Source organism: Capra hircus, chromosome 14 (assembly GCF_001704415.2).
Source record: "Capra hircus breed San Clemente chromosome 14, ASM170441v1, whole genome shotgun sequence".
Taxonomy (NCBI): Eukaryota; Metazoa; Chordata; class Mammalia; order Artiodactyla; family Bovidae; genus Capra; species Capra hircus.
In genome coordinates, this window is record NC_030821.1 from 44,900,843 (window position 1) to 45,016,244 (window position 115,402).

General features: G+C 38.8%; 1 protein-coding gene across 1 annotated transcript; it reads left to right on the forward strand.

Annotated features, from left to right (window-relative positions):
* Positions 31,342–98,425, forward strand: UBE2W (ubiquitin conjugating enzyme E2 W (putative)). The gene is made up of 6 exons (XM_005689071.3): positions 31,342–31,444; positions 63,678–63,769; positions 71,430–71,532; positions 83,255–83,410; positions 86,866–86,941; positions 94,893–98,425. Exons 1-6 carry the CDS (start codon positions 31,343–31,345, stop codon positions 94,904–94,906), a joined length of 543 nt encoding a protein of 180 aa, XP_005689128.2. The 5' UTR covers position 31,342; the 3' UTR covers positions 94,907–98,425.

Genomic DNA, 115,402 nt, shown 5'->3' on the forward strand with positions numbered 1-115,402 from the left:
TTTATGCTTTTTAGATTGCTTATCTTTCTTACAATTATTATTGGCAAATAACAGTCTCCTCTTGAAGACCTGTTAATATTGAGAGATACAGTTTAAGCTGTAAATTTAGCTCACATTAAAATAGAAATACATGTAGAGATATCTTGCTATGCATGGAGCTGTCATCTTAGCTCTGAATCATTTTGCTAAATTTATTAATTATTCTTTCAAAATAGTACAGATATTCTGAGAAATACTGTAAAATTGCTGTTAAAGATTGAAGAGTGTTAACCCTCATAATTCCTACCTATGTAGAGGAAAATTCGTACAAATTAACAAAGCTGGGATATATTTAGACTTAGCAGTGCTAAGTTGAGCCTCTATTTAGTTTTATCGAATTTTGGTAAAACATAAGATCTGGAAATCAATAGATACCATCAATTTTATATATGGTGTTTTATTTGCAATTTTTAATCTGGTTTAATTCCAGGCTAGTCATTTGTGCTAAGATTTTGTATTCCTATTAGATTAAACTCTTTAAGTATTATACCCAGTGGTTTGTTGATTTAAACAAATTATTGGTCTAAACGATTCTGGTAGATCATAGCACCAAACTAAGTTAAAAAGTCTAACGCCTTGTGCTAATAAGCCATGTGATCTTGAGCAAGTGACTGAGTCTTAATTTCACATCTAGGAAATTAGGAGACCGCACATTGATAGGGTGACATTGGCCACATTTTTTAATGAGCAGACAAGATTGTGTGTGTTGATGTTGCTTAAATCTAAAACTGCAACGTTGCAGATGATCAGAAGAACTGTAAATGAGAAAAAAACTTTCTGGCTGCATTTTCTAAGTAGCAGTTTATAAATTTCCATTTTTGCTGCTTTTGATTAGGCATTAAATATTACACATCAGTACTAAATAAGTTAACTAGATTAATTTAGAATCCTTGGTTTCTATTGCCTGCTATATAAAGAAAATTCCATTTTAGGTATGGTCATCATTAACTTTGTGATACAAAGGGAAATTTATATGCTATTTCCCTACCAGTAATATGCAATGCCAGGTCAATCCAAAATTCAATTTTCATTTATGCTCGTTTATTAATTTATCCTGAATTAGATACATACATAATTTTTTTTACTTGCAACATGTTTCTTTAGCTGAAAACAAGACTTTCAAAATGCCTTGTAGAGTACTCCATTTCCTTTCTCCACATTTCCTCCCCCTGCACACATATTTTTTTTAATTTGGAAAAATTTTTAATTGCTTTGAGGTAGAACTGGTCTTAATCTAGGACACAACTGTATCAGTATTTGGAGTTTTCCCCTCTTTCTAGATGCTTACATTTTTAATAAAAAAGTTACATTTATCTAGATATATATATGCTAAGACCTTTATTTGTGACAGCATCTGTTGTTTCATTATTTACAGAAGTATGCATAAGATGATAGCTTGTGATAAGAAAAATTCAAATTTCATGACTTTTTAACTCAACCAGAATTGTCTAAAATTTTTCCATTTGAACCCTTTATATCATGAAGTAAAGCTTATGATTAAATCTACCTATGCATACCAACTGGCCCAGGTCCAGTGTTATGATTGTTTTCTTAATACATCAGAATTTTAACTAGGCATATGAAATCTTGATGCAAATTTACAAATGTATTTTTCTTTTGAATTAGTGTATACTGTATCATTTCTGCCCTTGAAAACTTAGAGTCTGCATCCATCTCAAGTATAATTTTGAATTGTAAAATACATTTTCTTCAGACCATTAAAGACCTTTTTTTTTTTCATAATTTCATCAGCTGTTTTTGAAAATGCATGTTTCTTTCTTTTCCAATAGCCACTATTTGAATCAGCCAATATATTCCTTTTTGATTTTTGTTTTAATGAGGATTAGTTAGGTTAGTCCAAGGTTACAGGTTAATTTACAGTGAGATTCTAGACCCAGATTATAGTTCAAATTAGAACAAACATGGTGCTTAGACTCCAGAAACATCCTATGAATGCTACGTTCAGAAAGAGAAGTCAAGTTAAGAGTATTGAAATAATATACAGAATATTGAAATGGTGGAATTAGGGTAGGGAGTTAATGCATGAGATGTGCTTATAAAATAATAAATGCTTTTTAAAGTTTATGACATTTCTATCCAAATGAACATCATCCTTCACTTAGTAGGGCTATTGTTGCTCAAAAATGTTTCTGGAACTGACTTCAGAACTTATAATAAATGTTCTTTTGAATAGCCTCAGTGGTGGGAGATGCTTTTCTTTCCTTTTTAGATTCTTTTCTTAAATGTTTAGCAACAGTCAGTGTTTTTTGATCTAAACCTACTGAATAAAGATGAGTGGCCAGGCAGAAGATACACAATTAAAGGAATTAGAGTAGCTTTCTCATGCAACCAGTTACCATGCCAGCAGCATGGCATGTCACAAAGCCAAGTTTAAGAAAGTGGCTGCATCAAAGTTGTGATTAAAATGTGTTTTTATAACATCTCACAGTGTAAGACATCATCTATGTTATTTTGTTCAATGCAGCAAAGTTTCCTACAACATCATACTAACAGTTTCTGTTATGGGCAAGAGTATGATCTATCTGATAAGTACTATTTCATCCTTAAATACTGAATGAAAACCTGCATACCTAATGAGTGGAGTCCATGAAGTTCCATTGACTGGTGGAGTGACAATACAAAAGTCATAAAAAGCCAAGAGCTCCTTAAAACTGATGAAATCACAATTTATGTGATTATCCTTATGTGTAACTATATTTTTGTGCTTTTCCTAGTGCCAATTTTTGCTTTATGTGTATCAGCTAAAAACTAGGATATAAAGCAACAAGGAGGGCATTTTGTATTTTGTGGGGATGTTATCACTTCCAGTGCTTAGCAGGCTGATTTAAACATGGTAGATGTTCAATGTGTGAGTGCTAAGTCACTTCAGCCATTTCCTTCTCCAGGGGATCTTCCTAACCCAGGGATCAAACCCGAAGCTTAAGTCTTCTGCCTTGGCAAGCAGGTTCTTTACCACTAGTGCCATATGCGGTTATTTATACCAAATTTTAAAGTTGTGATTGCATGATTGTGTAAGAAATATATAAATTGTGAAAATTAAACCAAGACAAAATCTGAATAACCATGAAAGGAAAATGAAGTAGTTGTCAAGATATTTCTCCCAAAAAACATAACATTCTCTTATCTTACAGTTAAGTATTTTTTAAAAATCTTCAAGGAGCATGATTCACACAGTCAACTGTTCTAACATACAATAAAAAACAGCAAATTTAAAAGCCTCTGTTAAAAAGCTAGTATAATCCTGATAGCAAATTCTGAGATAACATAGACCCCCACCTTAAAAAATCCTATAGCCTATAACACAGGTATATAGAGACAACAATCCTGAATAAAATCAAATCAAATCTGGACTGTCATCAGAGAATACCCCACTGTAATTGTTTAAGAAAGCAAAGATGGTTTAAGGTAAGATCATTTATACACATTTACTGAAGGAAAGATGTAGGAGCATTTCAAAAGAGTTTAAAAGTAATTTGGCAAAGCATCATGTCCACGCCTGATTTTAAAACTAATTAGGAATAGACTATTACATTTTTTATTTTATTTTTCAGCTGCATTGCATAGCAAGCAGGATCTTGGTTCCCCTACCAGGGATCGAACCCATGCCCCCTGCTTTGGGAGCACAGGGCCTTAACGACTGGACCACTGGATGAGTCCCTCATTTATTATTTTAAAACAACCTCAAGCTAAAGTTATCACAAAAAACATTCATCAGAGACACTCATTAGAAATGAGGACCAATGAACAAGTGTGGCTGAGGATGTGGAGAAAAGAGACTCCTCATGCACTCTTGGTGGGAATGTAAAATTGAATAGTCACTAAGGAAGATGTGGAGGTTCCTCAAAAAAACTAAAAATACAGCTAGTGTATGATCTGGCATTTCCACTCCTGAGTATTTATCCAAAAAACAGTAACTCAAAAAGATACATGCACCCCCATGTTCTTTGAGGCATTTATAATAGCCAAGATAGGAAAACCTGTGTCCACTAAAGGAATGGATAAAGAAACTGGTATATAAATACAATGGAATATTATTCAGCTTTTAAAAAAAGAAAATCTTGCCATTTGCAACATTATGGATAGATCTAGCTCATTATGCTAAATGACATAAGGCAAAGACAAATAAATGATCTCACTTATATGTAAAAACAAAACCCAAGCTTACAGAGAGCAGATTGGTAGTTGGTAGAGGTAAGGGGTGGGGAGTGAGCAAAATGGGTGAAGGGAGTCAAGAGATAAAAACTTCCCATTATAAAATGTCATGGGAATGTAATGTACAGCATGTATGTAGTTAGTAATATTATATTGTTAAGAGAGTTCATCTTAAAAATCCTCAAGTGAAAAAAAATTTTCTGTGTATGGTGAGAGATAGTAACTAGATTTAATGTAGATATGATATTACAACATATACAAATACTGAATCATTGTGTTTTACACCAGAAAGTAATGTTACATGTCAATTGTATATCAAAATAAAACACAAGAATACTTGCTATCAGTACACTCTAGCATTTCTTGGAAATATTCAGACAATGTATTTTTTTTTTTAAGTTAGGCATAAATCAGTTCAGTTCAATCACTCGGTCGTGTCCGACTCTTGTGACCCCATGGACTGCAGCATACCAGGCTTCCCTGTCCAACACTAACTCCTAGAGCTTACTCAAACTCATGTCCATTGAGTTGGTGATGCCATCCAACCATCTCATCCTCTGTCGTCCCCTTCTCCTCCCACCTTCAATCTTTCCTAGCATCAGGGTCTTTTCCAATGAGTCAGTTCTTCGCATCAGGCGGCCAAAGTATTGCAACTTCAGCTTCAGCATCAATCCTTCCAATGAACACCCAGGACTGATTTCTTTTAAGATTGACTGGTTTGATCTACTTGCAGTCCAAGGAATTCTCAAGAGTCTTCTCCAACACCACAGTTCAAAAGCATCAATTCTTCAGTGCTCAGCTTTCTTTATGGTCCAACTCACATCCATACATGACTACTGGAAAAAGCATATCTTTGACTAGATGGACCTTTGTTGGCAAAGTAATGTCTCTGCTTTTTAATATGCTGTCTAAGTTGGTTATAGCTTTTCTTCCAAGGAACAAGTGTCTTAATTTCAAGGCCACAGTCACCACCATTCTGCAGTGATTTTGGAGCCCCCAGAAATAAAGTCTCTTACTGTTTCCATTGTTTCCCCATCTATTTGCCATGAAGTGATGGGACTGGATGCCATGATCTTCATTTTCTGAATGTTGAGCTTTAGACAACTTTTTCACTCTCCTCTTTCACTTTCATCAAGTGGTTCTTTAGTTCCTCTTCGCTTTCTGCCATAAGGGTAGTGTCATCTGCATATCTGAGGTTATTGATATTTCTCCCAGCAGTCTTGATTCCAGCTTGTGCTTCTTCCAGCCCAGCATTTCTCATGATGTACTCTGCATGTAAGTTAAATAACTGGGGTGACAATATATAGCCTTGACATACTCCTTTCCCAATTTGAAACCAGTCTGTTGTTCCATGTCCAGTTCTAACTTGCTTCTTTATCTACATATAGATTTCTGAAGAGGCAGGTCGGTTGGTCTGGTATTCCCATCTCTTGAAGAATTTTCCACAGTTTGCTGTGATCCACACAGTCAAAGGCTTTGGCGTAGTCAAGAAAGCAGAAGTAAATGTTTTTCTGGAACTCTTACTTTTTCTATGATCCAGCAGATCTTGGCAATTTGATCTCTGGTTCATCTGCCTTTTTTAAAATCCAGCTTGAATATATGGAAGTTCACGGGTCCTTTTCATTATAGGGGACTGGAATGCAAAAGTAGGAAGTCAAGAGATACCTGGCAAATTTGGCCTTGGAGTAAAGAATGAAGCAGGGCAAAGGCTAATAGAGTTTTGCCAAGAGAACGACTGGTCATAGCAAACACCCTTTTCCAACAACACAGGAGAAGACTCTACACATGGACGTCACCAGATGGTCAATACCAAAATCAGATTGATTATATTGTTGGCAGCCAAAGATGGAGAAGCTCTATACTGCCAGCAAAAACAAGACTGGGAGCTGACTATGGCCCAGATCCTGAACTCCTTATTGCCAAATTCAGACTTAAATTGAAGAAAATAGGCATAAATACTGGAAAAGAGTAGGAAAAAATATCTGCAGGCAATATAGAATCTCATAGAAAAATTCCAGAAATGTGAACTGAAAAATTCTGAAATCTAAAAGAGAGAAGTAGAAAATGTAGTGGGCATTGTGGAATGTTTTGTTTTGTTTTGGCTGTACAGCATAGAAATCCCCACCCTGGGTTTAGGAAACACCCATTATCTACATCCAGGTGAAAATGGCACCCCCACATACTGCTACAGAAATCGAAAAAGTGACTTCTTCCCTGCTTCCTGCCTGCCAGGGCATAGGAACATAACCAAGGAACCCTCCACATTCTTCCAATAATTGCCTTTTCTACTTAGGCTTTCAGCTAAGAACTGAAACTCTTACAGAGTTTGATACTGACGGTAGATTGCAGGCAACAAATCCTCCAGAAAATGGGGGATCTAATTTTGATTATCTTGCTCAGGTAGAGCCAAAGGTGGGAACAATTCCACGATATTCACAAATGAGAATCTGAAAGCCAAGAGCTCGGACGGGTTAAATAGCTATTTGAGTTACTTCTTTTCTATTGAGAAGAGGGATTTGCGAGCATTCAATGCACCTATCAAAGAACAGAATAGAAGACAACAGGTTTTTATTTTTATTTCTTGGCCGAGTGGCATGCGGAATCTCAGTTCCCTGACCAGAGATCAAACCCATGCTCCGTGCAGTGGAAACTCAAAGCCCTAACTGCTGGACCCCCAGGGAATTACCGCAACATCGAAAATCAATGGTGTGAATTTATATAGCCTGAGAAGTGGAATGGCTGCTTTTAATGATATCGGATAGCTTAAAGAAAGAGTATAACCTCAAATGCCTCAGATTTCATTTCAGGGCACAGCAGGATCCTAGGAAATATCTAGTATGCTGTTCTTTAACCCCAGATAGCTTTTCGATCATTGTAAAACCAAATTTAAGATTGGCCCAATAAGTTGCTAAGTTAAATGTAGTTTAGTTAGTACTTTGGCCACCTGATACAAAGAGCCAACTCACTGGAAAGTATCCTGATGCTGGGAAAGATTGAAGGCAAAAGGGGAAGAAGGTGGCAGAGAATGAGATGGTTAGAGAGCATCACTGACTCAATGAACATGAGTTTGATCAATCTTTGTGAGATAGTGAAGGACAGGGAAGCCTGGTATGCTGCACTCCATGGGGTCACAAAGAGTTAGACATGACTTAGTGGAACTGAACTGAACTCAGTACCATGTAAAATTTAGGATACTGATTGAGATAAGGTGCTACCCTAAGAAACTGAGCAGGGGGTCATTTTGAAACCCTCATGATCCTCCTGGACAGTTAAATCAATATGCCACCATCTTTTGGAAAGAAGCAGGGTCTCCGTTATACCAGAAGATACCCTCTGGGGACAGGTAGTTCTCATCTCACCTGTCATTGTTTCAGACTAAGACTACAAATGGATCCCTGGGGACTCCTAGAATTCAGCATCGAAGTTATCAGAAGATTACTGCCAGCTCCTTGAAAACAAGACAACTTGGAGCTCAGATCCCTCAGAAATAAAAGTTCAAGTCACCCCTCTGGGTAAAACTCCACCCAGAAGGTTTGCTGCCTGAAGGCAAAGGGAACATGGTAATGGAAGAGGGAGATCACGAAGCTCTGCTTCAGCCTTACTGTGAAAGTTGTTCAGTCGTGTCCAACTCTTTGCAACCCCATCTGCTATACAGTGCATGGAATTCTCCAGGCCAGAATACTGGCGTGGGTAGCTGTTCTCTTCTCCAGATCTTCCCAACCCAGGGATCGAACCCAGGTCTCCTGCATCGCAGGCAGATTCTTTACCAGTTGAGCCACGAGGGAAGCCCTCAGCCTTACTACTCATTCTACTACTCATTTACTCTCCTCATGTAGAAATGACAATTACAAACTCTCCTTTATATTCTTCTCTGCTATGTCCTGTGTATGTTTATATGTGAAACCATTTGGGTCTCGTTAAGGGGTTTCCAAAGATCTCCAGCACCAGAGTCCTTTATATCTCAGAGCAAAAAAGAATTCAGCCAAAGGCAAAGTGAGAGAGAAGAAGTGATTAATTAGAATAGGACATTTGTGAGGTTTACAAGCAGGCAGGCAAGGGGGTTGCTGCACCCTAGGAACCACAGTTCTGGGCTACAGTTTTATAACCAAAGAAAAAGTGAGGAAGGAGAGAACTTCTCTGTCTTTCTCGAGCAGGTTGGGCAGGAAAGTTTTCTTGTCCCTACATCATTAAGCTAGGTCCACAAATTATAATTTTTTTAATGTGTGCAGAGAGTGTGTCCTAGGGACCATTAGCTTACTGAGCTCACTGGGCAGGACGTGGGGCTCATGCCATCATTGTTTTATTGTTTGGGAGCATGTCTCCTGCTTCCGTTGCATGGTTTTGTTAACTTAAGCAAACCTGCTTTCTTGAGTAATCATTAGCTTACAGGGGTCTCCCATCTTTTTTTCTACTTACAGTCTCCTAGTGGGATTCACTATTTAATCACCTACTTTGTCCCTTTACTCTGTCTCTATCATATGTGTTAACTAATTCCCTTCTTTTTTTCCCCCTGCTGCTGCTGCTAAGTCGCTTCAGTCGTGTCTGACTCTGTGCGACCCCATAGACGGCAGTCCACCAGGCTCCCCTGTCCCTGGGATTCTCCAGGCAAGAACACTGGAGTGGGTTGCCATTTCCTTCTCCAATGCAAGAAAGTGAAAAGTGAAAGTGAAGTCTTGTCTGTCTCTTAGCGACCCCATGGACTGCAGCCTACCAGGGTCCTCTGTCCATGGGTGCTTCCAAGCAAGAGTACTGGAGTGGGTTGCCATTTCCTTCTCCAGGGGATCTTCCCAACCAGAAAGATCAAACCTACATCTCCTGCATTGCCAGGGGGATTCTTTACTGTCTGACTCACCAGGGAAGCCCACAATTAAGGCCTTACAGAAGTTTAACTTTATAATTAGTCCTTGATGGAATCACAAGAGTACTAGACAAGAAACTGAGATCATTTAGAGATCTCAGATTTTTTTTAACTCAATACTTGGCAAGGTAGTTGCTCCTCTTCAGGAAAGGAAGGGTTATTGCTTATTTTTCCCAGTTTTGTTGAGATATAATTGACATACAGCACAGTATAAGTTTATTTATTCATTCCACTGTTGAATGGACGTTTAAGTTGTCTCCAATTTGGGGCTGTTACAAACAATACAGCTATGAAATTTTTTGTACATGGCTTTTAGGGCTCATATATACACATTTTGTATAAAACCCAGAAGTAAAGTTGCAGATTCATAGAGAATGCAGATGTTTGACTTTGCATGCTTTTGGCTAACGGTTTCCTAAGTTGTCCCAATTTATGCTTTCACCCAGCAGTGTATGAAAATTCTGGGTACTCTACATTCTTACCAACCAACACTCAGTATTGACATTTTTATTTTAGCCACCCTCCTGGAGGTGTAGTTGTATTGCATTTATTTGGTTATTCTCACCCATGCACCTGTTAAGTTGCTTCAGTCGTATCTGACTCTTTTGCAATCCCATGGATGGTAGCCCACCAGGCTTCTCTGCCTATGAGATTCTCCAGGCAAGAATACTGGAGTGGGTTGCCATGCCCTCCTCCAGGGGATCTTCCCAACCCAGGGATCAAACCTGAGTCTCTTTAAGTCTCCTGCATTGGCAGGTGGGTTCTTTACCACTAGCGCCACCTGGGACGCCACACCCATGCATCTGTGGTCAATTAATCAGTGACAAAGGAGGCAAGACTAAGCAATGGAGAAAAGACCATCTCTTCAATAAATGGTACTGGGGAAACGGGACAGCTGCAGATAAAAAAAAAAAAAAGAACATTTTTTAACACCATACACAAAAATAAACTCAAAATGGATTAAAGAGCTAAATGTAAGACCAGATATTATAAAACTCTTAGAGGAAAAGATAGATAGGCACAACACTGACATAAATCACAGCAATATCTCTTTTGATATGTCTCCTAGAGTAATGGAAACAAAAACAAAAATTATTATTATTATTTTTTGCCACACTGCTGGCATGTGAGATCTTACTTCCCTGACCATGGACCAAACCTGGGAACCCTGGAACGGGAGCATGCAGTCCTAACTGCTGGCAGCCAGAGCATTCCCTGACTGGAGGTCAAACTGCTCACCACAGAGATACACAGAAAAAGGGCCTCAACCTCAGTTGAGTCTCTGTTCTCAGGATTTCCTAGTGATTTCGATTGAGGTAGATTTTACAACTTTCATTTTTAAAAGGCATGACAGATGACCTGTGGGAAACTAAATCCTCAACTATATGCAAAATGGAACAATTCTTTCTTTCCCTTCTATTTTCATTTCTTCTGTCTCTGCCAACTCCCCTGTTTTCAAATCAGAAACCTGGGATTCAACTCCTTCCTTGTCCCACACCTGCCACAAATCTCAGTCCTGTCTGTTCCCCTTCCTAAATATATTAAGGAATTAATATCCTTTCCCTACATGCCCTAGTCCAAGCTCTCATCTTCCACCTGTCAGGCCCTTACAAATAGCCTTCTTTTCTGATCTTACCTGACCAAATCTGTTCAGCCACCAGAGCAGCCATTTCAAAATACAAATCTGGCCTCACCATATCCACTTGAAGATAACTCGTATTTGCCAAGCGGTTTCTCAGATAAAGCCCAGGCTCGCCAGCCAACAAAGCCTTCCATAACCAGATCTTGCCTGCCTCTTGTCTCCCACCTCCTTCCATCAGTTTCTACTCGGTGACACCAAAGTGTTTGTCATCCACTGTAGACACCATTTATGGTTCATGTTCCCTCTGCCCGGCACACCTCTCTTCTGTTCAGCTCTGGTCAGGCCTTAACTCTTGCAGACAGTCATCTTCAACTCCTAGGCAAGCTCAGGTGCCCCTCAGTTATAGTCCCAACATAGCCAGGAAGTAGCCTTTTCCATATTCTTTCAAAATCCCCCCTTTCATCTGTTTCCCTGTTTGCAAGTGATGTAAATAAGGTGACTATCTTTATCATCTTGCATCCCCAGTGCCTGGTATTCAATATATGCTTTGGGGACAAAATTGCCACATTTTTCAAAAGTTTGTTAAATGTCTGAAAATTCACCAGTTAGATCTATTTAGGGGCATCAGATATTCTTAGCACAATGTCAAGTCTACCCTCCCTATTAGGTTTCATAGTGTAAAACGAATCAACTTGATTAGAGTTATTTTCATTTTAAAACCTCACTGGTATGGGTCATTAAGAGAATGGATTTGGAAGGACAATAGGTGTGCTAGTTAAAGAACTCAATCTGTAATGTAATAGAGTTAGTTTTCAAGGTAAAGTTCTGACTCTTCTTTTCAGAAGCTGGGTGACTCTGGCAAATTACCTAGCCTCACTAAGCCTGTTTCCTCTCCTATAAAATGGGAATTGTTTTATGTCCCTCACAGTGTTGTGTTAAAGATTAAATCACACGGGAATTATAAGTGCCTCTCATGTGCCTGCGTGGCACATATAAATATTCAATCCCAGGCAGCTGTCCTTGTTATTCTCATTAATAAGGGCAGGTCTGGGAGGATGCCACGTGGAGAAGCACACTGAGTAAGGCAGAGAGAGACAAGATTTCAACCTTGAATGTTTCTCTATGGCAAGTTCAGTTCAGAGCACTTTGTCTAGCCTCTTCCATGTTCACAAAGCGGTATGAAATCTGGGAGTCTTGGTATGGGTATTTCTCAGTCACTGTCATATACCCCATTTTTCATCTCTACCCAACATCTCATCTGTTCACTGCACAAAGAACAGAGTAATTCAGAAGAAAAGCTAGGCATTGGACTTCCCTGCTGGTGCAATGGATAGGAATCTGCCTGCCAAGGCAGGGTTGGCTCCCTGGTCAGGGAAGATTTCACATGCCATAGAGCAATGAAGTCCACACAGCAAACTTCTGAGTCCACGCTCTAGAGCCTTCGAGCCGCAACTACTGAGTCTGTGTGCTGCAACTACTGAAGCCCTCGTGCCTAGTGCCTGTGCTGTGCAACAAGAGAAGACACCACAATGAGAAGCTCAGGCACCACGACAAAGAGTAACCTTCATTCGCTGCAACTAGAGAAAGCCTGTGCGCAGCAAGGAAGACCCAGTTCAACCTTCCCACCACTGAGGAAAGAAAAAAAAAAGGCTGATGCTGAAGCTGAAGCTCCAATACTTGGCCACCTGATGCAAATAGCTGACTCACTGGAAAAGACCCTGATATTGGGAAAGATTCAGGGCAGGCAGAGAAGGGGATGACAGAGGATGTGATAGTTGGAAGGCACCACTGACTCAACAGACATGAGTTTGAGCAAACTCTGGGAGATATAGAAGGATGGGGAAGCCTAGCATGCTACAGTCCATGGGGTCACAAAGAGTCAGACACGGCTTAGCAGCTGAACAATGAACAACAGGCTTCGCCTCTTATCAGTGGGTACTGTATAGTTCACCAAGCTCCGTCACATCCATGATCATATCTGGACTTCAACACATGTTGGCATTTTTATCCCCATTTTGCAGATGATGAAACTAAGGTTCAGAGAAATTTAAGTGACCATCTGCAAGTCACAGAACTAAGAGGGAGTTGAGTTAGGATTCACAATCTAGCTCTTGGGAGGTCAAGTCTAGTGCCTTTTTGAACAGGTGTTAAATGGTGATCAGGCAAAAAGGGGCAGAGAAAAACGGGGGTGAAATAATGAGGAAAGGAGGCAGGAGGTAGAGTCATAAGACAAGAAAGAACTGCCAGGCAGGGACAGAATCACCAAGGCTGCTGTCCCTCCTAAGCAGCCATATGTGTCTGTGCTAAGTCACTGAGTTGCGTTTGATTCTTTGTGACCCCGTGGACTGTAGCCCACCAGGCTCCTCTGTCCATGGGATTCTCCAGGCAAGAATACTGGAGTGGGTTGCATGCCCTCCTCCTGGGGATCTTCCTGATCCGGGAATTGAACTCGAGCCCCTTACCTCTCCTGCATTGGCAAGTGAGTTCTTTACCACCATTACCACCTGGGAAGCCCCCTAAAGCAGTAGAGGAAGGATATATATGTGTTTGGGCCATGACAGCTTAATAAGCAAGTGAAAAAGGACAATATGAAATATGATGAGTCTTGAGAACAAGATGGCAGAGGAGTAGGTGGACATGGAGTACATCTCTCTCCATGGATACATCAAGAATATACCTTCAGACACAGTAGTACATGCAGAACACCAGCTGAGAGCGGACAGGAGTACCTGACCAGCAGAAAAGAATATACAGAACCATGCAAAACTTGGTAGGACAAAGGAACTAGGGGGAAAACTAAGAATGTTAGCAGGACTGGACCTACCCTCAGCGGGTGGGGGAACTGAAGCAGGGGTCCGATCCCCACGGGCAACTGTCTGAGTCAGAGGAGAAACATTTAAAGCTGAGAGTGAAACAGCTAATCTGTGGCAGCCTAAATGGAATGAGAATCAGACAGTCCTTGTTGCAGGCATGCATACCATAAACAGGGAGGCTGGTCCCCTGGAAGGCACAGTGGCTGGGAGCTGGAATTTAGGGACTGTGGAGCCATCCCAAGGTGAGGGCTGATGTTGACTGTGGAGAGATGGATCAAGGGGATGTGAGGGAGGAGATCGTGGTGGGACATGTCTGTGGAGGAAAGCTGGGCAGCCATGGAAGCAAGGCGATACTACTGAGTCACGTATGGAGGGCGGAGCCATCACCATAGCCTCTGTCACCACATGCCAGCATCTGGCATCTGAACAATAGTGAGGCTGGCTCATCAAACGTGCCTGATGCATTGAACTACAGAGTAGGACCCCAGCCAGTGGGGCCCCTCTATGTGCCCAACACGCCAAACAACAGAGAAGGACCCCAGACAAGGGAGCCCTCTAAGTGCCTGAACAGGCGGAGCTGCAGAGAAAGACTGGCCGAAGAAGCCTTTTGATCGCCAGCTACAAGAGGCTCGAAAAAAGACTAAGATAGGGCTGTAATTCCTGGGGCAGAGGCAGTCCATGTCCCTGCACACTTTGTGCCACCAGGGTACCCACAAGGCAAGCAGCCATGCCACTTTCACGCTCAACTCTCACGGGGGCAGAGCTGTCCCAGGCAAAAAGAAATCTTGTGTCTATGTGCACAAGGTCACTTCAGTCGTGTCCAACTCTTTGCGACCGTGTGGACTGTGGCCGGCCAGGCTTCTGTTAGGGGTTTCTCCAGGCAAGAATACTGGAGCATATTGGCCAATACTGGTTGCATACCCTTCTAGAGCACTGTCCTTCCTGCTTCCCTAGCTGCCAGCTCCCCTGAGTACCGCTGACTCCCCTGGTGCTACCAGAACCCCTGCAACCCAGGCAGCTGCACCACCTCCACACCTGGCCCTCACAGGGGCAAACCCAAGCCCTCCAGGGCACCCTCAGGAGCAATCCCCAGTGGAAGGCCTACATGCAGAGGTAGAAATAAAACCACAGTTGAAACCCAGGGGCAGTGTGTGGCTAAGGAAGATGACTCAAAACCTTCCCACCAGCTGTACAAACTGCAGATTAAATCCACACGATCAACTAAGCAGACTCTGTGTCTATGGAATATATAAAAGGACATTGAGAGCTCCCACAAAAGAAAGTGCACAAATTCTGATAGCTGTGGACATTGGAGGCAAGAACACACAGGAGTAGGACCAGATTAGAATCTGAGCTACCCCCACAACAGGTCCAAAGATCAGCACAGTATTGGAGGGCATCCTAGGGAGGTGAGGTGGACTGTGATACCCAGTGAGGGAAAGGACTCTGACAACAGAGACTCAAAAAAAACATTTATTTTTCTTATGTTTTGACTTGCTCTGTAGATTTTTTGGGGTATTTTTTTCTTTTTTCCTTTTCTTTCCCCCCAGCTGTTGTAGTTGTTGGTTTTATTGGCACTACGAAATCTAATTAAGCTTTTGAGCTTTTTCCTTTCTTTCTTTCTTTTTTTCTGTCACATTTTTTATTGTTATAAACCTCAGTCTCTACATTGGGCTTTTGCAGTTCTGTGGAGTTTTCCTTTTTTTATTTTTTCTTTTCTCTGTTTTTAATCTTAGTTTAAATTTTTAAAACCTATTATTATTTTTCTACATTTATTCCTTTGTTTGCCTTTCCCACTGTTCTTTTCCCCTTGCAGTTAGTCTTTAATGTATATAAATCTTCTTTATCTAACTCTATTTAACTTTGCATATCTTTCTTTCCTTTCCTCTTAACATATTTGTTAGTTTTATTTTCATTGCTTTATTCTCCAATTGGCACCTTGATTTAGTTTTATCTTCCAGTTTCTGCTTTCGTTAGTTAGTTTTGTTCTTAACTGGTATATATAATTTTTGGCTTCCTTTGTTCTCTGGGTCAATGTATTGTACTTAATTTTTGTTGGACTGTTTTGATTTTGTTATGGGTGTATATGTATATGTATATATTCAGTTAAACTTTTTATTATTGTTATAAACCTCTGCCTCTGTGTTAGGTTTTTGCAGTTCTGTGGAGTTTTCCTTTTTTTTTTCTCTTCTTTACTCTTTCTTTAATTTTAATTTTAAACCTATTATTATTTTTTCTACATTTATTCCTTTGTTTGCCTTTCCTACTGTTCTTTCCCCTTGCAGTAACCTTTAATGTGTATAAATCTTCTTTATCTTCCTCTATTTAACTTTGCGTATCTATTCTTTCTTTCTTTCTTTCTTTCCTCTCAGCATATTTGTTAGTTTTATTTTCGTTGCTTTATTCCCCAATGGCACCTTGTTTTAGTTTTGTTTTCTAGTTTGTGCTGTAGTTAGTTTTGTTCTTAACTGCTAGATATAATTTTTAGTTTCCTTTGTTTGCTGGGTCAGTCTATTGTACTTTATTTTTGTTGGACTGTTTTGATTTTCCTAATGGCTGTATATGTGTATATGTGTATATTCACTTTTTATTGTTGTTGTAAACCTCTGCCTCTACGTTGAGCTTTTGCAGTTCTGTGGAGTTTAGCTTTTTTTCTTTCTTCCTTTTTTCTTCTTTTCTCTTTTTTATAATTTTAATTTTTTTAAACATATTTTTTCTACATCTATTCCTTTGTTTGCCTTTCCTACTGTTTTTCCCCCTTGCAGTTAATCTTTAATGCATATAAATCTTCTTCATCTACCTCTATTTAATGTTGCATATCTATTCTTTCTTTCCTTTCCTTTCAACATATTTGTTAGTTTTGTTTTTGTTGCTTTATCCTCCACTTGGAACCTTGCTTTAGTTGTTTTACAGTTTGTGCTTCAGTTAGTTTTGTTCTTAGCTGGTAAATATAATTTTTGATTTCTTTTGTTTGCCAGTTCAATCTACTGTACTTTATTTTAGTCGGACTGTTTTGACTTTGCTTATGGGTGTATATGTATATGTGTATATTCCATTATTTTAATTACTATTTGCCTGATTTTGTAACTGCTATTTGTCTGGGGTTCATCTTTGGTTTCTTGTTACTTAATGCCATAACAAACAACTTGTGAAATCTTTGTTCCTGACCAGAGATCAAGCCCTGAGCCTTTGGAGTGGAAGCACTGACTCCAAGACTCTAGACGACCAAAGAACTATCCCTCAGTTCAGTTCAGTCACTCAGTTGTGTCCGACTCTTTGCAACCCCATGAACCGCAGCACACCAGGCCTCCCTGTCCATCACCAACTCCCGGAGTTCACCCAAACCCATGTCTGTTGAGTCGGTCATGCCATCCCACCATCTCATCCTCTGTTGTCCCCTTCTTCTCCTGCCCTCAATCTTTCCCAGCATCAGGGTCTTTTCAAATGAGTTAGCTCTTCGCATCAAGTGGCCAAAGTATTGGAGTTTCAGCTTCAACATCAGTCCTTCCAATGAACACCCAGGACTAATTTCCTTTAGGATGGACTGGTTGGATCTCCTTGCAGTCCAAGGGACTCTCAAGAGTCTTCTCCAACACCACGGTTCAAAAGCATCAATTCTTCGGCACTCAGCTTTCTTTATAGAAAGAAAGCTCACATCCATACATGACCACTGGAAAAACCATAGCCTTGACTAGATAGGGAGTATCAAATAGAATTCACATTAAGAAAACAACTTGAACACAAGACCCAGCATAACCTGACCACCAGTAGCACCCTGTACAGGATGCCTCATCTAAACAACAACAAAACCAAAATACAAACCCAACCATCAGCAGACAGAATTATCACCTCACTCAGTCTTGCCCATCAGAGGAAAAACAAGCAAACAAACAAAAACTCAGCACAAATCTCACCCTATAAGAAGTTTACACAAACTACTGGACCAATCTTAGCAGGGCAGAAACCAAAAGGAAGAAAGAATTTAACCTTGAAACTTGGGAAAAGGAGACTTCAAACATAATAATTTTTTTAAAAGGTATAATGAAAAGGCAGAGAAATACTACACAAATGAAGGAACAAATTAGAAACATCAAAGTCCAAATAAATGAAGAGGAAATAATCAAACTACCTGAAAAAGAATTCAGAATAATGATAGTAAAGATGATCAAAAACCTTGAAAACAAAATGGAGAAAATGCAAGAATCAATTAACAAAGACCTAGAAGAATTAAAGAATAAACATACAGAGACAACACAATTACTGAAATCAAAAATACTCTGGAAGGAATCAATAGCAGAATATCTAAAGCAGAAGAACAAATCAATGAGCTGGAAGATAAAATGGTGCAAATAACTTCTGAAGAGCAGAATAAAGTAAGAATGAAAAGAGCTGAGGACAGTCTCAGAGACCTCTGGGACCATATCAAATATACCAACATTCAAATTATAGGGGTCCCAGAAGAAGAAGAGAAAAAGGAAGGTTATGAGAAATTTTTTGAAGAGATAATAGTTGAAAATTTCCCCAACATGGAAAAGGAAATAGCCAATCAAGTCCAAGAGGCACAAAGAGTCCCATATGAAATAAACCCAAGGAGAAACATGCCAAGACACATACGAATCAAACTAACAAAGACTAAACACAAAGAAAATATTGAAATCAGCAAGGGAGAAGCAACAAGTAACATACACGGGAAACCCCATATGCTTAACAGCTGATCTTTCAGTAAAACTCTGCAGGCCAGAAGGGAATGGCAGGATATATTTAAAGTACAGAACAGGAAAAATCTACAACAAAGACTACTGTAACCAGCAAGTATCTTATTCAAAATTGATGGAGAAATAAAGAGCTTTTCAGACAAGCAAAAGTTAAGAGAATTCAGTACCACCAAACCAGCTTTACAATAAATGTTAAAGGGACTTATATAGTCAAGAAATACAAGAGAAGGAAAAAGATCTACAAAATCAATTCCAAACAATTAAGAAAATGGCAATAGGGATATATATATCAATAATTACTTTAAATATAAACGGATTAAATGCTCCAACCAAAAGACACAGACTGGCTGAATGGATACAAAAACAAGACCCATATATAAGCTGTCTACAAGAAACCCACTTCAGACCTAAAGACACATATAAACTGAAAGTGAGAGAGTGGAGAAATATATTCCATGTAAATGGGAAGCAAAAGAAAGCTGGAGTAGCAATCCTCATATCAGAAAAAATAGACCTTAAAATAAAGATGATTACAAGAGATAAGGAAGGACACTACATAATGATCAAGGGGTCAATCCAAGAGGAAGATGTAACACTTGTAAATATCTATGCACCCAACGTAGAAGCACCTCTATACATAAGACAAACACTAACAGACATAAAAGGAGAAATTGACAGTAACACAATAGTAGGAGACTTTAACAACCCACTCACACCAATGGACAGATCATCAAAACAGAAAATTATTAAGGAAACACAAGTGTTAAATGATACATTAGATGAGATGGATCCCATTGATATCTTCAGGACATTTCATCCAAATGCAGAATACGCCTTCTTCTTAAGTGCACATGGAACATTCTCCAGGATAGACCACATCTTGGGTCACAAAGCAAATCTCTGTAAATTTAAGAAAATTGAAATCATATATAGCTTCTTCTTCGACCACAACGCTATAAGACTAGATATCTATACAAGAAAAAAAAAATGTAAGAAACACAAACACGTGAAGATGAAACAATATGTTTCTAAATAGCCAACAGGTTACTGAAGAGATCAAAAAATTTCTAGAAACAAATGACGATGAAAACACCACAGCTCAAAACCTATGGGATGCAGCAAAAGCAGTTCTAAGAGGGATGTTTATAGCAATACAATCCTACCTCAAGAAAGAAGAAAAACATCGAACAGACAACCTAACTTTACACTGAAAACAACTGGAAAAAGAAAACCCCCCCCCAAAAAAAACCCACCAAAATTAGTAGAAGGAAAGAAATCATAAAGATCTGAGCAGAAATAAATGAAAAAGAAAGAAACAATAGTAAAGGTTAATAAAACTAAAAGCTTATTCTTTGAGAAGATAAACAAAATTGACAAAGCTTTAGCCAGACTCATCAAGGAAAAAAAGAGAAGAATCAAATCAACAAAATTAGAAATGAAAAAGGAGAGGTTACAACAGACAATGCAGAGATACAAAGGATTATAGGAGACTATTATGAACAACTATGTGGCAATATAATGGATAACCTGGAAGAAATGGACAGATTCTTAGAAAAGTTCATTCTTCCAAGACTGAACCAGGAAGAAATAGAAATTATGAACAGCCCAATTATAAGCACTGAAGTTGAAGCTGTGATCAAAAATCTCCCAAAAAAACAAAAGCCCAGGACCAGATGGCTTCACAGGAGAATTCTATCAAACATTTAGAGATAAGCTAATGCCTATCCTTCCAAAACTCTTTCAAAAATTGCAGAGGAAGGAACACTTCCAAACTCATTCTACAAGGCCACCATCACCCTGATACCAAAACCAGACAAAGATAACACAAAAAAATAAAACTACAGGCCAATATCACTGATGAACATAGATGCAAAATCCTCAACAAAATTTTAGCAAACAGAATTCAGCAACACATCAAAAAGCTCATACACCATGATCAAGTTGGGTTTATTCCAGGGATGCAAGGATTCGTCAATATATGCAAATCAGTGTGTAATACACTATATTAACAAATTGAAATATACAAACCATATGATAATCTCAATAGATGCAAAAAAGCCTTTGACAAAATTCAGCACCCATTTCTGATTAAAACTCTTCAAAAAATGGGGATAGAAGGAACCTACCTCAACATAGCAAAGGCCATATATAATAAGCCTACAACAAACATTATTCTCAATGGTGAAAAACTGAAAACATTCCCTAAGATCAGGAACAAGACAAGGGGGCCCACTTTCCCTGCTTATTCAACATAGTTCTGGAAGTCCTAGCAACAGCAATCAGAGAAGAAAAAGAAATAAAAGGAATCCAGATCAGAAAAGAAGAAGTAAAGAACAGTAAATGTCACTGTTTGCAGATGACATGATACTGTACGCAGAAAACCTGAAAGACAGTATCAGAAAATTACTAGAGCTAATCAGTGAATTTAGCAAAGTTTCAGGATACAAAATCAATACACAGAAATCACTTGAATTTCTATATACTAACAATGAAAAATCAGAAAGAGAAATTAAGGAATCAATCCCATTCAGCATTGCAACAAAAAGAGTTAAATACCTAGGAAAAAACTTACCTAAGGAGACAAAGGTAATGGGCTTCCCTCATAGTTCAGTTGGTAAATCATCTGCCTGCAATGCAGGAGACCCAGGTTCAATTCCTGGGTCAGGAAGATCCCCTGGAGAAGAAAATGGCAGCCCACTCCAGTATTCTTGCCTGGAGAATCCCATGGACAAAGGAGCCTGGAAGGCTGCAGTCCACAGGATTGCAAGAGTCGGACACAACTTAGGGACTAAACCACCACCACCACCAGAGAGACTAACTGTACACAGAAAATTATAAAACACTAATGAGAGAAATCAAAGATGATATAAACAAATGGAGAGATATTCCATTTCCCTGGGTGAGAAAAATCAATATTGTGAAAATGACTATACTACCAAAAGCGATCTACAGATTCAATGTGCTCCCTATCAAATTATCAATGGCATTTTCCACAGAACTAGAACAAAAACTTTCACAATTCATATGAAAACACAAAAGACCCTGAATAGCCAAAGCAGTCTTAAGAAAGAAGAATGGAGCTAAAGGAATCAACCTTCCTGACTTCAGATTATACTACAAAGCTACAGTCATCAAGACAGTATGGTATTGGAACAGAAACAGACATACAGACCAATGGAACAAGATAGAAAGCCCAGAAATAAACCCATGCACTGATGGATACCTTATATTTGACAAAGGAGGCAAGAATACACAATGGGGCAAAAACAGCATCTTCAATAAATGGTGTTTGGAAAACTGGATAGCTCTATGTAAATAAAAGAATGAAATTAGAACACTTCCTAACACCATACACAAAGATAAATTCAAAGTGGATTAAAGACCTAAATGTAAGGCCAGAAAGTATAAAACTCTTAGAGGAAAACTTCAGCAGAACACTCAATGACATAAATCAAAGCAAGAGCCTCTATGACCCACCTCCTAGAGTAATGGAAATAAAAACAAAAGTAAACAAGTGGGACCTGATTAAACTTAAAAGCTTCTGCACAGCAAAGGAAACTATTCGCAAGATGAAAAGACAGCTCTCAATGGGAGAAAATAATAGCAAATGAAATGACTGACAAAGGATTAATTTCCTAAGTATACAAGCAGCTCATACAACTCAACACCAGAAAAACAAACAATCCAATCAAAAAGTGGGGAAAAGACCTAAACAGACATTTCTCTAAAGAAGACATACAGATGGCTAACAAGCATGTGAAAAGATGCTCAATATTGCTCATTATTAGAGAAATGCAAATCAAAACTACAGTGAGACATCACCTCAAACCGGTCAGAATGACCGTCATCAAAAAGTCTACAAACAATAAATGCTGGACAGAAGGCGTGGAGAAAAGGGAACGCTCTTGCACTGTTGGTGGGAATGTAAATTGATACAGTCACTATGGAAGACGTTATGGAGATTCCTTTAAAAACTAGGAATAAAAGCACCATGTGATCCAGAAATCCCACTCCTAGGTATGTAACCTGAGGAAACCAAAATAAAAAAGACACATGCATCCCATTGTTCATTGCAGCACTATTTACAATAGCTAGAACATGGAAGCAACCTAGATGTCCATCGACACATGAATGGATAAAGACATTATGGTGCATACACACAATGGAATAATCCTCAGCAATAAAAGGAATGCATTTGAGTCAGTTCTAATGAGGTGGATGAACCTAGAACCTATTATACAGAGTAAAGTAAGTCAGAAAGAGAAAGATAAATATCATATTCTAACACCTATATAGGGAAGCTAGAAAAATGGTACTGAAGAATTTACTTACAGAGCAGCAATGGAGAAACAGACATAGAGAACAGACTTATGGACATGGGGATAGGGGAGGAGAGGGTGAGATGTATGGAAAGAGTAAAATGGAAACTTATATTACCATATGTAAAATAGATAGCCAACAGGAATTTGCTGTATGGCTAAGAAACTCAAACAGGGGCTCTGTATCAACATAGAGGGGTGAGATGGGAGGGAAGTTCAAGGGGGAGGGGATATATGTATACCTATGGCTTTCACTTTTCACTTTCAGGCATTGGAGAAGGAAATGGCAACCCACTCCAGTGTTCTTGTCTGGAGAATCCCAGGGATGGGGGAGTCTGGTGGGGCTGCCGTCTATCACGTCGCACAGAGTTGGACACGATTGAAGCGACTTAGCAGCAGCAGCAGCAGCATGGCTGATTCAGGTTGAGGTTTGACAGAAAACAACAAAACTCTGTAAAGCAATTATCCTTCAATTAAAAAATATGTTTTAAAAAAAGAAAAGCAAGGAAGCAAATTAAAATATATATATATATATAATATATATATAAAGAAATATGACACAATAATGGGTTTTTTTGTTTGTTTGTTTTGGCAAGGAAAAGGATTATCTGGAAATCTTTGAAGAAACCATTTTACAGATGAACAAAATGTAGACCCAGGGAGACACCTGACCAGCCTTTGGTCTTATACCGTTAATGGGAGAGCCAGTCTGATGGCCAGCCAGGACTTACTGTTATGGCTGTGTCAAAATATCAAAATGTTCCTTTCTGTTTTTAGGCAGTTTTTATTAGGGTATAATTCACATATCATAAAGGTCACCCTACAAGACCTTTTAGAACTAACACCTAAAAAAGATGTCCTTTTCATTATAGGGGACTGGAATGCCAAAGTAGGAAGTCAAGAAATACCTGGAGTAACAGGCAAATTTGGCCTTGGAATGCGGAATGAAGCAGGGAAAAGACTAATAGAGTTTTGCCAAGAAAATGCACTGGTCATAGCAAACACACTCTTCCAACAACACAAGAGAAGACTCTACACATGGACATCACCGGGTGGTCAAGACAGAAATCAGATTGATTATATTCTTTGCAGCCAAAGATGGAGAAGCTCTATACAGTCAACAAAAACAAGACCAGGAGCTGACGGTGGCTCAGATCATGAACTCCTTATTACCAGATTCAGACTCAAATTGAAGAAAATAGGGAAAACCGCTAGACCATTCAGGTATGACCTCAATCAAATCCCTTATGATTATACAGCGGAAGTGAGAAATAGATTTAAGGGACTAGATCTGATAGATAGAGTGCCTGATGAACTATGGAATGAGGTTCGTGACATTGTACAGGAGACAGGGATCAAAACCATCCCCATGGAAAAGAAATGCAAAAAAGTAAAATGGCTGTCTGGAGAGATCTTACAAATAGCTGTGAAGAGAGGCGAAAAGCAAAGGAGAAAAGGAAAGATATAAGCATCTGAATGCAGAGTTCCAGAGAATAGCAAGAAGAGATAAGAAAGCCTTCTTCAGTGATCAATGCAAAGAAATAGAGGAAAAGAACAGAATGGGAAAGACTAGAGATCTCTTCAAGAAAATTAGAGATACCAAGGGAACATTTCATGCAAAGATGGGCTCGATAAAGGACAGAAATGGTTTGGACCTAAGAGAAGCAGAAGATATTAAGAAGAGGTGGTAAGAATACACGGAAGAACTGTACAAAAAAGATCTTCACGACCCAGATAATCATGATGATGTGATCACTAATCTAGAGCCAGACATCCTGGAATGTGAAGTCAAGTGGGCCTTGGAAAGCATCACTACGAACAAAGCTAGTGGAGATGATGGAATTCCAGTGGAGCTGTTTCAAATCCTGAAAGATGATGCTGTGAAAGTGCTGCACTCAATATGCCAGCAAACTTGGAAAACTCAGCAGTGGCCACAGGACTGGAAAAGGTCAGTTTTCATTCCAATCCCAAAGAAAGGCAATGCCAAAGAATGCTCAAACTACTGCACAATTGCACTCATCTCACATGCTAGTAAAGTAATGCTCAAAATTCTCCAAGGCAGGCTTCAGCAATACATGAACCATGAACTCCCTGATGTTCAAGCTGGTTTTAGAAAAGGCAGAGGAACCAGAGATCAAATTGCCAACACCCTCTGGATCATGGAAAAAGCAAGAGAATTCCAGAAAAACATCTATTTCTGCTTTATTGACTATGCCAAAGCCTTTGACTGTGTGGATCACAATCGACTGTGGAAAATTGTGAAAGAGATGGGAATACCAGACCACCTAACCTGCCTCTTGAGAAAGCTGTATGCAGGTCAGGAAGCAGCAGTTAGAACTGGACATGGAACAACAGACTGGTTCCAAGTAGGAAAAGGAGTACGTCAAGGCTGTATATTGTCACCCTGCTTATTTAACTTATATTCAGAGTACATCATGAGAAACGCTGGGCTGGAGAAAGCACAAGCTGGAATCAAGATTGCCGGGAGGAATATCAATAACCTCAGATATGCAGATGACACCACCCTTATGGCAGAAAGTGAATAGGAGCTAAAAAGCCTCTTGATAAAAGTGAAAGGGGAGAGCAAAAGTTGGCTTAAAGCTCAACATTCAGAAAACTAAGATCATGGCATCCGGTCCCATCACTTCATGGGAAATAGATGGGGAAACAGTGGAAACAGTGTCAGACTTTATTTTTTTGGGCTCCAAAATCACTGCAGATGGTGACTGCAGCCATGAAATTAAAAGACTCTTATTCCTGGGAAGGAAAGTTATGACCAACCTAGATAGTATATTCAAAAGCAGAGACATTACTTTGCCGACTAAGGTCCGTCTAGTCAAGGCTATGGTTTTTCCAGTGGTCATGTATGGATGTGAGAGTTGGACTGTGAAGAAGGCTGAGCACCGAAGAATTGATGCTTTTGAACTGTGATGTTGGAGAAGACTCTTGAGAGTTCCTTGGACTGCAAGGATATCCAACCAGTCCATTCTAAAGGAGATCAACCCTGGGATTTCTTTGGAAGGAATGATGCTAAAGCTGAGACTCCAGTACTTTGGCCACCTCATGAGAAGAGTTGACTCATTGGAAAAGACTCTGATGCTGGGAGGGATTGGGGGCAGGAGGAGAAGGGGACGACAGAGTATGAGATGACTGGATGGTATCATGGACTCGATGGACGTGAGTCTGAGTGAACTCCAGGAGATGGTGATGGACAGGGAGGCCTGGTGTGCTGCGATTCATGGGGTTGCAAAGAGTCGGACACGACTGAGCGACTGAACTGAACTGAAAGGTCACCCAGAATAATTAATAATTTCCAGTAAATAATTCATAATTTCCAGTAAATTTATACAGTTGAGCAACTATCACCATAATGCAGTTTTAGAACATTTCTGTCACCGCCAAAAGAAAACACTGAAATACTTTCATGTTGTTATTTAATCACCAAGTCGTGTCTGACTCTTTGTAACCCCATGGACTGTAACCCTCCAGGCTCCTTTCTTCATGAAATTCTTCAGGCAAGAATACTGGAATGGTTGTCATGTCCTTCTTCAGGGCATCTTCCCACTCAGGGGTTGAATCCGATCTCCTGTGGTACCTGCATTGGCAGGTGGATTCTTTCCCACTAAGCCATCAGGGAAGCCCATGAAATACTTCTATAGCAGTTAGTTAATAGCCACTGCCCTCAGACCCCCGAAAGAATCTCCTTCTGTGGTCTTGGAATCCCCCACACCCCACTATGATCCAATTACAGACACCTGGCCCCCAGGGCAGGGAGCATGCACACCCTCGCTTCAGCACTGAGCAGTTTCTGTTGTGCGTGGTTGGTACCTGTGCCGCATCTGTTGTTAAATAAGTTGAGTTATCCCCTCTGAGAAGGATCAGGGCAAGTGGGCATCTTTTCTGGTTCCTGATCCAGAGCTCTGCACACAGCAATCTGCTTTTGAGAAAGACTAGAAAATACACAAGCGAACGAAAAGCAAACAAGTGCTATATGACATTATATGTACATGAAAGGTAGACAAGTTTCGAAAGGGGCGAAGGGTATCCATCATTGCCTCTTCAGTAAAGGCATTCTTACCTTGAGATTGACAAACCTCTGCCCATGGATGTATTTCTGGGGGGGTCAGGTAACCCCTAAACTACAAATTTTATGAGCATGAATATTTTCCTGCCGAGTGGGTCCATAGTTTTTTTCATTCAGTTATTTATTTATTTTTAGCTGTGCTCGGTCCTCGTTGCTAAGGGGGCTTTTCCCTAGTTGCAGCAAGCGGAGGCTACCCTCAAGTTGTAGTGTGCAGGCTTCTCATTGCAGTGGCTTCTCTTGTTGTGGAGCATGGGCTCTAGGGTGTGTGGGCTTCAGGAGTCGTGGCTCGAGGGCTCAGTAGCTGAGGTTCTTGGACTCAAGATCACAGGCTCAGTAGTTTCAGTGCATGGGCTTAGTTGCTCTGAAGCAAGAGGATCTTCCTGGACCAGGGATGGAACCCACGTCTCCTGCATTAACAGCTGGATTCTTTATCACTGAGCTGCCAGGGAAGCCCTTCACTTGGTTTTTAAAGGGCCCCCTGTCCCCCTCAAAAGGATAACTTTCTAAGAGGTCTAGGGGAGAAGCAAGGAGGAAAGGTACTCGAGGTCTACACATCTGGGAAAAAGAATTCTTGACAGAAAGTCTTGGGGGAAGGGGAGAAAGTGAAAACAAAGTTTTCCTGAGAGTCAGTCTTATTTACAAACCAGGCATTATATAAATCAATTGTTTCTGACATGTAGAATAGGTCACACAAACAAACAATCTGTTATTTTGTTAACTTTCTTTGTCTCTTCTTAGGAGATCCACATGAAATGACTAGTTTAGAATTATTTTAAAAATACACTTTTTTAGATATGCTTTTCTTTTTTGGCTGCACTGTGAAGGATGTGGGATTTTAGTTACCCAACCAGGGATTGAACCTGAGTCCCCTACATTGGGAGCCCAGAGTCTTAACCACTGGACAGGGAAGTCCCCAAATATGCTTTTTACAATATCACTCTAAATTGTGGATTTGGAGTTTTCGATACTTTTTGAAATCCCTTTTATAGCTCAATTGCATTATATTAGCATTTTAAAATCTAGAGTTCAATTCTTCCCTGGTGGCTCAGATGGTAAGGAATCTGCCTGCAATGCAGGAGACCAGGGTTCGATCCCTGGGTCAGGAAGATCCCCTGCAGAAGGGAATGGCAACCCACTCCTGTATTCTTGCCTGGAGAATTCCGTGGACAGAGTTGCCTGGTAGGCTACAGTCCACAGGGTTGCAAAAAGTTGGACACGACTGAGGGACTTTCACTACTAACATTTTAAAATTGTTAACTAAAGCACCCCAGTATTTCTACATAAATTACAATGAAGCCAAGTTCCTTCCTCATTTTACAACTTATAAAAGTCATTTTTCAAAACTCAACATAGTATGTCATTTCCATTGCATTTTATCTTAGACTTCAAACATAGTATCTTAGACAAATCATTGAAAATTTAGATTTTCTCTCATAGATGCATGGAATTTGAAATCTGGAAAGAAATCATGAAGATTATACAGTCTGACTTGCTCATTTTATTGATAAGGAAATAAACTCAGGGGGTTAAAAGCCTTGACCAAGCTTGCCCATGACAAAGTTGGACAAGAATACAAGCCTTGGATTCCTGGCTTGGTGCCTTTCCCAACAACCAATAAACAAGCTGCTGGTTGTTAAACTGCCTCTGTTTCTCTGGTGAGATCACCCAGTGGGAGACTAAGAATAAACTACCCTGGAGAGACACAGACTCAAGTAAGGACAAGTCGACTCTGCCTCTTTACGCCCCAACAAGCATATTCTCATAGGCCTGCTCCTAACTCACCAATCCACTGAATCTCTAGAATTCAAACATTCATAAATCATTTGACGTTATCAATATTGCAGGAATTGCCCACTGATCCCTCTCTGGATCCTTCAACTAATTCATCAATTTGTTTTCCCACATTTCTTTCCTTTCCTGCCAGAAAGTCCAGTTGCTTTAGTCTTCTGTGTTATAGACTGTTTCTTTTCCTTGGCAGGGAAGACCTCAGGCACATATACAGCTTGTGTCCCTTCTGGTTTTTTCCTTCCAGGAAAGTGGAAGTGGGGGTAGTTTGTAAGATGAAGGAGAATGAACTCCTTGAACCTGATGATCATTTCTTTCTTTCTTTTTTTAATGTACAGTTCTTCAATACAGTTTGATGAGTTAAAAAAAATTTTTATTTATTATTTATTTGGCTGTGACCAGTCTTAGTTGCTATGTGCTGGCTTCTCTCTGTGGTGCTTGGGCTCAATAGTTACCCCTCGACACATGGGATCTTAGTTCCCTAGCCAGGGATCAAACCGCATCACCTGCATTGGAAGGCAGATTCTTAACCACTAGACAACCAGAGAACTTCCCTGATGGTCATTTCTAATTGCTGTGGAAATTTAAAAATGATCATTATCGAATCCAATATAGCAATTATTCCTTACTATTATATAATACCTATTTTATGTTTAAATTTCTCCAGCTGTCTCCCAAATACCTTTTATACAGTGGTTTGTTTGAATCAGGATCCAAACAAGATTAACATACTGCATTTGTTTAATATGTCTCGTGTCTCTTTTATTGCAAATGATGCTATTAAAAAGATACTTTAAGGGTGAGGGAAGCTTTATTGTTGCTGAACTGTTTTCTGAAGAGACTGTACCAATCTTACTTGTTTAGAGTTTATAAGAGCTCCATGTCCTTTCCTACTTTTGGAACTGTCAGGCATTTTATCTTTTGCCTATCTGATAGCAAGCCCCACTCTGTAAAGAAATGAGATGTGTGAAAAAAACAAACAAAACAGAACAAAACCTGAAGAAATGAGATGTGAGTCTGGTCCTCAAACGTTGTATAATCATTTTAGATATAAACATTTCATGTTTCCTGGAGATAATGATATGTTCCCACTCCATCTGATAGTCACTGTTATAGCTCCTGAGTACATCAGGATCTTTTATGTACCAATGAAAGAATAAAGAAGATAGTGAGGTAATTATGTCCTATTTAATATTTCCTGGAAAGATATGACTGGTACTGACTTTTCCCTCCTGTGACGATCTTGACACATATAAACCCCAAGGGGCCAGATGTTGATTTTACTATGAGGAGTGTTAAGACTCCTGTAATCCCTTTTCTTCTTTATTAGTATTTGTCATGGCAAGGTGTTGATTCTGATGATGTCATAATGCTTTGTTTGTGGGGTTATTTAAAGTCACGTACACCTTAGGAAGAATCAGCTTTTAAAGTGAACTGTAAATGGTTACGTTTGATCTTCTGAGATCATAGGGATAAAGATCTCCAGAAGAAACTATATCTGGAAAAGCTCTCTTTCATGATATGAGATTTACTCAGCTGAAATGTAGGCAACACAACTGGGCTGACATCTAATATGTTCCTGGGTCATCCTTGGTTACCAAGAGCCTCCAAACATTCCTCAAGGACATAGTCATTTTGTACAACAAAGGGAAAACCAGTCCATTTCTAGGAATCGGGTGGAAGTTTGAGAAAAAAAAAAGTATATCAATATAAATTCCTCTTCAGTGATGAAGAATAGGGTGTTTAACATTATACCATAGAATAATTAGTGTATTTTAAGGATATTTCCCCCTTTTTGAACACATTTTACGTTAGAGAATTTCACAGAGAACATTGTGATCTCAGGAGTGGGAAGGATGGTATCCTATGTTGCTCTTATATTTAAATCTTATACACATTTCTAAAAAGAACTTTAAGTTAATGACAGATTTTAAGGTTTCATTCTGGTAACGTAAAAGCTTTCTACTTAATGTATCAGCCACCTACATGGAAAAAAAAAAGAATAGGAAGTGCAAACCTTTGGCTTTCATTTTCCTGTTATAAATCAGTAACATCTTCAGTCCTGGAACAGCGTTTAAATGCGTGGCTTCTTATAAACGTTGGGAGAACTAGTGCATTTCCAGAACAAATTCTGTGTATTCAGCTCTCCCTACTCAAATACATCCCTGTGTCAAATGACCACAAGACTGCCCACCATGAAACAGGCTTCAGAGGAGTCTAGATGTGATACAAGTGTATACAAGTGTATATTTTAACATGACACTGATACATTAAAAACAATTTCACGTCTAGGGTCAAATCGCTATAACCAAATGTTAATGCTATTACAACTTAACTATTACTGACACACGGGAAGTTTCAACTGAGGGTCTAGGGTTAAGGGGAGAAATTGTACATGAAAGAAAAACTTCAAAACGTTCCCTTTCCCCTCAGGCAAGTTTCGGCTCTACAAATCTATCCTTTCATTTAAAATATCCAAGTGCTGTTCTGCCCTCAATTCTTATTGTAGAAGGAAATCTGTGTCTCTCTCTTCCCCAAATTAGGGATATGAGAAGCCTTCCGGGTCCGTAAAGAACAGAAAACAGCCCAGCAGGAAGTTTCATCTTGCCCAAAGCTGTGAAAGTGGGCATGGTGGTGTGGAAAGAAAATACGAAGGGTAAAATCTGTAAATCTTAACACCTGTGGTTGGGAAAACAAACAAAAACCTCACGGGCCTGGATATCATCAGGATCTCGGGGTATAGACAGAAAAAACCAACAACCGTGGTTCGGGTCAGAACCCGAGCAGCGTTTCCTAAGTGATCAACGTAGCCAGTGGGTTCTGTGGAGGCGGGAGAGCTCTATGCGACCGAAGGTAGGGACAGCGCCATTCACCGAGCCCTCGCTTGCCCCTCCCCCGCCCGGGCTCATAGCCCGCCAGCCAATCCCCTAGCGCCATCCCCTTCCCATCGGAGGCCCCGCCCCCCGCGCCCGGGATGCTGGGCCCCCGCGGCGTGACGCGAGCACGGCAGCTCCGCCCCCTGCGTCTCTGGCCTCGCCGGCCTTGGGGGGATGGTTCCATCATGGCGTCAATGCAGGTAAGAGGAGTTTGCAGCATCTGGGCGGGCTCCGTTGCCGCGGGGAGGATGAGAGCCTTTTCTCCGGGGGTGTGTCTGGGACTCTGGGGCACCCGGGCGGGCTTCGGAGCGGCCCCGGAGACCGGTCCTTCTCACCTTCAAGGCGTTGGGGAGGGGTGAGAGGCGGCGAGAAGAATGGGGGTCTCGGTCGGTCGAAGCGGACACCAGCCGGCCGGGAAGTTGGGGGATAAAGAAGGCTAAAGGGGAGGAAGGGGCGAAGTTTGATGTTGGCTCCGCGGCGTTGGTCTCGAATCACCTCCGGCTCACACGGACGACTGTTGCCTGCCTGCCTCCGGGCCCAGGGATGCCTTTTCCACCGCGGTCCCCGGCTGGGCGGAAACAGCTGCTCTCGCCGTTGTCGCCGGGGCAGGGGCGGCCCCGAGAGGGGCTGAGTGTGAGGAGCCGAAAAGGCGTTCTGGGAGAAGGCGGCTGTTCGCAAAGGCGTTTCGCGGCCTCGACTCAGGCCTCCCACGCCCGGGCTCCCTGGCTGAGAAGTCCCTCGACTCTCCTTTTGACTCTTAGTCCTTTGCCTCAGGGGTACCTTCCTCTATCAGCCTTCGCACTCGCAACCAACAGAGGTCCCGCAGCTCTTTTTCTCACTCGCCGAAGCGGCCCTGAGCCCCTCAGAATCATTTTCCGCCTAACAGGCTATCTCCCCGAAGGACGGATCACCAGCCCCTTATACCTCCCGGGATAGCTCACCCTCCAATCTTTTTATTTCCTACAGTGCCCCACCCTTGCGGTCGCGGTTAGGCTACAGCCCTTTGCCCTTCTTCCCCAGACCTTAGTGGCACCTTAGTTTGGTAAGAGGCATTTGTTAACCCATGTTATAGCTACCTGACTTGGCAACGCGTGGTTTTCTGGTTTTCCAACTTAATAGACTCTTTTTTCTTTTTCCAAATCCAAAGAGTTGTGTTTGTTTTTTTTTTTTTAACAAAGATGGCATCCACAATTGCAGTTTTGTAGAGATTAACTCTGCGTTATCAATAGCTTGCATTTAATTTATAGATGAAGACTAGCTCTGTCAAAACAGAAAGAGAAGGCAGAACTCCCCTTTGAAGTGTCAGCTGAGCGCTTTTTAGTTTTAACAGCATCTTAAAGAGACCACGTTTTTCTTAGAAGGATTTTATATGCTTTTGTTTCTAGAAGAATAAGCAAATTTCCTTATCTCTCTGCCGATTTTTTCTCTTTTTAGGCGAGAACAATGCTTTTCTTTTAGCTCTTTTCTGCATCTTCTTCCTTTTTTGTGCACGTATTTGCTTCACATTTACTTCTGTGCTTTTGTGTTATCTGTCCCCTTTCAGCCTTTTTTCCGTACAAGACTCTTTTTACCTTTGCTTCTCGCTCTGGACTTTACTGCAGAATCGAAAAAAAAATGTATATAACATTCCTAGTTGAAGAGATGTCATGAAACAGTCCAGAGAAAAAAACAAAAACAATTTCAGGAAACATTATACTTTACCATAATCTCCCCAGAGACTTTAGAGAGGTTTCGTCATTTGAGGCCAAAAAAGGAACTGTAGAACAGGAGTTGAACAGTAGATCGGCTATGTGACCAATTTAAGATTATTTGTGTTAAGATTAAAACTATTCTTTTTAAGAACAAAAAGATTAAAATCCGCAGTACTAGTGATGATATTGGTAGGGGAGTATAGGGATAACTGATTTGCTGATTAAAATTAGACCTTTAGTGTCTGGAAAAAGCAGATTTCAAAACTGAGTCAGTACAAAACTTAATGTTGATAGTCTGGAATTTTACATGGTGACTTAAGCAATAGACACAATACTTGGCAGTGTAATACTGCATTTTTCTGTGTCCCAAGTACCTTTGTCTTTTCACCCTTTATTCCTTTATGTCTTCTGATTAGAGGAATGGAAAACTAATGTTTTCCATTTTAATTAAAACTAAATTCTTTTTATTTGTATTTTAGAAGTACTGGATACAGATTCTCTGGTAGTATCTTTTTATTTTTTAAGTATTTTATTGAAGCATAGTTGATGTACAACATTTTGTTTCAGGTGTTCAACATAATGATGCACAACTTTTAAAGATTATACTCCATTTATAGTTATTAGTAAATATTTGCTATATTCCCTATTCTGTACAATATATCCTTGTAGCTTATTTGTTTTATATGTAGTAGTTTGTACTTTAGCTTGTACCTGTTAACCTTGTCTCCCTATGTCGCTCCTCTCACTTTCCCTCTCCAAAGATAACCACTAATCATATCTGTGAATCTGTTTCTTTTTTGTTACACTTACTAGTTTTACTTTTTAGATTTGATATGTAAATGATATTCTACAGTGTTTCTTTCTCTGATTTATTTCACTGAACATTATACCCTCCACATGCATCCATGTTGTTGCAAATGGCAAAGTTTCATTGTTTTATGACTAATATTCCATCGTGTGTGTGTGTGTGTGTGCACGCATGCACATGCATGCATCAACATCTTATTTATCTGTTCATTGGTTGATGGACACTTACGTAGCTTCCCTATCCTGACAACTATAAATAGTGCTGCTGTGAACATTTGGCTGCATGTATCTTTTCAAATTAGTGTTTTTGTTTTCTTATACATATCCAGTAGTGGATCATATAGTACTTCTAATTTCCATGTTTTTGGGGACCCTTCCTACTGTTTATCATAATGGCTGTACCAATTTACATTCCCACCAATAGTGTGCAAGGGTTCCCTCTTCTTTTATGTCCTCTCCTGATAGTATTTGAAAAATATTTTAATATAGATTAACCAAGCTTTTTGAAACACAGCACTTCTCTGTGTGGTTATTCTGCGTCTTTGCACAAAATTTTTTCCTGACTATCTTAATAACAAAATTTAACTCTTCAAGACAAATAAATTATACCTAAAACAGCAACTAGGTTATATTTGTTCATTTACGCAAGGGCCCTCTATGTCAGGTATTCATCTAGCTGCTGAGGATACAGCAATGAACAAAAGCAGACAAGGTTTCTGCCTTTGTGGGTGTAATAGTCTGGTTAGGGGTGATGGGTAAGAACAAAATGTTTAAGTTAATTGCTGTTATGTTAGATGGCTATAGTGCTATAGAGAAAACTTGTGGAAGGAGGTTACTAAATGTTTTTTGAATTTTAATTAGAGTTTTTAGGAAAAAGTAAGCTATACATGAATGCTGCTTTAACCGTGTCCTTGCCTAAAACATTTTCAGTAGATTTCTTCATCTTACCCACACCAGGGTATTACTGCTGATGAAGAGGTTGCTTAACCTGTAAGGGGAACTGTGTTTTAAAAGTATGCATATTATGCAAGTATATATAAGACTTACTTCCTGTAGTGATAAAGAGGAAATAATTTAGCCGTAAGGATCATCAGGATAGCAAGTACGAGTGGACTTTCAATTTCTTTTTTGGAGAGTATGTTGTTTTGTCTTTTTTGAAAAAAATTTATTGAAGTATGGTTGATTTACAGTGTCATGTTAATTTCAGGTGTGTAGCACAGTGATTCAGTTTTACATATGTATATGTAGATAGATATAAAGGGCTTCCCATGTGGCTCAGTGGTAAAGAATCCATCTGCCAGTGCAGGAGACACAGGTTTGATCCCTGGGTCGAGACGGTACCCTGGAGAAGGAAATGGCAATCCACTTCAGTATTCTTGCCTGGAGAATCCCGTGAACAGAGGAGCCTGGCAGACTACAGTCCATGGGGTCACAAAGAGTTGGACATGACTGAGCACACCTGCACATAGTGACTAAACAACAACAACAACAACAGCATAAGATATACAGCTATATCTGTTGTTTTTCAGATTCTTTTTGGAGAGTATGTATCTTAAAGCTGACATTGTAACTACTGTAGTATACTCTATCTGTGCCTTGCAACCTTTTTTTTACATTGTAGCACATGTAGAAAATAATTTTGGAATTGCACACCAGGGTGGATGAGATTGTTAGAGGGTGGATAAGATTGTTGGAGGCTGGAAGCACCTGGCTGGGCAGCTCACAGCAAAACATTGGGAATGAGGATCAGTGTTCTGGTACACCCATAACGCTGGGGAAACTTCTGCTCCATAGTTTTGCTAGAGTTGTTCTTCAGCATACGATTCAAGACTGTGGTTTTCAGATTTCTGTGAGCCCTTTGAGATGTTTTTTTCCCCTATTTTTGCTTTTTTTTCTTTCGTTTTTTTTCCCTGCTGTTTCTTCCTAGAGCAGACACAATCACCAAGTAAGATATGGTTAGATTTTGTTTTAAGAAACCATTCTTAGAGAATGGTGGGCTCATGATGGTACTTAAACTTTACAGGAGTTGAATAAATAGATTTACATTAATTCTGATGATTCTAGAAATCTTAGACTATTAAGTGGAAAGTTGGTCATACCAATTGTTTAGATTTAGCATTTTAGGGACTTAGATTATTTGGTACAGACTTTCTTAGAGCATTATTAGAGTGAATTTTTTATGTGATTCAAAACATTTCTTAAAAGTGGAGCAATATTAGGGCATTCTGTTTTCAGCTAAACCATAAAGTTGGATTTTTTGTGTATGTTTCTTTTTTCATTTTGTTCTTAATCTTTTTTTTCTTCCCCATGGGCTCATTTCATATTATAAAATGATTGATTAATTTTGCCTCCTGGATATATTTTCTGATATTAGATTTTAGCTGTTTCATTCAGACTTCTTTATGTTGGAAGTTTTTTAGTATACCTGGTATACTTTTCTAATTTGACCACTAGATTTATTAATTTTAGATAATAAACTACCTTTGATTTATGTCTTAAGATCTTAGATCATCAGTGTATAGTAGTTGATACTTTAGCAGTGATATAATTGAGAGAAATGATCAGTTGAATTACTCTTGTGGATTTTCCTCATTTTCTTCCTCTTTCTTAATTGGGTCTTATACTGACTCTTGGTTTGGCTAGATGGAGGGAGATTGATTTTGAATATGTGCTTATTTTTAGATGACTTAGAAGCAATAAATTATTTTGGGTTATTCACAACTCTGCATTGTTGTTTACTCAAATAGTTGGTTCTAGCGATTGAGAGAGAGTGTGGGTTCTTGAAAATGAAAGTGTTAGTCACTCAGTCATGTCCAGCTCTTTACGACCCCATGGACTGTAGCTTACCAGGCTCCTCTCTGTCCCTGGAGTTCTCCAGGGAAGAAGACTGGAGTGTGCTGCCATTTCCTCCTCCAGGGGAACTTCTGACCCAGGGATCAAACCTGGGTCCTCCTGCATTACAATCAGAGTCTTTACCATGTGAGCCACCAGGAAAGCCCGAGGGAAGTGATTGAGAGATGAGTATGAGTTCTTTCTGACATTATTATAGTCATATTACTTGACAGTTAGATTCCATATGACTATTTGTTGATATCATCATGAAGGGTTACAGCTTAATCAAAAGTGAAAAAACTGACTGTCATCACGGATCCTGAGGCTTACTAAGCAGTGGAGGCTTGCGGAGTATACCTAGAATTATAGTACCTGAGAAGGTTGACTAGATACTGGCAGGGAATGGGGCCAACATAGAGCTGTTGGAGCAAGTGCTGAAGGAAAAGGGAAACAGCAAAGAGTAGAATTGAAGATGTTCTGTGTCAGTGATAGACTTAAGTAGATAGTAGACTTCACCAAACAAAAGCATAAAGCTGGGGTCATTATCTTTTCTTAATTCTTACAGCAGTCATTGTGGTATTTTTCTTTTTGCTATTAATCAATTGTTGCTTTACAAGATGCCTTCTATTTTTTGTCCTAAAAGTGTTGGTTTGGATCTCTTATTTTAATTTTTTAGGTCTCTTCCACTTCTTTGGCCATAGATTCGATAAGAACCAAAAAAAAAAAAAAAAAAAAATCCTCTCTCATTGTCCCTTAAATGTGCACATAGTGATTACAGTGAGTGCTTGTCCATCACTTGACACAGCAAATTCTGCGTTAATTCTATTTTAGAGAAATCTAATAAACAGTTCTCTTAGTAGAAAGGTCGGGTACCTATAAAGAAATAATTTAAAATTCATTTTTATATTACATGTATATTCCCTTCAAAGCTGGCTTATTTTCTTGATTTATGTGTGCCATAACTTTAGTGTTTTTCAAAGTATTTACATTCTCTCTGGATTCTTACTCCAGCCTTGTAAAATGGGACATCAAATCCCATTTCAGTCTAATAAAAAGAGTGCTTTTTGATAAATAATCACTTATTTGAGAAGTGACTTACTCAAAATTTTATAGCAACTGAGTAGTGAAGCTGATGCTGTTAAGATGTAGGTAATGAACATACTAACAGGTTTGATCTTGTAGAGAAATCATGGAGATATTTAACTCTTCAGTCAATAATTTACCATTCACTAAAATATTTTATCGCTTCTATAGCTAAGAAAATGAGAGGAAAATGTTCCTTATATTTTAAAATATAAAGTTACTTTATGTGTCAAAATTTTTACAAAGGTTCTTTATGCATATACTTGATCGTTGAATAAAACTATAATGGCAAACCATTAGTGTTCAAAGATAGTCTTTATTCTTAAGAAGAGTTTTTAGAAGGATGATGTGGCATTTTTCTTTTTTAAAATTATTTTTTCTTATGCTGAGAACTCGTTTTACTTTTGGCTATGCTGGGTCTCCCTTGCCATGTGGGCTTTTCTCTAGTTTCAGAGAATGGGGGCTACTCTAGTTGAAGAGCACAGGCTTCTCCTGCGGGGGCTTCTCTTACTGCTGAGCAGGGGCTCTAAGGACTGTGGGCTTCTGTAGTTGCAGTTTCCCGGCTCTAGGTCACAGGCTCACGAGTTGTGGCAGAAGGGCTTGGTTGCTCCGCAGCGTGTGTGGCATGTGGGATCTTCCTAGAGAAAGGATCAAACCTGTGTCTCCTGCATGGGCAGGTAGATTCTTTACCACTGAGCCACTAGGGAAGCCCTGACATTTTTTTCTGAAAATAAACTAATACATAGTATTTATCTAGGTTGAGCCTTTGTTTAGATGAATTTTATTGCGTCTTTATATCATTGTCTGCTTCATTGTTTTATCTGTGAAATACTTCTTCATGTTTGTCAGGTATTTTTAAAATGTCTGTTTGATAGCCTTTATTTGTGAATGCTGTTTTTGGAGAACCACAAATGGTGCATGCCTTTGAGTTATTTTTTTCCTGAGAAAAATTGTATTCTCATTCAGTTGCTTTTATAAAAACTTCATTAGAAAAAAGCGCCCAAGATCTAGAATCGAAAGACCTGGATTCAGGCTCTGTTTCACTGCTTAACAGCTGTGTTGTACAAAAACCAGTGTGTAGTGTAGCAGTTAAGACAAAAGTAGGTGAGCAGAGAGGTAAGCATTCGTAAAACTCCTTTGTTTACCTTCCCAAACTTTTCTGTAATATTCCCCATGTGGTGCTTGGCAAAACTTGATTCTTCCAGTTGTTCAATTAGAAACCTTGGTTTCATCCCACTTCTTAGTCAAACCATCAGCAGATTCTGTTGACCTCTACCTGCAAAATAAATTAAGAATCCAACCATCTAGTCTTCTGGATCATTGTGTGTGTGCGTGCGTGCGTGCGTGCGTGCTAAGTCGCTTCTGTTGTGTCCAACTATTTGAGGCCCTATGGACTGTAGCCTGCCAGGCTTCTCTGTCCATGGGATCTCTAAGCATGAACACTGGAGTGGGTTGCCATGCCCTCCTCCAGGGGATCTTCCCAGCCCAGGGATTGAACTCATGTTTCTTACATCTCCTGCATCAGCAGGCAGGTTCTGTACTATTGGAGCCACCTGCATCATTACCTGATGTAAATCATCATCATATGTCATCTGCTAAGTTGCTTCAGTCATGTCCGACTCTGTGCGGCCCCATAGACGGCAGCCCACCAGGCTCCCGTCCCTGGGATTCTCCAGGCAAGAACACTGGAGTGGGTTGCCACTTCCTTCTCCATCTGTCATCTACATTGTATCAATAGCTTCCTAACTGGTTTCCCTGCTTCTGCACCTTTCTCAATTCATCGTTTAGATTCTTTCAGAACAAAAGTCAAATGTTACTTCACTCACATCCATACTGTGGCTTCCCTTTATTGGAAATATAAGCTAAAATCCCTGTTAGTGACCTAGAAAGGCCTTACATTATCTATCTCTTTCAGCACCCTCCACACTTCTCTGCAGCTACATGGACCTCCCTTTTGTCTTTGCCCCTGTTATTTTCTCTACTTGGAGTGCTCTTCTCCACTTATCTGATGGCTCACTTCCTTTTTTTGTCTCAGATCTTTGTTCATGTGTAATTTTCTAAGAGAAGCCTTCCTTGACGACCCAGTACAAGATAGTCCCCGCATCCCTGGCATTTGCAGTGCCCCTTAACCTGCTAAATGTGATCTTTATATGCCTGGCATATAGTTAATTAATACAGTGTTTCTGCTGGACATACCCCAGTGCCTGGCATGTAGACCTTCAGTAACTGTCAGTGGAATAAACACAGGTTTGAATTCAGATAAACTTTGTTTGAATTCTAGCTTTGCCACTTAAAATCTGTGTAACTTTTTTTTTTTTTTTTAAGCCATCATATGAGGTAAAATTACAAATCACTTCATGTCATAGATCTTTGGAACTGTTTGTGAGTTATAACTGTGTAGGCCTCTTATTTGTGTAAACTATCTCTGTCAGATATTCACTTAAAAATTTTTTGATTCCTGGTTCTTTGTTGCCTACCAACAAAGGCTACCAAAAAAGCAGATTTCCTTTATATGAAGTCTCTCCTTGTGTTTACACACCACAGGAAGCAGAGAGGAAGTATGATTTCTAATTTGTGTGTATTCTTTGCCAGTCCTCTTAAGAGTTTTTAGAGTTAGCCAAGTAAAATCTTGAGCCTTCTACATCAATTTTAAATGGCAAGTTCAGTTTTTTCCTTTTTTAAATTGAAATACATTAATGTATCATAAAACTTAACCTTTTTTTAAAGTATAAAAGTCAGTGGCATTTAAAATATATTCACACCCATGGTCACGAAAAGAATATATTCATAAACTCACCCCTAAAAGAAACCCCTTAGCCATTATCAGTCGCTTTGTTCCCAGTGTATCATGTTACCTGGTCCCCTTCTTCCTCTACTCCCACCCTTGGAAATCACTGATTTGTTTTCTATCCTTATAGATTTGCCTGTTTAGGGCATTTCATATAAATGGAGTCAGGCAACATGTGGCCTTTGGGACTGGCGTCTTCCACTCAGCATAATGTTTTTGAGGTTCATCCATATTGTAGCTTGTATATCAGTACTTTGTTCATTGTTAGGCTAATAGTCCATTTTATGGTTATACCACAGCTTGTTTATCCACCAGTTAATTGACATTTGGTTTGTTTCCTGTTCCTGTCAGGTAATTGACTATTTGTATTATTTCTACTTTTTGAATAATGCTGCTATGGGTATTTATAAACATGTTTTTGTGTGGACACGTTTTATTTGTCTTAGGTGTATACCTAGGAGTGGAATTGCTGAGTCATTTGGTAACTCTTACGTTTAATGTTCTAAGAAACTGCCAGACCTTTCCATGTCAGCTGTATTGTTTTACATTCCCATGAGCAGTGTGCAGAGTTTCCAGTTGTACATATTCTGGCTAATATTTGTTGTCCATTTTTTTAAGTGTAGCTGTCCTAGTGGGTGTGAAGTGATATCTCATTGTGGTTTCTCTTTGCATTTCCTTAATGACTAATATTGGACATCTTTTCTTGTTTTTTTTTTTTTTTTTCCTCTTTGCATTTCCTTAATGACTAATATTGGACATCTTTTCTTGTTTTTATTGGTACATTTCTTGGAGAAATGTCTATTCAAATCCTTTACCATTAAAAAAATTATCTTTTTATTGTTGACTTGAGAGTTCTTTCTTTGTATATTCTGAACTTATTAGACATTTGCTTTGCAAATATTCTTTTATTCTATGTTTGCACATTCTTCCTGGTATCCTTTGAAGCATAAATATTTTTAATTATGATGAAGTCCAGTTTTTTTCAATTTTCATTTGTATTTTTGTTTTGTGTCATTACTTAATTCAAGGTCATGAAGACTTGCAGTTTATTATACTTCTCTTCTGAGAGTGTTATGGTTTTAGCTTTTACATTTACATCTTGATTTATTTTGAGTTAACGTTTGTATATGGTTTGAGGCATATTTAGCCTTATAGCATTAATATGGCAAGTTGTTTTGTTTTGGAGTTGTATAGATCCACGATGAGGATCCATCAGGTTTGATAATATTCAACTGGATTCAAGTTATTTCTTTTGGTGAGTGCAGCTATTTATTATCTGTTTTCAGATAAGAATTTATATTGTAGCCCTACTACTAAAAAATGTGATTGTAATCCTAATAAACTATTACCAAGAATATAGTCATATGTTGACTTTTATTATAATTAAAATAGACATATCAACTTTGGTTTTTAAACTTGGAAAAGCATTGAGCCACTGGACATTTTAGAGGTCATCTAGTCCAACCGTCATACCTTTAAATCATTGCTGAATTTTCTGATTAGTGATCGTTGGTAAAATGTTTACTTTTGTACTTCATGGAAGGCATATGTTGAGCAAATTGAGTATATAGTTCTTTTTTAGTATATAGATTCTATATGAGAAAAAATGTCACAGAAAAAATGTCCCTTAGATAGGAAAATGAATTTAAAGATTGTAGTGGAGAAAATTAAGTAGCTGGGCATATTGGTGCCATCTTTGCTCTTTATATTGCTTAGTGGAAACCTCATAAATTCCTGTCTTTTGAGCTACCTTGATTTGATATTTCTACAGTCTATCCACATGATTCATAGATTCTGTACTTGTGAATCCACCTACTTGATAACATTTATTTGTAACCCTGAAATCAATTCTCAGGGTGCTTTTGTGGTGATTTGCACACATGTGCAGAGTGGGAAGGTTTGAGTTGCTGGGTGTGCATGTGCCCTGCTCAGGTGCACAGAGCAACATAGTTATACAATAAACAGATACCCTTCCTTGGGTCTGTTGCCACTTTTTTCACATTTTTGTGCTTGTGGCGATTTCACTGTTTAAAGTGGCCCTCAAGAATACTGGAGTGCTGTTCAGTCTGTCTACTTCCAAGAAGACTGATGTGTCTTATTCAGAAAAACCTGTGTGTTAGATAACCTTCATTTAGGCATGTACTGTTGCCCTTGGGTTCAGTGTTGAGTCAGCAATATATATTAAGAACTCTCTAAATAGGAGCACACAAAAACTAAGGTTATTATTAATTGGTTGAATTGTGAGCAGAGGATTACAGGAACCTAACCCTGTTTTCCCCTGGGAACAGTGGTTCACTATTTGCTAATTAAGTATTTGCTGTGACTTTATAGAATGTTACTACTGTGAATAATGAAAATTGACTATTTTTATTTAAATTTCAGTTCCCCTTTGATCTGAAATGTGTTGAAGCCATGTTAAAACTGGTAAAATGTAATGTCACTCTGATCAGGTTCCTTGTTCACCTTTTTCCAATTTCTGCTTTAGATACTGTGCCTCAGTTGTTGTTTTTTTTTTTTTTTACTTACCCACATAGTGCAAGTCAGTGATTTTCAATGTTGGCATTATGTTGAAGACACCTAGGGAGCTTTAACAACAACTATCCCCAGAGACTAATTGGTCTGGCATTCATCCTGGATATTGAAATTTTTCTCAACACCTTGTTAAGCCTGATCTGCTACCTAAGTTGAAAACTTACCTAGCTACAGTGGGAAATTTTAGCTGTACAAATTATGTAAATTGTATAAGATATAATACTTATCCTTGGACCAGATTTAGCGTTCAGGAGATGGTAGACCTTTCAAAGTTGATGCCTCTGGAGGGATCTTTTTAAGAACCAAAGTTGAGACTATGAAACTGTTTTATGTTCCTGGCTGATGAGGGTTTTCTGTAGTATCAGCACAAATGTTGACTACCTTGCAAAAATCTCTTGTTCTGATGGCTACTTTATACAAAGAAACAAAGTATCTGCTGTAAGAGTTTTTCTGGAGGAGGATTAGTAAAGGAAATACATTTGAGATGTGGCTGCTGGGAACTTGCCTCGTGGATGCCACAGGCCAGAACTGAGTTCACAGGCCTCCAGTGAACACCCTGCATGCTGCAGCCGAGATCCGGTGCAGCCAAATACATACATACATGTTTTTTAAAAAAGATGTGGCTGCTGGGTGACCCTCCAGGCTTAGTTGTGAGCTGAGTGATTCTTCTGTGCCAGTTGTGTACCTGGACAAACACATTTTGTATCAGGAATCTTTGGAGTTGAATGTGAATAGTTACCAATCTAAGCTTGTTGGGTTTTGGGGTTTTTGTTGTCGTTGTTTTAAATAATCTTAGGGGTCCTATATTAAAATGTAAATAGCCCTTGGAACATCAGTCTTGTTTTTAGTCTTTTGGCCATTATTGTTATGCAATAATGCATAACATTATGCAGCTCTCATGTTAGGCCTATGCCAAGAGCTTTTTGTCTGTTAAAATCACAGAGAATCAGGCTCTTTATGATTCTGGGGCCTGAGTCTATTTTTCCTGTCTTTAGGTTAAACTGGATATTACTGTAAACATGTAGGTTCTGTCAGTAGCTTTATACTTGCTATGAATACTTAGCAGCTCTTTTTAGTCTCTTTTTATAGTGAGCTTCCGTTTTGCATATACTTCCCTGGTGGCTCAGACGGTAAAGCATCTGTCTACAATGTGGAAGACCGGGGTTCGAGCCCTGGGTTGGGAAGATCCCCTGGAGAAGGAAATGGCAATCCACTCCAGTACTGTTGCCTGGAAAGTCCCATGGACAGAGGAGCCTGGTAGGCTACAGTCCATGGGGTTGAAAAGAGTCAGACAGGACTGAGCAACTTCACTTTCACTTTCCGCTTTGCATTCTGGGTAACTTTCACAGTTCCCAATTTTGTTCTCATTGTTGCTGAGTTTTTTTGTGTTTTTTTTTTTTGACTTATCTAGCTAAGTTACATACTCTTTCTACTGTTTATACTGTTTTTTTGAATTCACATTTTACTCAAAATCTCCATTAGTTCTTTAAAACTTTATACCTGGCATCGTGAATCCACCAAACTGAGTCTCAGTCTCACAGCTGTACACACTTTTTTTTACCTCGTATGTCCTCATAGAACTCTTTACCTCTTCCATAGGATTTTTCACTTCCGCCTTGTACTTTTATAAAGGTACTTTATTGATTTTTAAGTCACTGAGGGCAGTGTGCTACTGGTAGTAAGCACTCAAGTAAAAGTAAAGAAATACTTTTTTCAAAATAGGTCAGAAGTGATATCAAAATGTTGCCTTTTTGCCCTATCCTTTGTTTTGGCTTCTGCCCTGGCCCATTTAGGGCTTCCAAGGTGGCTCAGACTGTAAAGTATATGCATACAATGGGGAGATTTGTGTTCGATCCCTGGGTTGGGAAGATTCCCTGGAGAAGTGAATGGCAACCCACTCTAGCATTCTTGCCTGGAGAATCCCATGGGCAGAGGAGCCTGGGTGTGGGCTAACAGTCCATAGGGTTGCAAAGAGTCGGTCATGACTGAGCAACTAACACTGGATCAATTAAACTAAAGAATAGGAAAAAGTATATAGTGTTTTAAATTAATGTTCATTTCCTGTTAATTAAATGCATTGTTTCAACTAGGTTAACCTTTGGTTTGTAACTCTTTACTTTGAAGATAATGTTTGAGTGAAAGTCTTATTTGTATCCCCTTCTCCGCCCCCCACCCCCACCCCTCAACCCCACCATGGTAGGTTTTTCCCCTTAAGCTTCCAATCTACAACACTTACTTTGACAACAAATAATCTTAGGTCTTGCTTCATGGAGATTAAAATTCTGTGATTGCTCTCTCCCTAAGCCTAACTATGTTGTATCTCAGGATACTTCTCATTCTTGGAATTGTATTCCTTTTCCAGTTTTATTCCTAGAGTGTGTCTAGGTGTGGATCTGTCTGTCTCTGCCTGATGGAGGAGAAAGTATGAGGTGGTATGGGTGGAGGAGTTTTGATGTAAGGAGTCTGGTTCTCTAAGAAGTAGCAAAGGACGGAACATCTGTTGATGTCTGAAGTTCAGGCTGGGCTTCTGATCAGCCTTATTACCCTTAAACACAGTGTTGACTTAAAGAAAGACACAAAACCTGAGAGTTGTGAGTTTAAATATCATTCAGGGTCTCACTGAGTATGGTAGCCCCGGAGATAGCCAGTCAGCTCTGAGGAAACTGCTCCAAAGCAGTTGGAGAGAAGCCAAGTTATATATGATTTTTGGCTAGGAAATATTAATGCATGCATTCAGGCGTACATCTTGGAAAAAGATGACTGCTAATCACAAAGAAGAGATATACCAAGTGATGACTTTTAGTGCTTGTCTGTTTATGGAAAGATGCAAGAATCTGGCATCATTACATTTCTTCCTGAGGGCTTGTTTTATCCAGAGAACAGAGTTCCTTATCCTGTTTTTCACTCTGAATTCCCCTCAGATTATACTGTTGCTGGGCACACCTTAACACTTGTAGACGTGGGTGGTGAACATTAAGCCCTTTGTTCTATGTATGGTAGCGATAGTATTTTTCTAGTGACAGAGCTTTACTTCAAATTTTTTAAATTTAAAATATAATGGAAGAATTGGTCAGGTTGGACTACTTCTACCAAAAACAAAACAGAATTAGCACAAAAAACAAAAATATAATGGAAGAATTGGTCAGTTTGGACTAATTCTACCAAAAACAAAACAAAAATTACCTCAAAGAACAACCCCTACGAGGATATGGAAGCCCAGTTCAATCTTGGCAAGCCTCTAGTTTTCATATTAATGACAGTGATGGAAGTAGAAAAAGCCAAGACAGTTAGTGGCATTGGCTTGGAAAGGATTATCTGTGATCCTAAATAGCAAAAGTAGTATTATTAGGTACTACTTCTTCCTTTTTTGTATCACCTATTCTAAAATAGACTGTTGTATTGGGTTCTGACTGAAACCAAATTTTCCTATATAGATACATTGAATTTTTTTTTTTTAATCCTTTTTTGGCCATGGGATCTTGGTTCCCTTACTAGAGGTTGAACTCAGGCCATGGTGATGAAAGCTTGGAATCTTAACCACTAGGCCATCAAGGAAACCATGCCCCCACACTAAATAATTTTTATTAACTTAACTTTAGATCCTCATAAACTGGCAAAAATTAAGACTAAATTTTAAAAAATTCAGCAGCTCTTCTTTTTGTAATTGGAAAAACAGTTGAAAGGTACATAATTTCTTAAACTGATACCATAGAATGCCAAAATTGATTTTATAAATTATAGTCATTTATACTTTCGTACTGTTGGAAGAAAAGTTGACCAACCAAGATAGCATATTGAAAAGCAGAGACATTACTTTGCCAACAAAGGTCCATCTAGTCAAGGCTGTGATTTTTCCAGTGGTCATGTATGGATGTGAGAGTTGGACTGTGAAGAAGGATGAGCGGCAAAGAATTGATGCTTTTGAATTGTGGTGTTGGAGAAAACTCTTGAGAGTCCCTTGGACTGCAAGGAGATCCAACCAGTCCATTGTGAAGGAGATCAGCCCTGGGATTTCTTTGGAGGGAATGATGCTAAAGCTGAAAGTCCAGTACTTTGGCCACCTCATGCAAAGAGTTGACTCATTGGAAAAGACTCTGATGCTGGGAGGGATTGGGGGCAGGAGGAGAAGGGGACGACCGAGGATGAGATGGCTGGATGGCATCACTGACTCGATGGACGTGAGTCTGAGTGAACTCCAGGAGTTGGTGATGGACAGGGAGGCCTGGTGTGCTGCGATTCATGGGGTCGCAAACAGTCGGACACGACTGAGCGACTGGACTGAACTGATGCTTTCATATTTCTGCATTCCTTATTAGAGTGAATCTTGATATAAACACATTTTATGTTCTTTTTAAGTTTATTTTTTCAAGAAATTAGAGTTTTGTGTTATTCTGAAAAAAAAAAAAAAACCTGGTTGTTGGTTTTATAAAAAATAAATTGTAATGGCCTTGTATTGTAAGTTGTTGACTTCTGAGTTTGTTTGGAGTAAAAGGATATATGTAGGGATATGAATGTATATAAACAACACTGCTCACATTAGATGAGGATATTATGTATCACACAGGATTTATAGTACTGAGAAGTGCTTAAAACCATAATGAGAATATTTACATCACTTGTAAAACTACAGAAAAATAATTATAGGTATATATGATTGAATTGGACTGAATGGAGGAAGCTTTAACTTGTGAAAATTGAAATAGAGTAACCTGTGTTCTGGAATTTTTGATTTAAAAGAACTCAGAGATAATTGTTTTTTAAAATGAAGAAATGGACCCAGAACTTAGGTAACTTCCCTAGATATGATACTTAGGGTATACTTGCAGTTTGAGAAATGGTCTCCCTAACTTAAATTTGTTATTTGTACTTTCAGATAACTCTGCTTGACAGAATAAAAAATGTTCTCAAATTATCTGTAGTATCTTTTATTTAAGATGGATTCCATAGCAAAACCAGATTTTATGTTCATTGAAAAATGTTAAACCTAGAACAGTAAACTTGTAGGAGGAATACAGTACATCTTTAAAAATGTGTATTTGTTAGAAGAGTATTGTAACATTAGTCAGTATTATAACTGAGTCATACTCAGTAAATTGTAAATAACCAGATGTGTGCTCCTTTGAGACTAAATCTGCAAGAAGGATATATCCATGTAACTAAGATCCATCTTGTCTTACAGCTTACAAAGAATCTTATAAAATCTTTTTGAAGTCATAAACCTTAAAAGATAAAAGCTGTGGAAGGTTTCCTTTGGTATAGAGAGCTGAGCATCAGTATTTGTTCTAACAGTATGTTGCGCTCTAAGTAGCCATATTCCTGTGTCCACACTTTCACCATTACAAACTGCACGTGTGCTGCTTCCTCTCCCTTGCACCCCCAGCTTTGTGTTATTCTTTAGGGTAAAGTTTCAAGAATGGTGTTCCTAAGTCATAGAATCTGTGTTTTCTAGCTTTCAAAATACTGATGATAGTGAGCTGAAAGTTGTGGCACCAAAAGTACCAGAAATTTTTGCTCTGTGAGTACCTAAAAAAGAAGGCCCAGCAAGTAAAACGTAAGAACCATAGCAGAAATAGGAAGAGAACCAAGTTTGGCATAATAGAATCAAAGAGAGAAAGCTCTTCACATGAAAGATTGTGAGTGATAAATCTGTAAATGAAGACCTCCAGTAGATTTAATCAGCAAGTGGCTTGAACTTTCAGAAGCTTGCAGGGATTGAAGCTTTAAGGGTATGTATTAGAGGGGAAGTAGAGGCAGTGGATGTTGGCTCACCCACTTCTTTCATGGAGTTTTACAATGAAAGAAAAGGAAGAAATTGACAGAAAATAAATCATGGCTGTTTTAAAGTGAGGAGAGACCCAGTTGATGACTGAAGGAAGGGGTTATGGACTGGGAAAGAGTGAAGTTACTAGAAACCACCTTATTGACTCTGAGAACAATATCCTGGATGAGTTGGTAAGGCATGAGGTCCAGAGAGAGGTGGAAGGATTCGAGAAGGGGAGAGAATCTTCTTTTTTAGTTGAAAGAAAAGCTGAAGTTTGTTATTTAAAATATCACTCTAGGGAATTCCCTGGCAGTCCAATGCTTAAGACTCAGAGCTTTCACTGCCAAAGGGCTGGGTTAAAAGAAAAAGAAAAAAAATTCCCCCAAATAAACGAAGTTGATACACATTTTCATGTGCTTTCTAATAAAGTTCTTTCTAATATCCTAATTTTAGGATATTTTTATTTCATATCTTTGCTTTAGTTGCTATCTGTAAATTTTAAAACTGCCTTAGTGTGTTTATTTAAACTTTTCAAAATATTGGTATATTTGCTGACCCATCTCATTCTGTTAGTCACAATCCAGCTTCTCAGGTGGCTCAGTGCTAAAGAATCCACCTGCGTTTGATCCCTGGGTTGGGAAGATCCCTTGGAGAAGGAAATGGCAACCCTCTCCGGTATTCTTGCCTGGGAAATTCCATGAACAGAGAAGCCTGGTGGGCTACAGTCCATGGGGTTGCAGAGTTGGATGCTACTGAGCATGAGGTAGATATTTAATTATGTAGAAATTAAGACAATGTTACTTATCCAAAGTCAAACGTACTATACTCTCTTGGAAAGAAGATGTTAAGTGTTCCAGTTGAACATACTCCTTTTAGCACTTAAACGTTTTCTTCCCCCTCCTGGGATGCACCTTGTGGCTTCTAGGATCTTAGTTCCTTGACCAGGGATTGAACCCTGGTACCCAGCATTGAAAGTATGGAGTCCTAACTACTGGACCATGCACTTTTACTCTTGAGGCTTGACTTTTGCTTACATTTTTAACAAATAAGTAACCAGTACTATTACCCTAAATCCTAATTCTTGCCTCTTGTGATAGATCTACAGTTTGGTTTGTAGGTCAAACCAGACTTTCCACTCAGCATATTTATTTAAGACTTGAGGGCTTCTCTCGTGGCTCAGTGGTAAAGAATCTGCCTGCCAATGCAGGAGACATAGGTTTGATCCCTGGTCTGGAAAGATCACACATGTTGTGGAACAACTGAGCCCGTGGGCACAATTACTTAGCCTGTGCTCTAGAGCCCGGGTACCCCAACTACTGAAGCCCGTGTGCCCTAGAGCCCATGTTCTGCAACAAGAGAAGCCACCCAGTGAGAAGTCTGCACACTGAAACAAAGAGTAGCCCCTGCTCCCTATAACTAGAGAAGAACCCACCAAAAATAAATAAATAAATTTAAAGGGGGAAAAAAAGAGTTGGTGTGTACCAAATCTTGTATAATCTACATTTCCCACTACATAGTTATCTTATGCTTTATGATATTTTATTTGCCTCAGCGGCTTTATTAATAGTTATCAGAATCTCTAAATGTAGCCCAGCATAGCCAAATCTGAAAGGTAAAAAATTTTGAATTATACATTTACAGGGGGGAGGGATTTAAATATTCCTCTCCTGGCAAAAAAGGTTACCTAAAATGAGACCTTTACTCTATCAGACTTAATGCTAATTACTGTTTTTCACCTAGAGCTTGAAATGTAGTGATCACAAGGGCAGGACAGTAGACTCTCAACTGTATTTTATTTCATCCGAGTCAAGGTTTCTGGGTAGCTTAAATATTTTATTTAGAGTGTTAATTTCCGGAACACCAGACAGATAACTTCTGAACTAGCTTGAGAAATTTGGATATGATTTTATCATTGTAAACTCATTGCCTCCTGGAGCCAAGCTGTTTTAAAGTATATATCATGGATCCATTGGGCTCATGGTAGAGAGGATACCTAGCCTAAAGAGTTCATTTAAAAGGAGCAGCCAGACTTCAGCACTGTTTGATTCAGTTATTTTTGTCTATCATTCTGAATGTTCTCAAGAAGCTTGAATCTACACGTCCAAAACTGATTTTACTCTCATCTGCTTCCATCCCCACGTAGACTAGCTTCCTCTACCTGTTCCTCCTGCTGTGTATGTTTCAAATTAATATTTCCATCATCATTCAAGCTAACCTGGAGTCTTTTTTTTTTTTTCTCTTTCTCACTTCTCTTGATCATATACCACTCAATCCTGTCTGTTCTGTATCTTGGTTGTTCACTAGTAATGTCTCAACCTCTTATTCTTAGATCAGTTTTCAGTTTGGCCTCCTGGCCTTCATTCTGTCTTAAACTTCTCCAGTACATCTGCCACACTGTTTTCAGTTATAAGGGTTTGAGAGGGAGAGGGAGATTATTGTCTAAAAAGCTAGGAGTTGTTACTACCTATGGGTGGAACTAAAGAGCCTGTACTTGTGCTAAGCTGCTGGAGATACTGGTATGAGTTCCTGCTACTTCATAGAACCATGCACACTCCTGGTTCTACAGCTGCCTGGTCTTGACTTCAGTAGGAGGAGACTCATTCACTTGGGTGTATCAGAAACAGGAAAGAATGGGAGGGGAAATGGCATTTTTCTTCTACTTTTGTCTTGTGTTTCTTTTTCCCCCTCAGTAACTTCTGTTGGCAGAGTGGAAGACAGGGGAGTCTGGCAAAAATAGTTTACAGGCTTTTTTTGTCTCTATTACTTGGAGAGATGTTAATAAAATCTCTTGCTATGAAGGTAGATTTGTTAATTTTCCTTGGTCTGTCTTTGAAGCTAAGTTGGATATATTTATACTTTTGATGACCTGAACCTTTCATCATTATGTAGTTTGTTTTTTTAAAATCTCTGTTAGTATTTTTGGTCTAACAGAGTCTAAAAAAGTCAATTGGTCTAAAAAGTCAATTTTACTTGATACTTGTGCAGCTATGTCAACTTTTCTTTTGATCTGGTGTCTTTTTCTGTCCTTTGATTTTAACCTTTCTTTGTTCTTACGTTTCAGTTATGTCTTTTAAAAATCACAGAAACTATATATTTTCACCATCCATTTAACTTTTATCTTTTAACTAAATAACTTACTCATTTTTTAATGTTGTTCTTGTTTGTTGTTTTGCTAAGTCGTGTCCAGCTTTGTGACCCATGAACTACAGTACTCCAAGCTTCTCTGTCCTTCACTATCTCCTGGAGTTGGCTTAAACTCATGTCCATTGAGTCAGTGATACCATCCAACCATCTCATCCTCTGCTGCCCCCCTTCTTCTTTTGCCTTCAGTCTTTCCCAGCATCAAGGTCTTTTCCAGTGAGTTGGCATATCACATCAGGTGTCCACAGTATTGGAGCTTCAGCATCCATCGTTCAGTGAATATTCAGGGTTGATTTCCTTTAGGATTGACTGGTTTGATCTTCGTGCTGTCCAAGGGATTCTCAAGAGTCTTCTCTAACGCCACAATTTGAAAACATCAGTGCTTCTATTCTCAGCCTTCGTTGTGGTCCAGCTGTCACATCTGTGCGTGACTGCTGGAAAAACCATAGCTTTGACTATACGGACCTTTGTTGGCAAAGTGATGTCTTTGCTTTTTAATATGCTCTCTAGGTTTGTCATGGCTTTTCTTCCAAGGAGCAAGTGTCTTTTTAAATTTCGTGGCTGCAGTCACCATCTGCAGTGATTTTGGAGCCCGTGAAAATAAAATCTGTCACCGTTTCTGTTTTTCCCCTATCTATTTGCCATGAAGTGATGGCATATATAAGTATATATGTATATAAATATATATATATAAGTATATAGTGCAAACATGAGTATCCACTTCTCTGTTTATACTGCTAGGAGGGAACTACTATAAAATGGTTGGATGTGCTTGCTTCTAGTCTTTTCCATATGCATTTATATGATTGTATAACTCTTGCTTTTGTTTTAATATAAAGAAATTACAAGTATTTTTGAGGCTTGCTTTTTTCCATTTCGGTATGTTTTGGGATTCTTCTGTTGGTGTTAGTACACAGAAATCCACATCATTCTTTTTCTTTTAAAGACATAGCTTTTTAAAAAATGATTTGCTCATCTAATTTCTGGCTGTGCTGGATCTTCTTTGCTGTATGCAGACTTCGTCTGTTTGCAGAGCTTGGGGGTTACTCTTCGCTGCAGTGCTCAGGCTTCCCATTGTGTTGGCTTCTCTTATCGCAGAGCACAGGCTCTGGAGTGGTGGCTCAGTGGTTGGAGCTTAGTTGACCCGTGGCTTGTGGGATCTTCCCAGATCAGGGATCAAACCTGTATCCCCTACACTGGCAGGTGGATTCTTAACCACTGGACCACTAGGCAAGTCCCACATCATTCTTAATGATTGTGTGTGTCCTTATGTGTGCTGAGTTGTGTTTGACTGTTTACAACCCCATGAATTGTAGCCTGTCAGGCTCCTCTGTCCATGGAATTTTCCAGGCAACAATACTGGAGCCAGTTGACGTTTCCTACTCCAGGGGATCTTCCAGACTCAAGGGTCAAACCCACATCTCTTAAGTCTCCTGCATTGGCAGATGGATTCCTTACCACTGAGCCACCTGGGAAGCTTAATGTTTGTGTAGTCTTACTTCTGTATGCCACAATTTGTATAATTATTGATAGGCAACTATATTGTTTCTGGATTTTGCATACAAGTGAAGCAGTCAGCATCCTTATTAATTAAAAAAAAAAAAGCATTTACTGAGGGAAAGCATTATATGTCAGACACAGTTCTGTGGCACAGTGGTAAAGAATCCACCTGCCAATGCAGGAGATGCAGGTTCAGTTCCTGTGTTCAGAAGATCCCCTGGAGGAGGAAATGGCAACCCATTCCAATATTCTTGCATGAAAAATTCCATGGATAGAGGAGCCAGGCGGACTGCAGTCCGTGGGGTTGCAAAGAATCGAATATGAGTGACTGAATACAGTTTTGAGTGCTAGGATTACAAAGTTAAATAGTAATCTCTGCCTTAGAGTTGTTTACAGTTATACAAATGCTACAAGAACATAAAGTAAATTAATTGGGGATCTAGTGCTTTTCCAGCTAGAAAAATCTTTATTGCATCAGGTATTTTATGCTATTCCCCCTGAATAACTTCTCATTTGGGTCTTATTACTTTTTTAAGTTTCTAGATTCTGAAAAAAGAATTGTTGCCTCAGTGGATAGAATTTATATTCCCCAGGATATTTTGTTTGTTTCTGCCTATTGCCTGGGGTGTTACTTCCTTGACCACTTGATTAAATTCTTGCCTTAGGTTCTCTGTGGGAATTCAGACAGAGCCATGTAGGTAACTGCTTGAGATTCAGACATTTCATGGGAGACATATTTTTCTTCCTCTAGCCATAGCTAAGTTCTGAACAGGCCGATTTCATTCTTATCTCTTTCTGTGCCCTTTATCTTACTCACCATTGGTTTGAGGGATCATAGTTTTATGCAGGTCTTCTGAGAGATTCCATACTTCTTGGTCTTGAACCCCTGGGTTTGGTAGAGAACTCCAAAATGAAATCCAGCCCTGATCGTTTGAATATTTCAAAGTTCCTGCGTTCATTTGATTTTTGTTTTCTGTGGAGGTATTTAGAGTATCTGCATTGTGCTAGAAATAAAATTCTGTTTAGTCTTTTTATTTATTTATCTGGCTGCATCAGGTCTTGGTAGCTGCACAAGGGATCTTTCATTGTGTCATGCAGAATCTTTCAATGCAATGTACAGACTCTCTAGTTGTGGACCTCGTGCTCGGTAGTTGCAGTGTGAGCTTAGTTGTTTGGTGACATGTGGGATCCCAGTTCCCCAACCAGGGGTCAAACTCAGGCCCTTGGCAGCCCTAACCACTGGACTGACAGAGAATTCCCCAAAAGATTAACTTTAAAATAAGAGTGAACACCTTGATTTGTTGAAGGCTACCCATTTCCTAAAAGGGGGGAAGTTTCAATAAATAAATGTTAGAATTAAGAGCTGTAGAAGTATACTAAGGAAAGGAAGTATTTTCTTAATTTGCCCGAATCAAATTCTACCTAATTTTTAAATAAGGTAAAATCATTTCAGTGCTGTGTCATCTCACCCTTTTTCATTTGATAAAAGAAAAATGTTGTAATTGTTTAATCTTGTTAGGGGAAGTAGTAGTTTATGTGTTCAGTTCAGTCGCCCAGTCATGTCCGATTCTTTGCGACCCCATGAATCGCAGCACTCCAGGCCTCCCTGTCCATCACCAACTCCTGGAGTTCTCTCAGACTCGCGTCCATCAAGTCAGTGATACCATCCAGCCATCTCATCCTCTGTCATCCCCTTCTCCTCCTGCCCCCAATCCCTCCCAGCTTCAGAGTCTTTTCCAGTGAGTCAACTCTTCTCATGAGGTGGCCAAAGTACTGGAGTTTCAGCTTTAGCATCATTCCTTCCAAAGAAATCCCAGGGCTGATCTCCTTTAGAATGGGCTGGTTGGATCTCCTTGCAGTCCAAGGGACTCAAGAGTCTTCTCCAACACCGCAGTTCAAAAGCATCAATTCTTCGGCACTCAGCCTTCTTCACAATCCAACTCTCACATCCATACATGACTACTGGGAAAACCATAGCCTGACTAGACGGACCTTAGTTGGCAAAGTAATGTCTCTGCTTTTGAATATGCTGTCTAGGTTGCTCATAACTTTTCTTCCAAGGAGTAAGCGTCTTTTAATTTCATTGCTGCAATCACCATCTACAGTGATTTTGGAGCCCCAAAAAATAAAGTCTGCCACTGTTTCCACTGTTTCCCCATCTATTTCCCATGAAGTGATGGGACCGGATGCCATGATCTTTGTTTTATGAATGTTGAGCTTTAAGCCAACTTTTTCCCTTTCCTCTTTTACTTTCATCAAGAGGCTTTTTAGCTCCTCTTCACTTTCTGCCATAAGGGTGGTGTCATCCGCATATCTGAGGTTATTGATATTCCTCCCGGCAATCTTGATTCCAGCTTGTGTTTCTTCCAGTCCAGCGTTTCTCATGATGTACTCTGCATATAAGTTAAATAAGCAGGGTGACAATATACAGCCTTGACGTACTCCATTTCCTATTTGGAACCAGTCTGTTGTTCCATGTCCAGTTCTAACTGTTGCTTCCTGACCTGCATGCAGATTTCTCAAGAGGCAGGTTAGGTGGTCTGGTATTCCCATCTCTTCCAGAATTTTCCACAGTTGATTGTGATCCACACAGTCAAAGGCTTTGGCATAGTCAATAAAGCAGAAATAGATGTTTTTCTGGAACTCTCTTGTTTTTTCCATGATCCAGCATATGTTGGCAATTTGATCTCTGGTTCCTCTGCCTTTTCTAAAACCAGCTTGAACATCAGGGAGTTCACAGTTCACGTATTGCTGAAGCCTGGCTTGGAGAATTTTGAGCATTACTTTACTAGCGTGTGAGATGAGTGCAATTGTGCAGTAGTTTGAGCATTCTTTGGCATTGCCTTTCTTTGGGATTGGAATGAAAACTGACCTTTTCCAGTCCTGTGGCCACTGCTGAGTTTTCCAAGTTTGCTTGCATATTGAGTGCAGCACTTTCACAGCATCATCTTTCAGGATTTGAAATAGCTCCTCTGGAATTCCATCACCTCCACTAGCTTTGTTTGTAGTGATAGTGTAATGATATTAATTGTGATAACAATGATGTTGTTTAGTCACTAAGTTGTGTCCAACTCTTCTGCAACCCCATGGACTGTAGCCCACCAGGCTTCTCTGTCCATGGGATTTCCCAAGCAAGAATACCTGAGTGGGTTGCCATTTCCTCCTCCAGGAGATCTTCCCAACCCAGGAATCAAACCCTCCTCTCCTGCATTGCAAGTGTATGCTTTACTGCTGTGCCATGTTAATGTGTATGATGTTCTAATATTTTTCCATCATACCCTCCTATTGTTTATTTTCCACCTTTAGTTAATTGTTAGATTAAATTAGAGAAAACATGTTGAGCATTTTAAGTACAGTTGCATTAGCAATCATTGTCATATATCTCCACATTTTTAATGTTTCCCCCCTTTAGTTTGTATTTCTTCCTACCCTAAATAAGGATTTCTACCATTTAGTTTCTCAAAATGTCACTTTTAAATAAAATTTAACAAGATGCGAGGTCTAACTCTCCATCGCCTTAACTTGCTCCATTTTTCGTCACATTTTAATATACCACACATGTACTTGTTTTTTAACTATTTATTGACTGTCTCTTCCTTCACTAGAGTTTAAGCTTTACATAGCCAGGGATCTTGTCAGTTTGTCCATTGATATATTGTCATTTTTAGTATCTAAGAGGGATATATTCTTTTCTTTTTTGATTGATAATGTCAGAGTATCATTTAAATATTTTATACCTTTGTTTCAACATGTATTAATGTTGGATAATACTTAACACAAATCCATTAGTTTAGAAGCTGAGCTGTTTTATATATGAATGAACTTTTTAGGATGCTGTTTAAAATAGTCCTTTGTTTGTTTGCTCAGAGTATTTCATTGAGTGTGGTATTCATCAACTTGAACAGTGTTGTTCACTATCAAACAACTATAAGTGGTGCTTTTTTTAAAATACAGTAATACCCATCATCTTCAGCTGTCTGAAAAAACAAAAATTTGAACAAATATATAAAGCACTAGCATTGATGAAAATGATCAGGAGCCAAAGAGGCAAAGATGGCCTCATTGGGATGAAACTTCATGGCTAAGGACCATGCTTCACAGTGTGGTCTGTGGACCTGTTAATTACTGAGCTGTGCTTTTCATTTTTATGAGGACTTGGTAAACTTGTTCCTAATTTCTCCAGTTAGTTTCAACAAGGGAGTATAGTCTGGTTTAAGAGCAAACGAAGCAACAAATGTTAGTCAGTGCTAATGCCGTCACTGAAGATTAGTTGGCATTTGTTATACCCCCCCCCCCAAAAAAAGTGATGTAGTCACCAAAATAAACCCTTTTGCTTGATAAGGGAGGTTCTGGTTCCAAAGTGGAAAACAGCAAGTAAAAGAGAAAGAAAGAGAACGTCTGTGCTTAGAGGTTAAGTATTATGACAAGTTATTGATAATCAAAGAGCAGATGGCAGTTTAAAATGTGAGAACTAGGGCTTTCAAGCTACTTTAACTATATGCTGAAGGGTCAGGGGGGCTTGTAGAACTTACTGTTGTCTGAGGCTGTCACAATAATCATTATTAACAGGTTGAATTATTTTCAGTACATACAATGTCAGGGATCTGTATTAAAATTTAGAGTTTTACTACTTTCATTTAAAATTTTTTGATATTTAAAAGTATTCATTTTTATCCATTATATCTCATTCCCTGGTCATTCCAGGGAAGCACATGGCATATTCGAATTTGGTTTAACATTATGGGTCTATACTGGGATGGGTATTGATAATATCAGTTGGGGAAAATGGAACAGGGCTGATCAAAATATAGAGATTACAGTTTTGGGGGGTGTGTGTGTGTGTGTGTGTGTGTGTGTATGTGTGTGTTGCCATGCCACACTGCATGCAGGATCTTAGTTCCCTGATGAGAGAGTCAACCTGTGCCCCCTGCAGTAGAAGCATGGAGTGCTAACCACTGGACTACCAGGAAGTTCTCACAGCAATTGCAGTGTTTTTTTTTTTCCATTTAAAAGAGAATATTTATTTTTGATTGTACCGGATCTTCATTCCTGTGCACGGACTTTCTCTAGTTGTGGCGAGTGGGCTCTTTGTTGCTGTGTGTGAGCTTCTCGTGGCTGTAGCTTCTCTTGTTGCAGAGCACAGGCTCAGTAGTTGTGGCCTGAGGGCTTAGTTGCTCTGGCAGCGTGTAGAATCTTCCCGGACCAGGGGTCAAACCCATGTCCCCTACATTGTCAGGTGGATTCCTATCTACTATACCAACAGGGAAGTCCTGATTACAGTTTTTAAAGTGATCTTTAAGTTGCTTTTACTCTATTGTATAAAAACTGTGGCTTGAGCTTTTCAAGGGCTTTAAGTCTCATAAGGCCAAAAGTAATAATGTATGTATCTGTTTTATTCTTTTGGGCTTTTTCTGTCCCACACTTGACCTTTGGTGTGAAACAGCTGCTGTAGTGATTCTTGGAGTGGTGGTAGTGGAGAAGAGGGGGTGTTAAGCTCCTGGGCTGCCTTTTCATGTTACACAGATACTTTCCTGGACCCCGGTAGTAAGCCCCAGTTATAGGGGAGAGGAAATCTCAAGAATAATTCCTCACAGCACTGAAGTGGGAGAAAGTTTAACTTCTGTCACTCTATCTTCAGTGCAGGGTGATGCATCTTAGCTGTTGCAGTAGTCTGGAGTTTCTCAACCATAGTATTATGATATACGGGAATGTCACTCCATTGTGTGGTGCTTCCCAGTGTCTCGTCGTTGACAATAGTTGACTCCGAAATTGGTCAGTGGTCTTCTTACCCCCCAAAGTAGTAAATTACGATGGATTCTTATCACTTTGATTCATTTGTATTCATAAGGAAAGAGAGAAAGGAAGGTGCTGTCTAGACTGTAGAGCCACTGGACAGCTATGCCAGTTCTGAAAGTGTTAAATCATGTTTTTTTAATCACCATATTTAGATATATCAGGATCTTTCACACTGGGTGTATAAACCATTTGGATCTCTTAGAAGATCTCAAATTTCTCTGAGTTTTCTAGACTTGAGCTAACACACGTGAGGGCTAGATAGAATTTTCAGGTTATTCTAGATTTGGGATGCTCTCAAACATTTAGATTGTGGGCCTGCCTGGTCTTTCTGCTTTGGAGCACAGATGTGCTTCTGTTTTATGCAGTCTGGGAATAAAGTGCATATTTACGGATCAACTGAGATCATGCATCATGGGGTAGGTGTTAAATATTGAGAGAAGAATCATTTTAGGCATATTAAATTTACTCAGAAAATGAATTTTTACCCTTCAAGTAGTTCTGATACTTAACAGTCAGGGAGATCAGACCTTTGTTAACAATTTTGAATGCACATATTCCTCCCTGCTTTAGCATATCTGAAATCAAGATATGTCAGTGGAGTGTTGTTTAACTGGTAGCTATTTTCCTTTCTTAGTGTTACATAAAATAATACAGTTTATGGTGTGTCTTAGATTCAGAGAACCATGATACACTTGTAATATGTGTAATTACTTTTCTCGTACCTCTCCAGTTCAGGAACAGACAGGGTGATATTTGGCTGTGAACCTTTGGAACTGTTAGTTTTTCAACCCCCTCAGCTCCCAGTGCTTTGTGGGTAGTTCTGCTTCTTTAGTTACCTTCTGCAGATATTTTCCAGTTATCTCCCATTACCTCAGTTCGAGGCTATTATTTTACCGCTGTCTGGAGAAGGCAATGGCACCCCACTCCAGTACTCTTGCCTGGAAAATCTCATGGACGGAGGAGCCTGGTAGGCTGCAGTCCATGGGGTCGCGAACAGTCGGACACAACTGAGCGACTTGACTTTCACTTTTCACTTTCATGCATTGGAGAAGGAAAGGGCAGTGTTCTTGCCTGGGGAATCCCCGGGACAGGGGAGCCTGGTGGGCTGCCGTCTGTGGGGTCACACAGAGTCGCACACGACTGAGGTGACGCAGCAGCAGCAGCAGGGAAGTAGCCAGTGTTGCCCTGATGGTCTAATGAGTTGGTGGTATCTTTCCTTTTGCTAGAGTTCAGTCCTAATGCAGGTATTTCACATCTACTTTTAACACTTAGTCTTCAAAGTTAGGAAGTGAATGCTTCCTCATGTGATAATAGCTTTCTGTTGATAGATGTTGCTTGGTATGATTTCTAAACAGTTATTCTGGTTCTTCACATCCCAGAGTATGAATTTTCCTGTATTTTTACATTGAACTCTTTAAGTCCTCCTTTTTTAGCTTCTTTGCTCATAGTCAGGGTTCTTAGAACCAGTTTTTTAGAAGAGCCAGAGCACCACTGGGGAAATTGCTTACTCAGGAACATTTCCTGCTCTCTCTAATGAATTATTGTTCTGTGAAGGATACACCTAAGAGTGAATTCCCTGTTTTTATGAGCCTACCGAATACACCGTTTGACCTTCTACCTTTTTTTTTTTAGTACACGGGTGAATCACTGGTTTTTATTTGTGTGCTTAGTAAGTACTCATTAACACCTCTCCCCCTTGTTAGTCCTGTCTTGTCTTTCTACTGCAGAGATAAGGATGTGCAAGGTAGTTTATTGCCTGGTAGCAGACAGTAAGGGACTGGCATGGCTTGTCTTTTAATGTAGTGACTCCACCCCCTCTGTTAAAAAACATGCTCCAGCGAATGTCTTGAAATGTTTGAAAAAACATGCAGTGTTTGAAAGAACAAACACTTAAAATCCCTTGTAATTCCAAAGAGTTGGATGGTTCTCATTTGAGTTTGTGGGCAAAATATTGGCCCCAGCAGCAGTTGTCTGAAATCTTGGCTGGAATTGGAGATTCCAGATTGGAGATTCTTCCACATGACATGTGGTTATTGGCAGGAGACCCTAACCTTACCCTGCTGACCTCTGAATTGGGTTGTTCACAGTATGGAAAGTGATTCTAAAGAGAACAACCAAGACATAACTCACAATCTTTTATAACCTAATCTTGGGAGTGACATACCTTCCTTTTCTGCCGTATTGGTTACACTGACCAACTCTGGTACTGTGTGGGAGGATGTGACTACCAGGAAGCAGTTACTTGGAGATTCTCTTGGAGTTTGGCTACTGCAGGCCCCTTTCTTTGTGGACATACAAGTAGTAGTATTGGGGTGGGAAAAACTTTTCCTTTTCTTCAGCACTGGTCCCATTGTCTTTTAGGGATGATTACACCAATGCAGTTCTTAGATTGCCTTTGTATTCTGTTTCTTTTGGTAGCTGGTTATGCAAACTGACCTTCTTTTGTATCCTGATTCAGTGACAAGGGCTGTCTTCCCTGTCTTATATGAAGTTCTCAAGGTCTGGAGGATTTCCACAGCATTGTTTCCCAAACTGTGGTCATTGAAACAAGACTTTCCCAAGATGCCCTACACTGAGAGTATTCCATTACTTTGGAAACCTGTATGTTATCTTCCTCCCCTTAGAGAATCGTCATGCAAGTTAGTATATCAGACATCTCTGAGAATTCCTGCTTTAAAAAAAAAAAAATTATTTTTTAGTCTTTTTTTCAAAAAAAGTGTTTTTGAAAATTGACTTAATCACAGAACCTACAGGATTTGTTGACTTTAATTGAAAGTGAAAAGCGTTAATCACACAGTCCTGTTTGATTCTTTGCAACCCCATGAACTATATATAGCCTGCCAGGCCCCCTCTGTTCCTGGGATTTCCCAGACAAGAATACTGGAGTGGGTTGCCATTTCCTTCTCCAGGGGATCTTCCTGACCCAGGGATCGAACCCAGGTCTCCTGCACTGCAGGCAGATTCTTTACAGTCTTGAGCCACCAGGGTAGCCCCTGTTGACTTAAGTAAATTTAAAACCCTCTTCTGCATAGACACTTTTCACAAATATATTCCTTCTTTATTCAAAACATTGTTTAGGCAGCTTTATTTCTATGTTTTCAATAATTAAAAATTTTCTAAACTAATTTTTAGTTTGTAATTTTGCATTTTGGAAGGCAACAGGTCAGAAATTGCAGTTAATATCTTATTTTCCTTGTTGCTAGCAATTTTGATATTGTACCATTTGAGGAAAAGTTTTCACTTTTGCCAATTAAAAGTGCTATTGAGTCTCAACAAAAAAGGGAGGAGTTTTCTAATCTGTAGAGGTGCTAGATGTTTGTAGGCTTATTGAAAGATGTTATGAATTGTAAAGATCTAGAAAACTACAAACATTGCTGTATTGATAGTGATATTCCACTGTTTTGAAAAATCAAAAACTGGCTTTTAAGTAGAGTTGTTTGAAGTTCTGAATAGGAATCTATGCTCGTGTGCTTGCTTTTTTTTCTTTCCTGAACACTTACTATGTACAATTTTATTTATTTTTAAACAAACTTGTAATTAATTGGTGGCTGTGCTGGGTCCTCATTGCTGTGCTCAGGCTTTCTCTCATGGTGCGCAGGCTTCTGACTTTGGTGGATTGTCTTGTGGGCATGGGCTCTTGTGGGATCTCCCTGGGGCAGGGATCAAACCCATGTTCCCTGCATTGGCAGGCTGATTCTTAACCACTGGACCACCAAGGAAGTCCTGTTTATGTACTTTAATAAAAAAAAAAATATTCATTAGGAATCTTTATAATGTTGCATGCACTTCTAATAACATTGGTTATTTTGCTTTTAAACCCATAAATTATGGACTGTTGTGGTTTTTATTTTGCTTTGTTGTGTCATGAAAAAGAATGTCGAGTGATGATAATAAGGGAAGAATTGAACAATAAAAGCTATACAAAAAAGAATGCAAATACATAGCCATTTCAGGGCATCTAGTGTGTGAAAAAAATAACTTTATGTAATCTCAGGCTGTGATATGTTATATTCTGATGTTGAAAGATTAAATTATATGTGGATGATACTGTCTTAAGAAAACAAATAGGAGCTGTAAATTTAAATTATTTTAAACTTTTTCAAAAGACGTTTTCTGTAGTTCTTCTGGAAAATCTATTTGTCTGAAATGATGCATTCTTTAAGAGTTATGGAAAACTATGACTGTTATCATTGAAAACCAGTAAAGGAAGCCCTGCTTAAACTTTTAAGCATTTATAATCTTATAACTTGGTAACTATCTTATAGCATCAATGGTTACAAATATATTTAAAAATAATTTAATAATTGTGAATTATAGGAAAGCAGTAAAATATTTGAGAATCAGGCATGTAAAATATATAGCTATAAGGGGTTTATAAAGGAAAAGCTACAAGCATTTGGGAAAAATTTAATCAAGGATTCAGACTGTATGACTACAAGGATATTATATTGTAAGAAAAAAAAGTACAAAGTTACTAATGATACTCTTGTTTTTTTTTTTAGAAACGACTACAGAAAGAACTGTTGGCTTTGCAAAATGACCCACCTCCTGGAATGACTTTAAATGAAAAAAGTGTTCAAAATTCAATTACACAGTAAGTATTTTAAGTTTTAAAGTACTTGTTTTTCTTTTGTTATCAATGTAAGTATGAATATATACTCACTTTAAAAATACAGAGTTATTTTCTGTATGTCAGAATCATTTTCATATTTTATCTGATTCTCTCCCACTGAGAAGTAAATACAGTAAACATATCTTATTCTGTGCATTTAAATACACAGTTTTATTTTATAAAAGTTTCCTGCTGATGAGAGGTAGCATGTTAAAAACTTTGGCCTGACTTTGCTAGGGAGTGTTCTTCACCTGTGATAGAGTAGTTTGGTATGAGGTTATTTATCAGATTTTTCAAAAACATTTGAGGCTCTGAAGTGAACTTTGGCCACCTGATGCGAAGAGCTGACTCATTTGAAAAGACCCTGGTGCTGGGAAAGGCTGAGGGCAGGAGGAGAAGGGGATGACAGAGAATGAAATGGTTGGATGGCATCACCAACTCGATGGACATGGGTTTGGGTGGACTCCGGGAGTTGGTGATGGACAGGGAGGCCTGGCTTGCTGTGGTTCATGGGGTCGCGAGGAGTCGGACAGGACTGAGCAACTGAACTGAACTGAAGTGAATAAACCATCAAGAGGCGCACCTTATGTCCCCTGAACATACAGCGTGGTTGCTTTCTTTATAGCAGCGTTAGCTAAGTGAATGTCACACCCTCAGTATTCTCAGATGATAGATTAGAGACTTGCATGAGGATGAAAATGTGAAGGGTAGAAGGAGGACACAGAAGTATCCTCTGATTCAGCTCCTTCCTTGAGAGTGGAGCAGGAGTTTCTTCCCAGATAAATGCCAAGAATAGTAGAGAGATATGGGTTCCTTTAAAATGAGCGTTTTTTAAAAAGAGAGCATTCCCCCTCTTAAAAATGAGCATTTGAATTAGTTTGAAATGTTTTTGAGAGTATCATCCTAAGATTTCACAACTGACTGGTCTGTCCTTACCACTCCTTTGATTTAACAGTTCCACTGGAAAAAGGTAAATGTAGTAAAATGGGAGATTTTTAAGTAATTGACTTTGTCCTTAAAAAAGAAAGGAAAAAATCCTAAAATGAAAAGGGGTATAAGCCAACAAGATAAATTTCCTGTAGACCAGCTTGTAGAACAAATTGAACAATTCAAATATTTAGTGATACAGAGACCAGAGAGCAGGAGTGACCAAAACTTACACAACAGGGACATACTTATTTTCAGAAGAAACAATTTTTGGTTACCTTTGACCATGGCATTTTGTCAGTAATTAAGACAGGAGTCAAGCTTTAAGAACAGGAATATTAAGAAAGGATCTTTGGAATGAAATGAATTGCAAACCAAATATTAACCTGGTTAAAAGAGATGCATGTAATTAACAGGAAATAAACACTAATTTTAAAATAATATACTTTTTTCTGTTGAGTTCTTTAGTTTCTTTAATCAGGGCAGGGCAGAAGCTGAAACAAAAGATAGAGGAATCAGAGATAGGCGAAAGAGCAATGTTTTGATATAACTTCTAACCTAGTTTGAAAAACTATGCAGGGAATTCCTTGGCAGTCTGGTGGTTAAGACTTGACAACTCTCAACTGCTAGGGCCCAGTTTCAGTCCCTGGACTGGAACTTAAGATCCCATAAGCTGCGCAACGTGGCCAAAAAGAAAAAAAAACTACTTAAGTGGGATCATATGAAATGGGCGATATGAGTAAGGAAGATGAAGTAAGCCCATTATGTTTTATGGAAGACAGTTTGGTAGCATGTATTAAGACCTTAAAAAATATGAGAATCATGTTCTTTGACCTAATATGCTATCCTTTGACTTCTCTGCTCTCCTAAGGAAGGAACAGAGATACTGAAAGATTGGCTTAGAACTATTGTGGTCTCTCAATGTAGCTCAGTGAAGTGGCACCCCTTGAGTTAACTCCATAGTCATCATGTAAGGCGAAAATTTTATATAGTCATAATTGCCTTTGAAAACCCTTGAGAGAGGCTGTATTGGTATGTATCCTGTCTTAATATATCCATCAAAGCTAATTTCCCCTTCATATATTTGTCTTTTTCTGACTTCACTTAGTATGATAATCCTTAGGTCTTTGGGTCCATCCATATTGCTACAAATGGCAATATTTCATTCTTTTTTGTGGCTGAATAATATTCCATTGTATACATGTACCACATCTTTATTTTTTTATTTTTTTTTGATTGAAGTATAGTTGATTTACAATATTGTGCCAATCTCTGCTGTACAGCATAGTGAATCAGTTACACACACACATATATATATATTCTTTTTTTGTATTATTTTCCATATGATTTATCACAGATATTGAGTATAGTTCTTTGTACTATACTTTAGGACCCTGTTGCTTATCCATTCTGAATGTAATAGTTTGCATCTGCCAACCCCAGATACCCAGTCCATCTCTCCCTCCCCCACCATGTCTGTTCTCTTTATCAATGAGTCTGTTTCTGTTTCATAGATAAGTTCATTTGTGCCATATTTTAGATGCCACATATAAGTGATACCATATGGTATCTGTCTTTCTTTTTCTGACTTCACTTAGTATGAAAGTAAAAGTGTTAGTCACTCAGTCACTCATCTGACTCTTTGCGATTCCATGAACTGTGGTCTGTCAGGCTCCTCTGTCCATGGAGTTCTCCAGGCAAGAATACTGGAGTGGGTTGCCATTCCCTTCTCCAGGGGATTGTCCCAACCCAGGTATCGAACCTGGGTCTCCTGCACTGGGGCCTGATTCTTTACCATCTGAGTCACCAGGGAAGCCTGTGATAATCTCTAGTTGTGTCCATGCTACTGCAGATGACACTATCTTGTTTTTATTTATGCCTGAGTAGTAGTCCGTTGCATATGTGGACCACATCTATATCCATTCAGCTGCCGATGGACATTCAGGTTGTTTCCGTGTTTTGGCTGTTGTGAACAGTGCTGCTGTGAACATAGTGGTTCATGTATTGTTTTGAATAAAGGTTTTGTCCAGGTATATTCCCCAGAGTGGGATTGCTGGATCCTATAGTATCCTCTTTTTAGTTTCTGCAGAACCTCCATACTGTTTTCCAAAGTGGCTTTACCAAATTACATTCCCACCTGCAGTGTAGGAGGTGTGTATAGATGATGTACCACATCATCTTTATTCCTTGGTCTGTTGATGGGCTTCAAGGTTACTTCCATGTTTTGAATGTTGTAAATAGTGCTGCTATGAACATTGGGGTGCATTTATCTTTTCTGAGTTAGAGTTTTAATCTTTTCCAGCTACTTGCCCAGGAGCGAGCTTGCTGAATCATATGGTAGTTCTTTTTTTTCATTTTTTTAAGGAAACTAAACTTCATACTATTTCCTTAGTGGCTGTACCGATTTACAGTCCCACAAATAGTTTAAGAGAATTCCCTTTTCTCCACACCCAGCATTTCTTATTTGTAAACTTTTTGATGATGGCCCTTCTGACTTGTATGAGGTAACATCTCATTATAATTTTGATTTCCTTTTTTCTAATAATTGGTGATTTGGAGCATCTTTTCATGTTCCTTTTCATCTGTGTGTGTTCTTTGGAGAAATGTTTATTTAGGTCTTTGCCTATCATTTGATTGCTTTTTTTGCAGGACAAGGTTAAACCCCTGTCAGTCTCATTGCTTTCTTGTGAGAGGAAGTTAAGCCCCTGACAATCTCATTGTTTGCAAATATTTTCTCCCAGCCCATAGATTGTCTTCTCATTTTGTTGATGGTTTCCTTTGCTGTACAAAAGCTTGTAAGTTTGATTAGGAGGAATGACCTGGTTTTTATTAAAAAGAGTAGGTTTTTTGTTTTTGTCTTTTTAATGTAGTTTTTGCATTGCATTTTATTTACTGTGTACTGGTTTTGGTGTTAGGAATATACTGTTTTTTGCTATGCAGTATCATTTATCTTTCTAGCAAAACTTTAAGGTGACTTTATTAACTTTAATAATTTTTTAAAATAACTATTTTACAGTTTAAGTACTTAAAACAGAAGAGCGTACTGAGGGCCACACAGCTAACTAAGGGATTGTCTAATTTTGCTGTAAAATACTGCCTCTTGATTCTATGGTCATATCTTTTCCTTACATATCATGTAAAGTATTCAGCATGCCTCCTGAGAATGAATAGTCATGTTTTTAAGGGTCTCTGTGTGTTCCAACCTGGTTACTTTCAGACAGTAGCCACACTTACCCTATTTTATATATTCCTAAGTCCATAGTGTTCCTAAGTACCTAAGCCAAAGATGGAGAAGCTCTATACAGTCAGCAAATACAAGACCAGGAGCTGACTGTGGCTCAGATCATGAGCTCCTTATTGCCAAATTCAGACTTAAATTGAAGAAAGTAGGGAAAACCACTCGACCATTCAGGTATGACCTAAATCAAATCCCTTATGATTATACGGTGGAAGTGAGAAATAGATTTAAGGGACTAGATCTGATAGATAGAGTGCCTGATGAACTATGGATGGAGGTTCGTGACATTGTGCAGGAGACAGGGATCAAAACCATCCCCATGGAAAAGAAATGCAAAAAGGCAAAATGGCTGTCTGGGGAGGCCTTACAAATAGCTGTGAAAAGAAGAGAAGCGAAAAGCAAAGGAGAAAAGGAGATATAAGCATCTGAATGCAGAGTTTCAGAGAATAGCAAGGAGAGATAAGAAAGCCTTCCTCAGCGATCAATGCAAAGAAATAGAGGAAAAGAACAGAATGGGAAAGACTAGAGATCTCTTCAAGAAAATTAGAGATACCAAGGGAACATTTCATGCAAAGATGGGCTCGATAAAGGACAGAAATGGTATGGACCTAACAGAAGCAGAAGATACTAAGAAGAGGTGGCAAGAATACACAGAAGAACTGTACAAAAAGATCTTCAGGACCAAGATAATCACAATGGTGTGATCACTCACCTAGAGCCAGGCATCCTGGAATGTGAAGTCAAGTGGGCCTTAGAAAGCATCACTACAAACAAAGCAAGTGGAGGTGATGGAATTCCAGTTGAGCTGTTTTAAATCCTGAAAGATGATGCTGTGAAAGTGCTGCATTCAATATGCCAGCAAATCTGGAAATCTTAGCAGTGGCCACAGGACTGGAAAAGGTCCGTTTTCATTACAATCCCAAAGAAAGGCAATGCCAAAGAATGCTCAAACTACCGCACAATTGCACTCATCTCACATGCTAGTATGGAGAAGGCAATGGCAACCCACTCCAGTTCTCTTGCCTGGAAAATGCTGCAGTCCATGGGGTTGCTAAGAGTAGGACACGACTGAGCGACTTCACTTTCACTCTTCATTTTCATGCATTGGAGAAGGAAATGGCAGCCCACTCCAGTGTTCTTGCCTGGAGAATCCCAGGGACAGGGTACCCTTTTGGGCTGCGGTCTCTGGAGTCACACAGAGTTGGACACGACTGAAGCAACTTAGCAGCAGCAACAGCAGCACATGCTAGTATAGTAATGCTCAAAATTCTCCAAGCCAGGCTTCAGCAGTATGTGAACCGTGAACTTCCAGATGTTCAAGCTGGTTTCAGAAAAGGCAGAGGAATCAGAGACCAAACTGCCAACATCTGCTGGATCATCAAAAAAGCAAGAGAGTTCCAGAAAAACATCTATTTCTGCTTTATTGACTATGCCAAAGCCTTTGACTGTGTGGATCACAATCAACTGTGGAAAATTCTGAAAGAGATGGGAATACCAGACCACCTGACCTGCCTCTTGAGAAACCTATATGCAGGTCAGGAAGCAACAGTTAGAACTGGGACATGGAACAACAGACTGGTCCCAAATAGGAAAAGGAGTATGTCAAGGCTGTATATTGTCACCCTGCTTATTTAACTTCTATGCAGAGTACATCATGAGAAACGCTGGGCTGGAAGAAGCACAAGCTAGAATCCGGATTCCCGGGAGAAATATCAATAACCTCAGATATGCAGATGACACCACCCTTATGGCAGAAAGTGAAGAGGAACTAAAAAGCCTCTTCATGAAAGTGAAAGAGGAGAGTGAAAAAGTTGGCTTAAAGCTCAACATTCATAAAACGAAGATCATGGCATCCGGTCCCATCACTTCATGGGAAATAGATGGGGAAACAGTGGAAACAGTGGCAGACTTTATTTTTTGGGGCTCCAAAATCACTGCAGATGGTGACTGCAGCAATGAAATTAAAAGACGCTTACTCCTTGGAAGAAAAGTTATGAGCAACCTAGACAGCATATTGAAAAACAGAGACATTACTTTGCCAACAAAGGTCCGTCTAGTCAAGGCTATGGTTTTTCCAGTGGTCATGTATGGATGTGAGAGTTGGACTGTGAAGAAAGCTGAGCGCCAAAGAATTGATGGTTTTGAACTGTGGTGTTGGAGAAGACTCTTGAGAGTCTTGGACTGCAAGCAGATCCAATCAGTCCATTCTAGAGGAAATTAGTCCTGGGTGTTCATCGGAAGGACTGATGCTAAAGCTGAAACTCCAGTACTTTGGCCACCTCATGCGAAGAGTTGACTCATTGGAAAAGACTCTGATGCTGGGAGGGATTGGGGGCAGGAGGAGAAGGGGACGACCGAGGATGAGATGGCTGGATGGCATCACCGACTCGATGGACGTGAGTCTGAGTGAACTCCCTGAGTTGATGATGGACAGGGAGGCCTGGCATGCTGTGATTTTTTGGATTGCAGAGTCAAACACGACTGAGCGACTGAACTGAACTGAACTGAAGTCCGTAATATGTGAGCTGCTCAATAGTAGGCCAGCACTGTATCCTCAACCTTCCTTTTGTTTCCCTGTATTTAATATATAATTTTTATACCTGAAAAGTATAGGATTTAAGGAATTGACCAGGTATACAGTAATTACAAGAGGCATGGTTGTAATTAGGAACTCAAATTTTTACTTCTAAAATCTGCCCTGTCATCTATATTGTAATAAACTGTGTTCCTCTTTTTTTTTAAAAAAAAAAATTGGAGATAGTGTGCAGTATATTATTATAAACAGATTTATATTCATGATTATTATATACGAAAACAAAGTAAGCTTATATAGATGCCATAGAAACCTATTCTGGGTTTTATTAAACGATTGAAACAATGAGAGACAAAGGAAAGGCCTTTTAGAGCCTTGAGTAGCCATCAGAGTAAGAGGACTGATGTCAGCTTAGCTTCCTTTTTCCTGGTTAGCTGTCTCTGGAATACTCATGAGAAAAGTGATCTGACAGCTGCTGTAGTCATTGCTGACATCAACTTCTCTCATATCAATAGCTTCTAAAATAATTGATATCGAGAAAGCAGTTGATTAGCTTGATTTTATCTATAAAATCTTTTCCATAATTGTAGAGATGGTCTGAAAAAATAAGGTACCGTAAATTTAGTAAGAAGAGTGTAGACTTTGGTGTCAGTACACCGAAGTTGAGTTTTATTTTTTTATTTTTATTTTTTCTGGACCTGAGTTAAAACTTGGCTCTGTCCTTTTTAGCTGTCTGACATTGGTCTGCTTATTTAACCCAGGAGTGTCAGAGAAGGGAATAGGGCCAAGAGTGTTACTACCTACTCCTGTTGGGAGGATGAAGTGTGTTGTTACACGTGGGTGACTCCTGTCCCGTTGCCTGGCATAGATGCATATCTGGTGTTCTTTTTCCTCCTCGCCCCAGTCCTTTATAACTGAAATTAAAATTTTGTTTTCTATTCTAGGTGGATTGTAGACATGGAAGGTGCACCAGGTACCTTATATGAAGGGGAAAAATTTCAACTTCTATTTAAGTTTAGTAGTCGATATCCTTTTGACTCTCCTCAGGTAACTGTTTTGCTTTTTAAAATTTTATTGTATTTTTAGATTGTAGACAAATGCCAAATTCGTGATTTTTGACTAAGTAAAAATTTATAATCTTTATAATTATGTTAAGTAGATTTGTTTCTTTATCTTATTTGTAATATAATCAAAGTCATATGAACAATTTACTGTATTGAGATTTACTTTGAGATTAGGCTTTGTTGCTTTTGTACTTCTAAAAACTTAAGACTATTTCTGATCCATTCATGTTAAGTAGACCAAAGGGCATGGAAATCTAACCCCTAGGCCCACAGGTTTTGGGAGAACTTCGCATTTTGGAGTAGCTGGAGCCATGTCTTTCTAGATAAGATGATGGTATTGACAGAATTACATCATTAAGAGGCAAGTGCTGTTTTGAAAGGAGCACTTCTTTGATTTCTCATGCCATGCTGTCTCTTGTAGCCTTTCAATACTGCAAGGGCAAAATATAAGATATTAAATATCTAGACATCAGCCCCAAATCTGATAGTTTCAGTGTGAAGCACTATCAGTTTAGTTAATGTCTGAAAACTTGGACAAAGGGTAGTGGTGGTAGATAAAAATTTTTGAGAACTGTTTAACTGTGGTAAATGATTAATCCTTGGAGGTTAGAGAAAAGGGGAATTTAGGATGAATTCCAGCTTTCTGGGTTGGTAAGATGGATAATGAGTTACTAGTAGCTAAATGATAAGACAGTGACTAACTCTGTGTAGCACTGCTAGGTGAAGAGGTGTTATAGGTCATGAAATTTCCCGAATAACCTTAAATTCAGTGTGTTAGGTGCTAAAATATGCTATTTTTGAGGAAATTCATATTTCATTGCTGCTTTTAAGTTGTTGTTCAGTTGCTAGGTCTTGTCCTACTTTTTGCAGTCCGATGAACTGCAGCAGTCCAGGCTTCCCTGTCCTTCCCTATCTCTTGGAGTTTGCTCAAGCTCATGTCCATAGAGTCAGTGATGCCATCAAACTGTATTCTCTCTCCTCACCCCCTTCTCCTCCTGCCCTCAATCTTTCGCAGCATCAGGGTCTTTTCTAGTGAGTTGGCTTTTCGCATCAGGTGGCCAAAGTACTGGAGCTTCAACTTCTCCATCAGTCTTTCCAATGAATATTCAGGGTTGATTTCCTTGAGGATTGACTGAGTTGATGTCCTTGCTGGCCAAGGACTCTCAAGAGTCTTCTCTGGCACCACAATTTGAAAGCATCAGTTCTTCGGCCCTCAGCCTTCTTTATGATCCAACTCTCACATCTGTACATGACTACTGGAAAGACCATAGCTTTGTCTAAATGGACTTTTGACGGCAAAGTGATGTCTCTGCTTTTTAACACGCTAAACTTTTCTTCCAAGGAGCAAGCATCTTTTAATTTTGTGGCTGCTATCACCGTCTACAGTGATTTTGGAGCCCAAGAAAAGAAAATGTCACTACTTTAAGTAGTGACACAAACAGCTTAATCTTCTCTTAGCCATGTAGGAATATAGATGGAAGTCAACTTTTGTATTGTGCTATAGTTAAAAAGATAAATGTTTCAAGGCATAGTATTAAATGGAAACTGATTCCTTGAGTTCTGAAGTTTCTATGTGAGCAGAAAAGTAAGATGTTGGGGGCTCATTTTTATGTTTTTCTTAAAAAAGGTGAAGAAGTGTGTCTTGTTGTGACCTCTGGGTTTCTATAATAACCACACATCAACTGTAATTAGAAACCAAATGTATTCCTTCTCTTCAGAAAATGATCTTCACTTTCTTTTGTTGCCTTTGGCTTATCAGCATTATCTTAACTGTTTTTGCTTGAAGGCAGTGAGGTATCCACTTGTTCTCAACCTGTTCCTCTACCTCACTTCAGCTAAGACCCTTGAAGGCCTGTGAAGGAAGAATACGAATCATGGAATCAGGAACTTTGCCTTAGGGAATACTGGAGAAGGTTATCTGTGGAAACTCACAAATCTTAAAAAAAAAGTATTTCTCAAACCATGAAACTAGGTCTAAGGTATTCTCTAAAACTCTGTTCTTAATTCTAAATCAAATGTCAAACTTAAGCATCATTTGAATTTCATCTTTAATATTTTTGTAAGTGAGAGCCTTTGTCATAAATCCTATCATCTTAGCTTATATTCCTGTTATCCTCTTCCCTGGCTTCACTTCTGCTTACTGGTCTGATTTTGGTGTCCTCTAGCTTCTTTATTCTGCTCACTCTTTAATGTCTTTAACCAGCTTAAGCCACTGACTCCTAGATTTCCAACTCTGTTTACACTCTCTTCCTTCTGAGGTTTAATTTCATGCCCTTGTTGGGCAGCTCTACTTGAACACCCCCAAGACATCCCAAATTTAATACAGCTAATAAACACAGTTTTTTTCCTAATAACAAAATAAGAGAATTCTCTCTTTGGGTTTCTGTTCACCCGTCTTCTTGTGTTTAATTTCTTTCCTTTCCCTCATTCTTAAGTGTGGTTTTTCAGATCCTTTCACAGACATAAGGCAGTCTGATCACTTTTCTTAAGTTATCATCAGAGCTGTGTGGTCCAAGTTTATAGTTTTCATTTGGACTATTACAGAGTAGCTTTTAATTCTTCCCACTCCTAGAGATCCTTTCACATTGCTGTTAGATTTCTTTGAAGGTGCCATTACCTCATTGGTTTTCCCACAAACATCCGCCACCACCATCCTCACCCTTCTCAGTAAATCCTGTGATGGTTCTTACTTCCTGTGGAGTCAAGCTTAGCAGTCCAGTCTCTTTATGGTCAAGTCTGAACCGAAGCATTTCAGCCACACATTAACCTCCATGCCTTCTGTTGTGTTGTAGTATTTGCATCATACTTTAGTATGACTTTCACTCTGATTTTATCTTGAAACAGCTCAGTGAAATAGAGGAAATAGATTCACCCTCATTTAATGTGAGCGAATTGAAGCCTGTAGAAGTGAATTTTCTTGTTTATGGTTTAAAAGCTAGTTATTGGAACAATCAAGAATCAAACCCAATTTACTTTTTTCCCATTCTGCTGATTAGGTGTGAATACCAACATGGAAAATACCTGCTTATTCATTAAGTGGCTCAGTGGTAAAGAATCTACCTGCTAAATGTAGGAGACGCAGGTTCAATCCCTGGGTTGGGAAGGGAAACGGCAACCCACTCCAGTATTCTTGCCTGGGAAATCCTATGGACAGAGGAGCCTGGTGGGCTACAGTCCATGGGGCGGCAGAACAGTTGGACACGACTTAGCAGCTAATCAGCAACAACAAATTCATTAAGTAATATTATCTCTGAAAATTAAAGACTACATGTAGAACGATGTGGAAACCCTTGGGCAGTTGTTCCAGTCTTTTGAAATACGAAGATCCCCTTTTAACATCGGTTAATTTTATGGTCCCTCCCATGTCATAGAAGTTATATGTTCTGATACTCATGATTGAGAAAATGACAGAGCACTGGAAGTCCAGTAATACTTTTAAACTATTTTAAAGTTATTTTAATCATATTATCTACATGGTTATAAAATAATTACAAAGGGTCCAGTACTCAAAGCTTAATGTACATACAGATTTGAAAATTTTTCCAATAGTAAAACTTTCCTGAGGTCCACTGCTCTGAACAAGTGGTTGCGAAATTCCCCATTCACTGACAATTTTATTTAATGAGATGTGGAAGCACACAGGTTTAGGGAGGCGAGATAAGTGATGGCAGTGACCCAGGTGAGAGTTGATGGCGATTTGGACCAGAAGGGTAACCACGGAGGTTGTGAAAGTGGCCATATTTTGGACCTATTTTAAAGGTGCTAAAAAATATGCTTGCCTTGATTATAAAGCTTTAGAAACATTGTAGCAAATAGTGTCTTCATCTTTTTGTTTGTGGTCTGATTCTCACTGCTTTGTGAATATTATTAATATTCATTCCACTGATACATATTAGATGACTAAAAAGGGGAGAATTGAATTGAAAACTATTCTAAAAATCTTGTCCCCAACCACTTTTGTCAAATATTTATCATGTATGCTAGACTATCTATGTCATGTATATTATTCATAATTAGATTATTTTAGTTTATGAAACTGTCTACTTGTATGTTCAGTTTTTGTAGTTGCCCTTTAAGTATTCTCATCTACTTGCGATTTTAATCAGAGAAAACATTCCCTCTTATTGTCCCTATAGAAACCTTGGTGTTCGTATTGTAGATTGGCTTTTATAATTATAGCCTGTTTTGTATTGCTCATCCTATGTATATTGTATTTTGACCTATCTTGATATACCATATTTAGTGTCTGACTTTCTAATCACTTGCTGAGCATTAGTCTGAACACGTTAGTATGCCTGCATTGTGTAAGATATCAGTATTGTGAGGTCAGTGAGTATTGAGCTTGATGTTTAAAGTCCTCAAGTATGACAAGTAACATGAATTTCATATTAGAAACAGTTAGCTAATATCCACTCTTTATATTATCACTGTTGGTAGCATTCAGTTTCGATCTTAGTAGTTTTATGAACAAATAATACATTTAGTACCCAAAGGTTACCCAGAGGTTGACTTGCTTAAAATTTTAGGTTGTATGTGGGAAATGCATTCTTACCTCCAAAAGCATAGTTCTTTCTCAGCTCTCATCTGCTTTTGAATTTGAGCCACACTGATAGGGGGGTATTTGGAAATTTAGAGATATTTGAGGGCTGCTTCTTTTGCAGACGCTGAATTTCAGATGTGGTTCACATACATTAGATCTAAGATCCTTTTCTAAATTTTTTTTCCATTAAATAGCTTGTTCTTGAAAGTCTGTAATTCCATTTTATTCAGTTTGATTTACGTAATGGGGAATATGTGCACGCTTGTTGTTGTTTAATCTGAATGACTACTTTGAATCTGAATAAATTGTTTAAAAAAACAAATTAGCAAAACTCTTTATTCCCTTTGGTTTCAAATTCATTGTATTCAGTTTTCTTGTCACATCTGTGTTAAATAGTTTATCAGCTATTTGCGACTCCCTCGGCCCCAAAAAACAGGTTTTCAACTCTGGAAAGTTTAAAGACTCTTTAAGTTTTCAGAACCTATTTAGCTGCATTGAAAAAGCTTGAAATGTCCATTTCCTCCTCAGGCTTGTACTGCATATTAAATAAACGAGGACAGTTAACAGTGTGACCTTGAAGAAATTCAGCAGTGGTTATGCTTGTGTCCTGTGCAGAGAACCAGAATAGCAAAGTTTACTCAAAACTGTCTGTGCAGACAGCTTACTAGACTTCTACGTGAATAAACTGTTGAAAAACATTTTTTCTTATATCTCAGGAATTCTCCTCTGGCATGGAAACTCAGCCTTTCTCTGTTTAGACAAACTCCTAGGGGTTATCTGTACCATGTGTACCACGTGCGACAAATCACTTTGCGTGTTTTGGGTTGTTGGAAGTTTTAGATTGGCTGCATTTGTCCTGAATGCAGCAGGTTTAAAATCCCGTTTTTTTTTTTTTTTTTTTTTTAAGCATTCAGTTCAGTTCAGTTGCTCAGCCTTGTCCGACTCTTTGTGACCCCATGAACCACGGCACACCAGGCCTCCCTGGCCATCACCAACTCCCAGAGTTCACCCAAACCCATGTCCATCAAGTCAGTGATGTCATCCAACCATCTCATCCTCTGTCATCCCCTTCTCCTCCTGCGCTCAGTCTTTCCCAGCATCAGGGTCTTTTCAAATGAGTCAGCTCTTTGCATCAGGTGGCCACCAAGTATTGGAGTTTCAGCTTCAACATCAGTCCTTCCAATGAACACCCAGGACTGATCTCCTTTAGGATGACTGGTTGTATCTCCTTGCAGTCCAAGGGACTCAAGAGTCTCCTCCAACACCACAGTTCAAAACCATCAATTCTTTGGCGCTTAGCTTTGTTTAGAGTCCAACTGTCACATCCATACATGACCACTGGGAAAACCATAGCCTTGACTAGACGGACCTTTGTTGGCAAGGTAATGTCTCTGCTTTTTAATATGCTGTCTAGGTTGGTCATAACTTTCCTTCCAAGGAGTAAGTGTTTTTTAATTTCATGGCTGCAGTCACCATCTGACCAGAAAAATAAAGTCTGACACTGTTTCCACTGTTTCCCCATCTATCTGCCATGAACTGATAGGGACCAGAGGCCATGATCTTCGTTTTCTGAATGTTGAGCTTTAAGCCAAGTTTTTCACTCTCCTCTTTTACTTTCATCAAGAGGCTTTTTAGTTCCTCTTCACTTTCTGCCATAAGGGTGGTGTCATCTGCATATCTGAGGTTATTGATATTTCTCCAGCAATCTTGATTCCAGCCTGTGCTTCTTCCATCCCAGCATTTTGCTTGATATACTCTGCATAGAAGTTAAATAAGCAGGGTGACAATATACAGCCTTGACATACTCCTTTTCCTATTTAGAACCAGTCTGTTGTTCCATGTCCAGTTCTAACTGTTGCTTCCTGGCCTGCATACAGATTTCTCAAGAGGCAGGTCAGGTGGTCTGGTATTCCCATCTCTTTCAGAATTTTCCACAGTTGATTGTGATCCACACAGTCAAAGGCTTTGGCATAGTCAATAAAGCAGAAATAGATGTTTTTCTGGAACTCTCTTGCTTTTTTGATGATCCAGCATATGTTGGCAATTTGATCTCTGGTTCCTCTGCCTTTTCTGAAACCAGCTTGAACATCTGAAGTTCACGATTCACGTATTGCTGAAGCCTGGCTTGGAGAATTTTAAACATCATTTTAGTAGCATGAGATGAATGCAATTGTGTGGTAGTTTGAGCATTCTTTGGCATTGCCTTTCTTTGGAATTGGAATGAAAACTGACCTTTTCCAGTCCTGTGGCCACTGCTGAGTTTTCCAAATTTGCTGGCATACTGAGTGCAGCGCTTTCATAGCATCATCTTTATTGAGATCTAATTTATTTCAGTCTGCTCAGCAGACCTGGGTTTGATCCCTGGGCCAGGAAGATCCCCTGGAGGAGAAAATGGCAACCCACTCCAGTATTTTGCCAGGACAGTCCCATGGACAGAGGAGCCTGGTGGGGTATAGTCCATAGGGTTATAAAGAGTCAGACATGACTGAGCCACTGAGCACATTGTTACTGATAGATATAATTGAGGTAAATGGTCCTTCAAACACAGCTGTGCCAAAGTCTCTCAGGGGGTCTTCTGCAATTGGACAGGACAATCTCTTGTTTTAAGACTTTTCCTTTTAATTGTCAGGTTTATTTTAGCCCTCTTCATGGAAATCGGAGAAGGAAATGGCACCCCACTGCAGTACTCTTGCCTGGAAACTGCCATGGACAGAGGAGCCTGGTAGGCTGCAGTCCATGGGGTCGCTACGAGTCGGACACGACTGAGCGACTTCACTTTCACGTTTCCCTTTCATGCATTGGAGGAGGAAATGACAACCCACTCCAGTATTCTTGCCTGGAGAATCCCAGAGACAGAGGAGCCTGTTAGGCTGCCATCTATGGGGTCGCACAGAGTTGGACACAACTGAAGCATCTTAGCAGCAACAACTTCATGGAAATGGAGGGTGAATGTCCAGAATTTAAAGGACAAAAAAATGCAGTGTATAAAGTCATTCCTTTGAGAAAAAATTCCTCTTCCTTATATTCAGTTCAGTTTAGTCACTCAATTGTGTCTGACTCTTTGCCACCCCATGGACTGCAGCACGCCAGGCCTCCCTGTCCATCACCAACCCCCAGAGCCTACGCAAATTCATGTCCATCATGTCCGTGATCCAGCCGTCTTGTCCTCTCTCATCCCTTTCTCACACCTTTGATCTTTCCCAGCATCAGGATCTTTTCAAATGAGTCAGTTCTTTGCATCACGTGGCCAAAGTATTGGAGTTTCAGCTTCAACATCAGTCCTTCCAATGAACACCCAGGACTGATCTTTAGGATGGACTGGTTGGAGCTCCTTATAGTCCAACGGACTCTCAAGAGTCTTCTCCAACACCACAGCTCAAAACTATCAATTCTTCAGCACTCAGCTTTGTTTAGAGTCCAACTCTCACATCCATCCATGACTACTGGAAAAACCATAGCTTTGACTAGATGAACCTTTTTGGCAAAGTAATGTCTCTGATTTTTAATATGCTGTCTAGGTTCGTCATAACTTTCCTTCCAAGGAGCAAGCGTCTTTTAATTTCATGGCTGCAGTCACCATCTGCAGTGATTTTGGAGCCCCCAAAATGAAGTCTGTCACTGTTTCTATTGTTTCCCCATCTGTTTGCCGTGAATTGATGGGAACTGGATGCCATGATCTTTTCTTGTTTTCTGAATGTTGAGCTTTAAGCCAACAATTTCACTCTCCTCTTTCACTTTCATCAAGAGGCTTTTTAGTTCCTCTTCACTTTCTGCCATAAGGGTGGTGTCATCTGCATATCTTAGGTTATTGATATTTCTCCAGCAATCTTGATTCCAGCCTGTGCTTCTTCCATCCCGGCATTTTGCTTGATGCACTCTGCATATAAGTTAAATAAGCAGGGTGACAATATACAGCCTTGATGTACTCCTTTCCCAATTTGTAACCAGTCTGTTGTTCAGTGTCCAGTTCTAACTGTTGCTTCTTGACCCGCATACAGATTTCTCAAGAGGCAGGTCAGGTGGTCTGGTATTCATTTCTTTCAGAATTTTCCACAGTTTTTTGAGATCCACACAGTCAAAGGCTTTGGCATAGTCAATAAAACAGAAATAGATGTTTTTCTGGAACTCTCTTGCTTTTTCCATGATCCAGTGGATGTTGGCAATTTGATCTCTGGTTCCTCTACCTTTTCTAAATCCAGACTGCACATTTGGAAGTTCACGGTTCACATACTGTTGAAGCCTGGCTTGGAGAATTTTGAGCATTACTTTACTAGCGTGTGATGTGAGTGCAATTGTGTGGTAGTTTGAGCAATCTTTGGCATTGCCTTTCTTTGAGGTTGGAATGAAAACTGGCTTTTCCGGTCCTGTGGCCACTGCTGAGTTTTCCAAATTTCCTGGCATATTGAGTGCAGCACTTTCAGAGCATCATGTTTTAAGATTTGAAATAGCTCAGCTGGAATTCCATCACCTCCACTAGCTTTGTTCATAGTGATGCTTTCTAAGGCCCACTTGACTTTGCATTCCAGGATGTCTGGCTCTAGGTGACTGATCACACCATCATGGTTATCTGGGTCATGAGTATCTTTTTTGTATAGTTCTTATGTGTATTCTTGCCACCTCTTCTTAATATCTTCTGCTTCTGTTAGGTCCATACCATTGCTGTCCTTTATTGTGCTCAGCTTTGCATGAAATGTTCCCTTGGTATCTCTAATTTTCTTGAAGAGATCTCTAGTCTTTTCCATTCTGTTGTTTTCCTCTATTTCTTTGCATTGATCACTGAGGAATACTTTCTTATTTCTCCTTGCTAGTCTTTGGAACTCTGCATTCACATGGTATATCTTTCCTTTTCTCCTTTGCCTTTCGCTTCTCTTTTCTCAGCTATTTGTAAGCCCTCCTCAGACAACCATTTTGCCTTTTTGCATTTCTTTTTCTTGGGGATGGTCTTGATCACTCCTTTCTGTACAAATGTCACAAACCTCATCCATAGTTCTTCAGGCACTCTGTCTATAAGATCTAATCCCTTGAATCTATTTGTTACTTCCACTGTATAATCATAAGGGATTTGATTTAGGTCACACCTGAATGGTCTAGTGGTTTTCCCTACTATCTTCAATTTAAGTCTGAATTTGGCAATAAGGAAGCCATGATCTGAGCCACAGTCAGCTCCTGGTCTTATTTTTGCTGACTGTATGGAGCGTCTCCTTCTTTGGCTTCGAAGAATATAATCAGTCTGATTTTGGTATTGACCGTCTGATGATGTCCATGTGTAGAGTCTTGTCTTGTGTTGTTGGAATCTTATATTAGCTTCAGCCAAGGAAATGGGTCCCATGTGTTAGCAGTAGAAATAGTAGAAGACACCTACTCATATGAAAGTGTGCTTTGTTAAATGTAAGTATTTGTAAAATTGTAATAAAATCAGATTCGTAGGTAGATATTTAAAAGCAAAACGTAAGTTATGGTACTTAACTATAATATATCCTGTATTAAAATATAGCATACTTTATTGTGGATACACTTTTTTCACTGGCTGTCTTCTGCTCTATAAAGGAAAAAAAGGGGGGATATACCTAGAGCAGTATATATCATCAATTTTTCATCACTTAAGATAGGGTTTTTTCCTTATGAAGATTTTACTGTATTCAAGTATGAGGCAATTTGTGGGGCTGAGATTTACTTACTGTTAAGTCTGGTTTGGGAACTACTAGTTTATATTTGATGTGCTAAAAGACTTCAGTCGTGTCCAACTCTTTGTGATCCTTTGGACTGTAGCCTGCCAGGATTCTCCAGGCAACAATACTGGAGTGGGTAGCCATTCCCTTCTCCAGGGCATCTTCCCAACCCAGGGATCAAGCCCATGTCTCAGGTTTTCTGCATTGGCAGGCAGGTTCTTTACCACTTGAGTTTTATAAAAATACCATCATACATAGTGAATCAGAATCTGTGAAAGTGGGGCTCTTGAATTTGTATTTTTAGCCAGATCTCCAGATAATTTTTTTCCCCCCTAAAAGCCAAATGGGGGACTTTCCTGGCAGTTCAGTGGTTAGGACTCCATGTTTGCACTGCAGGGGGCCTGGGTTCCATCTCTGGTCAGAAAACCAAGATCCTGAATGACACAAGGCACAGCCAGAAACTTTTGAAAGAGGTGAGGAGGCAGATCAAGAAATAAGAGTGACTGCTAAGACTTGCTGCAGCAGTAAAAATGGTGCATCATACTGCAGTATAAAATTCACTTAGAGAATTGGTGGTTAATTTTATATCAAAGTGATTTATTATGAACTAACATATATCCAAGCTTTGTTAAATATGAGACTTCTACTTTGATCTAGCTTGGCCTGTGCTTACAGATTCCTTGGAATATATGAATTTACTCTCCTGCCTATTCAGATGCTTAGATAGATATGTTTCAGAAGCAGCACTATTGATATTCTGAATGCATTAGAGCTAAGGAAGGAAATAATAGATGTATTATCTTTCAAAACAGTGCTAAGGCAAGATGGATAAAGGAGAAAACTGGCAGAAGAATTGAGTAAAAGAAAAACCAGAGAAAAAGAGCAAATAATTGGGAGACTCATTCAACCTTTGCTTTTTGATCCAAGCACATAGGTCTTTACTCCTTAATAAGTGGTAATTTTAAATTGGTCATCATACTGAAGTTTGAGTTTAGATGAGGTAGAATATATAGCAGTCATTTCCTTTTATGTATATGGCACCTTATATAATAGCATTGTTGTCAGTAGAAGGAGTGTTCCTATCAGATGTAATTTATATTGTCCTAAAATTGAACACTAGGATTTGGAATTTTAGTGTATTTGATTTCTGTATGTGGAGAACAATGAGTAGAATTTGAAAAACCGTTCTTGTACATATAGTTGTCTTTCACTAGTCTAAAAATGCTTGGCAATTTAGAAAATTTTAAAGTAATTTGTGAAAACTAGCTGAAATATAAAATAGATAATCTGAAGGTTTTTTCCTACTACATGGTTATTCATATTAGTAAAACCATTACTTATTCAGTTGATAAGAATAAACTACAAGCACTTGTTTATCTTGGTCATGGCATTGATTTTGTTTGTTTTCAGTTTGGTTTTTAAAATATTAACTTATATGGAGAATATTTTATTTTTTGGTAATACAGATAAAATTAATGGTTTTTGTTCTTTCTTAGGTCATGTTTACTGGTGAAAATATTCCTGTTCATCCTCATGTTTATAGCAATGGTCATATCTGTTTATCCATTCTAACAGAAGACTGGTCCCCAGCGCTCTCAGTCCAGTCAGTTTGTCTTAGCATTATTAGCATGCTTTCCAGCTGCAAAGAAAAGGTAGGACTTTCCAGAAGTATTCAGGTAATAGCTCTTCTTTTAGTTCAGGTAGAGAAACTATTTTAATATAAAATTTATTTGAAGAAAGTGCTTAATGCTTTTTACTATGAAGTTATAGAGGATGTTTAGTAGATTGGAAAATAATTTGATAATAGACATCAGACTTTATATTTCCTAAATAGGAAATTCCTTCAGATGTTCTTAAATAATCTAAGTTTTATTTCTGTAGGCATACACAGGGCAAAAGTGTATAAGAAATTATGCTTTCTAGATTTCACCATGGGAAGCCCCAGAAACAAGCCTTCTAGCTCCCTTCGCCTCTCTGCTGGTTTCCACCCTATAAGCCTGCTTTAGAGAAGTTTCCAGGAACCAGAGCTCTCCTATCATAAAGACTAGACTGAAGGTGGTGGACTAAATTACTAATAGAATTTTCAGGACTTTTCCTCTTATTCTCCTCTACTAATCTACAGATTCTGTCTGATGGAGAAAGGGGGAAAAGACCAGAAAGAAAAATCATGTGAGTTAAATTTAGAATACCCTGTTAAAGTATCTAAATCCTCTCTGTTTCCAGCCCTCTTTGTCTTTCCTGCTTGATGGTTAGTGTCTCAATATTCTTATATTTCTGTATTTTAAAGCTTCTCTTCTCCATGGTGAGGCGGAGGGGAGGATTTTGTTTTGTATTCTGTTTAAGGAAAAATGAATTTATCTTAGAGATCAGGGAGCCGTAGGGTTTAGCAGAGTTTTTTTTCTATTTGAACTGTCACTTTTACCAAATTACTAGTTAGAGAACATTGAAGAGCATACTTCATTTTTAAATGGTAGCTTATCTAGATTTTGAAACACTCTCAGCCACTTGTTTACAAAGTGAGTTTCTTAGAATGTGAGTTCTATAGGAGGTTTCATGGTGTTCAGTTTATAAGAAAAAATTTTGTTCAAATAAGAATGGAAAATAATGGGTTAAATTGCATATATATTTATTAATTCTAATGTGAGAGCCTTTAATATGCAATTTTATGTACCACAAGAGAAAGAAAGAAACTTCTTGTGGTTAAACTATCACATACCCTTAGTTGAAAGACAATCCCCATATGGGTAAAATGTTAAGAAAAAAAATGTGCATCTTAGAATAGATGAGAGAGGGGACTTATTATCTAATGTTAATACACGTTTTAACTTGAGTTTCCTCTTGGTTGTTGGCTTTTCTTGGCTGCATTTTAGGCTACACTTGAGCTTTTGTTAACCCCAAGGGCTTGAAAATAAGTTTTATTCATTTATTGCTTCCATATTTTCTCCTCTCCCCGCCTCCAACCCCAACACACATACACATTTTAAATTTAGGTGTGGGGCAGAGCAGTTTACAATTACAAAGGTTTCTCTTAATTTTAATGCCTTTAGAAAGATGAGGCAGTAACTATAGGAGTTTAATAAGTTAAGATTAATGCCAGTGGTGTTTGTGCATAGTTCTTACATGTGCCTTATGATTATTAGATCTGTTTACATTTAAATGCATTTATTTACTATTAAAAACTAGAAAATGATTTTGTTCTCTAATTCCTTCATCCTTTTCTAACCCTCATCTTTCCCCTCACTTTCTAGTTGTCTCTTAGTGTTTCTTGAATAGTTAGTATAAGACTAATCATTCCATTTAAATTATTGATAAACATATTATATAATATAAACTACAAATTATAATTTATTCAGCCTAAATGATAATCTGGAAGTGAGATTCTGACAGCATTAGTTTTGTGAAAAATGATAAAATTCAGACATTATTAGGACCATACTATGTGCTGTTGTTTCTGTGCTAAGTACCAGGTTACTAAGATGAAGAGGAAACATGCTCCGGCATTGAGAGGAATCTAACACAAAACAAACTTTTTTAAAAGTCTTTTAAAATTCACTGAAAATTGTTCTGTTAAAACAGGTGAGTTTTATTCTGTAGTGCGCATGGATATATGAATTTCACTTTAATTGTCAACTCTCAGAATACAAATTTTAATTTTACCAGAGACATTTTTTTAGTCATAATTCTTCTGTTCCAATTTCCTTTTTCATAGTCAAGAATGGTTCCCTAGACTGAAGGCTTTTAAATCCATTATGTCCACAGATTGAAGATCATTTCTGATACTGAGATCAGGGGCCTTTCAGTAACCTACACTTTAGTCTCAGTGATCTTGTGATATAGATAGCCCAAACTTTCCAGCTTGTATTCCATTCTTAAAACAATTTAGCTAATCCAATTTTTTGTATACTTTATTTTTTTAAGAAACATATCTCCTAGTCACTTACTAATTTGCTTATATTCTTGATAAAAGCAAACAGAATGAATTTTCCCCCTTTCTTTTGATTTTTGAAGATTGGGTTGTGGTAAATGAGTTTATAAAATTGTTTCAGCAGTGGCAGTTTATTCTACAGGAGCACAGGTTATGACTTTACAGGACAAACAATAGCAGACCATCTATTCTTTGAAGTAGGCATCTAATTTCACGATAATTTTTTGGGAATTTTTTCTAAACTGTATAAACAAGATCTTGGAATAGTTGTTCACTGACTTATGTGCTACTCGTTCTGTTAAATTACTATTACTGCTATCTCATAAGAGTTAGATCATAGTTTTGTATATGGATTTTGGAACCATCAAGTGAGACTGTCAGTTTTGCTTTCTGCTACATCTATAGTCCTGTTCACCATTGCTATTTAGTTGGACCTATCATATATCTACTAACCTGCCTTCAGTGGCTCTAATACGCATTTCACATGTTTCCAAATCTTTGTAGAGAGGCACATATATCTTGTGTTTGATCATCATCTAATAGTTTTCAAGAAAATTCTTTTACAACCTGTCTTCACTGTTGTTGGCATCTCTATTTCTGATGTAGCTCCCCTGTAGAGCTGCCATATGCTTCTAATAGTGTGCTGGCCTGGACATATGTGTAGCAGAAATGCTAATGTATCTCCCCCTTCTTCTCCTCTTACATACATTTTGGAAACAGAATCCTTTGGTTTCTCCTTAACTATACTTTTTTTCCAGGAGAGCAATAATCCTTTGCTTATAAATTGCTAGAATTTCTCAGACAAAGCTAGTTAGGTAGACTTTTGTTTTGATTAGCTCATAAAAATAATTTTTAAATTATTTCTAGAGAGACAAGATAAATAAAACTAGAATTCTTTAGAACCTAATGCTGCCACTATGGTTGATTGTCATTCTCTAGTAATCCCACTGGAAGCTAACCCAAATCACATATGCATATCTATTTTGGAAAAAAAAAAAACAAAACAATTTCAGTGTTTTAGAGGCTACATTTCCTGGAATATATTTTTTTTCATTTGTGACATCAGCACTTATATCGTTTCTTATACATTCTAAAATAATTTTGCCTAGAGGTTTTTATTAAAAACTATCTCCTTATGTTTTCCTATTTTGTAACCTATCTATTTAAACTTTTTTGTTTCAGAGACGACCACCAGATAATTCTTTTTATGTTCGAACATGTAACAAGAATCCAAAGAAAACAAAATGGTGGTATCATGGTAAGCAGTTTTATTTAGAATGATAATTTTTCAGTATTTATGTTTGAAAGATTATAAATCTGCTTGGGAAAAAGAAGGGATTATATAATGGATGTTGTGGATAAGTTAGACCAAATTTTTAATGGAGCACATAAAATCATGGCCATCATACAAGTAGAATCTAAAATTGCTTGAATATTCTGCCCTACTATTTTATTACAAAAAAGTACTCAATAATATTAAATCAAATTAGAACTAGCCTGTTTGGAAACCTATTCCTGGAGATAGAAGTTATGATGCCAGTGTACTCAGTTGTGGTGCTGTTGTTAGCTGGTAGAATGTCACATTGTTAGAGATGGCTTATTGACTTAAAGAAAGCTCTTCCTAATCTAACAGTTATTCCTAAAAAAATCTGAGGTTGTACTGACTATAGCTTTATGAATACATTATTTTTAATATTTTAATTTCTGTTTTTGTTTGGTGATGGTAGCTTAATAATTGTAGGCTGCTAGCACGTTTTCTAAACTGCTTCCTCAAAGAGGTGTTTGAAATTAAAAACAGAAAAGAAGAAACCATAAAATTATTATTTGGAAATTTTATAAAAATTTATATTCTTTACAAATTATTGGTTTAATGTGTAGTTCAATAGAAATTCAGTAGAACAATAGAATGGGTGCTTTTAAGGTTTGGAAAAAAGATGAGAAAGCAGGTTTGTTTTTGTTTGTTTTTGTTTTTGTTTTAATTAAGATATTGAAGGAGGATAAGTCTACCAAACACCAAAAGATAATAGTGTAAGAACAGACATCAAAATAGAATTATTCTTTTCTAGGCCTTTTTGTATATAAGTTTTGAATATGTGAAAAATAAGTGTATCACAAACCAATGAGAAGGGGAAAATTTAGTAAGTAATCCTGTTAGAAAATTGGTATTTTGGGAAAAGAAGATTTTAACTTTTCATATAGAAAATATTTCCTTGGATTGAATTAATAAGCACTTTAAAAACTACATACAATAGACAGTTTTTGTTTTAAGTTGGGTATCAATTCTGGAGGAAGGAAGAACTTCTGAACTTACAAGGAGTCACAGATTAAACATTTAGATATATGAAAATGTAAATCTTATGTAAAAGCTTGGGGGAAAACCTCAAATTACAGTCAATGTAAAGTTAAAAAATAAAATTGTGGAAAACATAGCTCTGTAAAAATAAAGAGCATTTATAATTGCTACTAAAGAATAAATTAATTACAAGCATGGGAAAAAAAGTTCAACATGGTAAAATAATTAAATTTTAATATTTTGAAACTTATTGGCAGTTTTATAAAATGAGTGTGGTGTTGAAGGAGGAGGATAAAGAGCGTAATAAAACTTTTCTTACTTGCTGGTGGTATAGCAATGATAGTCACTCAGTTGAGTCTGACTCTTGCAACTCCATAGACTGTAGTCTATCAGGCTCCTCTGTACATGGAGTTCTCCAGGCAAGAACACTGGAGTGGGTTGCCATTTCCTTCTCCAGGGGATCTTTCTGACCCAGGGATCAAACCTGGCTTTCCTGCATTGCAGGCAGATTCTTTACCATCTGAGCCACCAGGGAAGCCTGGTGGTATAGCAAGTTCAGTTCAGCTCAGTCATGTCCGACTCTTTGTGACCCCATAGACTGCAGCATGCCAGGCCTCCCTGTCTATCACCAACTCCCAGAGTTTACTCAGACTCGTGTCCATTGAGTCAGTGATGCCATCCAACCATCTCATCCTCTCTTGTCCCCTTCTCCTGCCTTCAATCTTTCCCAGCATCAGGGTCTTTTCAAATGAGTCAGTTCTTCACATCACATGGCCAAATTATTGGAGTTTCAGCATCAGTCCTTCCAATGAATATTCAGGACTGATTTCCTTTAGGATGGACTGATTGGATCTCCTTGCACTCCAAGGGACTCTCAAGAGTCTTCTCCAACACCACAGCTCAAAACCATCAATTCTTTGGCCCTCAGCAACTCTCACATCCATACATGACTACTGGAAAAACCATAGCCTTGAGTAGACAGACCTTTGCTGGTAAAATAATGTCTCTGCTTTTTAATATGCTGTCTAGATTGGTCATAACTTTTTCTCCAAGGAGCAAGCGTCTTTTAATTTCATGACTGCCTTCACTATCTGCAGTGATTTTGGAGCCCCCAAAAATGAAGTCTGTCACTGTTTCCATTGTTTCCCCTCTGTTTGCCATGAAGTGATGGGACCAGATGCCATGATCTTAGTTTTCTGAATGTTGTTTTAAGCCAACTTTTTCACTCTCCTCTTTGACTTTCATCAAGAGGCTCCTCTTCGCTTTCTGCCATAAGGGTGGTGTCATTTGCATATCTGAGGTAGCAAGTTAATCTTTCAAGAAAGCAACAGCTTCTCTTTCTTTCACATCCTCTTGCCTTTTAGGACTAAGCACTGAGTTGTCTCTTTCCTCTGTGCCTTTACAAAAAACCTTTTCCAAAAAAAACCAAAAAAACATTCCTTGAGTGTCACAGTCCCCTTTACCTTTCATTAGTTCTTTAAATTATCAGAGACTAAGAGAAGTCAGTTAAGAATGTTGAGAAACCCAACTACATCAAACATTTTTTAAAATGTCAAAGTTGGCAAGATAGTTGTCATTCTATTTCCAACCCAACCTCACTAATAATAGAAAAATTCCCCTATTATCTTTTCCACAGTGTTTTTTTTTTCCTTTTTTCCCCCCCACAGTGTTTTAAAACCACTTTTAAGTTTTTGTTTTTGTTGTTAAGCTTGAGAAGAAATTGTTTTAGAGTGATGGAATTTAGAAAATACATATATTTTGAAAGTATAGTCCTCTTTGCCACTCTGTGCCACCCCATTGTTAGACAATATATTTCCATTTTCTTTTCTATTCCACAGGGAAATTTCAAAAAGATAATCATCTTTGAAGGTCTCTAATGCTGTCTTGTTATGTTGAAAGGACTTAGAAGAAGGCCTTTACTTAAGAATACTTCTAGAATTTCTTACTGCCTGCTTTTGAATAAGAAAACTTGCATAATAAGTCAGGAAATATAATAATTCTTTAAAATATACTTCATAGATGTTGTTTTTCATAGTTAGTAGTTTTTATGTGTTACTTGAGAAATCTGTATTTTTATAACTGAAGTAGAAAAGTCTTAATTGTTTAAAGATGGATCATCTCCAAGTTAGCAAAGAATTTTTTTCTTTTAAAGGCTTTTTAAACTAAATTAACCTCTTACTTAATGTAAAATAGTACAGAGTTTGTGTAGGAATTCACCTTCCTAATAAACTGATTGAAAGTATCCCTGACCCCATATGAATTAGCCATTTTAAAAAGGCACCTGATTCTAATTCAACTAAACCTTGACTTTCTTGGTCTTGTTTCCTGTTGCAGATACAGATACTTTATTTCATTTATAGATAATCTGGTTTAAAACATCCTCAGTTTATTCTTTGGGCTTCCCAGTGGTAAAAAGTCCATCTGCCATTGCAGGAAACGCATGAGACGTGGATTCAGTACTCGGGTTGGGAAGATTCCCTGGAGGAGGAAATGGCATCCCACTCCAGTATTCTTGCCTGCCAGTCCATGGGGTCACAAAGAGTTGGACACTGGAAAACACTCCCACCCACTCTCCTCTACCCACCCACCCCCATTCTTACTTTGATAGTTTTCTGCTCTTGGCTTGAACCTTGTATGCCTGGATCATTCCTGTCCTGCATTTTCCATTAAATGAATGGTTTTCCTCCATGAATGACTGTCATACAAAATCAGTGAAGGGTAGTGTTCATTACACTTTGAGGTGATAGAGCCCCCACCCTGTCATTCAAGTGGTTGAGTACAGGGACTCTTCCTTGAACTCTTCCTTTATCTTTCCATAGTTAAAGCATTTCAGCTGTTTAGTTTCTATTGTCTTCTCTCTTCTACATTCCATGATAACAGTTAAAAACAATATGAAAAATAGTTCACCTTTGTATTATAGTTGAATTTGGAAAAATCTTATCAAAAAAGGTAATCATACTCATTCATTAAGCAGAACCACATCAGCTTTGTTTTGAAACTTTGGAAATTTCAGCTTACATTTTTCTGCTTAGACGCTTTAGTTCCAAAAGATCTGTAATGGTTGTGTTCCCCTTAGAATGTGAGTTACCAAGAAATATGGGCTCTAGTTATTTTCTTATCATCACCTTTGAAAGGATTGCAAGGTCAGAGCAATGTCAAGATATTATTTACCTGCAACAGTAAACAAAAGATCAGAGACCAAACAAAGGCTTGCTTGGTGTTGGAAGAACTCACTGAAACACTTATAATTCGGTTTCTAGAAACCACGCAGAACTGTAAGCCTCAGGTGTCAAACTCCACAGCCATTCTGTGTGGTGCTGACCAACATACTTGGGTCAGCATGGGCCAGGATGTTTGTCAGGTGTAATCAAAGAGGTAAGAGAGATTTGGGTTCAGATTAGTGACATCTGTGTGCCTTAGAAGGGGCTTCCAGGATGTACAGTGGAGTCATTATTAATGAAAAACAACAAATCTAAAATTGAGTTGATCTTTTGTTTAGAGGAGGACTCAGCTGACATACCACAGTTGAGCTGCCCAATACCAGTGTTGAAAAGAAGCCCAATTTGTGATCTTCCACATTATTAGGACACCCTGAAAATTAGGCCAGTCATCCTAGCCCAGTTACTGTCTTTGTACACATCACACCTTACATTACACTTCTTCTGAGATTTTTCTCCAGCATGCAATAAGTTATTAAAGTGTAAAAAGTCATTGGTGTGTGAATATATATTGTTTTGTTAATTACTTGAAGTTGACTATCAACGAGTTGCCCAGAACTCTTTTACTTTCTATTCACTAAGAAATGAAGGTCATACCTGCATTGGAATGCAAATATTCTGTGTTGCCAGTTAAGGTAGGGGTCCATATGCTTTGAAAAATCAGTTGAGCTGAGAATAGGGTTAAAAAAATAAAGGGACCTAACCAAAATAGGTAATAAGACAACTCTTCTCAGCATACAAAAGGACTAAAGAATTAATCTACAATTCAGATCTAGAATTTTCCTTAGAAAATAGATCTGTACCCAGTCCAGTGCACAGATTAATGATTGAACCTGAGTTCTGTATCATAAATGTAATTGTTCTTGAAAAAGATAAACACCTCTGTTTATGACATAATAAAAATATTTCAGTGAGATAGCCAAGTAGAATCCATTGATAATACCTGTCCATTTCCTGGGATCAATATTAAATATAAATGACTTAGTTTCATAAATGATTGCTTTTCACAGATGGGAGTGTAGATCTATGGTTCCTAAAACATTTTCCTTAAGGTGATAGATAACTGAACAGTATAGTTTAGATGACTATTGAGTATTGGCTCCAGAAAACTAGACTTACAAGAACTAAAATTGACCTAATGATTAGATATTATGTCCAGTAGACTGATGAGATGGTAATTTGGGGAGGAGTAAAGGAATGTCTTTTTGTATAAAACTATAAAGTACATTCTGGTTCCATTCAACTGGAACATTTCCTATAGGACAATAAGGATTATAAGGGGATAGGAACACAAAATTATCTGACTAGTATAACAATTCCTTTTCTCCTTGCTTAATGTATATCTGAAGGTTTACCTCTGTTAGTTGTGAACCTTTTTGTTTGTAGTACCTTTTAGTGTTATACAACCACTTTGTAAATTCCTGAGTCCAAACTTTCACTCAGTTTAATTCTTTGCCCTTTATTTTCTATGGGATAGCAGTTCTGTGATCTACTGTGCAATCTTTCTTGAATCAGTTCATCAGAGGAAAACTTTTCATTCCCTAAACTGTTGAGACACAAACTTAACTGTAAAGATTTATTTTTGTTTTTCTTGGAGGTGGAATCCCACTTCATATCTACTGACCTCTTACTCTGTTCCTTTACTTCTAGTCTTCTGTCCCTGGGAATATTCAGGAAGGTGATTTCCAGTAAAATGTGGTAGTTTTTATACTTTGGGGAAAATTAAGTGATCTTCTAATGTAATTCTCTCATTCATAATTTCCAGAGGCCCAGTGAAGTTAGCCATGGTAGGTGTCACCTCTTTGGAACTGCTAATTTGTATATTATGTTTGAGGGTATAATTTTAGTAGGGTCTTCTCTAGTTCCAGAAAAGATTTAAGTGGTTTATGATAAGATTTTTTTTTTAGGCCATAATTTTGCCACAAATATTGTAGCCAAGAGGTTAAACATAATTGTGTTCTTCCACCACCTTTCATAGACCTATACTTGTCTTGACCCAAGATAGGTTAACTCTAACGACTTTTTTTTTTTTTTTGGAACCCAAAACTAGGAAACTATTCCCTCTGTTAACAAATGAATTTTTTCCTTCTTAGTGATTTCTCTTATTTAGGGAAAAGGTGGACACGGGTTTGGGTCATTACCTGTCTCCATATTGAACTTTTACTCATAGATTCCTTATTACCAATATAAATATATTATATATAATAGATCATATTATCTATTATATATAATGTTTCAGTCTATGGGTCCAGCTTGACATCCTAGGTAGATTTATTTTAGTGGCATCTCTTAGCTTAGTGATTTAAATGTGATTAGTTTTAGTACTAATTTCAAGAACCCTAGTGTTATAAAATACTCTACTGGAGAAGTGAGGTTTTGAGAAACCTCCTCATATTCTGAAGCTTGTTCTGGTCCATGACAAACATATTTTCTTTATTCCAAGATCCACAGTCATTTAAGGAACAGATATATATCTATATATAGGCTATTCTGTGTGGCATGCCAGATTTTAGTTCACTGACCAGGGATCAAACCTACACCCCCTGCATTGGGAACACAGAATCTGAAACACTGGACCACCAAGGAAGCCCCATAAGACACGCACTTTAATGTGACAGAGGCTGTAAACTATCTACTTGATCTCTTCTTAAAGATGTTATTTATTTAAAGGATTCTAATGACTTAGATGCAGCTTATTTTAAAAATTTAGTCTGTTTCACCATTTATATTACCCTTGGTATAGGATTGTGAAATGTTTCACTAATTTGCCCAGCGTAGAAGTCAGATTTACTGCTTTTTAATTCCCATTGAGTCTTTATGAGTGAGAATTTTATTAGCAATATATCAATCCTAATATGGGATAGTTTGTGTAAAACATTTTGGTCAGTTTTTCAGAATTTTCTCGAGAGCTTTCACAACTTTGAGTTAGTTGCCACTGGTCTTAAATCTTTCTAAAGGTTCTTCATAAATAAGAACTAATCCTCACAATCCTTCAAATATATTTTGTGAGATAAGTGTTGTGAAATAAGTGATGAACCCCCCAGAATTTATGTTACATAAATGTGTTGAAACTATCGGGTGTCACTAAATCTTTGGGATTTTTAAAAATGACCTCCTTTGTGCATATATATATATATATACACACATACACACACATACATATATATATATATATATATACATACACTTCCTGAAAATTTATTTTCTGAAGAGAAGTTAATAACATTTACTGTTGATTGATTTAGAGATTATTCCTCATTTGTGAAGTTACTTCCTTGAGAGACACGACTTGTATTAGTCTTTGTTAAGTAGTGTGACAGTGTTGGTTGTGAGTTTACTTGCTGTCTCATTATAGTTTTAAATTGTTACCTGTAAAAGAATTCTCTGATGACTGGTAATCATTAATATGTGCTAACACATATCAATTTATTATTTGGAATAGAATTTAACATACTGATAATATCATTTTAAAGTTTGTGCAAACTACTACTTCTCTGAAAACCTAGAGTTTGATTTGTTTGTAAATATATACTTGAACACAAAATGGACTAACTTGCAGGGGATCCAGGGAGATGAGTCAGAAACATAAACCATGTTCTTCTTGCTACTTGAAATTTTTTGCTGTATTAGACTGACTTGTAACTTTTACTTATGCATGCTTGACTGTTTTAATTATCTTTTTTCTCCTTTTCTTAAAGATGATACTTGTTGATGCCACTGTTCTCATCCTCCTAGCAGAAGATAGTCCTACTGAGAAAATGAGCACTTTGATCATTCAGTCTTTGAACTTTAACCTTTGACTGGAAGTGACCTATAGGCAATGAAGACTGCTTCCTTTGACTGCATTTTTACTTGTGTGCATTCGGGGCGCATGTTGATCGCTGGTTGAGTCCAGGCAACTGACATGCTTTGATTAGTCATACAGTATTAATGCAGGTGTCAGGAAATGTCAAATATAATTCCATTTTTTATTTTTATTTTTTTAAGCTTTTGAAAAGTTCCAGGTCCTCATGTATTGTGCAATAACAATGACTTCCTTGGCGGTTTTGCGACGTTCATTGCCGGCAATGGACGTTGTAACAGGAAAAAATTTCATTAACTTCTGCCACTCAATGATTAATGCGTGATAGGGCCTATGACATGAACTTAATGGTTAGAGTGGGATTATAAATAAAGTGAGGGATCCAACATTACTCTGAAAGTCACCCCAACTGCTCATATTTGGATTCTATGCACTGTGAACCTAAGGTTAACAGCATGAATTAACATGCGTCTTTAAAGGACTGTAATGAAAGATCATTGCGTATTTATTGAATTGTTTATATCTGCTGTCAGATTGTTTTGACATGGACAGTTTTCAAGTAACATTGGCAGAGAGGTACAATAAGTTATCCCTATGGTGAAAATAAATTCATTTGTTGTACATAGTTCCTCAGTCTCTGAAGTAAAGGTATGAGTAATATAGGGTATAAATGGTTTAATCAAGGCTTTATTTTGGAAGTAAGAAAAATGGCAGTGATGATTAAGCTGCTACAGTCCATAATTTGGGCTTGTTGTTTGTACATTATCAATTTTTTCCAAATAGATGACACTCTGTTACTTCCTGCTAGCCATCAGCATGAGCCCTACTGCCTAAACACTATTTCATTTATTTATGTTTGGAAAATCCATAAACATTTTTGTTTGCAATTTTGTTTCTTTTGTTATGTTTGAAGTCAAGTTTGAATGTTATGATATTTTTAATTGAAAAACTTTTGTCAAGTTTTTTCTTGTAAATTTTCTTTACTTGTAAGTATCATCTTGTCCTTCTATTCTGTACCCTAAAATAAGAAATACATTTTTGACAGAGGCTTAATGTTTTAACAAAAGAGTGTGGACATTTTTATTTTAAAATTTAGGCAAAAGTACATTATAGAACAGTATGTTTGCTTATTTGTCTCACACAACCATACAGGTTTTTTTTCTTAGAGGGATTTGTTTGTTTTGTTCTGTTTTGTTGTTATTTAAGACTTCACTTACAGGTAGACAACATTTTTCTATAGAAAAAAAATTGAAAGGTCCAACTCTCAGTACCGTGTAAGTTGATACTGCAACTAGGTTCTCTTTTTAAAAAGCAATTAATGTATTTTATAAATTACCTTTTCGCATATGCAAAATCTGTTTCTACTACAATGTTATTTTTACTAATGCCTGTTGTTGCACTCGATGACATATCCTACAGTGAATATATGAATCAATTTGGGCTTAAAAATGAAAGCCAGTTGGCTGAAAGGTTTGAAATATGTACCCCAGCAAAACCATCCAATCAATAATTGGCAGAGAATATTTTAAAAATTGTTTTTAATCTCTGTATAGATGACATTTTGTAGCTTTGTACATGTTGTTAATTAAGGGCATATAATTTTACACTCTAAAAGTATAATTGTTGAACTCAGGGGTGGGTAGACTTCAAAAATACGTCTGCTGTAGAAATTAACTTGAAAAATTTTTAAACTATGGCCAGCCACCAAATTGTGGACACTGTTTATACTGCTAGTTATTAATAGCAACTACCACTGTTCAAAATTAAAAACATTTTCGTTCTGTCTTGCCTAGATGTACGTAAGTTCTCTCAGCAGTCTGTTATCAGTCATATTAGTTGGCCAGTTTAGCTAAGACAAAAAAATGTTTTTTGGAATGCTTTGAATTGCTCTTAGTTTTTAACTGCTTTTTAATATGAAAATTGCAGCTGTAAATGATGTATTTTTCATATTTTACATAACTGCTCTAAACTACTGATTCACTTGGTCATTTTCCCGGGTGGGGGTGGGGGAAATCTCTCTCCATACTGCTGGTCCTCTTACTAAGATCCTTTTATAAGGAAATGACCTGTGACATTTATTCACCAAAGGAATTAATATACCAGGTCAAAGGATAACATTGCTATCATATAGATTAATAGGTCATATATAGTCTCAATTGAATTTTTTAATATAATAATATTTTAACATACCTCTCTCTCTACATAGAGATACCATAAAATAAATTAAGATGACAAAAAGGAAAGTAGAGGAGAACCAAATAACTCTGGTACATTTTATGGTTTAAGGGAAAGAAGACAGGACGAAATATTCTAAAACATAGATGTACCAACCATTCAGAATTTGCAGTCTGATAACACCCGTGTTACTTCCTTGAACTTTAGGAATCACTGAAAACTCATGTGCACTTAGATTTAGTTAATTTTAAATATGTTACCTTATTAAAAGACGTAAAGATGTTTACCTAAGTCAATTACCAACTTTGTAATAATGAAAAGAATATTTCTCTGTAATATGTTGTTGAATAACAACCAGAATACCAAGCAAGTGTGTACATAGGAACATGCTACTTCCCTCTTGCCCGCATTCCCTCCGTGAGGCACTGTCTGCAGAATTAGACCTTCAGATTTAGACAGCATGAACTCTCTTCCTTTTTATTTATTTATTTATTTATTTTAAGGCCATTCTTCTGGTTTGCCAAATTCTGTTAGGGCAGTAATACATTCAGTTCCTTATTTTGCATGCTTAGATCACAAACTTGGTGCCCTTTCAAAAAAAAAAAATGTCAAGTAGGTAATTAATGCCATAGATTTTAAAGAGAGAAATGGTTTTCAGTTTTTTAAGATAAATTTTTAAAAACAAATTTTATGGCAGTTCTCTTAAGGAGTTTAATATTCATCTCTAAAGAACTTACTTGTACAAATTCCTCCTTTTTAGCCAGCAGGGAAATAAGACTTTTTTTTTTTAATCCCTGGAAGAAAATGCTAAAAATTGCTTTTATATACAGTTCATCTGGAGAAAGATCTTGATCTTTATTGTTTTGACTAGGTATATAAATATTTGGTACAAAGTAATGAGAATAGTTAGCCACTTTTTTCCCTTTTGAAATTTTAACTGTATGCAAAAACATATATCATTAGATTCCTGTGGTGGATAATAATTTCTTCAGATTCTAAAACAGGTATCTAGTGACTGCTTAATTGTTCCCAGGTTGCATCAAAGATAAATTGAAGTGATTAATGATATGAAAATGGTATGTAACCACATATTACTTGTTTCTGATAATCAAGTCTTATTTTTTTAAAAGCCTATTGTTTTTGAGAATTGAGACCTTTAACACTTGTTAAAGCTTCTTCCTAAAAATAGAAGAGAAGAGGATACTGTGTGTTTAAAAAAAGAATTTTTTTTAAATAAAGAATTCGGTGTCACTAGTTCTCAGCCTTTATGGTTACTGCTGCTTATATTTCTCCATCTCACTTTTATTTAGTTTTTTGTACATATTTTAGCTGAATGCATAAGGTTTGTAACTTGTGTGTGCACGTTTATTTTCCGAAAGAGCTGAGGCTTGACTGAATGTCCCTTTGAGGATTCATTGCTACCAAAAGCCAGCTACTGCACTATTCTTTTATGCTGATACCTTTGCATAGTTAAGGTCTGTGAAGGTGTCTTTAATGCGCACCTCCTGGCCCTAGTCCTCTTTGCAGTCTTTGTTTTTATTCCTCCTTTATTTTTCTACCTTCTCATCTCACAGGTATCAGTGGATCAGTCTTCAGTGCCCCTCTGACCACTCAGCTTTTCTCCCCTCTTCCCTCCTTTCTTTCCTCCCTTCCCCTTTACTCCCCCTTTCCCATTCTTGAGGATAGGCAATCCAGAGGAGGGTTATTGAAATTCTATCCAAAAAAAGTTTTAATAAGAATACTCTATCCTGCAAAAATTTCTAATAATTTTAGTCCATCAGTAGATGGCTAAACTTGTTGAACAATTGTTGATAAATACGGTACCAGTTAGCTCTAATTTAGTTCTTAAATACTGAGGGAATTTTGTTTACTTTCTGGATATGACTGTCTCAAAGCCTTTTTTTTTTAAGATTTTGTTTTCGATATGAACCATTTTTAAAGTCTGTTTTGAATTGGTCACAATACTGCTTCTGTTTTCTGTTTTTTTATTTTTTTGGCCCTGAGACATGTGAGATCTTAGTTCCCCAACCAGGGATCGAACTCACACCCCCTACGTTGGAAGGTAAAGTCTTAAGCACTGAAACAGCAGGGAAGTCCCTCAAAGACTAATTATTGCCCTAATGAATTAAATTACTTATTTTGATGAGCATGTTTTTCCTTTTAAGTTTTTAACAATTAATGATTAAATGTTAATCATTTTTGAGATTTGGGTGGAACTATTTTTTAAAAATAATTTGTGGGAGATTTTTATCTTCTCAGCAGAAATTAAAGACAGACTTATATACACCCTTATCACTAGAGGTCCATGGAATCTAAATTTGTACTTCAAACTTAGATCTCTGTCCTTCAAGTTGAAGTTCTAGTTCTGACTATGCTCCTGATAATTTAGATTTTTTTTTTTTAATTTCATTCTCTAATGTTAGTATTGCAACTTTTATTTGGGGATGAATCTAAAAAATTATTACATGAATGTCTTTTTTATAAAAAAATTTTTGTTAATAAAAGTGTGATATCTGAAGCAATTTTGACTATGGGGCAGGAATGTCTGAATAGACGTCAGTACATCCTCACGTACCAGAACTCGAGTTTTGCAATTTCAGTGCAGTTGATTGGGGAAAGGAGAAGCAGTTCTTGTTCTGTTGGTATACACATCATAAGGGGTTTTGAGAAAACTGCTCCTACAATAATTCTCAGAGCTGTTTTCTCAAAGGCAAAATTGTGGTTTCAAAACTCACAGGGCTTTGGCTTGTCAGGTGTGACTTGTCAGATTTCATGGCACATCATATATCGAAGAATCCTGCCTCTGTAATTAAAAACCTGGAACAGGGCAAATAAAGAATTTGGTAGATTGTTTCAGATACCTAGAAATGCAGGTCTCTTCATAGTTAACCACAGATTGTTTACATAATGCAAATTGATTGTCAAGCTCAAGGTAACACAGTTATTTGAATAGACTATTAGGTCAGTTATCTAGTAGCCAAGAGTTAGATGCATGTTCAACTTATAATGAATTTTTTATTTTTAGTTGGTACCATTCTTCTCGTAATATTCAGAAATACAAATTGTGCATTTTATTAATAGGAATGAAAGCTCATGCTGGAAGATTTGCATAGGGTGGATGTATGTATTTTATAAAATCAAATTGTAAAATATGTAAAGCTACTGCTTTTTAAATAGAATATAAATGTTGACAGATAAATCTATATATTATATATTTTTAAATACATGTATGAAACTTTTGTTAGTTGAATATAAACTACATTGTGTGCTTTATGGAACTCAGTAACTTTTAATAATAAAGCAGTTGTCATTGATTTCTTTTTTTGTAGACTTCAATGCTAAATTGGATAGATATTAAAACTTTTTGTAGTTTATAATAATGTGAAAATTTACATAGTAGTTCCCCTTTGCAAAAGACTGTGATCTTTAAAAGATTATGGAGATAGTAATGTGTCCATTTCCAAAATGAATACAACAGAATGAAGATAGTCACTAAAACACTTTGTTTATTTAAAGATCATCTTTGCTTGTTATTGTAGCCTAGTATATTTTAGTGATTCTTTATGCTTCAATTAATTAAGTCCTGGTTAAAGACTGGGCATTTTCAAAAAAGATGGAAATTGAGACCAGAGCACTTCCTTCGAGTTAATCATGAGTCTGGTGCTCCTGAACTTCAGGCTGGACATGCTGTAATGAACTTGCATATACTTTACTAAGTATACAGATCAACTAACTTACATAACTGAGGGGCTCCTGAAGCTCTGAGAAGAGAGAAAGAAATAAGCAGAAGGGACTATCTCCACATCTCAGATATTCCTGGCAGGAAGAAATTCAGTGTGCCCTGCTGCTAGTCTTCAGTTTTCTTTTCACAGGAGATCTGCTTGCCCAGGAACAGCATACTCCTCCACTGGGGCAGCCATGCCAGCATAAAGCTCTTTTATCTCTGCAAGCTGTTTCTACAGCCCTAAACAATGAGTAGCTGATTAGATAAATGCAAGATTTGTCTTTCTTTGTACTTTGATGGCCCTTTGTTATAATCCTTAAGATAATTTCTACCTCTCACAGAAGGGATGACTTTTCTCCGCTAGTTTAAGCTACGTGGGTAAGTGGTCTTAACTGAAATCCTCCCTATATTCCATAGTACTTTTCACACTAAGGTAACACATGGCAAAATTAAACATTAACTGAATAAAAGTGTCAAACAAGGAAAGCTGAAATAAGTAAGGCAGAAAATACCTTTCATACATGTACTTGACCTTCAAGTACTTAAAGTAGGTAAATACATGTAATCATTCAAGACGCTAATGTGGATGATTGTCCTACAGAAGAGGTATCCAGCGTAACATTAAAAATCTCTTATCTCTACTTTCAACCTCCCAAATGTCTGTTTCTCTTTTCTGTTATAGTTAATTGCATTCCTATCCAACCTAATTATACAAATGAAGAATCTAACACTATTTAGCAGTCCTCTCCGACATTTTTCATCATCAAGTCCTGTTGAGCCTGTCTTTTTAAGCCATCTCTGGTATTTCCTCCTTTTCTCCAGTCCCTCTGTTAGGACTTTTCATTTCCTGGCCCTGTTCTCAGGCTGCTCTTCAGCCCCCTACACACCTTGTTCCGTAGATAACAGCACAAAAAGACTACTGTGTTCTTTAATGTTCTTCCCTGTTGCTGGAATGTTCATTATCTGCTTTTCTACTTGCAAGGTCCACTACAAATGTAGTTGTAAGGTTATCATCTTTGTCCTTCCCTTTTAGAATGCTGTCCTACCAGCCTTCTATCCTGAATGCTTTCCACTTGGACGATGTCTCACTTGTGTTTGTGTACCCAGGACTGTGACACACAGTACCTATCACAAAAGCTTTTAATAAATGTTAGTTGAATTAACCTGATTGTACTTGTATTTTTATCCCAGCTTTTTCAAGGAAACATAGGCAGTAGCAATTTTTGAACAAATCTAAAGCAAACTACCATCTGTGTGAAATGTTAGAATACCCTACCCTTCCTGTCCCAGAGAGTTTGAAAAAATTAGTTTTAAAGTATATCATGAGTCATTCTTTTTTTTTTTATAAAATGCCTTATCTCTGAGGTAAATTGCTTGAATGTGTTCACAAATTAAGAATATGATTATTTTAAACAATATATCTGCGGAACTCTGAGATCATAAAAGTAAGCCTAACAGTCGTTAAGAATGGGCATTAAGCAAATACTTAGTGAAGACCTATATCAAGAAGGATGGCAGATAAGAAAAAGTATGTATCTTCCAAGGGCCTATAGTAAGGAAGATGGATAGTACAGAAGTGCTGAGTGTGAAGGGGTACAGATAAATGGCATGCGTGCGTGCGTGCGTGTGTGTGCTAAGTCTTCTCTGACTCTGCAGCCCTGTGGACTGTAGCCCACCAGGCTCCTCTGTCCGCGGGATTTCCCAGGCAGGAATACTGGAGTGAGTGCCGTCTCCTCCAGAGAATCTTCCTGACCCAGAGGTCAAACCTGCATCTCCTGCATTGGCAGGCTGATTCTTTACCACCGAGCCACCTAGGCCCACAGATAAACGGTAGTATCTGACAATCAGAGGAACAAGTTGTGTCACGGCTTAAAAATACAAACTTTATGGATGGATTCTAGGCAAGTAAAAAGGTTTCAAGTACAGAAGCTCTAGGACAGGACTTGTCTGGAAGTCAACCCAAAGGATGGTGTGGCTGGTTCAGAGACAGGAGCAGAAGCCAAAAGCCAAATGATGTAGGACTAATGAATCAGGGTAAGACTGAAATTGAGTTTTTCATGGCTTCCACTAAACAGATGGGCCTAGCAGGCAAAGTTGCCGTTGTTCTCAGGGCATTTGCCAGTTGGGAGGAAATTAGGAAACTGGGCCCCTGTTTGGGCAACATCACAGGGATGTTTGCCTAGCAAAGTCCAGAACATCTCCAAATGGGTCTAAGCTACTCTGCCAACATCTCACCCATCAAAACTAACTTAAAGCCAGAGCCCAGTAGAACTCCATTCTCAGAGAAAGGATCACTTGGGAAAACAGCCCTGATTTTTAACTTGTACACTGGAGTGGTTTGGGGAGTGTCAGACTGGATCTATATTAAGATGAAGTCCCAGACTGGCTGTGTCCTCCTGAGGAGATCAAAAGCAATTGGAAGTTTCTCTCTGGAGAAAGCCTCAAGTTACTCCTGCAAGTGATTCATTTCAGTTCAGTGATCTGTACACAAAGATTACCTGGGAAACAAGACGCCAGGGTAAAAAAGCAGAAAAAATAGACCTAGAAAGCATTGAAAGTGTGGGATGGGGAGTGACACGACAGCATCTGATACGGTTTACTGCTCTGCACGCCACTCCGTGTCGCTAGCTTCTGAAGAACAAGGACCTGTCTTGTGCAACTTTATACACGTTCAAATATTGAGTCCGTGTTGGGTCCCCAGGAGGTTATGATCTGGCAGGGAGGAAAGGACAGGGGTGTCATAGGGTAGTAACAGGATGCAGAGTGAGCATCTAAGCAGGCCCAATCATAAAATAGATAACTAATACGAACTTGCTCAACCAGTCCCTCCTAAAGGAAGTCAACCCTGAATATTCATTGGAAGAACTGTTGCTGAATCTCCAATACTTTGGTCACTTGATGCAAAGAACTGACTCTTTGGAAAAGACCCTAATGCCAGGAAAGATTGAAGGCAGGAGAAGGGGGTGACAGAGGATGAGATGGTTGGATGGCATCACTAACTTAATGGACATGAGTTTGAGCAAGCTCCAGGAGTTGGTGATGGATAGGGAAGCCTGGCGTGCTGCAGTCCATGGGATCGCAGAGTCGGACACGACTTAGCAACTGAACAAGACCCTGCTCTGTAACACAGGGAACTCTACTCAATACTCTATGATGACTTACATAGGAAAGAATCTGAAAGAGTAGATATATGTGTATAATTGATTCATTTTGCTGTGAAATGTCAGAAACTAACATGACACTGTAAGTCAACTATACTCCCAATAAAAATTAATTTTTTTAAAAAGGAATAAAGCTAACTAAGGGAGTCTGGAAAGAATTCCAGGGGAGCTGAAGAGTATTTGCTGGGCATTTGAGATAAAGCATACAGCAAATAGAAAAACCAAGGGTGAGAGGGAACTGTGTAGCATGAAATTTGAATGAGGGAAAATACGAGATAAAACTAAAGCTGGAACATGAAAGACCAGGTTATAGAGTTTTGATTTTGTCTTATGGGCAGTAGTGACTGACAATCAGATTTGCACTTCAGAGAAGTTACCTTGGCCATGGGTTGGAAGTTACAGCAGGAGGCTTAACTGTAACACAGACAGCAGATGACCCTGACGTGAATTGATTATAAAACATTGGCATAAATATATACATCAATGGAACACAACAGAGAGTCCAGAGGTAATTTTCAAAAGAAATGCCAAAGCACTTCTAGGGGGAAAGGTTAATCTATTTAACACATGGTACTAGTGCATTTGAAGAATCCTACCTCACACCATATACAAACATTAACCCCAAGTGAATCATACACCTAAATTAAGAGTGAAAACTGAAATTTCTTTAAGAAAATGAGAAAATCTGAGATCTTGAATTTGGCAAAGATTTCTTAACTATGGCACAAATTATCAAAAGCAATTGATTAAAAAAAGATGCTCAACGTTGCTTATCAGAGAGATGCAAATCAAAACTCAAGATGATCACCCCACTGTAGTCAGAATGGCCATCAGAAAGTACAAGTAAAGGCTGGAGAGGGCGTGGAGAAAATGGAACCCTCCTACACTGTTGATAGGAATGTAAATTGGTGCAGCCACTTTGGAGATCTGTGTGGAGGATCCTTAGAAATTTAGAAATAGAACTGCCATATGATCCAGGGCATGTATCCAGAGAAAACTCTAATTCGATGGGGTAATATGCATCCCAGTGTTCATAGCAGCACTGTTTGCAGTGGCCAAGACATGGAAGCAACCTAGGCGTTCATGGACTGATAGAGATGATGTGATATATATATACATACATACATACATGCATATACATGCATACATATACATGCTGCTGCTGCTAAGTCGCTTCAGTCGTGTCCGACTCTGTGCGACCCCAGAGACGGCAGCCCACCAGGCTCCCTTGTCCCTGGGATTCTCCAGGCAATAACACTGGAGTGGGTTGCCATTTCCTTCTCCAATGCATGAAAGTGAAGTTGCTCAGTCGTGTCCGACTCGCAACCCCATGGACTGCAGCCTACCAGGCTCCTCCGCCCATGGGATTTTCCAGGCAAGAGTACTGGAGTGGGGTGCCATTGCCTTCTCCGAAATGTATGTATACACACACACAACAGGGTGTTAACCATAAAAAAGTATGTAATAATCCCATTAGCAGCAACATGGATGGACCTAGAGATTATCAGAGATTATCAAGTCAGAGACAAATATCATATGATGGCACTTGTATTTAAAATATGATACAAATGGACTTATTTACAAAATAGGAACAGACTCACTCACAGACACAGAGAAGGCAATGGCAACCCACTCCAATACTCTTGCCTGGAGAATCCCAGGGACAGGGGAGCCTGGTGGGCTGCCATTTATGGGGTCGCACAGAGTCAGACACGACTGAAGCGACTTAGCAGCAGCAGCACAGACAGACCTAGAAAACAAACTTATGATTACCTAAGGGGAAAAGAGTTGGGGGTGGGATGGGTAAAGAAGATGTGGTGTATGTATATATAGTCATGTATATGTACACATGTATTACACACAAATACCACTCTGCCATAAAAAGATGGAAATTTGCCATTTACAGCATGGATTGACTTGAAGGGTGTATGTGTAGTGAAATGGGTCAAAGGAAGATGGGTGCTCTGTGTTGTCATATGTAGAATCTGAAGAATGACATAAAGTAGTGAGTATAACAGAAGGGAGTGGACTCGCAGATACAGAGAACAAACTCGGTTACCAGTGGGGAGAGGGAAGAGGAAGGGGGACAAGACTTGGATAGGGTAGGGGATTGAGAGATGCAAACTACTGTGTATAAAATAAGCTATGAATTGTCCAGCACAGGGAATTGAGCCAATATTTGTAATAACTATAAATGGAGCGTGATCTTTAAAACCAATGATTGTTTTGTATACCTGAAACTTACATGCTGTTGGAAAATCAGCAAAACTTCAATTAAAAAAAAAATAAACCGGGGATTTCTGTCAGTTCAGTGGTGAGGACTCTGCTTCCACTTCAGGGAGCATGGGTTCAAGCCCTGGTAGGGGAACAAAAATCCTGCATGACACGTGGCCAAAAAAGAAATCAGATACATGTTTGCTGGAGATATAGAGTGGTGAGAACAGGTGTGAATAAACTTATCGAGGTGATGGATATGTTCTTTTTCTTATCTTGATTTCACAGATGTGCATATATGTGTATGTATATATATATATGTATATACGCCTATATATAAACTCTGTACATTTTAAATATTTGTAGTTTATTGAACACCTTACCTTGATTAAACAGAATTAGTAAGCTTTCAATAATAAAAGACTAAGAATGATAATGGCCTGAAATAGGTATGAGAACATGGACAAATTTAACTGTCATCAACTTGTTCAAAATCACAGCTTAAAAGTGATGGAGCTGGAATTTAAATCTGAATCTGACACCACTCCCCGCCACCGGAGGAGGAAATGGCAACCCATTCCATTATTCTTGCCTGGAGAATGCCATGGACAGAGGAGTCTGGTGGGCTACAGTCCATGGGGTTGTGAAAGAGTCAGACACAACTTAGCGACTAAACAACAGTAACAACCAGAATTGATCTCACTACTTCAAATACTCTAATAGACAAAAGAGAATGGAATTTATTCTCCGGTTTAGGTCAAAGATTTTTCAAGCTGTTTCTCACAGCTCTAGGAATTCCTTGGTACCTCAGGGACATATTTGAATATGTTTCACATTGATGGTCTGCATATGTTTGCATTAGGAGAAAGGGTTTGTTGTTTAGAACAAGTTTGAGAAGCACTGGTTTAGACACTCCTTTTAATAATACCTGTGGTTGAATTCACTTTCTCTGGCAGCAACATCACACTTGATTTTGATTGGTAAAGCTGTATTTTTCATTTTGCTTATATCTGTGTAGGGCTTTTTTTTTCTTTATTGTTTTGTCCCAAGTAAAGTACATTACTTATTTGAGTAAGCTTTTTTGGGCTTCCCTGGTAGCAGAGCGGTTAAGAATCCACCTGCCAATGCAGGAGACGCAGTTTCGATCCCTGGGTTGGAAAGATCCCCTGGAGAAGGAAATGGCAACCCACTCCAGTTTTCTTGCCTGCAAAATCCCATGGACAGAGGAACCCGGTGGTCTTCAGCCCATGAGGTAAAAAAGAGTCGGACACGACTTAGCAGCTAAACAACAACAACAAAGTGTGTTATTTATTCATGTAAAGTCCCACCTTGTTTAGTCCTGCTCTGTGTTTTTGTTTGATGTTTGAGCCTTGTGTTTTTTTGTTTGCTTTTTTCCCGTCCTGTACCATATTCTCTCTCCTTCCTTTTCGATATCACCTCAAAGCATCTGTTTTACATCTTCCCCATGTTTAAAACAAGCAGAGGACAGCAGGCTACCGTATCTGTAGCCCAGTGCGTTAGTTAAACTACTAATACTTTTCTGTCACACATTAAACTATCGCCTCTCAGGCCGTATTTCTATATAGTTTTATCAAAGAAAGGAGATGCTGATTTTCTGGTGCAACTTGTTTTTGGTGAGCTTCTGCTGGTTCCAAACGGTCATTCCTTTGGTTTCTATTTGAATAAGTAAATTCTGTGTATTGTTATGTAATTTCTAATCTGCTGAAATGTACACTTTCCACTCTAAAAATATGTCAGTGACCAAACAGTGATGGTGTCAGTGAGGGCGCACTGCTCCCATCTCCCTTCCTGAAGTAACTTGCTGGTCAGCTGCAGACAGTGCACTTAGCTGGTACCTACCCCTAACTGAAGCCCTTCAGGGATAATCTGCCTTGGTTTTAGAACCAAAGTCACCCTTTTTTCAAGTGTGCATGCGTGCTAAATACTTCGGTCATGTCTGACTCTCTGCAACCCAATGGATTCTAGGCACGAATACTGGAGTGGGTTGCCATGCTCTCCTCCAGGGGATCTTCCCCACGCAGGGATTGAACCCTTGTCTCTTACATCTCCTGCATTGGCAAACGGGTTCTTTACCACTAGTGTCAACTGGGAAGCTTCTTTCCCAACTATCTGCCAGCCAATAACTAAGCTTGTGGAGGCCTGGCCCCTTCAGCCCAATGTGGGACCTTCTCCAAACAGGTAATACTTGCTCTAGATCTTCCCTTTAGGGGAGATCTGCATGTGCATCTCTCCATACCCAGATTTGCTTCCTCCCCTTCTTCCCTTCACAGGTTTCATATCTGCATCATAGTTTGGTTTTCCCAGCCGCATCCGACTTTTGTCTTCCACAAACCACACAACAAACCTCTCAGTCTCCTAAATCAGTGTCTGCTTCCTCAACAACCCGAATCAACACACTTGGCACTGGGTGTTGTCAAAAAGATGATAAAATGGAGTTTTGAGACCTCATCACTCACTGTCACCCTGACAATGAGGTGATGACGTGGAATAATGTTCCATTGGAGACCGTCTTGGACAATACAATGGTTCATGCCTTTGGAAACTATGAGAGAACGATGGAATTGGCTGGTTTGTAAATTTTGTTGACCACTGTTGGTCTATTTGGGCCCCCATTGATGAGTGGCCGAAACAACAGGAAATGATTTCTCACAGTGTCGGAGGCCGGGAACTGCAAGATCAAGGTGTTAGCAAAGTATCTGCAGCCTCTTCTGATAGGCAGCTGCCATCTCTCTGCTCCCGTGCCTCTTCCTGCACTCACAGAGAGACACAAGAAGTGACACACTGTTCCTCTTTGTTGTTGTTGCGACCCCATGGATGATAGCCCACCAGGATCCTCTGTCCATTCCACGGCTAGGCAAGAACACTGGTGTGGGTAGCCATTCCCTTCTCCAGGGGATCTTCCCAACCCAGGGATCAAATCTGCCTTTCTGCATCAGGCATATTCTTTACCCCTGAGCCTCCTTGGAAGCCTCCAAAACCTAATTTCTGTACCCAATACTAGCACTTTGGGATTTGGGACTTTAACGTAAGAATTGGGGATTGGGTAAGAAGGGGAACACAGTTCAGTCCATAGCACCGCCAATAGAAAGATAATGCAAAATTGAGGGCAGTTAACACACAATGGAGAAATGTGTCTGAACACCAGGGGGCCTCTTTATTAACCGCCAAGGAAGATCTTATTTCCTGCAGTGGGAGAGAAGGAAAAGCTGGAGACCAAAGTTCAAATGTAAAATAGCGTTCAGTTTCAAGGATATTTGAATGCTCAGCTGAGAGGTTTCTTATACCAGGGTCAAAGCCCCAGCTGGGATAATTTGACTCTGACACTTGGGATGGAGATATTTGAGTGGATAACTCCAAATATTTTGGCTCCCTTGACCCTCTGTGAAATTTAGAGCCTGTGGAGATGGCCTGACTCTCCCAATAAAGAGCTAAAATGCTGGGAATTCCTTGGCAGCCCAGTGGTTAAGACTGGGCACTTTCACCTCGGGGCCTGGCCAAAATAAAACAAGAGCTAAAATGCTTTCCCATGTGTAAATCTAAGGTACAGCAGAAGCTTCCTGAAATATGCTGCAGAAATGGAGAGAACTATATTTTTGAATTTTTTCCAGCACTTGTGATGTAATTGATATACAGCTGTATTGATTTCAAGTGTACAGTGTGGCCTTCCCTGGTGGCCCAGTGCTTAAGACTCCTCACTTCCACTGCAGGGGGTTTGGCTCTGATCTCTGGTCAAGGAACTGAGACCCTGCCTGACACACGGTGTGGCCCAATAAATAAGTATACAATATGGTGATTTTATATATTTACATATTGTGAAATTATTACCTCAGTGTGGTCAGTTAATACTTCATCACCTCACATAGCTACCATTTCTTTTTTGTAATGAAAACATTTAAGATGTACTTTTTTAGCAACTTTTAAGTTTATAATATGTTTGGGGGCTTTTGGTTTTGATTTTCTTTTAGCCTCGACACCCAGCTTATGGAATCTTAGTTCCCCAACCAAGGACTGAACCTAGGCCACAGCAGTGAAAGCCTGGAATTCTGAACACTAGGCCACCCGGGAATTCCCTATTATGTGGTATTATTACAGTGTCGGAGAAGGCAATGGCAACCCACTCCAGTACTCTTGCCTGGAAAATCCCACGGATGGAGGAGCCTGGTAGGCTGCAGTCCATGGGGTTGCTTAGAGTCGGACACAACTGAGCAACTTCACTTTCACGTATTGGAGAAGGAAATGGCAACCCACTCCAGTGTTCTTGCCTGGAGAATCCCAGGGACGGGGAGCCTGTCTATGGGGTCGCATAGAGTCGGCCATGACTGAAGTGACTTAGCAGTAGCAGCATTACAGTGTTGATCAGTCACTCAGTCATGTCCGACTCCTTGAGACCCCATGAACTGCAGCACTCCAGGCTTCCCTGTCCTTCACCATCTCTCAGAGTTTGCTCAAACTCATGTCCATTGAGTCAGTGATGCGGTTCAACCATCTCATCCTCTGTTATCCCCTTCTCCTCCTACCTCACTGTATATTAAGCCCTCAGAACTTTTTCTGTGTTGCTGGAAAAGACTCTTGAGTGTCCCTTGGACAGCAAGGAGATCAAACCAGTAAATCCTAAAGGAAATCAACACTGACTATTCACTGGGAAGGACTGGTGCTGAAGCTGAAGCTCCAGTAGTTCGGCCACCTGATGAGAAGAGCCAACTCACTGGAAAAGACCCTGATGCTGGGAAAGATTGAAGGGGGCGACAGAGGATGAGGTTGCTGGATGGCATCACTGACTCAATGGACATGAGTTTGAGCCAACTCTGGGAGATGGTGATGGACAGGGAAGCCTGGTATGCAGCAGTTCATGGGGTCACAAAGAGTTGAACACGACTGAGCGACTGAACAAAAGCAACAACAGAATTTATTCATCTTACTGGAAGTTTGCACTCTTCGACCAATCTCCCCGTTTCCCCCACCTCCGGCCCCTAGTAACCACTCATTTTCTACTCTCTGTTTCTATCAGAAAGTAAGCAGGACCAATTTAAAGAAGTTAAAGAACAGAAAAGAATGGAGAGAACTAAATGCCCGTGTGCTAAGTCTCTTCAGTCTGGTCTGACTCTTTTGTGATCCCATGGACTGTAGCTTGCCAGGATCCTCTGTCCATGGGATTCTCCAGACAAGAATACTGGAGTGATTGCTGTGCCCTCCTCCGGGGGATCTTTCTGACACAGGGATTGAACCCACGTCTCGTGTCTCCTGTATTGGCAGGCAGGTTCTTTACCACTGAGCCACCGTGGATTTGGAATGCATGAAGTAACAGTTTCCCAAACGTGGGCTATCAGGCAAGGACGGTCAGTGCTCCTGAGAGAAAGGAAGCAGCTGTGGTGAACCCTACATTGTAGCACAGCTTCCTGTCTGGAGAGGGTCTTCCAGGCTGCCTTGTGGGCAGGGGAACTGGGTGGAGCCCGGCTGCCTCCTCTGTGAGGAGACATAGCTGGAAGGCAAGGGAGGCCCAGCGTGACTAGCGTTGTCAGGTCCAAGCGCTGAGAAACAGAAGCAATGTGCAGAGAGTTCCAGTGTGGAACAGCAAGTTCCTGGTTGCAGGAGGCAGCCAGCAAGTCCTCAGCCTGTGAGAAAACCACATCTGAGTCTGAGAAAAGAACCGTGCCGAAAAAGGGCAACCCTAAGAGATGACCAAAGGCTGAGAAGAGTTTGTATTCTCCCCAGCCAGAGAGGGAAACCCTGTAATTTCTGGGGCATAGCATGGAATATTCAGGAGAACATTGCCCAAGTAGTGAGGAAAAATGAATTCCCAACTCTGCTCCCACCACAAAAAACTCAAAGGCAAGTATCAAAGAGGAGTAAACTCTTTCCGGGCAACTCAATTGTGTCACAGAACAAAGCTCTAGAATATTTCTAGAACTATATCTGTGTATTCTCATTTCAGTGTTCCTGGAATTAACATCTGTTGCTCAATCTTCCAAGGTGAAAGTTTTTCCTCTAGTCACAAAGTGCAACAGATTCTCATGAGCTCATGGATGCCGGCCAGTGACAGAAGAGATCATGTTTTATATCTTTGTTTCTTTAAGAAAGAATTGTAACTTCGTTCACTAGAGCAGTGTGTGTGCTTATTCGCTCATTTGTGTCCGACTCTGTGACCACATGGATGGTAGCCCGTCAGGCTCCTCTGTCCATGGAATTCTCCAGGCAAGAGCACTGGAGTTCCTTGCCATTTCCTTCTCCAAAGGGTCCTCCCAACCCAGGGATCAAACCTGGATCTCCTGCATTGCAGGCGGTTTCTTTACTGTCTGAGCCGGCAGGGAAGCCCATATAGCATTGCTGAGTGTTAAATCAATTCAACTCAATCTTCTTCCAGTGAGATTTGGAATGGAGCCAAAATTCATACTTCAGGGGAATAAAGCTCTCCTAGATGAATCTGAGGCACAGCCAGGTTTGAGGATGACTGGTTTAACACACTTCCAAGTTTCTTCGGTTACGAGCAGTTATTTCTCTTCCTTTTCCAGGAGGACGGAAGACAAATTTTCAGCTGTAATTTAGTATCAAGAATGTAAATACTTGTCTGGGAGAATAACATAGCAAGGGAACAACAGCAAAATGTACAAACTGTAGTTCTATTGCAGAAACAGAGGAAGATACATTAACTGCTAACCAAATATTCAGAGGAAAACACTTCCTGTTTGGGCTTCCCAGGTGGCGAGGTGGTAAAGAATCACCTGCTGAGGCAGGAGATGCAGGTTTGATCCCTGGGTTGGAAAGATACCCGAGAGTAGGAAATGGCAACCCACTCCAGTATTCTTGCCTGGAAAATTTCATGGACAGCCTGGCGGGCCACAGTCCATGGGATCGTAAAGCATCGGACATGCATACTTCCTATTTAAAATAAATATGGGATTTTAGTGGAGAGAATTGTTTTAAGATCAATGACAAACTCTCCAGTCATCCGAAAGAAATTTCAGATTATGTTTACACTTGATCTTAGCCAAAAAGCCAAGAAGTGTTCAGGTTATTTTTAGTGCTCATAAACATCCTTCCCATTTCTCCGCATTTCAAGCTGAACCTGGGCTTTGTATTAGGGCTATTTTTGTTTTCAAGCAAAACTAGCTTTAGCTAAAAGAGATTAGTGGATTGATAAAACCAGAGAGTCAAAAGTGGCACTAGCTTCAGGAAAGCTGGAAACAGGACTCACAGGAGGTAGTCAGGGCTCTGTCTCCCTCTCCCAGCTCTGCTCAGCTTTATTCTACAATTTCTACCCAAATGGTGAGGAAGAGGATCACTGACAGCTATACTTTCCAGCCTCGCACCTCCAAGAAAGCTAGTGTCTCTTCCCAGTATTGGTAAAGCCATCTTAGAGTGGACTCTCCTTGATCTTTTTGTATCCTATGTCTGCAACACCCCTCAGTCATCACTGAGCCTGGGGGGGTACCAGGAACTTTGGCAGGTATGGGTCTCATGGTTTTCCCTGTGGGACTGAGTTTACAGCTACATCAGGACCACATGCAATTGGGGAGGAGTTTCCCAACACAACGAGAATGAGGTTGGGGAATTCTAACGGACAGAGAATCTGCCTACCAACGCAGGAGATGCAGGAGACATGGTTCTGTTCCTGGGTTGGGAAGATCCCAAGGAGGAAGAAATGGCAACCCATCCTAATATTCTTGGAGAATCCCTTGGATACAGGAGCCTGGGGGCTACATTCCATGGAGTTGCAAAGAGTCAGACACAACTTAGTGACTGAACAACAACAGCACCAACAATTTATTGGCTCTTTCATGGCTGGGTGACATCAGCCAAGTTACTTAAACCTCTGTACCTGGATTTTTTTGTTTCCAGCTACTAAGAAGGCATAGTAATTACTTCAGAGCATTGTTGTAAGACTTAAATGAGCTAATACATTAAAGTAAATTGTCTATAAATGCCAGTCAATATGAATTTAACCTGCTCCTTCCTCAATTAAGATGCATTAAAGAATTCTCATTCAATTTTATAGTATTCTAAGTTTTGGTATTTTAACTACTGTAATCATGGTGTATTAATTTCCTGTGGCTATTGTAACAAATTATCACATACTTGGTGACTTAAAACAACAGAAATTTATTATCTCACGGTTCTGAAGTCAGAAGTCCAAAACCAAGATGACAGCAGGACCTTCCTGCCCTGGAGGCCCTCGGCAAGAATGCTTCCTTGTCTCTTCACCTCCTGGTGGGTGCAGGCAGGTATTCCTTTGCTTCTGTATACCAGGCTTCCCTAGTGGCTCAGATGGTGAAGAATCCCCCTACAGTACAGGAGACCCGGGTTCTATCCCTGAGTCAGGAAGGTCCCTTGGAGAAGGGATTGGTTGCCCACTCCAGTATTCTGGCCTGGAGAATCCCGTGGACAGAGGAGCCTGGCCGGCTACGGGTTCACAGAGTCAGAGTCAGACACAACTGAAGCCATTTAGCACCCACCATCTAATAGGACAAAATACTCCGCTATCAGCTGTTTTGGAATTTGCTTTCATTCCCCCTCCCTACACCTTCCCTCTCTCCCTTCTCCCTGCCAGTTTCCTATTTTCCTTCCTTTCTTTTCAAGTTCTTTGTCTACTTGCTTATTATCTGCCATTGTTTTCCTCCTACCTGGAACATAATTGGTCCTTGGTACATGATTTTCAAATAAATCATGAGTGAATGTATGAATGAACTTAGGTAAAAATTTCCCCCTTTATGTCCCTTTTCTCTTAGCCCCAAAGGTTAATGAATATAAAGTCTGGCCCCTATCTTTTTTTTTTTTTTTGGTTGCATTATGCAAATTATGGAAGCTTACTTCCCTGACCAGGATTGGAACCCGTGTTCCCTGCAGTAGAAGTGTGGCATTCTAACCACTGGACCACCAGGGAAGTCCCTAGATATTTTCTACCCTTTGCTATGTAAGTATACACATATAGCCTGGGCCCATTCTCTAATGTATATAGGCGTGTGTGTGTGTGTGTGTGTGTGTGTGTGTGTGCACCTGCGAAATCATCTGTTGTGTCCGATGCTTGGCAACGCTATGGACTCTAGCCCACCAGGCTCCTCTGTCCATGGGCTTCTCCAGGCAGGCATACTGGAGTGGGTTGCCATGCCCTCCAGG

Coding starts and splice junctions, on each gene's coding strand:
- UBE2W (XM_005689071.3), top strand. CDS start 31,343: ATGCTGGGCCCCCGCGGCGTGACGCGAGCACGGCAGCTCCGCCCCCTG. Junction 31,445..63,677: donor CCATCATGGCGTCAATGCAG/GTAAGAGGAGTT, acceptor TTTTTTTTTTAG/AAACGACTACAGAAAGAACT. Junction 63,770..71,429: donor GTTCAAAATTCAATTACACA/GTAAGTATTTTA, acceptor TTTCTATTCTAG/GTGGATTGTAGACATGGAAG.